This window comes from Stegodyphus dumicola, chromosome 9, assembly GCF_044657685.1.
Source record: "Stegodyphus dumicola isolate Sdum_Otavi_A_Nest chromosome 9, ASM4465768v1".
Classification (NCBI taxonomy): domain Eukaryota; kingdom Metazoa; phylum Arthropoda; class Arachnida; order Araneae; family Eresidae; genus Stegodyphus; species Stegodyphus dumicola.
Window position 1 is genome coordinate 140,332,865 of NC_140776.1, and position 133,525 is coordinate 140,466,389.

General features: G+C 32.5%; 2 protein-coding genes across 4 annotated transcripts; both read right to left on the bottom strand.

Moving 5' to 3' along the window:
• Positions 1 to 515: 515 nt before the first annotated feature.
• On the bottom strand, positions 516 to 66,109 carry LOC118185328 (long-chain-fatty-acid--CoA ligase 5-like). 2 transcript variants are annotated; one of them, XM_085824154.1, is made up of 20 exons: positions 65,939 to 66,107; positions 61,031 to 61,138; positions 56,565 to 56,679; positions 53,071 to 53,135; positions 52,494 to 52,595; positions 44,004 to 44,103; positions 42,402 to 42,574; positions 40,017 to 40,049; positions 34,889 to 35,011; positions 30,373 to 30,450; positions 27,430 to 27,564; positions 18,892 to 18,968; positions 13,763 to 13,913; positions 13,461 to 13,533; positions 7,863 to 7,951; positions 7,624 to 7,740; positions 6,883 to 7,026; positions 4,662 to 4,763; positions 1,831 to 1,902; positions 516 to 784 (listed from the first exon to the last, which is right to left on the bottom strand). In XM_085824154.1, the coding sequence occupies exons 2-20, from the start codon at positions 61,082 to 61,084 to the stop codon at positions 647 to 649; spliced, it is 1,941 nt and encodes a 646-aa protein (XP_085680280.1). In that variant the 5' UTR covers positions 61,085 to 61,138; positions 65,939 to 66,107; the 3' UTR covers positions 516 to 646. The 2 variants fall into 2 exon arrangements, with proteins under 2 accessions (XP_085680280.1, XP_085680281.1); XM_085824155.1 differs by lacking the exon at positions 1,831 to 1,902 and having other exon boundaries at positions 65,939 to 66,109.
• A 14,542-nt stretch (positions 66,110 to 80,651) lies between these two features.
• On the bottom strand, positions 80,652 to 105,742 carry LOC118185327 (uncharacterized). 2 transcript variants are annotated; one of them, XM_035355168.2, is made up of 6 exons: positions 105,137 to 105,742; positions 98,537 to 98,638; positions 91,659 to 91,788; positions 87,134 to 87,252; positions 85,833 to 86,030; positions 80,652 to 80,813 (listed from the first exon to the last, which is right to left on the bottom strand). In XM_035355168.2, exons 1-6 carry the CDS (start codon positions 105,156 to 105,158, stop codon positions 80,764 to 80,766), a joined length of 621 nt encoding a protein of 206 aa, XP_035211059.1. In that variant the 5' UTR covers positions 105,159 to 105,742; the 3' UTR covers positions 80,652 to 80,763. The 2 variants fall into 2 exon arrangements, with proteins under 2 accessions (XP_035211059.1, XP_035211058.1); XM_035355167.2 differs by having other exon boundaries at positions 91,659 to 91,848; positions 105,137 to 105,737.
• Between the last annotated feature and the right edge of the window lie 27,783 nt (positions 105,743 to 133,525).

Here is a 133,525-nt window from a genome sequence, read left to right on the forward strand (position 1 = left end):
ACACATTCTATATTCTATGTGCGTACCATCAAAATTTCTGTTAATATCTTTATGAATTCTCTCAATGTATGTCAAGTATATGTCAAAATTATGTGTACATCAAAATCTAAATTTTTATTGTAATATAAAATTTTAAATAAACGTGGTCCCATTGAGTGAGCAATAAAGCTGAAAGTCTTCATGGCGGCACAGCTGCTTCTCCAGTGGTCTCCTGTACTAGTATAATTTATGGTTCAATGAGTCCAGAAAATTTCACGTCCGCTAACCAACAGGAAAACTTTCTTTGAAATTTGCTCGAAAACAAACCTTTCAATCTCAGTTGCACTTTTTATGTTCGAAATTGATAGCTTAACATATAACAAACTGCCGAAACGAAAGCTCTTTCGACTGAAGAAATACTTTTCAAGTGTGCAAGATATTCATATGTGGTGAAATAGTCACACTCTTTCAGTGAGAAGCTCATTTTAATAAACGTTTTCTTAGTATATTAAAGACAAAGGTTTTAAAAAGCGCTATACAAATTGAAAACAGTTTATTGACAAAAGTCAGACCATTTTCTCAAACATTTAATAAAATAATGCCAAAGATGGGAGAGAGTATTTTTTAAAATTTGATTTTAAATATCAAGAACGTAAGGCATTCAGAATTATGACAAACTGCTATACATATTGCTGATTGCAAATGAAAAATATTTCAGAAATTCTGTCCTTTTCGTCTTCATTGTTGGTGTGAGGAGACCTGATTCCACCGTAATCGGCTCAGGATGCAGATATATGGCTTTCACCTGAAAAAAGCAATTAAAAAGACTTCATAAATTCTTATACAGATAAAGGCATTAAAGAATTTTTCTAAGGTTGAAAAACTAAAATTGCATGCCATAAAATTTCCTTTAAAATAAATAATGATTTAAAATATCTGCTTCGAATTAGTAATCATAAAACATATCTATCTTTCTTAATTTCGAAATATTTTAAAATAAAGAAAATAATAATAAAAATTAATTTTATTTTAGTTGTTTCCCTTTTGTAAATTTTCTTATGTTTTCCTTTCTATTAATTGTCTAAAGTATTTACCGAGAACTGGAAATATGTTGCATAAATAAGATCCTGAAATTTTATTTTAATTAAAACAACTTTTGAATTGAGCAATTAAAATTAAATTAATTCCATTTGTCTAATGTCTTTTAAATCTAAAACATTTGAAATACTTCCTTAACTGTTGAAAGTTTTGTTTATTTTAACTATCTTATTTATTCTATTGCCTATTTTCTGAACTTGCTTCGAACACAGAAGTTTCCCACTCTGACTAAATCTAAAATATTTAAAATAATTCCTTAACTGATGAAAGTCATTTGCCTATTTTCTGAAATTGCTTGTAGCACAGAAATTTCAGAGTCAAGTTTTTCTCTTCAAACTTTATATGTGCTTTTAGATGTTACCCAAAGGGTGTTTTAAATACGAACATTTTTTGCATTTTAAATCTTTGTGATTATTTCTGGAATAATTTTTTGAAGCAGAATTATAGTAGACTCTGATACAAATATGCGCCGTTTGCAGGCATAAAAATAACTGATTTGAACATGATTTTGAAAGCTTAGACAATCAGACATTTACGTGAAAAGTTGCCTCGCATTAGTAGCTCAAATACTCTGAGAAGGGAAACTGAAATTGGTAAATGAACATTTTATTTGGTTATTTATATTAAGGATTTTAATATAGTTCCTAAAATGTGAACGACAGAATAAAATAATTCATTTTCCACTTAATTTTCTTCCAATGAAACTTTGCATTTTACATGTCAGTTTGCATTATATGTAAAGATCGTAAATACCTGTTCAAAGGATTTCAAACCAGCCTCTTTTCCTATTTTGGTAACGTCAGCGAGAATAAAATTCACGACGTCCTTGAAAAACAAATGAAGAAAAGTAAGTGAAAGAGAAAATTTTAAAAGGTTAATGCGTACACTTGTCTCATTTTATAGATATATTATTTTGAAAAATTATGTGTACAGGTTATTAATACCTGGTTTTAAATTTGTATAGGATTAAAAAAATACTGAAATGGCAGCGAATTACAAGTGCAAGAATCATGCAAATTATTTGTTCCATCTATTTTGCTGGTAATGTACGATCAGGCTATGGAAAGTTTAAATACAATTTTGCAGTCAGTTTTCCGGGCACTGAACAATTTATGCTGTTATTTTGAAAATACAGTAAATAATCTTATGTAAATATTCTACATCACATGACACACCTAACAATGAATATGTAATAACAGCATAAAATGTCGCAAATGATTACCAGTATAGAACCTAGTTGAACAAGTTGACTTACTGGCAATTAAGACACATCACCAAAATCTGTTAGACGAGCATAATCTTCTTCGAGAAAATTCCAAAACGATTCTCTGAGTATTCTTAACCCATTGAGTTAAATTGAAAGAATCAATTCATGGCATCCTTGTTGAGGGGTGAATGGTTGTTATTAAACTCTCTTTCAATATAATCAAGTCAGTGATCAAATTGATCAAATAAAAAAGTTTGATAAAAGGATAGTAGTACATCTAGTAATTAAAGAGTCACATACGTTTTCTTCCACATATGTTCCCTTCTAAACAGAAAAATAGAAAGCAGAGGCTTATAGATGTGATGTGGATTATATGTGATAATGGTGGATTTGCTCACCATTATCACAGGTTCAATACAATACAATATTATAAAACAGTCAACAGTGTACACGAAGACAGTAAGAGATTATTGATCACTGACGACAATAATAGGTTATTGATGAGACAGGAATCATACATGATAATAGAAGATTTTTTGTCCAAAGATTCAGTGCATATTATGTACCATAAAGCAATGGAAAATCAGCGGTGTTCTTGAAAACAATAAGAGTGAAGGCAATAATAAATTACTGATGTAACATGGATCGTACATGATAATGGTGGATTTCCTGTCCAGAGGTTAAATGCATGCTATGCAACCAAAAGCGATGGAAAATCGACAATGTATCTAAAGACAAGAAGAGATTATAGATGACTGAAGAACAAAATCGATTATTAATGTGACATGGATCATACATGGTAATGAGGGATTTGCCATCCAGTTGCTGAAAGCATATTACTCGTATATACCATTTAGCAACGAAAAGTCAATTGTGTACCTGAAGACAATAATTATAACTGCTGGGAAACATCTATAGATGCTCCTATGATAGATAATAGAATACACTAATACATCTTAGTAAAATACTGCCATGTTTATTCGAAAATAAAACCTTTTTTTTTTTTTTTTTGGTATATTTTTGTTTTAAAATTTCTTAGTGTTTCATAATAGGGTATTTTAATAAACGAAATAGCATAATGAGAGTAAGGAGTTTAATTATTACACTATATATAATAACTAAACTTTTAAATACTAATTAAACCACATAGGTTGTAGAGTCATTAGGTTATTTTGAAAGCTAGAGACCTGAAAAATTAGCAATGCTCTCGTCGGGACTCGAACCTGGACCTCTCGAATACGCGCCGAGTGTGCTAACCTTTACACCACAAAGGCATGCAGAAAGAGGGAAGAAAATACCTTAAGGTAATTATCATATATATGAACTACATAATTACTCTTAGTTATAATAACCATATCCAGTTCAGCCATTTCAGTTTAGGTTTGAATGCACTGTATTGGTTATTGGTGTGCATCAAAACAAGTTAAGTAATAATTTATCATTTAATTAAGATCAAGGAGTCATGCGTTTTAAGGAGTCTTATTTATGAGCAAATACCGCATTTCTTTTCATATATACACATACTAAAATGCTTAAAGATCTTAGAATAGATACAAGAGATAAAATGCATAAAGCACCTACAGCTGTTCGTTTCTTTTCTGTTTCAAGATTATGCTTTTCTATATTCTCAGCAAACTGTGTGGAGTTAGTAATAGAAGTTAATTCATATTAATATTAAGTTATTTCGTATGGAAGATTCTATCCCATCTTTGCTATCTCCAGACTATTTATCAGGAGGTTATTGGATAGATATCTGTTTCAGTCACCATTCAGCTATTTATCACGGGTTTGACGAAAAGAGAGCTCTCAATAGAATCCCCAAGTTTAATTTTCAAGCAGTTATGAATAACATCGTTACATTTCTTTTACATTTCCGGGCTGTAGTTCGTATTTGGATCCTTAAACTCGATTGAATAAGCATAGAAATTAACTTAAATATGTATCAAAAATAAAAATTCGGATTTATGTTGTATCAATCTATATTGAAGCATCGCTGCCCTGATTGGTAGGGCTGCGATGGAACTAGTGCAATCGTGTACTTTTCGTTGCGATAAAATTCGTGGGCTTGTCCTGATATTACTGTCAAACAAATAAAATGCATTAAAATAACTACACCAGCTTGAGTTATAAAACTGTACATAAAATAGAATCCTATTATTACATTGCACGAGAAGAAACTCTGGGGTTTTGTCATACTATATAAAACAGTGTAGAACGGAATTTCATGAAATTCAAAATCAGAAGTATAGAGTTGTTTAAATTGTTTTCAAATGCATCACATGCAAAGGAAAAGAGTAATAATTTCAGAAAGTGATTCTAAAGTATGTAAACTTTCATGCGTTTCTAGGATTAACATATAAATTTAGATTATATTTACCTTATTCTCACATATTTCTTTCCAAGTTCCTTTAATTGACTTGCTTTGGCACCAAGGTAGTAATGCGTCTTTATCTGGAACTGCAATGCCTACTAACCATGACTAAATTTAGAAATATATCAAGAACAGAAATATATTAGAATATTCCAAAATTACAGCATTAAGTTGAAACAATTGAACTATTGCTTAATTGCAAAATATAAATTTCTAGTAATTTATAAAAGAATAAACAAGTCAACTGGTTAAGTTATAGATCATAATACTCTATATATTATTTAAATTTTATTGATTCAGTACCTGACAACAAAATTCATTTTGTAGTGTTGTAATTTCCATTGTAACTGCTATTAGTAAACTTAACTCAAGTACAAATAAAGTAGCTTAATCTATAATTACCGTATATTTCTACGTATAGGAGCAGAAATTTTAGCAAATCTGTTACTAATAAAATTTTGGTGTCAGTTTACATAACCAGTTCAAAATGATCTACAAACGCTAATTCCACCATAAAATGATATTGTAGAGCGAAGCAGAAAAATATTATTAACATAAAGAAAAAAAATATTATTTTAATTTTATAGATCTTAATACATCCTAATCAAGTTGTAGAAACATTAGGTATTTTTTGGAAGGAGGCAAGGTGAAAATGAGCAAACGCCTTCGCCGGGAATCGAACCGCGGATCTCTGGAATACCAACCCATCGTGCAGAACCACTACACCACGAAGACACGCTAGGAAGGCGGGAGAAATACCTTATATTCCAAACTATATAAAGGCGAGTGGGGCGACTATATAAAGGGCGACTGGGGTTTTTAGGGGACCCAGTCGCCAAATCCTGGATGTGGAGAATCCTTATCCAACACCCTTTTAGTTAGGGTTCCACTTTAGAGACATTAGGTATTTTTTGGAAGCAAGAAAGATTGAAAAATTAGCAACGCCTTCGCCGGTAATGGAACCACGTACCTCTGAAATACCGGCCCAGCGTGCAGAACCACTACACCCACGAAGGCACACTAGGAAGGCGGGAGAAATACCTTATAAGGTTTCTTAATTTCAGCATTCGACTCAAAATTTTATGAATTATCGGATGTCACTCTTCTCTGTAAGAGAAAAGTATGCGTGAATGTAATCGTTCTCCAAATCATCATGAACATAGTTGAAATCAACTTCATGGATAACATCATCTTCAGTTTTGTCGGCTAACTCTACTTTGCAAAAGTGATAACTTTCAGTTTAAAACTAGCAGAATATGCAGTTCTCGTTTTATGTAGGCATCTGTTAGTATCTAGCGGAAATGTAGAACTCGTAAAATTGAGATTGCAGTTGAAGAGGAAAATTATGTCATTGTTTGAAAATGATTGAACACAGTGAGGAACTAAAGTAAAATTTGGCATACTACTACTAAAACGCTAAATGATGCGCTTCTCCAAAGTTGGGAAACTGAGAAAGATATATATTTTTTCTTCTATTTAAACTTGCCCAAACTTCTCGTGCACTACAAATGTGCATCATGAGGCTTTCACAAATAAATCAACTAAACGTATCACATACATTAAAAAAACAAAGGTCATCAGTCTCGCTTCCTCAAAAACACAGCCAAAGTCCCTTCTAGCTTTTTTAAATGAATCTTCAAGCATAATCTAAGGTTATTTAAGAGTAAGATAGAAGAATATTAAACGCACGTTTGAGGCACGTTTTCTAAAACTCATACATGTTACTTTACCTTACATTAAAACGAAACGAGTAATTTCAAAATTTACCACGACCATATAGAAACTGATGTACTGAAATTTGTATGTAAGAAGCAATCGAAATATAGTCTATAACAGAAAGGAAAAATTTCTTAGTGTGCTTAACAGTACAAGGTGAAGTGTATTCCTGATTCCACTTAGATAAAAACTTGTTTTTAACCATCGCCCTTCATACCATCGCCCATGTAACCACATGATTGTAAACCATCGCCCTTCCTATGAAGGGGCGGACGGTTACAACCATGCCTTCTCCGGGATTCGAACCAAGGCCCTTTGACATCGCAGTCAGCTTCCCTGACCACCATACTTACTGGGCAGCACGTAGTTGGAATTTATGAAGCTTTTAAATTCGAACTACGCAGGAGGTTTTTAAATCCTGGTTTAATTTTTTAAATCTTACTTTTAGGGTTACATACAAAAATGCAAGACAAAGTATCTTTTCTAGTATATTTTATTAAAACATTGTTACCTGTAAACTGTCGCCGTAAACAAATATCTGTGAAATAAATTTGGATGTCAAATAGATACTTTCTATTTTTTCAGGAACGATGTATTCTCCTTGTGAAAGTTTGAAAATATTCTTCTTTCTATCAATTATTTTCAAAGTTCCATTCTGTTTGGAATATTTGAAATACGAATTAAATTAAAATTCATTTAATAAATCAGTTACATAATAAATAAAATTGAATAGATACTAACACTGATGTCTGTGTAACACAGTATAGCACATAAGTAAGTATTCTGGAAATAATTAGAATTTAAAGGAAAATAATCTATAAAGTTTTATTTTAATGCACAAGCTCTCTTATTATTTGGACTTTCAAGTCCTATACTTTTTTAAGTTTCAAATTAAAAAATTCAGACTAACTTAAAGTAAAATTGCTCCAAATTTTAAAGTGTAAAAGACAGCATTTTAGCAGAAAAGCTAACAATTACTCTATTTAAGACGTCTGCTGTTGTATTCAGCTCGTCGGCAAAGATTTGCTTGCCGCTATTTCTTCACAAGAGCTTAGCCAGGGAGAGCCAAGGCATTAGCTAGGCTAATAGCGCTACATTCGATTCATTTTTGTGTTAAAAGCTATTATTTCATCTCATAAATAGCGAGTTCAGTTTCAGTCAATTTGTTTAACCTCAAGTCAATGTGTTAATAAATATTTTCAATTGCAATTATTTTGTGCTAATATAGAGCGTTACTTTTAAGTCAACATACTGGAAGCCACATTCCTATATCTCCTGTATGAAGCCATTTATCTTGATCGATAACTTCCTTAGTCTGCTCGGGTTTTTTAAAATATCCTTGAAAAGCACATTGAGCTCGAACACATACCTAGAGTAAACACCGAATGATTGATGTTAAGAAGTTGATAATTGACGAAACTTGAAACGGGAATAAACATTTTTTTGAAAATGTAATTCAAAATGTATCGCTTAAAGAATTATTATAGTTACCTCTCCTTGATTGTTACTTGCAAAGTATCCCATTTCTGCTACATCAAGAAGCTTAATTTCACAATCTGGCAGTGGAGGACCAACGTTCCCTGATCACCAATAAAGTGGGTTATAGTAAACGAGATTAGAATCATAGCAGCAAACGGGAGAACAATGTAACAATAACAGAAGAATAGAAAATATAAAATGGAAACAATGCATGGACATAAGATTTAAAAAATTAATTTAAGGAAATATAGATTTAAAGGTCATTACTAATTGAACAATCGTATCTTCATGGAAATAAGTCTTATTTTGTATTCCATCATGTTCACAAAATATATTCAAATACTGATAACTAACAGCCTTATTCATAATTTTGCAGACATTTAATGTAAAAAAGAAGTAAGCAGGAATTGCATGGGAAAAAGGGCAAATTTAAAAATCTGCTATTCTAGATTCCAATCTCGATAGAAATAAATTACTATCACTTCCAGACCTTAAGACAGAAATACAGAGATTACATCGACTTGCAAAGCTTTTAATATGCAAACATTTCTTTTCACATCCCATATTAGACACTAGATGCAAACGTATTCGTGAGATACAGATTTTTTTCATATTCCATTGCGGAATTCAGAATCAAAATTATTCTCAAGATATGAAACGTTAAAATTATTTTTATATTAAAATGGTTATTTTTATATTACAATAAAATTATTTTCAATAAGTTTCATAAGGAATACGTATCTCATTTATTTAACATAAAAGAAATCGTTAAAGCGATAAGAGCGCTCATTTTTGATAATATTTAAAGATTTCAATAATATTTGCTAGTTAAATAAAATTCTTTGTTAACCAATTTACAGCTGAAAAATGTCGAAATATGAATTCAAAGAAGTTTATATATTTCTCTGTCTTTGCAAATTTTGGAAAAGTCATAACATCGTAGCCCCCCATCTCTTTTTTTTATTGAACTTCAACATATCGGTATTAGATCTTCTCTAGTTTCTATCTAATGTACAACCAACGCCATTTGCAATTTATGTTTTATTTGTTACAGAAAAAAGAATTTAACTTCAGTTTTTTTTTTTTTTTTTTTTTTTTTTCATTTTAATGGTTCACTTTATACAAAACACATAAAGCAAAAGATTTCATTCATAAAACTAATAATGTCTGCGTAAATGCAAAGTGTCTCTAATATTTTTTTTAGAAAATTAAATATGAAAATTGCACTAATTTCCTTTGAGATAAAAATAAAAAAACCGGATTTCGAGATACGAATCGAGAAAGAGAAAAAACAAAGTCAACAAGTCGAGGTGTCACTGTATTATAAAATGAAACGTTATTTTTTCAGGTTAAATGTTTAAAAATTAAATCTTAAATGCAATTATAATAAACACTATTAATTGAAATAAACAGTAAAACAGTCGCACTTTTATTCGAATTTTCGAAACGCAATGACTAATTAATTTTATTAACGATTATTATTACTTAAGAAGTTCTATGTATTTGTATGCAATTTGACACTAACCTTTATTTTTCAGTAAACTAATTATACGTTCCATAACTGTATTTTTAAAACAAAAGTAAAATTCTCTTCTTCTGGTTTGGATGGTATTTGAGTGTTTTTTTTTTTTTTTTTTTTTTTTTTTGTGTGTGTGTACCCTTTTTCCTCTGAACCAACCAGCAGGGGAACGCTAGAAATGAAGCATTAGCACAGATTCTTTACACTCATAAACATTCGAACTTTACCTAAGCCTTTGAACGTTGTAGCGGCCTATGCTAAATGTGACTAAAATTTCTTTTCATCACTGTTTTGCTGAAATGGTCTTGAGACATTATTTGCAAAATGGATTGTGATGTGGCATTAAATTTTCAGTACGAATCTTACATTCTATTGGGTGAGTCTATAAATTCGTGCAAATTTTTTGGTAAATTTTTACATAAGATAAAAAACACAATTTAACATTTTAATTAATTATATATTTTCCTCCATTATCTACAATGTCTCGCCATCTTACAGGCAGCATTTTTTATGCCATTGCTGTAGAAAGACTCTGATTTTGATGCAAAAAAAACTTGAAAGTTCATTGTATATCCTGTTTAGAATGAAATATTTTCCCAGTAAAAACTTTTGTAAGGCACGAAATAAGTGAAAATCATTTGGCGCAATACCTGGGGAGTAAGCAGGATGTGGTAAAAGCTCCCAATTAAATCCACTAATTTTTTGCAGAGTTGTTCGAACCTTATGCGGTCTAGTGTTATCATGGGGAAACAACACTTTCTTGATATTCAGCAATCGTGGGCGTTCATTTGATCAATTCTGAGTTAAGAGGGCAAAGTTGTTCACTATAAAATTTTGAATTAATCGTTTGATTTGGTTCTAACAGTTCAAAACGTCCTGAAAACGGGGTTCATCATCAATGCTGCTTTCTCCAATAATTTTTAAACCATTTCTAGGCAGTCCTTACACTAATAGTGTGTTCACCATGTACACTATTAATTTTTATCGCTGCAAACCTGGAAGATTCTCCACACGAAAATAAAAAATGTAGCACAGCACGTTTGTACTGTATCTATATTCATCTTCTATGGGTACTAAAATGCTTTCGATATTTACGAAAGTTGGTAATGAGCTGAATAACATGTTAGTCAAACGATGACAAGTTTCAACAGGTTCAAAATTGTATTGTTTTAGTAAATGCGTCATAATGAATTCCACGCATACTCTTAATGAGCATGAACTTATGGACTGACCCTAAATAATTATTTTGGCTAAACTATAGTTCTTTACCTATAGTATAGTGTAATCTTACTATAGAAGTATACACTCTGATAGGGAGACGAAAATCAATTCAGAACATTGAAAAAAATGGCTGATCTGAGTTGGCAAATATACGAACATACTAATGTGAACTGATAGTGAATGGATATCCAATTCTGAAAAACAAATCCTAATATTGTTTAGCTGGCGTGGACATATTATCCACCCGCATCCCAATAATATCTATCAGAAAATTAGTGGAGAGAAACGGAATTGAAATTTTGTCAGATTTACATATAGACTTCAATATATTCACAAGCATGAATTTCAATGCACAGAAGATATAGAGGTCTTCTGAATAATCGTACATGTTTTGATGCAACAGAAGAGCACATACATGAATTGCTGAAACTTGAGTTCAACAAGCTTAATTAGTGAAAAATTAGCATCAAGATGAAACCGTTATGAATATGGACTGATTAGCTCGATCTCTCCATCGACATCCAACTAAGCCTGTGTGTAGTCTCTAGAGAAACCTATTATTGACCACATTAGTAGTAGTTATCTGCAATTACGTAATTGAAGAGCGAAAAAAGCCTAATCTTTAAACCGCTTTTTTATTGTTTGTTAATAATCAAAGATCTATTGTCTGAAATTTATGCGTGAATCGCCTAATCAGTAATTTATTTTATCAGGACTTGTATTTTTTTAAATCTGTTTGGCAAACATAACATGTCCTGATTCGACAGTGGCTTTGACTGCAAACTATGTCTTGTGGAGTATAACAAGGATGACAGGATAAGAAGGGTTAAATTACCACTTATTTTCCACAATATTACAGGTGCTTTCGCACTCCGGGATACAAAGTCCAACCACTTGTGGTCTGAACATAAAAATATAAAAACTACTGACTAACTAGAATTCAAATAAAAGCTAACTTTGAATAATTTACACAAATTACTAACCCTAAGACTGGCCTTTCAAATTACTACGTATGTAGTACGCAAACTGCGGAAAACTACAATACGTCTCTAGGTTTTGAGAGGACTAAACTCTCTGGCCTTAAAGGCAGACAGCAACTGATGGCAAGCTCGCGTGAAATACAGTGGCAAGGCGGCTCACTTTCTCTCCATCTAACTCTGTTCTTGGCGAAAAGCCACAACTTAAATACTTGGGGGTTAGCAAGTACAATTTGCATAAATAAGTTAACACGTTTATTTTGGCCGGAAGTAGAAAATAAGAGAGGACAGGACAGCTTTAAAATAAAACAAACGTTAGTAAAACTTAAGATCCTTACAATTTATACTCAGTTATTCTCATATTAATATAATATTTTATTTCATTGCAAATATTTAAATTTAACCACGTCTACTAAAAGGCTACATTTCGCTACAAAACACAGTAGCTCGTAAATGCACACCAAAGTGTTCAGCCGCGCTAGTGGCTGAGGGGTTAAGATTGCTGAATACTAACAGCTCGACATAGTTTGAAATAGCTTCTAGAGGCACGGACTGGCTGGTTGTTTTACATGATTTTGTGTAAAGTAAATATGAACCAATTTCCATCACAAAGTCATCCATGAAAGTACTCTTAGGCTGATAACACTTGCGATTTTTCCATATTTAAATAGCCTAATCTAACCAACTGATGCTTGAAGCTGAGCATGAGCTCGAATTATCATGAAAATAGCTGACGCTTAGACTCGAAAATGCACCGGTGGTTACAATACTGTTCTGTATGTAAACCACTGTCACATTACAATCGCAAATTTCTCCGCACCTTTTAAAATCCGGTTTAAAGCAAAGCCAAATCAGTAAATAGGAGAGAGCAGCAGACTTAACAAAATGTAAAATTCTATACAGATTTGGAATATAATAATTAAAAAAAATTTGATATGCTATTATTGGTAATCTAACATCAAAGTAAATATATAAATTGATAATTTAATGATTGAAATCAAAAATACGTATGTTGAAAATAGAAAATTCAAGTCAAATGAATGCAAAATAATGCATACACACCACACAGTTCAAGGCACAGCGAAAGAATTTATGAATGCTTTCAGATAGCGGAGCGCCAGCAGTAAGAACAAATCGGATTTAGTTTTTATTACAACAGTTTTTTTCTTCCAAATGCATTTGCTACGTTAGTCAAATTCTGTCCGTTAAATGCTTAGTCCTATGCTTCAAAAGAGCAAAATATTTCTAGCTAATGAACCGTACGCACAAAATATTATTGTAGACAGTTTATATCAGTACAAGAGATTATTGTACATTTTGAGGCATACAGTATTTTGACACCTCATGTCTGACAAGTCTGACTATGTATTAATTTACGGTAAAAAATATTTCTTTCTCAAGGCATGTTTATGCCATTCTGAAAATGGAAATTTCACGTGTTTTCAGTAAGTGTCATCCAAACTCCTCATTCAGTTTCTTGTACCGTCATGGTTTTGCTGGTTTTTATTTAATTAGCTCCAGTCAGGCTTTTGTGTCTGCATATGTATAGGTATCAAAAACAAATCCGAAAAACTCAGTTTGTTTTGCCATCACAATTTTTATACGTAAAATTACGCTATGAAAAATTACTATTTTAATAAAAGTTTTGATATTATATTTTGTAAGACTTCCTCAATTGGGATTAAATTTTCAACTGATACCAAACTGCTAGATAAAAAATTTAGCATTATGTTCTACTACGTCATTTAACAGCAAAATATGAACGCGAAAACATTCGTTGCGGTATTACAGAACTACCACGACCGCTCTCACGAAAATTTCATTACAGAGAGATAACACAATATGATTACTTCCTATTTTACTCAAATGATTTGTTTTAAAAGAGAAACATACCGACAGTTTGATCTTCTGGTAACTGGCATGTACACGCGCCAGTTAGTTCGGTTTGACCGTAGCCTTGAACTACCTGAAAAGCAAAGCCAAATCAGTAAATAGGAGAGAGCAGCAGACTTAACAAAATGTAAAATTCTATACAGATTTGGAATATAATGATTAAAAAAAATTTGATATGCTATTATTGGTAATCTAACATCAAAGTAAATATATAAATTGATAATTTAATGATTGAAATCAAAAATACGTATGTTGAAAATAGAAAATTCAAGTCAAATGAATGCAAAATAATGCATACACACCACACAGTTCAAGGCACAGCGAAAGAATTTATGAATGCTTTCAGATAGCGGAGCGCCAGCAGTAAGAACAAATCGGATTCGGCCTCCCATGAGCTGTCGAACGCCTTTAAATATCAAGGAATCATCGAAAGTGCTGTCCCCATTTAAATGCCTGTAAACGACAATTGAATGAGAGAACATTTTATATCATTCTGCAACAAGTAATCAGACAATGCCATAAAATTAAATGAACTTAATCAGTTTCAGATTTCGATGATCAATGCTATTATTGTAATTAATTCTCTTGATTTAAACAGTCTAAGATGTGTTCTGCGGACTTTTCATGCCCAAGGAAGAAAGGACGCAGCTGAGTTAGGCCTAGGCCTTGGGCAACTTATATAAGACAGTATGAGTTTGTCTAGCTCCTTAGGAGTTTTGATGGAGAAGCCTCAGACGACAGCATTTTAAATGCCTACATACCACAAAGACGCCATACACGAATATAAACATCCACATCTTTTCCGGAATTAAAACCCTGGCCCAAATCATACGAACACGGCGGCATGGATAGTTCAAACAGTAGGATGATCAACTTTTGTCGTATATTTGAAATTCGATACTTTGAAACAAATCTATAATATCGCAAGATTGAACTGCTACCTAAGATCTTGAAATTCATGCAAAACTACCATTCTCGAACAACATGAGCGAGCTACAAGGAAAGTATGACAAATTCTTTCTCATTTGAGTTTTAAATAAATCAGATACATAAGAGGGAAGATACTTCTTGTAAATTTTAATTCCTGAAGAGGTTGGTACTGATGAGGAAAAAAGATGGCCGAATGATGTACGAAATGGTCATGCAACTGTAACTGTGTTATATAACCCTAATGCGCCACTGAAATGAGTGCGCAGATGAGTAACAGCGACGATGGCGAATGCATACGTGTAATGTTATAACGATTCTTCTTTTTTACATTCTCTTATTATTTTTAATTTATGTAAATAAATCATAGTTTAGTAGTAATTCGATTATTTTATGGCATTAGTGAAGTTTTCTCATATTTATTATTGGAAACGCAAAGAAAAAATCCACAAACCTAGTCCCATCAATGCAAAGAACTCAGTAAAGAGTTTATGATTGTCGCAGGATTCACTTATAATGGGAAATTAAAAAAAGAAGAGTGAAAAATAATTAAAATTAACTTAGTGTATTATTAAGAGAAAGTTTTACGTCCGATATTCTATATTCTAAGAAATTCTATTCTATTGTTTCAACCCAATGACTTTCAAGGAATGAAACTTCATCAAAACAAAACAATGAGTCATACTTAAAGAAGTACCACAGTATTCCTCGAAAGATGCAGGGATTGAATATACATCTTTTAAACGTATTCCTGCGAAGTCTCGTGGTGTTTCACCTACGGACTATGGTGAATCTGGTAGCTTGAAAAAAATTATTTCTAATCGCAAACCTACCACGATTGATGGACTCTGGAAAGTAGTGGAAGAGGAATGGAAATCAGTACTTCTGGAAATTTTGCGAAAGGCCTTTTTATCATGGAAATCACAAAGCAGTCTTATAGTCTGGGAAAACAGCTTTCAGATCGAATATTAACAAATATTCCTTACATTTTAAACATTAATTAAAATGCCCCAAAATCGTTCTAAAAATGTGTTAACACCCTCTGTAAAGTCATATTGCTGACAATGTAGATTTTAAATCAAAATTGATAAAGATAAATTTAGCATAATGAACGTAGTCATTCTTATATGTGTGGGATGTCGACTTCCACAACCGACAGATGGTTCTCCATGCTGTCTGATAGAACTTTGTTAGCGCAGACGAAATCGCCACGAGAACAGAAGAGACAGAAAACGTAAAGAAGATATGGACGCGCTCTAAAGATGAAAGAACTTTTTTTCTTTTTTATGACCGTTTTCTTGTAAGTATTTATATTCCTGTCATCCATTTTCGTAGTGTGTAAAAACTGTAGATATCTCCATTAAATATTCAATTTAAAATGTCAGTTGGACTAGTTTATTCAGCCCCTAGATATTAAGCCATTTATGAAGTAAGTTTATTAAGCCAATTATGAAGTAAGTTGTCTTCAGCCATTTATCAAGTAAGTTTTCAGATGTCAAGGCAAGAATAGTACATATATCGCCTATAGAGTGGGGGGGGAGGTTCGGCGGAGATTTGGAGGAATAATATCTATACAATGTAGGCTCTTGATATTATGGGATAATTGTAATGCGATAAGCCACTAATTTTCCATTCGGCAATAATGATCTGCTTATTGATCACTTTTCCTTTGTGACATGCTAACCAAGCATGTTATTTCTATGCTCTTACCTCTCATGTTCTTTGGACTTCTGTTAATGTTATTTAGTAACTGTGGCCATATATGAACGCTGCACAATTTTATTATTAACCATATATGACCAGGAGAGTTATTGTTAAAAATTTTTAAATATTTATTGCATTAATTAAAATAGTTTAAAAGGTTTCTTATAAATTTCATTTAATATTTGTAGTGATTAGTATGCAGAAAAGTAACAAGATAAAAAATATTGTAGTCTCTGAATATAAGAAAAAGTTTCATTTTAATTAGTGCAGCAACACGGACTATGTGATCTAATCTTTTTGGGGGGCTTCCTGATCTATCTGATTATTAAATCAGATCTTGTCATCACTTAAAATTCGAAGGCTGCTAATAATGAAGAATTAAACCTTTCGATTTGAAATTTCATCCGTATCCATGAAACATCATTGCTTCTGATAAAAGGAAGGTGGATTCTGCACGAACATTAGTTATTTCTTTACACATCATGCCTACGTTGCAAGAAAACGCGCTACTGGTAAAATTGTTCTACCAGAACCAGAAGAACTCCTGTGTAGTTGTAAAATAATTTTGTCGTATGAAGTAGATACAAAGAGGTCCACTATTACTATGGGCCCTACGCAAAATGATTAAGAAATCTGAAACTGGGCAATTTCACATTCTTCCAGGTTGAGGATGAAAGCAAATCCATTCTTCAAATATTGAAAACGTGACTACCACGGTCTTGAAGCCAGTAATGAGTCGTCGCATGGTAGTGTGGCTGTGCCAGTTTTCTTTTTTCTGTGTATTGGATATGCCGTATTCCAATTTAGAAAAATCCTCCGGTGGATTTTGGAATTTTAGCCTTTCAAAATCAAACCTTTGTGCCTATTGCAGCACGGGGACTAAGAGGCTCGTAACACTGTTGCACTTCAGTCCCTTGCTTCAGTTTTAATTGATGTTATTGGCTTTAGAATATACTGTGGACTGACGAAGCCCACTTTTGCCTCAAGGGGCAAGTTAACATCCACAACTCTCGAATTTGGGCTGCGGAAAACCCTCAGGCTATCCAAGAAAAACTCTTTCATCCTGAAAAAGTGACAGCATGATGTGGGTTTTAGCTTTGGACCGTACTTTTTTAAAGAGATAAGTGCAAATGCAACCCAAACCTGTTCCTTAACAGGACAACGGTATTGTGATATGCTGAGGGATTTTGTAATCCCACAACCTTAACTGCGTGGATGCCTTCAGGACGTCATTTTCATGTAGGATGGATCCCTTCCTCACATTGATCGTCGGAAAAGCAATTGTTAAGACAGCATTTCACTGATGAACGGGTGATCAGCCAACATTTTCCAACAGCATGACCTCTTCGTTCGCCGAATACCACCCCCTGCAACTTTTGAATGCGTGATTTCCTAAAGGACAATATCTACCGTGAAACGCCAACATCTGGGTCAAATATGAAGGACAGTATTCAGCGTCATGTTCTTTCTATTCCGGCAGACTCGCTCCGATCAGCTGCGAAAATATGGTTTTGCGATTAGAACATATTGTTGAAAATGAAAGGGGACATATTGAACAATTATAGTGCTACTTTTTTATATTATTTAACATTTATAAAGCATATTAAATGTTTTTACGTATAATTACAAAGCCCCCTGTCGACGGATTTTCGTACTAAACAATTTTATTTATTAAATGTCAAGCGCATCGGTTAAATTATTTGTAGTTCAAATTTTATTTCATTTGGACCAACCGAACAAATTCTAGAGCCTCCTGAATTGGGAAATTTATTTCTTACTAATTTTGTAAATGAGTTTATACATAAAGGAAAGAGTTAAAATTTCTAATGCTTTTTAGTATTGATGGTTTTACTATAGCATTAGGACAGTAGCTGTCAATGATGAACGTACATCTGCTTCTGTAGTCCATCCATTCTGCAAATCGCTAGTTGTTGAGCTAAATAAAATGTTATTTACATAACACTTCACATAGAAAACACAAATTCGGTAGAGTTTTAATAATGTGTGCACCAATTATGAGAAGAATCCGTTAGACGAACTTTTAAAATCTTTTTTGGAAGGATGTCGGAAACATCTGGCCAAACAATGTTTAATAAAGAAATGTTTTAATTTAAGAAAACAAAAAGTCTTTCTGATCTTCCTACTTATCCTAGAAATTAATAATTTAGTTTTTGCATTTTTAAAACTTAACTTCTTAACCACTACAGTACCAGACTTTTTATTCCTATATTTTCAGGTCAAGTTGTTTCAATTAATATGATAATAACGGATAGCTACTTATCTATAGTCTTATCTAAGTCAATAAATAAAAAATAGGCTGACGTCACTTACACATAGAAGCGGAAGAGACATAAATGGATTAGGGAAGCTATTGCTGTTGAGCAGACTAAGAGTCAGTGACGTCAATCAACAGCAAACATTGTAGTAACCTTGATATCTCCCCAAGAGGAGATGATGCCTTTGGAAAGACTTTTCCTAAGAAATTTGCTTCCTTGTTGCACACGAGGAAAACCGTGAAAACATCCAACCTGTTTGCCAAAATTCAAAACCAATTGAACTACCAGTGTTTAGTATCCACTCGGCTACTGGTGGATAATTTCAGGTTTCTTTCTTTTGTTCAATCAGCAGTTCAGATAAACAAAAGAGAACTGAGCTTTCAGTTTAAGATCTGATAACAGTTTTCAGTTGTTTAAAAGAGTAAGTGTGTAAGTAACAGTATTCTAGTCTTATTCAGCTCTGATAATCAAGGCTGTTTTATAGAAGCTTTCATGTACGATGAAAACGTTTAATAGTACATTACCTGCCTCTTGCATTGCCATTTGTCTGAGGTGACGTATTAGACGTATTAGACATATTACTACTTGCTGCAGCTTTCACCTAAAGATAGAGAAAAGTAGGAAGTCTTTCTTTTATAACACAGCTTCAAAATATTTTCTACATTATATTACGAATTCATTGTAGAAGAAGTATAAAATTGTTCATATAAATTTGTAAACAATTTGTTTTAAATTTGCTACTAACATCTAGCTTATTTAGTATCTAAATCAAGGTACTGCGACAGAAATTTGCACCTTTTAATTTTTGAAGCTTTTTAACTTCTGATTAAAAACATTTTTAAATGTAATAAAAATCGATTTTTGAATATACAGTATACAAGTTATAAGTTATTTCTCCCGCTTTCCTAGTGTGCTTTCGTGGTGTAGTGGTTTTGCGCGCTGAGCCGACATTCCAAAGGTCCGTGATTCGATTCCCGGCGAAGGCGATTGCTAATTTTTCATCTTGCCTGCTTCCAAAAATACCTAATGTCTATACAAAGTACATTAAAACATGCGTAGTGTATTACATTAAGTGGTATATAAAATTTCAATGTAATCAGTACAGGCCACTGAACAAGATTATATATGCGAAAAAATTGTTAAGCGCGTATTTTAATTTCAATCTGATTTTTATGAAGTCTTTTTTTCAGTTAGTCTTTTCAGATCAAAATTTATGTTTAAAAACAAACAGATTGACCAAATAATTTTTCGAAACATTCAGAGAATTCGCTATCTCGTTTTCAATAGGGTCTACATTTTATGTTTCCTAAAAGAACAAGACATTACAAGATCATGTCAAGAAATCTTGAAGCATTATTTGGTTTTGTAGCTCGAGTTGTTCCGAACATGTTGAAATTTTTTTCAAAGATAACAACGTGCTTAAATAGCCCAAAAAAGTCTTTCTTAAGGCAACTCCTTTTTCTTCTTCCATTATTAGAAGCATCGAAATATGGATATGCGCTTTCAACACAAAAGCCGTTCGACAGTTAAACAAATTACACCGGAAAGGTGAAACAAGACTGAAAATGTCATGTGAAATGAGATCAAATTAAGGTATCGTTGGTTGCTGTCTTCGTCTGTTATTAGCTTATACCAACTGACCAAACGGTACATTACTATAAATATATACACTGACCTACATACTACACATAAATAATTCTCTGTATGAAACATTTTATTTGAATGCATTGCAGCGTTTGTATAGAGATATTTACAAATATTCTCTATGTTTTGACAACATAATGTTCGGATTTTGTCCCACATTAATGCACCTGCTCACAAGGGTAACTTCTGCCACATTGCCAAATATATCAATTTGCAAACTCCAAATATGAATCCGCAATCATATAACAAATCTGCAAACTCCGTATTCACCTAATATGTTAGCGTGTTACATATTTCGTAGTTCCGAGGTGGTTAAAACTATTTCTTCACGGTCACCCTTTTGAATTTGTTAACGACGTGAAAGCTTCACTGCAAAAACAACTTTCGAGGATTAGAAAAACTTCGTCTTAACCCTTTGTGACACGCATATTTAAAATATATTTTAATCTTTAAAAAAATGCCTTAGAATAAGTCAGACGGACTTACTTAAGTGCCTTTAAGGCTTGAAAAAAATTCTGCACTTTTATTTTTTACGGTGGAAGGTGGGATACCGTTTGTCCCACCATGCAACTAGCACATGTCTTATAGCATTTTGGTGTATAGCAGGAAAAAAAAATCATATGTGGAATGAATAAACAAAATAAAGCGTGCATTCTAAAATATTCATAATAAACACACTAAAATGCATTTTGTACTTATTGCATATATGCATGACTTGTAAAATTTTGCATATGCATATTTTGCATTTAATATTTTTAAATTTTAGGAACAAAAGAAAATATTTTCTTGAATATTATTTTAAGATTAAAATTTGATACTCGTACATATGATACTAAATAAAATATTAAAATTGGCACTTGATTCAAAAACATTTATATATGATTAAAATTGAAAAAAAGTCATTTTTCATGAAACTTTGAAAAACATGTTGTTTCATTCTTTTGTAAGCATAGAGGCACTTCACATGTTTCACACATCCAAAATGTTCATCGTTCTTCTTTCGATATGCTGCAATATGCACATCTTCTCCTGCTCGTTCTCTTTGGCGTTTTACTTACATTTTTTAGTCTCTTTTCTGGTTGTACAAACGGGTTTTTATTATTTGAACTGGGGATTTCAGTTTTCTTTTCAGCTCTTTCTTGCCTGCAAGTGCCATTTAGACCTTCTATAACTGAGAGAAGAAAATCTTTCATTGTTTTTACATCATGATCAGGTTCGTGAACAAACTTGAATAAACGTGTTTACTATACTCGCATCTAAAAAGTAAAAAAAAAAAAAAAATCATGTGCCACCATTTCTTGCTTTTGCGGTCTATTTCATATAGTCCTTTCTGTTGATCAATCAGTCGACATATCCCATATTCTTATTGTATGAAATAATGCTGTTTGGGCACAGTACTTTTTTTTGTCTTTCCATCTCGTTCTTTTCTATTAATTTCTTTCATTTCAGTTGCCTTTTCCAAGCAAGACGGGATAAAAACGGATCTTTTCTTCTTTCATTTTATGCAATAAATTGAATCATCGTTAACTGAAAAGTCTATATATTCTCTTGACATAAATTTGTCTTTTAAATTTTTGGGTAGATACATCCGATCCATATTTACAGTGCCACATGCATAGATGGGTCTGTGTCTTTAAAAAGCAAAATAAATTATAACTACTTCCCTTTCTTCTTCAGCAATAACTTCAACCTCAGTTATTCTCTCCTGGATTTCAATTTCATCTGAATCAGAACTGACATCTGAAGCATTTGAGTCGCAATCGGATGGCAATTCAGCAAAAAGATCCAAAGCTTCCTGAGTTGTTAATTTTTTTCTAGACATTTTAGCACATCAGAGCATACAACGGATGTAAAAGTGCGCGCAATCACGAAAAAAATAGATGCAAAAAAGAAAAGAAAAAATAATCGCGGGTGCTGCCATCTATTGAGCGGAAATTCAAGTGTGTGGTGGGACAAATTTTAACCCACTTATTTCAACTGCAAAATTAATGTTATAAAATATTGAATCCAATTAAGATTTTTGAAAATAAAATACCTTTGAATATTAAAAAGAATCATACATATCATAAATTGTAAACCAAAACTTTTAAAATATTGAAAAATGCGAGATACATGGATATCACTCTTGTGATCCTATTTTGAATATTTTTTGCTCATAAACTTAAGCCCTAGTATAGTAGTAACATCTATTGAGAAAAATAATAACTAAAATAGATTATTTTTAAAAGATTAGAAAATTTCTAACGGAAATTGCTAACTGAGAAAATAAATATTAATTAGGTGGGACATATATTGACCCACCATGCCGCAAAGGGTTAACGCAAAGTGCACTGTATATGAGACTGTTCTTACACTGTTTGTATAACAACTATGGCTTTGCAAGAGTTCTTACCCTACCATACAGAAGTACAGCAAGAAATACCAGTTTTCTTTTAGATTGTAAGGATCTTAGGTTCTACTAATGTTTATTTTATTTTAAACCTTTACTATCATCTCTTATTTTCCACTTCCGGCCAGAATAAACGCGTGAATATGTTTATGCAAATTGTACTTGCTAACGCTTAAATATTTAAGTTGTGGCTTTTTGCCAAGAGCAGAGTTAGATTAGGAGAGAGTGAGTCTTTTTGCCACTATACGTCACGCGAGCTTGCAGTCAGTTGCTGTCCGCCTTTAAGGCCAAAGGTCCTCTTGAAAGCTAAAGACGTATTGTAGTTTTCGCAGTTTGAGTACTACACACATAATAATTTAAAAGTCTTAGTGTTAGTCATTTGTGTAAAGTTTTCAAAGTTAACTCTTATTTTTAGTTAGTTAGTAGTTCGCACATTTTTAGTACGTTTAGACCACAAGTGGTTGGTCTTTGGATCTCGAAGTGCGGGAGCGCCTATAATATCGTGGAAAATAAAGGGTAATTAAACCCTTCTGATCTTGTGGTCCCTTCTACACTCCATAGGATATAGTTTGTAGTCAAACTCACTGTCTAGTCAGGACATGTCATGTTTGCCAAACAGATTAGGAGAAATACAAGTCCTGATAAGATGAGATTAGAAAACGGAATACATTTGGACATGCTTATTTCAAACTCGATACCACTATACAACTTTTAAAATAATATTTGTGTTTTAAAATAATATTTATGTATGTGTATTATTTATATTTATTTCTTTTACAAAGTTACAGGTCATAAAAGAACATTCTGATAACTTACTCATTCAAAAATAATTTTTTGTTGACAATTTTATTGACAAAAAATAAGAACCAAAAAATATAAATAAAACATAGCGATGCTATACTCAGCATGTAGAAAATGTCTTTAAAAGAATTTTATTAATTAGAATTTGGCTGAAAATATTCATAAAAACTATTGGCTGTGTATATAAATTAGATATATTTAAGAGTATATGAATAACATAGATTATGAAAATAAAAAATAGTGTTGAAATATGATTAATAACTGCGAAAATTTTCAATCTTCCACCCTTTTCTCTATTAGCTAAGTGTTTAGGAATCTAGTAAACTACTAAGTGAATAATCGGTTAAGTCCGAGAATAGAAACGTAAACTCAAGAAGCATTAATTACCATTTTTGCTCCAAATAAAGATTCACAGATGGCCCTTTTCTCAGAACGTACAACAAAGTAAACTTAAAATTGTAAGGAATAAGAACTTAACTAATGACTAACTAAAGAGATTTAGCCGAAGCTAACACTACAACTGGCCCATAATATTAAATTAGCTAGTGAAGCTATAAAGGGCACGGCTGAGCGTATAGTAACAGCTTAGACAAACGTCGCCAAAAGGCAAACGCGCGCTATTAGGGAATCCCAATTATTTCTCTCGAAAGTCAGTGGAATTTAAATACTACTCTGCTTCTCATTTGCATTCAACGCGATTCCAAAACCTCATTCCGGTAAGGAATTGCATGCTGAAACTGAAAGAGACAGGAGAGTCGTATAAATTCATATTATAAAATCAGGATATAAATATCATGTCATCATCAGTATATAATATTCGTATCATGGATTCATATCTTGTCATCATCAGGATATAATGTTCGTATCATGTTATAAAATTAGGATATACCTTACAAATTAATTAAATGTATTTTAATTTAAAGCTATTAGGTATTTTTAAAAAATAAAATCAAATGATTTATTAAAAGTAACATTTTACTGCGATTAAAACCGCCTAGTTTGTTAAAGAATAACAAATAGTTTTAATTTGAAATATAAATAAAATAGTTTATGCTTTCCGAATGATAAGACGAATGATAAAACTATTTGGCTATTTATGTCGTTGTGTGGATGACAGATGAAAAACTTAATGCTCTAAGTATTGGCAACAGTTTTCAAACAAATGTCCATGCACGTGGAATAACATAACATAAATGTTATCACTAAAGGTCAGAAGAATTTAATTTAGTCTGCTTGATCAAGATGTCTTTTCAGTTTATTTCTAATTATAATATAAGGTCTCCGGTTAGTAGTATAAGAATTGAAATTTCTTTTGACAGTGTAACATTCCAAAATAATGGTTGTTAGTTGAAATTTGCTAAAACCTGGTGCTAATATGTTGACTCAAGCTAATAAGTTCATGAACCCCTGTACATCAAAGACAGTTTCTCACTGGTATGATGTAGCAAAATAGTTTTACAACACTATAGTGATGTAAGAGATTCCAGACTTTAATATACCATTCAAGGATTTTCGAAGAGTATGCATGAAATATGTAGCAAAATTATGAATATGAAATTAAACATAAAATTGAAACAAAAAGAGATTTGCATATGCTAAACCAATTTATAGAGACATTAGGTATTTTTGAAGCAGAAGACATGGAAAATGTGCGATGTGATTGGACATCTCAAATACGCGCCGAGTGTGCTAACCATTACACCATGAACGCATGTTGGAAGGAGGGAGAAAATACCTTATAAATTCATCACTATTTTTTTGCAGAACCATTAATGACTTTTGTAGGAGCATTAGTGTTCTAGTGAATCCCACCGCCGGAAGCATATTTCACAAGTGCACATCTGTATACCTACCGAGGGAGTGGCTTCTAGGATGGACCAATGGGCATCCATTAATATTACTGTCGTGTCACATGACCTTTTGCTGGCTTTAAGATTTAAGCAAGATAGTTGAAAATATTTTACCACCCAATTCTCTGTACAAAATAATTAAAGCATCGTCGATTTCTTTCGAAAATTTTCATTGTGAAGTTAGATAAAATATAAGCAATTGTGAAGATTTCATTACCTGGTTGAAAGAATTTGAAATAAATATAAACACATGTTGGATTAAGGTACAATAACACGCCGAACAAGTACTAATTTAGAAGTCAAACATAAAAAATCAGCGTTATATTTTCAAATTTTCGCAGGACTAGTTTGGATAGTTTTACCGAACCATCATTCTCAGCCACAAAAACGCAAATAAACGAGATAAGATAAGAAAGACTGAGCCGAAGTCAAGCTACTGGCGCCATCTGTTGATGAAACTAGAATTAAAACATAATTTCTTTAAAGGCTGAAGGCAAAGATGGATTGGAATTAGGGTCATTAACTAGAACAGAAAGATTTTTTTATTGTGAAATACCTCTAGAAAATCCAGTTCACCAATGGAAGATGTTTTTTGAATCCATGTTGGATACTACTAAAAAATATTCATGTGAAATATTGCTTAATAAGTGGTAAATAAGATGAAGAACGAAATATGTGATAAACATCTGAGCCCAAATGCTAGCTTTACATAAAACTATGGATATGAAAAAAATATTTACACCAATTATATATGTAAATAGAAATCAGAACTTTTTATTGCAGTCTATAGGAAAAAGATGTTCTATAATAATAGCCAATGCAGAATTTTATTCAAAGTGAACTTTACTAATCTGCCTTCGTTTATATTTAGTGTGTTAAATTTCACATTTAATAACTGCTCACTCTTAAATGTACTGTCTACACAAGAAATACTCATCAAACAGAATGAATTTATCTTATTCATAACGAATATATTCAGTTTATTCACATGTAACGTTTAATGTTAATAATGGATATAATCAGATCGTACACAATATATATTCTGAATCTTACACTTTCAAAATCAAAAGAATGCAAGCATTGAAAGAAGAAAAACACTAGATTCATTGGAACACTTCCAGTCCTTCTCAGCTCAATTAAAAAAAAACTATACACTTGAATTCTCTTAATCCACAGGTGTTAGTAAATGCATAATATTCGAGGCAAATTGTAGCTTGAGTCATCTTCTCGATGTAAAGAGCGATAATATGCCATGAACATCAATCCAAATATCAATGCGTGATAAAAATTACGAAAGTGAAATGTCAACTATTAATTAAACTCATAAAAAGAAAGCACTACAAGATTTTCTACTATTACACCATACAATTATAGCTGCGAAACAAATGAAAATTAAAACATAAAGAACATACGCTCATATGCACGAAGATTTAGCGTCACAAGAGCAATAGAAATTCATTGGTCCATTTTTCGGAACCCCTCTCTCAGTGGCTGCGCTGGTGTGCACTTGTGAAATATGTATATGAAAAGCATTTTTATCTCCAGAGAGCGAGACTATCCATCAGAAACTCTAAAGATATACTGTTTTAAAAATATTTTGTAATATTGCTGTTGAATTAAATTTTATGTAGTTTAAGTGCAAAGAACATGATATTTAATACTCGTAAATAAAGGCAACCCACAAAACGTTAAAAACATGCCCTTTGGGCGTAATATAAAATCTGAAAGCTTTAGGAATTTTTTTTTTAATTTTATTTTTCATCTTTTTTTTAACTTTTTGAAACTTTAATGATAAATTCTTCAAGATATTCGAGTGTAACCCAAAGTTTTCAAATTGTAATTTTTCGAGGATAGTAAGAAGGATAAAAAAAGGTAGCATGTTATTTTAATATAATTTATTTAAGTCAGAGAAGAAAAAAAGAGAAATGAAATTTTTGACTTCAGCTGCGTTTAAAAACATCCATATCTCTAATATACATTTCAAAAAAGCCAATCTTTTTAAAATTATACATTATGCAGGTATGAATTACTTTCCTGTATTTATTAATTTTTTAACATTTCTGAATGTTGCTTGTTTAACTCAGTATCTTTCGATTAGTATACGACGATCGGTTCTTAAAATATTGTAAGTAACTTAAATTTGGATTCTTAATTTAACAGCTTTGAATATTGATGAACATATAGCGGGAGTCATGTTTCTGCAGATTACTCAGATGTTATAAAATATATTTTTTATTACTTTTGAACAATTAAAAAAATGAATGCTCAGTTAATTTAAATTTCTTAATTTAAAATCCTTATACTTACTTTAAAATTATCTAAAAAATTATTTTTGACTTTACAATTATCTTAAAAATATGAAAAAAATGCATTCATACTTTCTCATGTATCTTGTTCAGAAGCCGAGGGACTATTACCAGAAATGTTGGCTTCAAAGTTTTCAAATCATCAAATAAGAGACTAATATCACCGCTGTAGAAACCAATTCGGCCTCCATTTATCAATACAAGTAGCTGCGTTTAAAAGAAAGATTTACTCACATTAACAAAATAAGATAATGTAAGATTATGTATGCTATAAGTAAAAAAAAAAAAAAATTATGCATTTGATAAGTAAAACAATAAGAAAACTTAAGATTCAAAAACTTGCAGTACTAAATAAAGGAGAATGAGGATTCAACTAGTAATGTATTACAGCAAACATACAAAAATATAAGATTGGAATAATTATATAGTAGATTCTCAATTATCTGAGGTAATTGAAAGTGTAACCACCTTGGATGATCCAAAATTTGGTTAGCATATAAGGTATTTCTCCCACCTTCTTAGCTTGCCTTCGTGGTATAGAGGTCTGCCTGCTGGGCGCATATTCCAGAGGTCTGAGGTTCGATTCCCGGCGAAGGCATTGCTCATATTTCATTTTTCCTGCTTTCAAATTACCTAATGTCTTTAAAAACCAGAGATTAAATTTTAAATCATGACAGTTTTTCTTTCGTGATTCCTGTGATTCCTCCGAAGTTGTCTGTTTGAAATTCTAAACATAAAGTACCCAAGTACTATTATTAACTTTTGGCAAACTTTTTAGTAAAAAAAATTTGTTTCCTGCAGATAAGTAAATAATGTACTCAAGATTTTATTTCATTACAAAAACACTAATGAAAAAAACTCCATCAAAAATTGAGAAAACTGTGAAAGTTAATCCATTTCTTATAAACATTTTATCAAAAATTATTATTTATTTATTTATCTAATATTGGAAAATATGTTACACTTTTTTTTGTTTGTTTGTTTTTCTTTCAGCTAAAACTACACAACCTTCTGACAAAGTTCGGTATCAAATAGTTAAAAAATCTAAATAATAAAGAATATTCTTTAAGGATTCAGTATGGCTAATTTTTACATTATCTGGTTCAGTTTCATCGTCATCCTCAGAATCACTCCCATCATCACTCTCTCGGATCTGCGGCGTGGAAGATTCAAACCTGAAAGGGGAATCATTCAATTTCTCCAGACCGAAATGTCCTTTTGAGCAATATTTTTTGTCCTTTGTCTTTGTAAACTGCCTTCAAATTCATTGTGTTTAGTCAGTATTATGACTGCATATATTGCTTTCGTTGATAATGTATGTAAACCATATCTTTTATCGTGATGCATAAGAATATGGCTACTATATGACCCACTACTTTTAGAGTTTTCGTTGTACACTTTCAAGTGTAAATAAAGGTAAATAAAGATCGGTTAATCGGTAAGTAAAGATCTTGATGTCCGCTAGCTCATTTACTTTAATTCTACATGTCCAGGAACCCAGCAGTAACGAATCTGGTATTCGGTGCTTCTTAAGATTAGATTTAACTAATAATTTCACAGTTCTGAGTATTTAAAAGAGCTTTTAGAGCTTACAGCACACTAAGCATGACAGTGAAAACATACTCCAGCACAGATTAGATAAAAAAAGAGCACCATACCCAGCATTTAATTCTTCAGTGAGTACAGAGCAATCTTTACGCAAAGGTCTACCTTCTATATGATTTCCAATCACGAAAAATGCTCCAATATGATGGTTCCTTTTAACCCGACGAAATGCCGGGCTTCATCAGTCTTTAATCGCTTGGCCTCTGATGGAGCAACATAAATGCTGAAGAGAATTGCCTTAGACCGAGAAAAATGATTTGCTATTTAAATAGCTTTTATACTACAATCAGCAAAAGAAGATTGTTATCTGAACATGTAGTACTCATTCAGTATAAACTCATTCAGACATTTTCCTTATGAAATAAAACGTCAAGAAATATAATGGTCAAACTAGTTTTGTTTGACTTGCAACATTACAATATAAACTGATATAATTCGGGGATCATTGAATATGCCTTAACTTCAAAATAGTTCTGTCTTTCTGAATTATTGTTCTTTTGCAGTACCATATTCATTCCCGTTAGATGAAACGTAAACGATATTTTCCACAGAAGACACTTCTGTATTCTGAATAAAATGTCGTAGAGTCATTAGGTCATTGCCGGAACATGAAACATGTACAATGCCCTCACCGGAATTCGAATTCCGGACCTCCCGAATACGAGTCAAGTCTGCTTTCAATTACACCACGAAAGCATGCGGAAAGGAGGGAGAAAATGCCCATGTGTGCTCGTTAGAACTGCAAGGTGATAAACTTTTGAACAAGGACACTTTCCTTTATATTTGCTGTACGTAAAAGGATAAAACTTAGTCAACAAAAGAGAAATTAATAAGAGAATTTGTATCTAAAAAACACAAAAATAAATACTCACATCATTTCCGGCTACCAACCATTTTGATTCATCCATGCCTTAAGGCAAAGATAAGATCATTTAAGATAAAGCCGTTTTATTATGATAAATTAGTAGTTTGGATTGATACGGAGATTATTTTGTTTTCATATTTCATCATTTTAGAAAAAAAGACAATTTGGGAAAAATAATTGAATTCCTCACCGCACAGGCAATGGAAAAACTTAAACTTACCTGTCAGGTAAATTGCATCGATAATCTTTTTGTTAAAACTACAAAAAAATACACTCAACCCTCTTATAGAGACCACCTCCTAAGAATACCTTCAAAGTAGTTTTGAAAACTTTAATAAGAATGAAAATCGCCTCCCTAAGACCACAATTTCTACATAAGATTCCAACCGTCTAGAAGCTCTTATGATCGTTCTATAGAGGATTAATTGTAATTTTTCAGAAAAGTACTGAGTTCTCTGAAATAAATTTATGCTTATTTCCACTCATGTTAAAAATAAATACAAAAGGTAACTTCAATAATTTATTTGAAATAAAACACATTTTACCTGTGCTTGTCTCTCCATAAGATGGGCAAGGGGTAAAAATGACAAATAAACATCTTCCTTGTGAGGAGCTGAACTTCCCTTGAGGGAGAAAAAAGATCATAAACTAACTGAAATTTAAAAACAAGTTACACAGAGATCTGTGTAACTTAAAAATATAATTATTATATTTAAAATAATTATAAGTAATAGTTATAATTTAAAAAGTTGAGCGATTTTAAAATACTTTATCTCTGAAGTTTACGAACGGAAGTGAAAAATATTAAATAAAATGGAAGAAAACTGGAATCGGTTTATTAAGAAGTGACTCTCAACGCAAAATATGCCAAGATGACCATCAATTCGGTGTCACGTTTGTCTCAAACGTAACTTCTGATAATTTTTCAACAATTGTGTTTTATGTAGACAAAGGAGAATTGTACTTCCAGATGATAATATTGCAATGTGTCAAATCTATTGACCCAGTCGGTCAGCTGTGAAACAAAGAAACATTGGGTTCATTATCACTATTCTATCGCAAAGTAGCTTCGTAAAAAAAAAAAAAAAAAAAAAAAAAAAAAAAAAAAAAAAACACTCTACATTTGAGTAACATTATAAAATTAGGAATTTTTTTGTCATTTAACGTTTAACGCAGAGGTATGCTTTGCATTAATGTTCTTCACTTTAACGAAGGATTTAACAGATTTTCAAGCTAATCATAATTATAGAAATACATAGAAAGTGTGCTCTTTTTTAAGAAAATAAATTTAATAGGATTTTTAGTTTCAACGACAAATACTGAAAAATTAAAGTGTTGCTCAGCATTTGTTTTATGCAGTGATTGCCGAAAATTATAACTTAAGAACATTTACATATTACATATTAACATTGTGAAGAAGCATATGATTGTAAAGAAGTTTTAGTGGATGGTTTCATTGCCTGCGAATAATGTCTCAGTCTAATGCGTCATCCATACTCTTATGCTTCATTTTGCGGTCCTTCGCTGTTGGTAATAAAGCCATCTATCATACTGCTGGACCCAGGTCATAAATCTGGCAAAAGTATGAATGTTTGTAGTTATCTGTCAACCTCATCTTGCGTGTGTAATATCAGTCAGTTTCTGTGATGCATTCACCCTAAACAACTTTCTCAGCGATGAGGTGACTAAGCGGCTACCTTCGGCCATTCCTGACGAATTCTCAATTTGTTAATGGCCTTGTGTTTGAAAATGTATTCGCTTTCACGTCAGCTTATCAGACCGCAAACCTCGGTTTCCATACTAAGATAGACAGATGTGATGATCTTACACCATCGACAGGGAAATTGATCCACGGATGGCTTATCAGTCAAATAAGTCCTGTTATCGATCAAGGTCAAAGCCATTAAGTAAGTTATAGGTACAAATTATTAAATAACCTGGACCTATAAGTATGACAGTACACCTATGAGTATGACAGTTACTGTACTGTCATGGCTTTCATGGCTTTGACTATGGTCAAAGCCATTAAATAAGTCATAGGTTGAATCAAGGTTAGGACCTGTGCCTTCCCGAAGGTATATTGCGGGCCTTCTTTTTAATCACCTTCCCTATTTTGACCATGGAGGTAAGAAAGGAAGGAGGGGCCAACCCCGCACTAAGAGTGCAGCACTGCTCCGAGGCTTCGGTCTCCATATGGGTTGTTTTCTGTTCACATTCAGAAGCTCCCTTGGCAGCGCTCTGATATTATTTGACACACGAGAGTTCCATACAAATCGAAAAACGGGACACTTCCGCATTAAAAAAAAAAAAAAAAAAAAAAAAAAAAAACATTTATTGTGTGATGGATGATAGCAACTTGTATAATTTAGTGACATTTACGCAAAACCTTTTACACCCGCAAAAATCACATCATGGTTATTTTTCGATAACTAACAACACCGATTTTGATTATGAATTTGTTTTATAAAATTCTAAGTTGTTGAACTACAAAAATATAGATTTTAGCAAAAATGTTATACTTAAAGAAGGAAAAATACCTTACAAATTGTATACGTCTTTCGATACCCTTGATAGAGAGTTCGCTACTTTTATTTTATGTTTCAAACGCTAGTGAAAGAATTAAAAATTTGCACATGCGGAAAACGAAAAATATGAAATATGTATGGGTATTTATTATTATTACGCATTATTAACAAAATACGTAAATATTTATTAAATTATTTTTTAATGTATCTGAAATGAAGGATTTATTCATTCATAAACTCCTGTGAAAGTTACTGTGAAGAAATCTAATTATGAAATGTATCTAAATTTAAAATTATTATAAATATTATCTAAATAGATAATAACCTGAGCATTCAGTTACAAACATAAATTGAAATCCTGTTGGCAAATACGCTTATAAAACTCTTTAAGGAAGAATTGTTCGTACTGGAAAGCAATCTGTTAAAAGGTTTTGTAAAGCAAATTCTATCAGATGCGTACTTAAGGTAATTTTAGTAATGAAGAAGATTTTTTGAATATGTATTCTTGAAATTAAGGGTAAAAAAATCTGATAAGTATAATTAAAAGAATTATTCCCTTACATTTTATAATAACTCAGCTACAAGTTTTAAATAATGTTAAAAAAATCCTTTTTTTCATTCCCTTTCAGAAATATTCAGAGAAAATTAAGTACATGGAAATTTCAAAAATTCTGATTAGTGGCTTGATCGTGAAACAAAAAGCCAAAAAATATAACAAAAGATTAAATATTTTAGGTTTCGAAACTAGCAATAGTTAGCTTTCAAACTGGAAAGACAGGCACCAAATCCATTAAAAAATCTTTAACGACGAATCCAAAGACTCTCACATAGGAGTTGCGATTATATAAGTTAATGATGTATTGTTTACGTTGCTTCACTATATCATGCCAGTATTTTTAAAATTTTAACAAAACGACCATTTGTTAAAGGACAAAGTCAGACGAAACTTAAATGTTCGAAGAGAGAAACGTTTCTGGTGGAAATATTCCAAATGACAGGCTTATGTATTTTAAACTACACTAACTAAAGTTTTAAACTACTCTTTCTGGTTAGTACGTTAGAAGTTCCTCAATTTATCAGAATAAAATCATTATTTTGAGCGCTACGGTAAAGAATGGTGAAATTATAAGGTATTTTTCCCTCCTTCCATCCTGCCTTCTTGGTGTAACGGTTAACACACTCGCCGCGTATTCGAAAGGTCCAGGTTCGAGTCCCAGCGAGAGCATTGTACATGTTTCCTGTTTCAATATAAACCTAATGATTGTACAAAATTACTTTAAAATTCTTAACAGAAAGACATAGTATTTATTGTTTATTACTATTGCCTTATTAAATTTCCGATTTGATTCTTGTTGGACAAAGACTTGAGTTCACTTTGGAAATCATGTAAGTACTCATTCACCCATGTTATATAACAAATATGGAACACTACTTAATTTTCAGGTTACTTCAGACGTATTTATTGAATATGTTTCTTTATTTTAGGTCTTAAAGAGAAAAAAATAACCAAATTAGAATGAAACTTTAGGGCGGCAAATAAAAATAAAAATAAAAATTTTATCTTTCAAATTTCTAATTTTAAGTATTCTTAAAAAACAAAACACTTACATATTTTAACTCTAATTTATAAAATACCTAAAGTATTCTTTTTAGTTTGGTTCTTACCCTTTCCCTCTCATAAATAGTAAAATACTGTAGGGTTTTATCGTTTTTACTAGCAGTTATTTGAATTTGTTAGCCTTTTTCTGTCGTTTCATATTCCCTTCCTGTTTCCTCGCCGGTATATAGTAAATCAGTTAGAGCGAACTAGAGTGAATTTTATCTGAAGTAGCAAAAAGTTTAGTCAGAGCGTGGCTTCGCTATTACGAGCGCACGTTGTTAATTCTATCAGCTACTAACTTCAAACCTCGAATGCGCATTCTTGCCGCCGAAATTATTATCCTGCCAGTGTAAGTTTCTGAATCAACTTGCTACGCTAAGTCGAATTGTGTAGTGCTGTATTACTGTTTATCTTTGAATTTGGTTGTTATTTTGCATTTTCAAGTTTCTTACCACAAGTAATTAGTGACAATATAAGCACGTAAGTCCGTGCTGTCTGTAAACGATCGTGTTCAATAAAAGGGTCTTTTAACCCTTTTCCCTGCTGTATTCATCTTCGAGTCCTTGCGAGAAGTCGTAGCTAAGACTTTTAAGTAGATCTAGTTACATTGCATGTTATCTAAGACGACTAGAGCCCACAGTACTTCTAAAATTTTTTTCCTGAAGTGCGCCATGCCAAAACAAATTTGTGTGACTTTTATATAACATTATAGATGCATGTACTTGCCTAACAGCAAATGTCAAACTGAAATACGTGCATGACTTTAATAATCCAGTATTAGTTTACGATTTTGCTATAGCTAGACTACAATATTCATGTACTTTATTTCATATAGCACTTATTATGTTCGAGATCCACCTCGTATTGTGTATACGAACATGTCTTTGAGAACAAAAAATAATAAAAATAGAATTATATAATTATGCGTCAGCTTACCAAATGATGTACCATGCTAGTTGTTGAGATGGTTAAGTTATAATGCGATATCATAGCCCCTTTAGGTTCTCCCGTCGTTCCACTAGTGTAGCAAATAGTTGCTATATCGGATGGAGATGGAGTCTGAAAAAAAATAATAATACATCTAATGGATTAAATGTCATTAAGCTGTTTTACCTATTGTAATTTAATTTTTGTTATTTTTCTCAAGAGTGAATAATTATAATCATTTGATGTGAGCATTAACTACCGTACACCTGTTCTTTGTAATTATGCTTTACATACTGGATTTTATTTAGCTTAAATGTATGCTATATCTTAACCATATCTGAGTTGTGACTTACTGTGATTTAAGATAACTTTAAATATGAAAATCTAATTCTATGCCTCAAGAATCACATCCAGGGAAAATGGATTACACACAACAGTTGTTAGTTCTTTGAATAGATATTTGAAACTTCTCTGAGTATACAAATTCTAAGAGAGTTCATTCATCATTTTGTTTATAATATCATTGTTGAAATATATAATCAGTTCACTGTTATATGCATGTATGTATGCAATATCTCAAAACGGCTGCACGATTAAATATCTTTCGATGATTGGTCCTGTACCAATGCCCAAGTTTAAATGAGTGCTCAGTGCTACAGGCTAAAGCAATTTTCATTAAATGATGTTTTGAGCAGGTAAATACTGAACTGAAGATATGCAACTTGCTCCTCAAGTTTTAACAAGAAAATTGCTCTGCTTAGCCTAATTAGAAGAGCAAAACCTCATATTTATATAATTACAATCAACCATGACTAATGCTAAAATTCGAAATTTATTTTTGGATGATTCAAAATGATGATGCTCATGTCAAACTTTCGAAATCTGTGGAAATCTCAAAATGGAAGATAATACAAATTTTTTCAATAAAAAACACCCCCTTTACCACTAGAAGTAACATACTACTCGGAATTTCAATTGCAGGTTATGCTGTTTGCTAAAAAACCGCTTGAGAGATGTTTCTGGCAAGATGGAGACAGGCTTTTCTCAAGCAGAACGAATTTATATATTGGAGCATAAATCTGAGCAAATATTAAGCATTTGATAACGATGCTACCTTTGTCAGATTTTTTGTTGGTGACTGGAACAGTGCACTTCCCTCTTCGTTCATGTTGTCCGAACTCAAAAGAGACGGGCAACCATTTTATTTCTTATCATGGACGCTTTCACTTTCTCGCAGTGTCATTTCCAAATGGAAAATCATTGTAATGTTAGGTTCACGAACATCTGGAAGGTCTTCTCTTTAAACCTTCCGCACATTTCCTTAAGAATGCATTCTGAAATAATGGGCAATCTTTAAAATTCATTCTGCTTGGATAAAAGGCGTCTGCATCTTGAACTAAACAAACGGTATTTAAAGCTAAGACTATAAACTGCAACTGACAATTCAAATGATTTATTACTTATAGCAGTGTTAGGGTGTAATCCATTGGAACAATTCGCTCTCTATATTCATTTTCAAGTTTTCAAAATTTGATGTGCACCACTTGTAGGTCACTCTGTATTTAATGAAATTCAATTTTACGTAGCGTATTCGGAAACTAAGTACCGTTTCATTCTAGCGCCGTCGCAGCGCTGTGGTAGGCGTCCCGCGCATGCGCACTAGTCTTTCTTGTTCACTGACTTTCAATTGTCGCCATTTTGGTTTCTCTATGTTGTGTTTTCAGTTTGCTGTGCACATTCAAAATGTTTAAGACAATTAGTTCTCCCGCTGACTCTGAGATTCGTGCCGTGATTAAATTTTTGAACGCGAGGAATGTTAAACCGGCCGAAATTTATCGTCAAGTGACAGAAGTTTACGGTGAATACGCGATAAGTGATGGAATGGTGAGAAAGTGGGTAAGAATTTTTAATGCAGGTCGAACAAATGTCCACGCCGAAGCTCGGAGTGGCCGGCCTTCTGTTGTCACCGATGATTTGGTAAGGAAAGTTGATGAAGAAATTCATGAGAACAGACGCTTCACAATGACAGCTGTTTCAGAGGCATTTCCACAAATTTCACGTACTGTTTTTTTCGAAATTGTGTCTGACCGCTTGAATTATCGCAAACTGTGTTCCCTATGGGTTCCAAAAACGCTCACTGATGTTCACAAAATAAAGCGACTTGGTAGTGCCCTGACATTTCTCACGTGGTACAGTGATGAGGGAGAAAACGTTTTAAACCAAATTGTGACAGGTGATGAAACTTCTGTGTGTCATTTCACACCAGAATCGAAACAACAATCGATGGAGTGGAGACACACTCATTCTCCGAAAAAACAAAAGTTCAAAGTGACAATGTCATCACAAAAAATCATGTGCACTGTCTTCTGGGATAGGAAAGGCATTTTGCTTACTGAATTTCTTCCCAGAGGTGAAACCATTAATGCGGCACGATATTGTGAGACTTTAACAAAACTAAGGCGTGTCATTCAAAACAAACGAAGAGGAATGCTCAGTAAAGGAATTGTGTTGCTCCATGACAATGCTCGGCCCCATAATGCTGGTGACACTCAATCGTTAATTCGACAGTTTCATTGGGAGCAGTTCGATCACCCGCCGTACAGCCCGGACTTTGCGCCGTCCGACTATCACTTGTTCCTGCACATGAAGCGCGAGCTTGGTGGCAAGCGCTTTGGATCTGACGATGACACGAAAAATGCTGTGGAGTCGTGGTTATCGAAACTGGCGGGAAGTTTCTTTGACGATGGTATACAAAAACTGGTCACCCGCTATGACAAATGTTTGATCATTGGCGGAAACTATGTTGAAAAATAGTTTTAAGACATGTATTTTCATGTAAAAATAAAATTGGATTCGAAAAAATTGTTTTACTATTTTTTTTTAAACGGTACTTAGTTTCCGAATACGCCTCGTATATGCTACCCATAACGATATTATTTTCTTTAGACGAAATGTTTTAACTCTATACTCATTTTTAACACTAACTTTTTTTTGTTAAGGGACTAATCCCCCACCCCAAACGTAAAAACTACATGAGGACCGGAAATAATTTACAAAATGAAACTTCATTGATGGTTTACATAAAAATTTAAATTATGCGCAGTTTTATTTAAATGTTTATATGACCGACATCATTTTATTTAGAAAGCTTAACTTGATAAGTTTCTTAAGATTAACAATATATTTATGGCTATCTGTTTAAGAGACATTTTGGTCTGCAATCTTTAAATAATGTGCCGTTATGGACTGTTATTTCTTTGGATTCTAAGAATATACAATAGAATCCCTTTTAACCGGCTTCCGTTTAAAGGAATTTCCGCTTTAATAGGCCGTAATTAATTTAAGTAAGAAAAAAAATCTCTAGCGCACGAGACTGTGTATCGGAAATTCTGAAGATATGCTCATTTAAAAATTATTTTGTGATATCGCTGTATAATTGAATTTTATGGTTTAAGTGCGAAGAACATGATATTTAATAAATAAAGGTAAGGTAAAAATAACGCCCATTTGGCGGTAATGTAAATTCTGAAAGCTTTCAGATTTTTCTTTTTTATTTAACATTTTGTGTGTTACCTTTATTTATTAAATATCATGTTCTTCGCACTTAAGCCATAAAATTCAATTCAACAGCAATATCGCACAATAGTTTTAAAAAGAGCATATCTTTAGAATTTCCGATACATGGTCTCGAGCGCTAGAGATGTTTTTTTTTTTTTTTTGTCCGTACAGTGTTGCCACTGCTTAATCTAACTTCGTTGAGTCTCTTAATCAAAAACTTACAAATGCTTTACAATATATGAAATAGATGATAAAACAAATTCCAAATTTTGGCTTTTAAATGCCCATATTCGTGTGGAGACATACGCTATTCAAAATTTGATGGCTCTAGGTGCCGTTGTTTTATTACAATGCAAGAAACATACATAGATTTTGAAGCTTTGTCATTAGTGTCTTTAAATATTATACTGGGCGATAATATTTGGTGTCAACAATTTAAAAGTGATTTGCCGTTTATAGTGAATCAACGCAAAATTCCAAAACGAAATTAATACTCTTCTGGGCAAATTGTCAATTTGGGTTAAAAAAAAGTAAGCTAAAAGATTATAAAAAATTGGAAATTCTGTAATTATGTATTTTAAATGTAATAAAAAACAAATAAACCTTAAAAAAGGAACACTATATACAGTAACGGTATCGCACTATCGATGAATTAAAAGTGACTGATATCTGTAGCAGTCTTCTTGCCAACTAACATACCGCCTCTATCGTAACCCATGGACCAGTGATAAGAAAGTGTGATAGAAAATTTAAAGAAACAGTATTGAAGAAAGCTTTTGACAGCTCTCAGTGAAGAGGTTAACTCTGATTGAAGCCTCATCGATTTATTGAAAGCGAGTAATGTAAAGGAAGCTATTTATATGATGGCAAGGTCATGGTAAGAGGTGGATGAATCTACAATGATAAAACCTTGGCGGAAACTTTGGTTGCCGTATCAAAGAGCCTCAGAAGGAAAAGCAGTCACCGCAGTTGAAGAGACAAGTTTTGCGTCGTCATTCATGAAAGGTATTTTCAGCAAGAAATTTTGTCAGATAGCGACATCACCGGAGCTGTCTCTGATGCGGTTTACAATGATGATGGCTCCGGCATCAGTGACAATGCGACCTCCGTCCCATCATATACAGATGGAGCAAAATCACTGGAAATGCCTTTATGCTGTGTGGAAGAACAGTATCAGCTTTTTCCATTGATGCGATGCCTTTTAAAAAATGGCGAAACTATGCAGCGAGTATCCGAATTTCCAGCTTTCAGAAAAAAAAAAAAAAAAAAGACTGAAATTTTTTAAACATTTCTGCTAATGGTATGTAACACTTGTAATAAACTTGAACATTTAATAAATACTTACTTTAACTATAAAAAAATGCATTTCCGCCAAGTAAATAAATTTTTCTTCACTCTCCACTTTAACCGGAATTCTGCTTAACCGGCTTAACCCAGATCTCATTTAGGCCGATTAAGAGAAAGTCTACTGTGCCTCAATTTTGTTTTGAGAAAACGATCTAAATAACTCAAACAATGAGAAGTTAATTAACTCATACACAATCTAAATAACTCATACAATGAGAGACTGATTACTTACAACTGTAGGAGCTGGATTTTTCATTCCACTTTCCTGAAAGGAAAAAAATTGCAGTAAGAGAAAATTTCTCAATACACCGAAATAATTTTAAAGAATATTTTCACTTAGTTTGTGCTTCGACTTTGAACACAACCGGGTGTTTTATTATAATCCATTAATCCCCGAACCTTGAATGCATGTCGAAACAAGCATTAGAAACAATATGCAGGCTATGAAATCAAGCAATATATGACTGTTATATACGGCATACGGTCGGTGAATCAAAATGACCTTGAGGAATCTTCAAGTACACTCACGTCCATAAATTAAGGATAATTCGGAGTCACGCGGAAATCGAACTCTACAATAAATATATCACCTGTAAAATCACTACACACATCTTCAAGAATCATATGCAAATTTCAGCAAGTAAGCAGATGACACCGATGGTACGTCACAATGACGAGAGTGTAAGAGAGTGATATATAACGAATACAGGCAATGAAGTAAAATTGTTCGCAGGCGCTTTATAAGCATTTCAGTGCAATAACCGAATAGTCATGACACAAAGGACGCATTTGGATGATTTTTTACGTGGTAGAAATATCGGCCGTCTGGAATGTGGACGTACCCAACTGGAAGTATCAGACGAACTTGGAATTGCCCAGAGTGTCATCTCCAGGCTTTGGCGACGATTCCAAGATGATGGTAATGTGAGTAGACGTTACAGCACAGGTCGCCCCAGAGTTACAACGCCGAATGAGGACCGGTATTTAGCAGTTATTGCCAAAAGAAACAGGCAGAGCACAGCTTCAGACCTGTCTCTGAAGCTGTGCTCCGCTTCACCGCTGGTACGACACCACTGGTACGACAATTTCAAGGCAGACCGTGTACAGACGCTTAGGACAGATTGGTCTATATGCTCGTAGACTTGTCAGATGCGTTCCACTTACTGCAACTCACTGTCTCCTGCGGTTAGCCTGGAGTAGATAGCATGCATTGTGGACACCGCTACAGTGGGCTTGTGTGATGTTTTCCGACGAGTCGAGGTTTAGCTTGCAGTCTGATTCTCGCCGGACTTTCATGTGGAGAGCTCCAGGTACCCGTTACCACCAAGAAAACATCATTGAACGACACCGTTACGGTGGTGCAGGAGTGCTCGTTTGGGGTGGAATTATTCTGGGTTCTAGAACTGACCTGCATGTTCAAATTGGAACCATGACAAGCCAAATCTATCGGGACGTCATTCTGGAACAACATGCATGTTTGTTTCGGGGCGCCATGGACGGACAATTTGTGTTTATGGATGACAACGCCCGTAAAACTAAACCATTTAATGATAAATAGGCTTTTATAAATAGGCTTTAAGTATCTTAATAATGTGCTTCAAATAAAATTTTATTTATTTTAAATTTTAAGAACAGTAGCACACAAATTTTCATGCTACGATTAAAACTTTAAAAATTTAGAATAACGAAAAATAAAACTGTGCTGATATTTGTTTATTTCTGGTAATTAAAAAATATCAAGAATGTATTGCATACGAAATTTAATAGTAATTTGGATCTGAGTAATCTGAATTTGAATACATGAAATGGTATGTAAGGAAGTCAAAGTAAAATGCTTGTACCCAAATCTGAAATGAAAAATTGATTTAAATTTATAATTTTACTCAATCAATCCATTTCTCTATAAGAATGCATAATAAACGTTAGAATTCAGTTATTTCTTTTAAATAAAATTAAATACCTTGTGATATTACTTTTAACTTGAATCCGATTTATAGTACAACTGCTGTATAATTGTAGGAAATATTGTTGAAAGAAGCTGTTCTGTATTAGCTTAACTTTTTACGAAGAGTAATATTCAACTAAGTTAAATTAAGGATTGTATTTTGGAAACTCGTAATTATTTACATAAACATTTTAATATAAAAATTAAAACTCTTTTGACTCTCTGCGAAATCATTAGTGCACTTGTAGTAAATGAAATTAACCTGAAAATAGCAGAATTGTATTCACGTTAAATTTTAAATTTTCTAAATTTAAAATTATTGATATTTTCTAACATTTTCTGATAATGTTCTAATATTAAAATTATTTTCTATAATATTTTAATAATTTCTATAATATTCTAATATTTTAAATATTTTGTAATTATATTCGTTTCTCTTCAATAAAATCTAACATTTTTCTGGAGGGGAAAGAAGCAGAATATTTGCAAATAACTAGAAGAAAATGTTATGAAATCATTTGGGAGTTAAGAATGTAATATTTTGGTAATTGAGATTATAAATCATAAAAATGGTGAATTTTGAAATTATTTATTTCGCATTACACGTTTAAAACATTATCTTGCTACGCACTAAAACTGTAACTATAAAAATATATAAATAAAATATCATACTTCAATTTCGTGAAACATATGAAGACTGACTTTCTTCTTCTCAGCAAGCTCATGCGCACCCTGAGATATATTATTTATAACCACAATATGCTTTAAACATGGGCAGTTCTCTAAGTTTTGCAGCAGAGAAAAGACTTTCTCTTCCTTATCACATATTACGATAGGGATTTCCGCTGTGCAAATAGAGGGAAAATGGATCAATTGAAGATAAATAATAGTATAACAGTTCATACATAAATCTACTGTAACAGACTGTGGATTAGTGTTATTTCGGAATATGAAAACTAACATTTAAATAGTCTTCTATCATTTTAAATTTTTGGTCTCTTATTACACAAATTCTTGTCCAGAAATAAGTTTAAGAAATGTAATTTTCATTCAGAATTTCAATAGGTTTATAAAAATGGGATATTTTAGACTGTCGCAAAAGAAATTCAGTTCTGAAAGAAGTTTTAAAAATATTAGTGAATGATAATTTATAATAACGTCCTAGAATCTTTAATTATGTTTCCTATGTTTCAAAATTTTATGTCTTTTCCTTTTACTAAGTTTGAAATTCGTATTTGATTTTAAAAACATTTGTTTAGTTATAATTAATGAAATTATTCATTGAGCAAATAAAAATAACATTCATATGTAGTTGATGCGAATTTTAATGGAATAAGTTTCTCTTTTTTAATTTGAATAATTAGAATGATAATGCACTCATTATAAAAAATGTAACTGAAATTGTAACCAAGTTTGTAACTGATAACTGATTTTGTGATAAAAAAAGCTTTTAGTAACAGTTTCAAACAAAATTTGTTATTGAAAACTGATTCAGTGATAGGAAAAGGTCTAAATCTAAGGTTATCAGGTTCAGTGTTCCTTCTTACTTTCTTTGAGAACATGCAAAGACCCTGACTCGAAACAGGGAGCTTACTAAAGCTATGTTCAATAAATGTGGGAAGTAGACAAGATACACAGGAAGGGTATACGAAACCCTTTATTTTTCACTCTTTACAATAATTTCCGTACTTCGGAATACAGAGACCAACTACTTGTGGTCTGAACGTAAGAATATAAAAATATTTAACTAAACTCTAACTTAACTTTGGAATAATAAACAAGGGCCTACGTGGAATATTGGCCGTATATTAACAGGAAGCTGTATGCAGTACAGAGAACTGTTAGCACTACAATACGTTTAAAATTATCAAGAGGATTAAACCTCTGGCCTGGAAGGCAACCAGCAACCGAGTAAAACTGCTTAGGCAAGCGGCCTGCTTCGACTAACTCCTTCCTCTCTCTCGCTTGGCAAAAAGCCACAACTTAAGTACTTGGCGTTCGCCAGACAATTTTGCATAAATAAGTTAAAGCTTTTAATTCTGGCCGGAAGTAGAAAATAAGAAGTGATAGTAAAGATTTAAAATAAAAATAAACGTTAGTAAAACTTAAGATCCTTACAAGGTTAATTTTACGTCTAAAAATTACTGATATAATTTATATCTAAGAAAATCTTTTGCAATTCTCTGATACTCGGGATAGCGTTAAAATCGTACCCTAATGATTATTCATACGTTAAGAATAAGCGTTATTACAAAAACAGAGATATTAACATACCTTCTTTGATAATAAATGAGCAGGCACTGGGTCCTAAAGTATCATAAAGTGGAACATTCACCATAGATTGGTTATAACAACCGTGCTCGGCTATAATCCACTGCAAAAAAATCATAAAATAATTTTCAAAATTCGATTCCAGTTCGATGGAAGCAAATGATGTAATTTGCAATCAACGAATGATCACAAACTCCTCCATATTATATTATCACTCATACCTGAAATACATAACTTTGGGTTAGAGTTTCTAAAGCTTTTCTGAAATTGAAAACGCACACACAAGGAATATGTTTAGAATACATGCAATATATTTAGAATACTAGCAATATATTCATAAACAGACCGAAAAGTCTTGGTCATTATTTACATTTTCTTTTCTCTACTTTCTCGTTGCCGTAATTCAAATAACATAATAATATAACATATAATAAACAACGTAATAATAAAGTTGAGCATGGTATTTTTCTTTATGTTATACTATTTTTTCGCAACAAACAAGCGGAAAAATGAGCGTTTTGATAAGATTAACATTACCAATAAGCAGAACATTATAAAACAGAAACTTAAGAAGCACCAAAACATATTAAAATTGAATTAAGACATCCGTTTCTAATTTTAAAAACTTAAATTTTAATACTTTTGTTCCATGTTTCATGAATTTAATTTACAGATTTAATATGATTTTTCAAACCGCTTAAAAACATCAAATTATTCTCTTTAAATATTTTGGAGTTTGGAGATAAGTCTGTATAATAGTATATATATGTGTGTATGTAAGAAAAATAAAGAATATGTAAAAGATTAAATTATCAGTGTAAATTAATTTCCCTTCTCTATTCTAAAAATCTATTTGCACATCTATTTGCGCTGCGTCATTTCGAGGAAAATCCATGTCATATGACTCTTACGTAATTCTAGTGATGTAAATTGAACTAAAAACTCAAGCAGCCAATAATAATTTTACAGCAATATTAACTACCCAATCAAAATGCTTTGAGAACCAAAACTAACTCAGTTTGATTTGAGATTTCATCCTGAACATTATTCACTTTCTTTCTACGCTTTGCCTTAGCTGGCCTGCAGTCTGTCTGCTTTTTCTTTCTTGCTACAAATCTATAAAAAATGTAAGCTTTTTGGAACAGGCTCATTTAATGGGCCGACTTGTGTGTAGCCGTAACATGTTGCTGAAAATAAATTAATCTGCCTTCGCCTCCAATTTCCTAGTCATTATGGATCAGCGCTTCTACGCCATCAAAATTCCTGTTCCTGAGTATATTACATACATATATAAAGAAATACAGAAATAGGCTAAAAATTAGAATTAAAAAATTTTTAAACCCGTCCTGCGATATAGCTGCAGGATTGAAGCAGAATAAACTTAAAGAATCTAAATTTATTATTAAATTAGAATAAAAGCAAGGCAATTCCTCTGTAATATGATTAATTGCAATCGTGTATAAGAGGTATCAAACAATATCAAAACACATCCAATTTAAAGAAAGAATTCATAGTAGAACAAACTCGAAAAATAAAAATGCGAAAGGGAGAAATATACAAAATTAGACAAATAAAAATTAATCTTTTTTATTGAAACTCCAATTCAGAACTCATCAGAGGAAAATGGATTAAAGCTTCATAAAAGTCGATTAATATGTTTCGTTTTCCTGGTACATTTGAGATCAAAAACCATAAAAAGATTTCATCAATTTTTTTTATCTAAGACTTTAAAATTTATATAAAACCGAAAACTCGAATCTCAAATTTACCAGAATTTTTACAAATTTTCGAAACACTTGGAAAAAAGAATGAAACATAATATTGTGCCAAATAGACAATTAAAAAAACCATAGAACTTCGCATTATGTACATTGATATTAAAAAAAATATTGTCTAAAGCCAATATATGCTAATCCGAAATTCAAAAGCAAGTATAAATAAGAGCAAATCTAATTGTCATTTTAACAAAACGTAAAAACTGGAAGATCCACGTCCCAATTTAGGCGGGACAATCCGAACTTCAGACTTCATGTCCCTAGGTTCTTCGCTTGTCCCGTTAGGACGCCTGTTTGTCCCGCTTTTCTGCAAAAGAGATTTTTAACGTCAATTAACTCGAATTGAGCGCCACGGCGCATTGGTGACGTCTCGCTGATGCTTGCTTCCGATAAACATGGACTGCCGATAAACATGGACCTTATAAGAAATAGACTAACTCAATTGCGTTTTCTCCCTTGTCTGGCACGTTCCCGGTTGTCACCTTGATCACATCCGGAGGAGTGGGGACGACTTCCAGAAATTAGCAATGGTTGGCTATTTCAGCGCGTACAATTGTCACGAAAAAGCTGGTAGTAGTGCCTCATTTCACAAGTAAGAATTTTTAAATATTTTTATTTTTGACACCGAGATTGCTTTTTAAATACTTACATGTTTTCAAGCATAATTAACGTTCTAAATAATTATAAAGCTGTTGCATGCTTTCAGGCTTGTATATATTTTTAGCTTTTCCTATGATGTAAGCGAATTTGTAACTTCTTCTTTTAGAAAATAATATTTTAAATCTGAACTAACAGAAAAATTCAACCAAGTAATTTTCTCTTACAATTACTAAAACTATAACCAATACTAAACTATAACTAAATACTAAAATGCCTAAAAATGAATTTTTGAAAGTTTTTCTTTAAAATTTATAATTTTTTGCTGCTTTTTTAAATAATAGGTAAATTTTAATTCCTAGCATTATAACTAATCAAAAATAAGAATATTTAAGAACGAAAAGTATACATCTTATATAGCTGGTTTTTGTTGTTAAAAGCTTAGCTTATAAAGTAAAATGTAATATCTGTTTCTCAGCTTTAGTTTAACAGAACCATATGATGGTTTGCTAGGTTTCAAATATTATAAATCTGGGTAAAGGTTTGACTTCTCCTTTCAGTGACGTCCGAATGATCTGCAAAAATGCAGAAATAATTTTTAGGCAGACTGAAAAGGAGTTTAAATTGAATAAAAAAAATATTATAAATTTCATGACTCTAAAAGTCTTAAAAAGCGTAGGAACACATATATTTCCTTCTCTTCAAGACCATATTTATGATGTTGAGCCAGATAAAAACAACCTGATTAAATTAATTAAAGCGGTGATATTTGAATATTTAAAAATCAGAATGCATCATGCAGTTGCATGTTACAATGAATCTAAACAGACAGAAAATATTCGACGCAGATTTACTAAATTAATTTTATTTAAGCATCAATAAACCATATTATCTGATTCTCTTCCTCTTTCTCTCTCTAAATATATATATATATAGGTGTGTGTATTTACATTAATAGATAAATAGATATAATCTTGTTTTCACAAATATTTGAAATAAAAAGTGAAGTAAGCGAATTTTTCAATGCAACAAATATCCTAAATTGTTTACTTTCATACATATGTATGGTCATATGGATATATAGTCATTCTGCTTAAAGTATTTACATGTATATAAAATTACAAGGTTACTTTAGGCGCATTAATAAAAATTTAAGATTGGACATATAATATCTTATATTTTATAGTAATTATTTTTTTAAATTTATTTCTAGTTCCGCATAAGATTTTTTTTATTTACTGCGAATTTTTTTTTTAATTTTTCATTACACTCAGAAAAGTTTATGCTCCGAATTTTATGAGTTATTAATATTGTCATAAAGGATCATCTTTTAATACCATAATAATTTTGAAAACAGAAAAAATAAATAAAACAATCCTTGGTTTCTATAAACATTTGAAATGATAAATATTTGCTACTACTGCCTGAAAATGTTCATAAAATTAAAAAAAAATTACTAAATATTGTTTAATTTTACCTTATTTGTTTCATAGCATCATGTACTATCAATCTTACTTAATTTTACTTTATTTGTAGGCAAAAGTAAATTCATAAATTTTTTGTTTAGAGTTTTTACCGTTTTATCAAAGTAATGATGTTTAAACAAGAATTACGCTTATGCTCAAAATGCAGTAAAAAAAATACTCAAAATGCACTAAAAAGTGGTTTCATGAGATGTATAAAATCTTATTAGCAAAAATTGTGATTTTTATTATCTCATCATTTATACAACGTATCACATTTAATAATTAAAAAGAGTTATGTGATACAAACGCCATATGTTTCAATGTTACGATAAACTAATCGTCCCTACTCTCTCTTTCCGACATGTGTGTGACGCACGCCCCGCCCACTGGGTTATTCTATTTCTTATAAGGTCCATGCCGATAAAGCTATGATGTCATCACTCAAAAACCATGGACCTTATAAGATCCATGTCATACCTCTCTTATAAGGTCCATGTCAGAAACGCCGGCGGCGACAGCGTTGGTGGCAAAGAAACAGCGTGTGCGAAATATCTGTCGCCGAGCTCCAAGCCGGCGTCGAAGTTCGAAGGTCACGTTTCTCAAGAGTCTATAAAACGAACATCGTTTTAAATTTCTTTAAATTTTGAAGGAAAAGAAAATTTTTCGCGCAAGTAAATTAATTAGTGGATTAGTTATTTTGAGCTAAACAAAGTGCGAAAATCCGAGTTTAAATTATCAAGAAAAGTCAAAGAAACGTTTTGCCATTAAACGTTTCTTCTTAACACCATGTTCCTCAATTTCCTGTACACGTCGTGGAGGGAGAAATTCTCTCCGCCAGGTTCTGTCGCCAAATCCCTTAGCGAATTTTCCCTCCTTTTTCCAGTGACGTAATAGCAAGTTGGTTTACATTACATTCTAAGGAACCTTTGTTTCCTTACATAGATGTTCTTTGGCTAAGGTGATTTGTCGCAATTGTCGTGCTAGGTATTGGTTGTGCTGCTCATATTGTCCACAATGCAATCCAAACAGCTGGAGATTGCTTGCAAATTGATGTGGAAGCAATTATTATGAAAATTTATTATTATTTCTATATCTACACTGTTCGTGTTGAGCCATTCAAAGAATTTTGCGACTCTGCCTGTGTAGAGTACCAGCGCATTTTATGATACGGAAAAACTAGATGGTTATCACTGATGCCTGCAGTACAGAAAGTTTTAAAATTATTTCCTGCATTGAAATCCTATTTCTTGTCGGAAAGAAAGTGCCCTACCCTAATCCCAGTATCTTCTGAAGTGAATGATTTAATAGATAAATGCACTGAAAGAAGCGCAAAAAACGTTTTGCCAAACAAAGTACGTATGTTGATTACCTAATTAGAAGAGGAAGAATTGAAGATAAAAAATGACGTTATAAGAACCTTTGTAAATTTTTACGACAACTGTGCTGGATATCTGAAAAAGAGGGTTGAGCAATTCGAAGATCTGAATGCATTTAGTTGGGTTGCGTTATAGGAGCTCCCGTCGTTGAAAAAAGTACTAGAGAGCGTGCAACTTTTTTGGGTGGAAGATTGCAAAGGTTGACATCGATGATAACTAGTTATTTCACGAAGTAAGCTACATTAGGCGATTTACTTCACGACAAAAGATTGCAGATTGGAACTGTCAGAAAACTAGTCTCGACTGTCGATGGGCTGAAATGTTTCGTCATTTCAAGGATAAAAACGTGCCATGTGCGCAAATCCAGAAAATTGTGGAGTTTTTGTTGTCCAGGGACAAACCAGGACTTCTTCCAGGGACAAACGCTGCCAGTGAAAGAGTTTTCTCGTCTATGAATATCATACGGACAACTGAAAAGACACAGTTAAAACTGAAAACACAAGCAATGTTAATGTTGAAGTGCCAATTTTGAGTTTGACAGTTTCTGTGATGAAGTCTACGAAAGACTTCTTCAAGAGCCAAAACTTCTTAGAAGCATTTATTCGTCGATGAAATTCGTCTACGGAGCCACCTACACAGGATGATCCTTCTAAATTAACGGCTGATCAGGAACGCCCATCGTCTGCGTCTAATTAATACCTTTGCGGCGTCATGTGCTGGATGGACACATTCAAGCAGTATCAAGGAAGTTACAAACTTTTATTTTCCGACTGCTTTTTTTTTTTTTTTTTCTATTCTTTGCTCGCTCTTACTCTTACTGAAAGCACGTCTGAGTTGTCTCAATTCAGATCCCAAAGTCCGTAATTAATGATTTAATAATTAATTCAGTCTGAGATATGGATAAATTCTATTTTTTCTTTCAAGAATAGAGTCTGTTTAACACACACCTAATTCGCAAATGATGGGCAAACAGGACAATGAGACTTCACTAAAAATTTTGCACTCGGTATTTTCACCTTCAGAGGGGGCTACCGCCCTCTCCCACCCTCAGCCAGCACTTAAATTTGGATCCCTGCGTCCTGCTTTGCCCTCCGGAAAATCTGGTCACCTTACTAAAAAAGCTAAAAACTGTAAACCTATTTGAAACTATGAATGAAAAAAAAAATTGAAAAACTAAACGTACTGAAATCTTAACACGACCTTCTATGCATAATCTAATTGAATTCTAAAGATGACCAAAACCGTCTTCTTGCTAAAGAAAGTAGAATTCAAACTGCTCTGCAGAAGACGAAATTTTCAAAATGTCTTACCCTGTTATACTTTTTGTGTGGGGGTGTTAATGGTTGGGTCGGTCTGTAAAAATTATTACCTACGAGGAAGGGGTAATCGTCAACCCAAAATGGCGGTGTAAGAAACTTCTAAAAGAAGCTGCTCTCTGTAAAATCTTCGAGCGCGAAAACAGAACTGGCTCAAAGTTGCGGAAAAAAGTATATGTTTAGTACTTTTTGTTACCAAACAAATTTCTAGTGTGTCTTTGCAACAATAGAGGGCCCTACTGCCTCATGATTCAATTACACGTGGGCGGCATTTCTTCTATTTCAAAGTGTTATGTAAAATAAATAAGAGTTACAGTCGCTTTCTTTGTTCTTAATCAATATATGTTATAAATTTCTTATTCTTAATCAGTATATGTTATAAAAGATAAAAGCCTTTACGTAATCGGGGTACAATACCCCTTAGAAACTAAAAAACCCATTTTTTAGTAACAGCTAGAGTTGCCAGTTATAATATTTACAAAAGAGTAGAAACATAGTACATAAAAATAAAATTATTAAAAGGTAGATAATTAAAAGGGAAAAAATACAAGATCTTTGTACATATTTACATTAAAGTTTTTATGGTAGTCATCCAACTAATGCCTCCGATTAAGGTTTAAGTAATAATTATCATATTACTTTAGATGAGAAATTAAAAAAAAGTAGTTAATACCAGCTTTCTTTGAAGATATAGAAATTTTGAAAAGAGGTGTTTTATTGTCTAAGAGTATACTGACTAAGTTAGTGATTTCTTCTTGTAAGTCTTCGATTTTGTTGCAATTATTTTTTGTTCTAATGAGTTGAGTATGTATGGTATTAAGTATTACTCTTTTGGAAATATTGGAGTGCCAATGGATGAGCATATGTACTTTATATAAATATATGGACTCATCTATATGTCCTTTATATAAATATACTATCTTCTTTATATAAAGCTTATATTATTACTCCCATTCATATTCTAAGGTAGCGGTCGCCAACCGGTGCGCAGAAAATTGGGACATTATTTATATTTTTATGAAGATTCAGTTTAAAAAATGACGAGTAACAAAACGTATTATGGAATATGGATTATACTTTTTTTTAATTTTAGCTATTACTTTTTAGCGAAATTCCTTCTGAATTTAACGACTTTTTAGCTACTTTTGCAGGTGTATCTAGCGACATTTGAAAGTGAGAGTTGACATCCATGCATATGCTGCTGTTATCAATATTATCGCGAATTGGAATTTTCTTTCCTTTTGAATCACAAACATATGCTGTTGTATTCGTTAATAACACAGTTTTTCTCTGTGTCAATAGGCAACTTGATGGATTTTTATGAGAACTATTTGCATTCTTGTTTATAATTGCGTAACTGGAAGTTTCCGCTTTTGTTTGGTCTAACTGTTGATTGATGGCGCCATTGCTGAGTAAGCGATGATTATTATGTTTACAATAATTAAAAATACTTTCAGTTTATTAATATTACTTTGCGTTTCTGTACAAGAAGGTAAGGTTTTGTATTTTTCATATAATTTTTCAATGTGAACGAAATATATGTATCAGTGAGATGTTAATAGTGTTTTAATTGTTACTCATAATTAGGAGCGTAGCCTGAATTTCAATAAAGGCATGCTGCTGAACACCAAAGGTTTCGAAAATTATGAGAATTAGAATTACATGTCTTGGAAAGTGGAATATTTGTTTTTCGTATTAATATGTTGTTATTAAGATCTGATTTAAGTTTTTTTTAATTCATATTAGTGGTCCGCCAAATATAAAATTATATATGTAATGATCTGTGATGTTCTAAGGGTTGACGACCGCTGTTCTAAGCATCTGAAAGTTTTTTTTTTTTTTTTAAATAAATAGTTTTAATTTGTTTCTGAGAGATTTTCACATCTTTAACAGCTAAATTACAGAAAACAGTCCATATTACTGAATTTCTTAATTTCATCCATAATTCACCATAGATACTTACTTCTAGACAGTTTTGAGCATAAATCCCAACGAAAGTTGACTGACCTGGTTTCATTCCGATATTGATCAAGCCAGAACCGAAGTTACCTGCTCTCTCCATAAACTGTTAAAAGATTTAAATGTTCAGTTATTTATGTTATTTATTGAAGTAAAAGTCGCATTCATATAAATAAAGTTAATGTTTCTGTATTTCTTTGAATCCATTCCAAGAATTTAATAATACAATATTGATAATGTTAATTATAGTGAACAACCAACATTAATAATTTTTTCGTCTTTTTTTTTTTTTTTTTTTTTTTTTTTTTTTTGATGAAGTTAAGCATATAAACATATCGTATTAATTCAACACAAAATACCAAAGCATACTTCTATTTCAGAAGAAATATGAAAGAAAACTAAGTAAAACATTTTTGTTAAAATATTAAAATTTAAAAAAAAATGCTTTTATATGCTAAATGCTTGCAAAAATGTTAACAAAATTAATATAATCCCAGTTACTGATGTAAAGATCTGAACTTGAAATATTTTCAATCGTAACTATCTTGTAAATTACATGTATAAAATTCTAATATACTCACTTCGCTATATGTTATCCAAGAGTACTCTGAAATGGCATTTCTGTAACCAAAGCAAGGGCCATCTCCTGAATTATAATAAAATTTATATTTAATTTTTGTTAAATATTTTGATAAATTTTAACACATCATGTTTTTAAAGAACTTTTTCTAAAAAGCTTTTTTTAAAAAATTTATCAGCCATAAAACATAAAATAAAATTAAGAGGTGTTCTAATAATAAATTATGTGATTCAGTAGTTTAGTGAACTGTGAAATTCCCAATTACTAAGAATATTTTTTTTTTCAAAATTAGCTCGCAATTCCAATATAAACAATTCACGGATATCGATAAGTCATGGATAAATACCCTAAGGATTAGCGGATACTTATGTTAGAGAACAATATGTGCCATTCATATAATCTAACAGAAACCTAAAAACTGAAATAAATAAATAAAGGAAGAATCTAATGAGATTCTTCCTTTATCATAAATATATCTTCTAAAGCATTGTAGCTATCCTTAGAATTTATTTGAACATTCCTAAAGCAGCTTCTGCAGATAATATAACATAACACATATATAATATACCATATGTAATATCTTGTATAAGTCATTATATAACACACCCTTAATTTTGAATATGTATTAATACATATTCAAAAATATGGTGAAGACTGCAGCTAGTTAAATTGGTTTTCGTTGTCGGAAATCACACTGAGTGCTCATTTAACTAATATAGATATTGACCCAAAAGTCCATTCACAGAATAATGTAGGTAGAGAGGTAAAAATTGACATACATGCTTAAAATGACATGGGGTTTTATTGAAAGAAAGAAAAAAAAAAAGGGGGGGACCAACATATGGCGCTAGGTAGCACAAAGTTAATGACACCGCATGAGAATCGTGTATGAAATGAGCTGAAGTGAAAAATTGAATCAGTCCCTCCTGACGTTTTCACTTTTCTATCCTCGCCTCCGGGTGTTAGTCACGGTTTGATGTGGATTTATTACATCAATCGTGATCGAACCCTTTTTCCTTCGAGAAAATGCGTGGTTCTGCCTTTCAAACTGTCAGTGTGACGAACGCTTATATATTACAGAATCACATGATTTCTAGTCTGGCTGATAAAATATCTGTTTGAAGGTATGATTTTTATTCAGGATAGCACTCTACCCCATATTGCTACACGTGTGAAAGTTCTCTTGCACATATCGTTTGGTGAGGATCGCGTGCTCAGCCGCCAATTTCGTCATGCTTGGCCTCTCAGGTCCTCAGATCTTAATCTGAGTGATTATTGGTTGTGGGCCTACTTGAAATCGCAAGTCTACCGCGATTGTCAGACCTCATTAGGGATGATAAAAGACAACATCCGGACGCAATTTGTCATCATACTTACAGATATGCTCTACAGTGCTATTCACAACATTGTCCCTCGACTACAGGTATTGTGATGAATGACGGCCAACTTGTTGAACAGTGGTTATAAAGAACATAGTCTTTGCTAAAACTCAATTGTTATAATAATTATTGCTTTTCTTATCATATGAAGCGCCATATGTTGGCATTTTTAAGCCCTTGTTTTTGCTTTCAATAAAACCTTATGACATTTAAAGCATCTATGTCAGTTTTTACTTCTCTACCTACATTATTTAGTGAATTATTGAATTTTCAAACGTTAACCGACTTGTGGGTCACCCTGTGCATTCTTTAGTTTCATCGTTTTGATTTCAGTAAACTAAAATCCTTCTTATCGTCTTCCCATTTACTTCTTTTTTGAGTATATTGGTGTTAAAAATTAATAGATTTTGACATTAAGAACTGTTTCATATGTTTATCACAGTCATAATTATCGTACATTGCAGCGAATTTTTATACTTTTAAGAAGTTTAAGCAAAAATAATTATGTTCGAGAACTTGTTTAGCAATTGTTTTTCTTTAATGTTTATTAAGTTGTAGGGTTTATATTTATTTTAACTAACATTTATTTTAAGTTTAAACTATCTTTCCTGTCAAGCCTTACTTTCCCCTGGAACTGCCAATGCCAGAATATGTAAATTTGAGTAGAACGCGCAAGCATTCAAATTATCAGCGGAAGTAGTATGGTTTAAATAGAAGGAAACGAGTTCGGTGAGAGAGTTATTCTTACTTAGCGAGCGCGGAGGTAGAAATCGAGAATTGAAGAACCCCGCGTTGCGGCCTATGTGCTTGGCGGGAAGTAGTTGCAATTGTTCCAGTGAGCTTCAAGTCTGCTGAATTAGCTGCGGCTTTTGTAAAACGCGGTGAGTTAGTTATTTTAGAGAGCCTCGTAGTTAGAATATTGTCTTTACTTTCTTTTCAGGTTCTTATTTTTATTTTGACTGCCGAGTTGGCACCGTTTGTAAGCGTCAAGAGAACGCAATTGTAATTCATTACGTTGAATAAAAAGGGACTTAAACCCTTTACAAGACTCTGTGGTTTATACAAGCTTTCACAGTCACCCTTGGTTGCGTGCAAGTTGTAGGCGCGCAACGTTATAAAGTAATAAAACGATGAATAGATTTCTAAAGCAAAGGCACAATCCCTAAATAAAAAGCTTGTATGCAAAGTCATTCTTCTTTATGTGTTATTTACTACTACTTTTACCAGATGTTGCCTTAGCTTAACTATGCTACTTGCGGAGTGATAGAATTAAATAAGAGATAAAATAGACGAGATATAACAAAAAAAAAAAAAAAAAAAGAAAAGAACAGAACATTTTGCAACTGAGATGAATGTTTTTAAGTGAGCATTGTTTTTGACCTGATAATTAAGCACTATTTGAAACATTATCTCTTTATTTTGAAAGTAATTCTGTAATTTTATTAACTTTAAACTGCAACTGCAACTGACTATATAGATGTACAAATTCAAGACTGAAGATTATATTTCTCTTTTCACATACACTGGGATTTAATTATTTTTTGCGTACGACTCCTACTGATTCTACAAATTCAAATCTGAAAGATTTATATGCACTGAGACTTAATTCGGTTTTACTTAAGAATGCTGTTGACAACATAAGTTTAAGTCTGAAGCTATTACTTTCTTTTAGGTACGCTGTGATTTGATTCAATATCATCTATGACGTGATTGCTGATGTTTTGTTTTGGTTCAGTTTAGTTGATTATCGCAAAACACACTAGGAGTATCACAGCTTAAGGGGAGAAATGCCTTTGTGGAGGACTTTTGAGGGAAACTGACCCGTATACATACTACTATGAAGACGTCCATGCAACTAGCCTATCTGATCGGAATCGAACTCAGGTCGGAACTACCAGAGAGAGAAATCTACAGCGATTTAATCACTCGACCGCTGGTAGACACTGCACCACTCCTATCAAATTCAAAGCTTTCTGACTGTATAAAAGGGCTTATGCGTGTTTCGTTAAAATGTAATCATTAAGCCATTCGAAAATAGGGGTTCATATTATTTTGTATTCCATTACTAATGATTGCACATAAATTAATTTAAAATAGAAATATTTGCTGTACTTACCCGTTATTCGACAACCTCGTTTCATTACATCCAAAACAGTTTTAACCTCATCGAAATGGAAACTTGTTTTATCTCCCAAAGAAACTAAGCGTGATTGTCGAGTACCGCGTGAATCCTACAACAGAATAAGGAAATGTAATATTTTAGTCTATCATTGATTAAAATGCCTGCTTAAATCAATAACATAAATAAACTTTGTCTGATTCAAAATATAGTGGTCTTGCCCAAGGTGAATTAATCATTAATTAATAAGACATTGTGTAATATTTTGAAGAATAATTTGGTTATTACTCTCATACTTCTAAAACCAAAGATCGTTTACATATGCAATTCAATTGACCTCAGCTCTGCGTCCGTAGAAATTTGCATGTCCATGACACCTTTTACATTACCCGTGGGAGAGCTTGTTGTTGCAAATCAATTTTTTAATATTTCATTTTAATAATCATCCATAATTTAGAGTTTTTTATGATTTAAATTATGCAAGCATTTTTTTTGCATAATTTTCAATCGTACTTTAAAAAAAAACATTCAAAGCTAAAATGATTGAACAGTGGAATTATGATTATATCTCTTGTGATAAGGGAGCTGTTACAAAAAAATTCTACCGAACTGTTTTTGAAAGACTGAAAAGTAAAGACTTCTTGCTCAATTTTAACGTTAAGCAATTTTTGTCTGGACATCGTAAGTTTAAATTTTATCTCGAACGGTTTAATCTGACGTCTTCCAATTTGGGTTATTGCAATCTTGGCGTTCAGCAAAGTGTTTTTCACCTGCTTTTTGATTGCCCATTGCTCGATAATGTAAGAAATCTATTGAAATGCAAATTAAAATTAATTGGAATTCATTGACCGCCAAAATGTTATGATTTTGTTTTATCTTCACCTTCGGCCTACCGAGATTTTGTCGACTTTCATTTTAAACATTGCAAATGAATTCTTTATATATATAGATATATATTATGTATTTTTTGTGTTTGATTTCATTGTATTATTGAAAGTTGATGTGATTTTGCTTTTTTCACTTACGATTTGTAAGCCTCGTATGATACTTTGTGGTGCATTCTATTTCTTTAAATAAAAAAAGTTATGCAAGTAAATCTACTGTATTACTTATAAAAGTCAGAATATAAGAGCTAAAGTTACATATTCTGATTTCCGATAACGATATTGTTCCAAAATCACATAGGCGTAACAGATAATGATTTTTGGATATTGATTGTCAAGGAAAAGATTTCACCAAAAAGTGAATTATAGAAAATTTTACCTTTTCAGAAGGAAAGGAAGACTCACTAATTTATTTGAAGTATTATAATCAACTATGAATAAACATGAACAATTTATGGAATGAAAACCAGACACTGATCATCTTTAATGACTGTTTTTCGTGAGCAACATTATTGTCCTATATTCAAATTATGGCATCTTGGCTGATGAAATTAGATATCAAACATCACACTGCAAGAAAAATGTATACAAGGAGTAGGAAAAACTGATGGTCAGACTTCAAAGGATAAGAAACAGCTTCTGTGATGCAATGCTATGGTGAACGTGAAACATGAATGCGGAAGCAACATAAGTACGGACTTGGAAAACGGAAAGTCGTTTTGAGAACGGATGTTTACAAGAAACAGTACCTGAAATCTACAAAACTGTTCAAATGAATGATTGTGTTTCAGCAAGATCAATAGGCTATTACTTCATACAAAAACTGATAATTCTAAATTTGCAAAGTAGTCAAGGGCTATGAAAATATGTTTCTCTGCAATTTTTTAAGACAAAGATCATTCCAAATAATGAAATCGATAATTAAAAACCATAATCACAGTGAAACCTCAGATCACTAACGTTTCACGTCACGAACAAATTATCTGATTATAAAACACCTCGAGTGACTAACAGTTCCTCTAGATGTGCACATCCCAATTGGCGAGAAATGATTTTCAAAAATGCTTTGAGATAATATCTCATACAGAATTCCACCTGGAACATCCGTATAGTAATCTCTATTAATAAACCATGATAAACTTTAAAACAGCCTTTTTGGGCGAACTTAAAATCTGAACTCTTTCGGATTTAACATTCTTTTTGTTTATTTATGATATTGTGTCTTTAAGCAAAAGCCTTGGCGAAGATATTACCAATGCAGACATGAAGCAGTTATTAGAGAACCAAAAAAATAATTCAACAGGAAAGAACTGCAACAACTTCAAAAGCAGCAACAAAAGTTAACTGGGGAGAAATGCATTCAGAGGAAGAGGAAGGAAAATGAGGAACCTAGTTTTTTGACCCGCGAAATTTGTATGATGTGAGATTCAAAGTTTTGTATAATGATATCACCCTGATAAAGTAGAAGAAAGCTGCAGCATAAGAATTTGCAGTGACGATGCCGTGTCACATTTTAAACTGTTTTAAAGCAAAGAGAACAACAAACTACATTGGATAAATCTTTAGTGAAACGGACAACCACTGATTCTCAAGCACAGTCAAGTGAGTCTAAAGAGAAAACAAGATTTAAAAATCTGATGTGTACACCACATGACTTCCTCGTACGGAATATTAAATTACACGCATTTTTTTCTTGAATTTCATTTAAAATGATTGGATTGAATAAAACCTACTTCGTCGACAGAGCATAACCCACAATAGAATAAAATGCACTCTTTAAAATTCACCATATTTGTTTACTATAACGACACTCTGAATGCACATAATTTATATCATTTGAAGAATTATCTTATCGTTGCCACATGTTCTATTCAAATACTATAAAAGCTAGAACGATGTATAAACGAAATTAAGAAAACAAAACAAAAAAGAAACAGCTTTTCACAGACGATTGAGTATTTCTCGTTCAATTAATTCAGTTCTCATTTCACGAGAAGGCAAAAAAACATAAAAACTCAAAATATCTGTATTAAAAATTACGAAGTAAATCTTAAACACTTATTTCCTCGAAAAAATTCCAGAAAGGATTAAGCATGATTTAATTCGCAATAATAAATGAAGGCGTTATTTTTGTTGTTGCGAAGCTTAGTCTCTCTAGATTGGCAACAAATCTACAATTCTGCTGTTTCAAATGTAAACAAACATGTCCGCCATGTTATTTAAAACTTAACCGCACTTAAACAGCTTTTAAATTGTTGATAATTGTACAAATATTGCTTCCAGAATTACGAAAGGCATAAAAACCTTAACCGGAAGATAAGAACAACATAATTCAATCATTTTTAGAGCAAAAAATGTACAATTTACAAACATATAAGAGTAAAAAAACTGAGATCACTGTGCCGAGTAACAGAGTGGATATAAATATAAATATAGTATTTATATACGTTTGGTGCGGCCGATTGCAACCAGAATACGAGGTGCACATCTACATGTTATAGCAGTGCTATTTAAAAAATTTCAACGTTCTGAGGCTGCTCGTTTTCGAGTTATGCGAGATACGTACGTACGTACGCACGTACGTACATACGTTCGTACAGACGCCACGAAACATTCTCTTCAGAATTTATTTTAAAGCAGTTTTATAATTTTTTTTTGGAGGAAACGAGTCCTTTATTCTGTCCGTACGTACAGATATCACGCAAAAACATCGTTAAATTGCATTCGATAGCGGTCAAAATGGATATTTTCGTTGAAATATGCTGCCTGAAACTTTTCGCGATTACAATACTTCCTTTTTACTTCGTACAAGGAAGTAAAAATGATGTCTCAGAAAGTAAGTTACTCGGTAGGTTTATGGAAAGGGACTGCTCGTCCGAACAATAACGTGTCTTTCTCGTGACTTTTCACTTATGCCATCCTCTTTCTTTTGTGCGGGTGCTAAAAAAATTAGATTGAATTTTTGTCCATTTTATCTGTTTATTATAATGCGTATCCGTTTTTGGTCTAAGATTTATTTTTTTTTAATTATGGTTTCATGTCATGAATTTGGGCACAAACTACCCAAGAAACAGACTAATGAAGAAGTCATCTGTGATATAGGAATGGGTTAATCATTTCTACATTAATTCCTATGGAAAAAATACTAGATTCTATATACGGGCTAAGGACCTTCAGACATGAATTAAACTCGCGAACGAAGTTTCACTGTATTTCAAAAAATTAAGAATTTGGACAAATATGTATTTCTAAGGCCCACCTCATTTCTAGCGGAGTTCATTTGTAAAAACAGAGAGTCTTAGAATCGAAACAAAGCGGTAAAATATAACACTATTTAAAGAATTCAATACAATATTAATAATTTACTTATTTATATCCGTACCTGTATTTAATTCAGTACAAGAAAAGCTTTTTTTTCTATGGCAAAACTTCTCAATTATGTACGTAATAAAGGAGTTTTAATAAAAGAAAAACAGGTTAGATGCAATTTTTCTCATCTGCGCGTATTTGCTGTGGATTTTTAAATGCATTCAGAAAAGATAATGCTACAAAAATTAAGTAAATGAAGACAAAACTTACCGGAACCTCAAGAGACTGGTCATCAGGGTCTATATGTCGAGATTCTAGGCCCATATTGATTGTCGTAATAAAGTAACCTTAAGGTTTTCCGATAATTTAAAAAAATGTCTGAAAAAATGAAAAACAAAAATTAAACTCCTGTTTAGTTGAGCAAATTTAAACATAAATAATTGAGATAGACATAAGTCAGAAACACGCTCTGAATTTCATATATAAGCTTCACTTCTAAACTTATACGGTAACGTAACTTGTGTCTTTAATACAGAAAAATTGCAAAAACCAAAATTTAAATTATAGATACAAAATGAAAGTGTCACTTGTAATTATTTCTATAAATTATGTTATGCAAAGTTTTACTGTATTTTTTATGAAATAAAATCTGAGCTTTCTTAGTTACCAAAATACATATCAAATAGATACTTAAAAAACTTATTATTACATATTAAAAGCGCTCTTTGCGTTTCTCAAAAATTATAACTTAGTCAAATTAAGTGAGCGAAGATACTTCGCACTGAGATTCTTTGCACTGAAGAATGACATTTTTTCCCTTAAATACGAAAAGTTAATAAATTTTCCATCGCTATTCATTTGGGGTCTCTTGACGATTCTTTGAACTTTGGTACCAATCTAGATATCTTTCTTCAATTGTTAATTGCATTTCCTTGAATCTTTCCGTATTGATCAAGATATAATATTAAACAATCAAACATTAATTATTTAAACTTCAAGGTGTTATTACCAAATTTATTAGAATTCTTTTTTGCAAATATTTGCGGCTTTAGTTGCCTATTTTGTTAAAGAGACCGAGCTACAACTATACTTATGATTCGTGATTTTATTCTAATATTTTTACTCCTCGATGAGAAGGAATTTTTTTCATATAACGTTGAAATGCATATCTCTATCTCGGCAAACTATCGTAAATAAAACATGTAATTGCATTTGCTTAACTTCCAAAAGCATTTCAACATATCAATATACCTTTTTAACATTTACAAATAAGAAATTAGCATATTCTTCTTTGAGAAAAAAGTTTCATTCTTATTTTAGTAAACTGGAAGTAAGAACCACAAAATAAAGACATACCGATAATTATGATTTCCTGCAATTATCCAAACAATTTACTGTTTAATATATAGAAATAAATAATAAAAAAGATCTGATGGCTTTCAGATTTTATATTACGTCCAAAGTGGCGTTTTTTTAACGTTCTGGGTGTTACCTGTATTTCTTAAAAGCCGTGTTTTTCTCCCTTAAACCATAAAATTCAATTCAACAGCAATATCGCAAAATGTTTAAAAAAAAAATTTTGGAATTTCGGACACACAGTTTCGCGAGCAGGAGATATTTTTTTTTTTTTTTTTTTTTTTGTGTGTGTGTGTGCGGTGTTACCATTGCTCTCTTTGAAATCGTTGAGTTTATTAATCGAAAATTCGGGAAGTTTTACAAAAATATGAAATAGATAATAAAACAAATACCAAATTCCACGTTTGGGCTTCCAGATGCCCATATTCGAATGGAGGACTACGCTATTCAGAATGTGATGTCTCTAGGTAAAGTTATTTTTCAAAATGCCGGAAACATACAAAAACTCACGCAGATTCTTCATTATTTAATTTCTTTAAATATAGTGCAGCGTTCTAATATTTTCTGGAAAAGTACTTCAGACTTAGTGACAGATAGTGAACTAACGAAAAATGCGAAAATGAAATCACTGGGAAAATTGCCCCTTTGGGATAAAAATTAATTTATTGTGATTATACAAGAACGTCTAAACTGTAATATATAGTCAAATTTTAATGTCTAAAACCAGCGAATACAAGTTATTTTCTTTTTGAGACTACTGACTTGCGTAGGCTTATATAAGATAAATAGATAAAGTTTTCTGAACATCGTTTATAAAGGCTGGTAGTAATAAAAAATATTTAGGAAAAAATTCTTCATCAGGATCTTAATAATGGAATATAAATAAGCGTTGAAAGATTGTGTGCTGTTAGTTAAGAGAATAAACCGAAGTAAGAAATTTGGAGTCATTGACAACATCCTGATCCAGACGTTTAATTATATAAAATCTAAATTTCAAACTTAAATTTCTAATATCTCCTTTATCATATAAGAGAGAATTTTTTTATGAAAATTCAGATTGTTTATTAACATTTTATTGTTTATAAAATAGGAATGAAAAATAATCATATTAAAAACGAAATTTAAGAGGTTATTGCAGAAAAATATCCTCTAAGGAATTACCGTATATTCTTTTAATATTCTCGCAGTATAAGTGCAAGTTCAGCTAGAATTGGAAGATGCATGTTTCGAATCCGCAGGAGAATGTTTTTGAATCTTCGCATTTCTTGCTTCGAAAAATAATCTCTACAATGGCGCTTAAATTAAAATACCGTGGCCATTGTTTATTATCACCTGTATTTGGTCGATGGAAGCGTGTTCCTCTCTCCTCTCGTCTTTCGAGTGCGGAAACTTTAAGCAATTATTGCGTTATCTTTGTGCATGCTGTAATGATTAGTATATTCAACTAGTATTAGAAGATCAATGTTTCGAAAACGGGTGACAACACAATTGATTCTTCCCGTTTCTTCATTTTAGAAGCTTTAAATACATACACTTATAAGATACTTCGCCTGCCTTCTTAGCGTGCCTCCGTGGTGTAGCGATAAGTACGATCGAAGCGTATTCGAGATGTCCGTGGTTCGAGTTCGGGCTGGACATTGCTCACTGTTCATCTTTCTTGCTTTCAAAAAAATACCTAATGCCCTTACACTGGCGCCCGAACTAAAAATGAGAGTGGATGATGATTCTCCCCCCACCAGGATTTGGCGATTGGGTCCCCAGTCGCTCTTTAAAAGGGGGAGTATATAAGGTATTTCTCCCGCCTTCTTAGCATGCCTTCGTGGTCTAGTGGTCAGCACGCACGGCGCGTATTCGAGAGGTCTGTAGTTCAAGTCCCGGAGAGGGCATTGTTCATTTTTCATTTCTTCTGCTTTCAAAAAATACCTAATGTCTCTACACACTAAAGAAAATCTTCAAAGACTGTATGCTAAGCTGGAATTGGAAAGAAATTTTACATTGCAACAGAATTACGCCCATAATTTGGAATGGTGTTAATTTAACACGGAAAAGAGCAAGATACCCTTCTCTATTTTCAAGAAATTAATACCAAAAAACGTACTGTACATGGGTTAATAAAATATACAAAGAAAGGGAAAATAACAAGCAAAGGCCATTTAAAATAAGCCCTACTAGAAGAATGAGCCAAATATCGTCACAGGTAATTCAAAATTTGGAAAAATTGCTGATTCGAGAGTAATATACAAACTAAAGGTGACACCAATAAAAAAGAATATTTTTTTTATGAATTCTCAGTTTTTTCAGTCAGATATCTGCAGTTCTTTATTTATTTTATTTTTTCAGTTTCATTCTATATTTTCGGCTTTAAATTGTTATGTTCAAGATTAAGTACAACTTTCAGAAACTGAATTATCTATTAATTCTGCGAAATGAAAATTTGATCTTACTTATCAAAATTTATTATTTGCTTTAAAGTTAATAATTTTCCTCCATTATCAGCATTTGGAAATTCCAAAGGACACCACCAGATTTCGTATTACTTTCATACATCTCGTGTTGCTTTGATATTAGTGAGTATCAGACATGAATTTTGTTTAACCTTTTCTTAACAAATTCAAGTACAGCTTTAAAAGAAAAATATTGCTCGCAAGGCTGGCTTGATTAAAATATGAAACATACTTTTATTCCACCAAATTTTAAACCATTACATTCAAATCAAAATTTTTCATCAAAACACCTTTGAGAATTTTGATCAGAAAATACATAAATGTGTATGAAACTGCGCGACAGTTGTAAATCATTTAAACAACACTACATTTTTAGAAACATTACAATACAGTAATAACTAATATATGAAGCAAATTAGAAACCCAGTAATGTTCCGAACATACTACAAATGTCCTATGTGCGCTTCCGTGGTGACGCTTCAATCATAACCAAAATCAGTCCATACCCACAACATTCCCTTGTCAATGATTATCAAATCAGCACTTGCCAGTGAGGGTACGTGTGAAAATACAATCCGTAATGTAATCCAAAGGAAGAAGACATATGGCGTTGTATCAGGAGACATAAGGGGTCTTTCTTTTCTTGCACCAACTATTATTGTATGTGCAATACCTTGTAGGGTTTATATTTATTTTAACTAACATTTATTTTAAGTTTAAACTATCTTTCCTGTCAAGCCTTACTTTCCCCTGGAACTGCTAATGCCAGAGTATGTAAATTTTAGTAGAACGCGCAAGCATTCAAATTTATCAGCGGAAGTATTCTGAGTTAAATAGAAAGGAAACGAGTTCGAAGTGTGCTTTTCTTACTTCACGAGCGCGGAGGTAGTTAGTTAGAAATTGAAGAACCACGCGTTTCGGCCTGTGTGCTTTCCTAGGTAAATTGTTAATCTTTCAACGTAATATTCAGAGTTTGCTGAATTATCAGCGGTATTTTAGAACGCGATAAAGTTAGTTACGTTTAGAGAGCCTCGGAGTTAGTTACTTGTTAGTATCTCTTTTTAGTTTCTTACTTTTATTTTATCGCCGGGTCGGCGTAGTTTGTGAGCGTCAAGAGCACGCATTTGTAACTTCTAAAGTTGAATAAAAAGGGACTTAAACCCTTCTCAAGACTCTGTCTAATTTCCAGTTTCAGCAGTCACCACTTTGTTGCGTGCAGGTTGGAGGCGCGCAACTTTACAACCTTTAAAATGTCATGTATTTTGGAATCTAACTAGTTATTTACAATAGCCTTATATTATGTAAAATTTTAAATATTTAATATTCAATATTAACAGGAATTGTATATCAAATAATAATAATAAAAAAAAATACTTACTTCGAAATAACCACTGGTTAAGAAACAATTGCTCCAAAAATGCAGACGCCCAAGGATTACTTTATTAAACTTGTGTATTTTTAATCTAATTCTCCCAATGATTTATCCTAAACCACAGCTACAAAGAATTTGTTCTTCAAAACTGAACTAGTAGTAATTATTTGAATCCTTCTTTTATATAGTTTGGCAAACCACAGATAATAAAATACTTAACTTGGAAATAAAACCTGAAATACAGTTAATCAGCTGAATCATCTCAAGGAAATCCTGAAATGCCCTTGAGTTAATTGCTATATTTTTAAATTAAATTTTCCTTATTCCAAAGCGAAGGAAAAAGTACTTTCACAAAACATCAGAAGAATGGAAAGTTTTTACCGGAAAAACGAAGTATGGTAAAGTATACGAGAGCTATCTGCTTAAGAGTGATGGTGGTGGGACGTTTTGGCGTATAACATGGAAATTATGATGCGCCAAACGTAAAGTTAGCGGTAGAAACAGGAGAAAAAAATTGATCCCCAGATATAACCTTCAGATTAAAACAAAGGAATTATGTGCCTGAGTGAACAGATCTTCGTCAAAGAATTTCTAGGGGATCTAGCTCTTTTCACGTTTCACGTGGAGAAAGTCATGAAAACTAACCATGCAGCCAGCCCAGTTTTCTGAATTCGAACGCGGTTTTAACAACCACTATTCAGAGGTCTTAGCTTCTTTTATCCACAGCAGTAATTTAATTCTATATAATCTGGAATATATAAACATTCTTAAATCATATGTTAAAAACAAATTGCAAAACCGTAAAAATAAATTAAGTGTACAGCAATCATCTTCTATTTCCACCGAAATTCAAGAAATAATGTTAACAAACGCATTGTTCTTTCTGTTTTGCAGTGTGTTCTTCTTGCTTTCTCTTTTCACGTGTGTCCTTTTTGTTTTAAATTCTAGTTTAATTAACTTAACGAAATTATTTTCCAAATTAACTAAGGGATATATTTAATTAACAAAGGGATATATTTAATAGTATTTTGGTGGGTTAAGTATAATATGGATTACTCCTCTTTTATGTAATCTTCTAACAGTTGTCGGATAAACCTCAGTTTTCGGTTAACTATGGATATCTGAATTCAGTATTATTAAGATTAATCGGAAATTTAAGGTATTTTTATTGCATGCAAATGATTCTAAGCATCGAAGTTCTTATGCAAACGAAGAAAATTGTAAATCTATCTTGAGGCTGATTCTGTGTTGTAAAATGTATTTCATTACAGACATTTATGTCTCAATTCTTTCCTTTTAGACAGAAAACAAACATTATATTTATCTCAAAATTAGACATTACACAATATTCTCTGTTTGTCGGCCGGGAGCGTCAACAAACAAATTATCTGGCGGGTCTATTCTTCAGCTAGTCATATATAATTGGATATGTGATAAACATGGAATTTTTAAGTTAATAACCTGCCGCACAAAGTACTATCCCTTGTGCATAGCTTTGGAAGTTCAATGCTACGTAATAATATAATACAGGATACTTTTTTAAAGTGAGCTTGTGTGGCAGTATTTCAGGGGGGCTCAAAAGCAAAAGCATTTAAAAATTCTTTCGCGTATAAAGTTTATACAGTTTTCTCTGTATCCTTAATGAACCAATAGACGAAATTGTGACAGCGTTGCTGGGGAGCAATTCCTGGATAAGGTTTCTAACATATTTAACACTGTCGTTTTATAGCACTAAAATGGCCGTTCAACACAGCCAACGATTCGAGGAGTGGTTTCCCTACATGTCCGGAAACACTTTAGCTATTAGGTCTGAGTGACTTGACCATACTGCAGAAATTTTACTGAAAAGAAATTAGAGCAGTCGTGAGGTCGTCATGAAATTTTACACTGTCAAGTGACAGTAGATGTTGTGCAAATTTCTTGCATTGGTTTCGTTTTGTAAGTATATCCCCATATTCGTTTTGAAATCCATTTTTCGCACCTGTCTCCATAAGGCTGATGAAATAAGACAGGCGTTAAGTTTATCCAATCGCACAGAGCGGCGAAATGTACACGCAAGGTTTCTCGAAAATTTCCAGCCTGAAAGAATATAAGAAGAAGATTTCCGAAGAAGTTAAAGCACTTGGTTAAATTTTCCGCAATTTAACCTGAGTTCCTGAGCTAGGGATTAGGTTAACTATCTCTGAGAATCTGTTAGCTTTTCAAGCAATTTGTATTTCTGACATGCTTTTCGAAAGTTTTCCACAGTTGTCCTTAGAAGTTTTTAGACCATTAAATAATGCTGGTTTCTGCGCAACGGGAAGCAAGATCCTGAGATAGTAGCATTCAGCACTGTAGACACGACCGCTGGTGTCAGTTTCGCATATAAATTAGTATGACCTGGAACTTGGACTCACAACTTCTTCCATCTGAAGAATTTTTCGTGATACGTTCTAAGTGAACAGTTACGTGGATAACGTTTGGGTATCATTAGTAGATAAGAGAGTTTAAAGAAACACTAAATAGCCTCATTACTGCTAAGATATCTTCCCAATTGTTGAGTCATTTCATCTTTCGCTTTTTTATCTGTCAACCAGAAAATATCTATGTCACTACTTTTGGTGACGTATTTCAGACGTACTTAATCGATTAAAACGAGTGGCAGTACTCTATTGATATGCGCGTGAAATATGTTTGAAAGGAGAGAGTAATATGGCACAATCCATCTGTTGTAATTTGATGTCGTTTGGTTGTTAACTTTAAGAGTTGATGTGATATTCCATTTTCAGATTTCCGTCATCTGTATTTCGAAGGTCCATCCTTACCTGATTGTATACTCTCAGCGAACTAACATGGATAATTCTTAACACATTTCACGTTTTTCTTGCAAAGCGCCCTCTGCTTTAAAGGTCCGCATGGCCATAAATCACCTTATTTGATACTATTTGGAATAACAGTGGATACCTTTGAATACCTGATAGCTCTGTAGAAATTATGTTGTCTCTTTCGTCTGGTTGGATTTTTTCTTCAAGACATACCAATGTGTTTGGTGCGAAAGATCTCTCTTTTGCCAAACAACTTAATATATCCAGCAACAGGTCTCTTCAAAAATGTGCCTTTTTGTAATAACGTCAATAAATTTGATAGGTTTTGCTTCAACATTCTTACAGTTAAATCGTGGCGATCAGTCGAAGCCCCCACTTTCATAAAATCAACTGTAATCCCTGACCATCTGGGGTTGAACGTAAAGGTTACAAAAAAATCCGACAGCCGTGGTTGCGGATATAGCATGTTGAGCAGATTCGTACATGTGCCTCGAATTGTCAGTGAGCATACCTGGTAATATGATCATTCCCCCTGTATCAGCGACACTCTGGTCATTGGCAAAAGCATTCCGTTAGTGAATATAGTCTTCAACACTCCCTTTTTTGCTGATTTAGCATTATACAAAGAAACTTCTCACCTTCGACATCACGGGCATTCACGATGTATGATAAAATTGATGTATTGGGGAATTGTAAAACCATATGTTGCGATTTTGCCATCGAAGTACTGACGGCGAAACTGCAAGATGTGATTTGACGATCAATCTCTCAGTATGATGTTGCGCATATAAACGTCCATAAGGATATACCCCTTTGGAGTAACATTTTCTCTGCAAGTATTGATTTTTGTGATGCTAAAAGTGTAGCCCTCCTCATCCTTCTAGAAGATTAGAGGATATTGCCGAGCGTCGTATGAATGGTATGTTTCTTTAATCCTTAGTAATTTTTGGTTTCGTTTTTGAATAATTATGCATAAATGATCGTATTGTTCCAGATCAAACATGACTGTGGCTGTATCGGGTTGGGGCGTTAAAAGGGTTGGGGTTAGTGGTTGGGGCGTCAAAACGTCGTTCATGTTCACCGGATGGCCTCTTGTCTATTTTATACACGTTTGTAGGCATTCTTTGTTTGTAGACTGTTTCACACTTTCTTAGCAGCAAACGGCTTTACGAATGAAATACACTTTGCAGATTTAAATGATGTATTCACTCAAGACATATTAGCACAAAATGGATTTAAAGTAAATTCAAAAGGGATCTTTCTTCTTGACATCTTTACGTATGTTCATGTATGTATGTATGCATAGCGCATAACTCAAAAACGATTAGCCGCAGAACATTGAAAGGTTGTATATGGGACTGCTAAAACCCCTATTACTGCACCTACCTCTTTTATTGCAATCGACAATATCAAATATATACATACATATGTATATATATATTTACCCATCCCGTCACTGGGCTTGAAAGTCCTTACCGGGCTTTATTTTCGCAAAAAAATTAATCGCAAATGTAAATAATGCAGCGAATATGAAAAAGAAATGTATGGCAGCACTTAGCATTCCATTCGGGATTCTAAAGATACGTTGCTTTTAAAGATTTCAAGATTTAATATAAATGCTCTGATAATGGATCTCGTTTTACGAAACCTTGACAGTGACCTTCCTCTTGCTTTGAACGTCAAGTGTGGGAAATTTCATCAAGATCGTAATAAAACTGTAAAATGGTATGAATTACAAACAAACGGGCAGTTTTCTGATATATATGACCTATTGTTTTTATCCATCGTTTTCACTTATGTTTTATTCTTACATTACCAGAATCAGATAGGACCCTAATAAAGTAATATCGTCAATACAAATACTCTTCGTCAACTTAAGTACTTACAACGCTATAAGTAAGTTGTAATTACAACGTAATTACTAATTATTATTGTGTATTAACTGCAAAATAGCATCATGTCATTGTTATTGAAGGCACTTCGTACTTTCTCTCTTTAGTCAATTTCACAAAACTTTCTCTCTCGTAATAATCTCGTAATCTCGTTTCCCTTTCTTAAGTTAGAAGAGAACTTCTTTAGAAATGATTGTGTAATCTTTTTTTCAGGGAAGTTAAATGCTTTCTTAAGAGAAACTAAACCTGTTAGAAAAAACTATTTTTTTCTTTCTTTTCTTTTCTTTTCTTTTTTTTTTTTTTTTTTTAATTTTTAGAGAAATGTTTATTTTTATTTGAGAGATATGTTTGCATATTTATTTATTATTATTTAAATTCCACTAGCAGTTTATTAATGGGTATTTTAGCTATTATTTTTAATTAATTACACTTATATTTTACTTAATTTATCTGTTCCTTTACTTGTTTCACTCAAATCGTGAAATTAATATTTGATCTTCTTCTCCCGAGCCAATGTTATCAGCAAGTTTTCAGAAATACATATTCAATTTTCAATAGAATATCGATTTTCCAGGTGCAGAGTGTCGGTGCTCACGGGTAATCTGCTCCTGAAAAATCGGGTGCTCACGTCCAAACACATGCATGATCTAAAACCCGTTGAACTGCGTCTTCTTAATGTTAAATTTCAACGATTTCTTTTTGGCGTGCGCTCTGCATTGTGCATAGTCGAAGGCATAATTTTGCTTGATCACTGGGAGTTTTTTGTTTGTTTGTTTGTTCATTTTTTTAGTGCTCTGGTTCACTTAAAAATTAATTTAAAATTTTTAAACTGAAAAAGGAATAAAAAATACGCAACAAGTAATAATCAAGAAACTGTTTTACTGTTAAATAAAAAAAAACAATAATATTAATCGAAAAATTGATGACTTTATTTTTCTGGCTCTAACTGAGAAAGATGATTATTTATAGAAATTCTGAAAACGGAGTTGGCAGTATTAGATGCCACATATGGAGAAGCAAAAGCTTGGTCGAAAATAAAACCAACAACACGGTTTCAATCATGCAGAGCGATTCTTTTTAATAAAGAAATAAGTGATTCCTCTAATTATGAAGAAGTGGATACAATAACTTATGTTATATGCCAAAAAATTGAAATGTAAACTTCTGCAAAATTGTACTTCGTGAAAATATCGAAGAATGATTAGGCTGAACGACTGAACGGGCTTTCAGTGCTTGAGTGATACGGTTATTGTTTCAAATGTCGCAAGAATAGAAGAGGCAGAGAGTGATACTAAAATTAATGAGAGAAGAAGATACTGAAAATTACATTAGCTCAAAGAGAGTAATGACTTTTTGTGAAACTTTATTGGGCTTGAGAATTCGAGCACAATGATAATACAGCATTTCGAAAAATAAATAAGTAGTGAAATTAGACAAATATCTAAACGTTGTTAAAAATAAAGTAAAATTATTGGTTTTTAAAGAAATAAGCACGTACGATATACATGAAAACTGAATTTAGATTATTCGTGTTTTTCAATTATCTGTAACCTTCTTTCCCACCCACCCCCGAAATTCATTCGGCTAATTGAGAGTAAACTGTATTTGCAAAATAGCAGTGATAATGTAATATAGTAATGTCCTAATTACTTGAATTCGCAGTTACGTAAGGTCGCAAAAAGGCGAACATTGAAACTGAAACTGAATCAAGAACTGCAGCAAATAACGGAGATATGTGCAACCAGCAAAGGAGTTATATTTGCTCTGCAAGTTACTGGCAGTTATGGCTGCTGTTAAGAGAGTGGAGTGGGTAACATTGACGTTAGGGAGTACCTTTTGAGTGATGAGGAAGAGTTTACTTGTGATGAATTTATTTAGTTGGAAGCATTTTGGAATTCTAAAGAATATACTACACCGATTGAACCACCAACATCATGTGAAATTTATAACAAAAGAAGAAAATTTATAGCAAAAGGATCAGTAAGAAATTTATAACAAAAGGATCACCCGAGGCTTTTATTCTGACCGATATAGCGTTTTGCAAAATTAGAATCGATGGATCTTAACACCTAGCATTTTAAAATGCTAGCAATTGTATTTCTTTTCGATATGTCTAGCTATACAAAAAAAACCTGTGACCGCATAATCTATTCTAGACCTGTTCGTGAGACGCTCGTAGCAGTCATGCTGACCCTTTAATATTTATTCTTCAACATAGAGGGGTAGGCCGCCCAGACGGAACAGTGGTTAGAGGAGCCGACTGCTATATTAAAGGGCCCGGGTCGGAATCTCGGAGAAGTCATGGTTGTAACTGTCTGTTCCTTCATCGGAGGCGAAGGTGGCCCACCTATTAGGTGCGACCATAATAAAGTGACCACTTCTGGCTTTAGTAGTGGCCAAGCCGGAGTCAGCTGAGATCCCGCCATTGAGAAGAAAGTAGAGGGGTAGAAGTTGGCAGACAGCTAGAATTTCTCTTTATGAAGATCTACCTCTAGAACCAATTTTCCCTCTTCAGAGCTAGACTACCTATCGCAAGACTTCTCTTATATTAAAAGTATTATTTCAATTTCTTTTCACATTTTTACATATTTTTCATCAATTTAGAATTTATATCTTATTAAGTACTGTTGCATGATATTTCATTTATAAAATAAAACTGCCCAAATAATATATCTATATCAACCTATCTACCTATTTATATATGTATATTACCGGCAATTTATAAAAAAACACGCATTCTATAGAAAGTCTGAACAATATACAGAATACTAATTCAGAAGTCAAACAACAAAAATCAGCGTTAATTCACAAAATTTTCACAGGACTAGTTTCGATGGTTTTACCGAACCATCATCTTCAGCTGCAAAACCGCAAATGAACAAGATAGGAAATAATGTTTAGATAAGATAAAAGCCTGGACAAGAATAAGCAAGTGGCGCCATCTGTTGGCGAAACCAGAACTAAAACATAATTTCTCTAAAAGCCGAAGGCAAATTTGGATTGGAATTAGGATCGTTAACTAGAACAGAAAGATTTTTATGAATGTGAAATGCCTCCAGAAAATCCAGTTCCCCAATGGAAGATGTTTTTTGAATAATTTTGGCAGCAGAAAAATTGAAAGTGTGATTTTCGGACCAACAATGTTGAGCAACAGAAGACTTCTGTGTTTCCTTTTTTCTAACATATGCCTCATGTTCTTTGACGCGAAATTTTAAGGCTCTCTTAGTTTGGCCAATGTAAATTAAACCGCACTGGCAAGGAATCCTATAAATACCCCAGGAATTCATATCCGGAATGGGGTCCTTGAGTATAGAAGTTGGAATTTTATTGATGGGAGAATAAACAACCCGAAAGTTAAATTTCTGCAAAATATGTGCAACTTTATAGCTAATTGATGGAAAGAAGGGAATGACAACAGAATTTTTATAATCTCCTAAAATAAGAGTGTGGCTTTTAGTGTGTTGAGATGAGAATTTTTTAACTGCTTGATTAATAATGTTGGGTGAAAAGCCCCTGTCGATAGCTATTGCTTTTAAATAATTTAGTTCTTCATCAAGGGCTAGTTTGGAGGAGCAAACTTGAAGAGCACGGAAAACATAGCTGTTTGAAGGTAATAAAGATGATTTAAATAGAGTTCTTTCAACAATGAATTCTATTGATCCTGCTATTCAGTTCACTTTTGAACTTGAGACTTGCAATTCTCTTCCGTTTCTCGACATTCTGGTCACACGTAACACATCCAACTTCAGTACTACAGTTTACCGTAAACCTTCATCGGTTTGCCTTCCACCACACTTTAAATCATGTCATCCGACTAAACAAAAGTTAGCTTCATTTTATTCCTATGTTTTCCGTGCTCTTCAAGTTTGCTCCTCCAAACTAGCCCTTGATGAAGAACTAAATTATTTAAAAGCAATAGCTATTGACAGGGGCTTTTCACCCAACATTATTAATCAAGCAGTTAAAAAATTCTCATCTCAACACACTAAAAGCCACACTCTTATTTTAGGAGATTATAAAAATTCTGTTGTCATTCCCTTCTTTCCATCAATTAGCTATAAAGTTGCACATATTTTGCAGAAATTTAACTTTCGGGTTGTTTACTCTCCCATCAATAAAATTCCAACTTCTATACTCAAGGACCCCATTCCGGATATGAATTCCTGGGGTATTTATAGGATTCCTTGCCAGTGCGGTTTAATTTACATTGGCCAAACTAAGAGAGCCTTAAAATTTCGCGTCAAAGAACATGAGGCATATGTTAGAAAAAAGGAAACACAGAAGTCTTCTGTTGCTCAACATTGTTGGTCCGAAAATCACACTTTCAATTTTTCTGCTGCCAAAATTATTCAAAAAACATCTTCCATTGGAGAACTGGATTTTCTGGAGGCATTTCACATTCATAAAAATCTTTCTGTTCTAGTTAACGATCCTAATTCCAATCCAAATTTGCCTTCGGCTTTTAGAGAAATTATGTTTTAGTTCTGGTTTCGCCAACAGATGGCGCCACTTGCTTATTCTTGTCCAGGCTTTTTTATCTTATCTAAACATTATTTCCTATCTTGTTCATTTGCGGTTTTGCGGCTGAAGATGATGGTTCGGTAAAACCATCGAAATTAGTCCTGTGAAAATTTTGTGAATTAACGCTGATTTTTGTTGTTTGACTTCTGAATTAGTATTTATTCGGCGTGTTATTGTGTCTTAATATACAGAATGTTTGGGGCAAAGTATAAAATATCCGATTTTTTTAGTATTATGTTTGTTTTCTTTAGGCATTGCATGTAATATCTAGGTATTACAGTATATAGAATAGCAAATAGTATTTAAGCAAATTAGGTTTTATTTTTTTTTTCGCACTAGCTTTAGATCATAGCGATTCAGCAGCCAATAATCCCATGGATCATTCTTAGTAGTCGTCCTGACCTTTTCCTCACTAAGATTTGATGGCTAGTTGCGTTTAGAGAAGCACTGCTTTTACTACCATTGGCTCGTACTTTAAGCAGATCGTGAGATGTCGGTGTCTTATCAATGAGAATTAAACACGATCTTTAACAATTATTGCGGATTTTATGGAACAAGGCTTTGCTTTGACAAGTCATCCATCTTCCATAAGATTGACAATAGTTCCATCTCTTTTATTTTATTTTAGTGTGATTTATAACATTTTTATACACTTTTATATTTTAAGTACTTTGAATTTTTGATGATTACAATTTTAAATTTCTTCTAAGTCTATTACGTGTTTTTAATGGTTTTTTACGTAAATCTTCTTAAGAATTTACTTTAAAATTTAAACAGATTCAATTTACAGTAATAGTTACTCTTCATTAATTCTGCTTTTGAACAATTCAAAATTTATCTAAATAGTTTAATAGAACTAATACGAATCAAGATAATATTGAATATCTAGACCACCTCATAATTAAATGCAACAAAATTAAATTATATGGTAAAAGGAGGACATTCAAGTTTGAAATTATTAAGGTAATTAATTGGAATCCTAATATCTCTAAAAAGGTAACACTTTTTATAGCCAAATAATTAGAATTAAAAATATATGTACTGAAATAGAAGATTTAAAGGAAGAAATAATAAATATAATTAATTCTCAAATTAATAACCAAGTTCTGACACAATTTATTAATTTCTATATTAAAAAGGCAGGAATTAACTTTTCTCTTTAATGTTTTAGCTATTTATGGTATGATAATATTACCGTAAACCTTAACTGGAAGGTAATGGAGGATTTTGAAGAGTTACAGGATTACTTGTAAATATTAATAATTATTTGTAAAAATGCATATTTTATTAATACTGGATTCTTTCCTTTTACTAATGAAGGACGTACTCTTTTCAGATGTCTCAATTATAGCCCGCATTGAGTGAAGATTTTTAGCTAATTTTTCTAATTTTCCTTACCTTTGGCCAGTATTTAGTTAATGTTTTGATTAAACTTGTAAAATTATAGTTTTAAATAATGCAGTTTATACAAAAAAAAATTCTTAAAATAACTCTATTATTTCAATTTGTGTTTTTTAGAAAAAATTTTAAAATGTTTTAAAAAATTTAAATTTTCTGCTTTTAATTAAAATTAAATTAGTTCAATTAAAATGTTTATTCGAACTTTAAATTTTACTAAAAATATTTTTTTCCAAAATATTGTTTCAAATTTTTACAATTTTAGTAATTTGCAACATCTATTTTCCCAAACAGTAGCAGTTCACAATTTTTACTTTTTTACACATTTTAACAATGTCTCAAAGTTAGCAACATATCTGCACACAATACAAGCATTTTACATTTTAAATTAAAGTTCGCAGCATAAGTTTTTACAATAGCTCTCACAGGTAGCAACTTAACACTCAACTTTACATTGTATTAGCGCCCTCTATTTATGCAGTTAGCAGTAACAAAACTACTCAACTTAGTTTAGCAAATGCTAGTCCACACTCATTAATTCAGATATGTAGTTCTAGGTAAGTTAAATCAAAACTTGCTATTTACTAGCCTTATTATTATTATTATTATTATATTTTTATAGATTGTATATAGTTTATTTTAGGTTTACATGCATAATTCGTGTAGGGAAAGTTTTCAATAAGCAAGAGTTTCTAAAAACTTTGGTTTTCTAAAAAATTTGGTTTTCTACTCTTAATTTACATTGAATAAATATTTTAATTCCTAATCATTTTACTTGCTAAATTTCTGAAAATTCCTACTAGTTTAAATTTCTTTTTTAGTAATTCACAACATTTGGTTTTTCTTTTACCCTTCCCTAGATGGATGACGAAACACGAATTGAGTAATTGAAGAGTTAGGTTTGGAGGCAACTTCCCCTTGATAAGTCTGTCTCCTAACTGCTCAACAATTATTCACTTATGCAATTTAATTTGGCCTTAAAAATTCCTTAAAAGATTTTTTTGAGATTAATTCTTTGGAATATTATATTTTTTTCCATGGTTTTAGATACGTGCACTTAATTTACATATGCTCTTAGAATTTAAATGGTATTGTAAATTAGTTTGCAACAATAATTATTTTTATTTTTGCAATTAAATTTTCTTTATTAAATTTTTAATTTATGTTAGCTTTATACGAATAAAGAATAATTGTTAAATTCATATACTATATATATATAAGGATTCGACGGTGATAGATGGTTGAATAAATTTTCCATTGAACAAATAAATTTATGTTGTTGATCTCTTATTTGGCTGTTTATTCATTGTTGAAAATGTAATGCGTCATAATTAAAATTGTAGGTGCGAATTGTTCTCATTCTGATGTGTCATGCCATAGAGTAATCAAAAGGTAATAAAGATATGTTTGGATTATTAAGTGATTTAGTAATGCTTGAAAAGTTCCCGGCATCTTTTACTACGTAATCGGTATTTCAGTCATCTTCTAACTGCAATCAATTCGTTCAGAATAATTAGTGTCTTCCCTAATCAAGCTCTCATCTAATATCAAATTTTCTGCATCTAATATCAATTTCCTAAATTGTCTGCATATATATGAAACGTGTGGAACGCCAGAATTGTAGAATGTCTAGGCATTTCAAATATGAGAATTATTTGAATATGTTATATATTTTTTCTAGGCATTGTATGCAATACCTAAGCATTTAGAATGACAATTGCTATTTAGGTAAAGTATGAACAGAAGGTCATTATAAGGCTTTTATTTAAAAGACGTGTATTTTGCAGAAATAAATATGTTCTTTAAAAAGATTAATCATAAATAATAATTGGAAAAATAATAGTAAAAGATAATAATTCGTAATACACTTTGGAGAAATTTGGAGTTATCTAAAAAATTATTCGATTTTTAGCTGTCTTTCAGGTGTTAATAAAGGCAGATTTTTAAACAAGGTATTTATAACCCCTAGATTTTTAAGTGATGATGATGTTAGTTTTCTTAATCAAACAAAAATTTAAATTAATTGAATAGAAATTCACATCATCGAATAGCTTGGAAGATTTATGAAAAGGTGACATCATGCGAACTTCGTTGCTATTCTGATTAGATGTAAACATTTTTTTGCACTCAGAAATATTGAGTCAATTTCTTTTTAATTTTTCCATTTTGTATATATATATATAGAGAGAGAGAGAAAATAATTTTCGTTTAATTTTATTTCAGTGACTTTCAGACGCTCAGACATATATGGAAAGATATTCATCTGTGATATAATATATAGTTGCCTAGAAATTTTCTGCAGATCTTTTATTTCTGAAATCTTCTTAATAGTGTCAGCATTCTTTTTTTGTCTCTTTTAAAGTCCATAGTAAAAAAAATGCTCAGCTTAATAATATATCTCGTTATTTTGATCTATGAGGATGCAACTATATGCTCTACAATTTCTATTTAAAAATTAGGTCTCATATAAAAATTTGTTACGAATACGTATACGTTATTTATAAAAGTGTGCAAATCTTCAACACTGTCATGTCTTGATATCCTACCTTATTGACATTAACAGCGTCTTCAGCTCAGTTTGCGCTTCTATCTCTGTGTTGTGTAAGGACATTTATCTCTTATGCAGCTTGTTAAGTGCTACATTTCCAAGAGATGCAAGGTATTTAATTTGCATAGGCTACTAAGCAGTCAACATACAAAGTGTTGCTGTTAAATGTTGCACAAGTATCTTCTAACTTTTAAATGTAGTTGCCCGACAGATTAGCGCTATAAAAGTGCTTCGGAATATTTGATCTGTTTATTGTATGTTTATAATATATGTAACTGATACAATGGTAATTTTTACAAAGATTTCTACATTATTATAATTCGTAACGATCTTCCGAACGAATATATTGTCTCAGTAAAAGTAAAAATTTTCCTTCAAAATAGCAATGGAATTTAAATAATTCAATATAAACACTACTGGAAACATATTAATAGGTACCTTCACAGAATTTAAATTAGAAAAGTGCAAAAGCTTGTCAATGAGCTAACTGTCATAAAGTAAAAATCATCTTTAAAGTTCATTTATGAATTGTTCATTACGTTTCTGGAAATTATTTAATTACTAATACTGTACTTATAATCTTAGTATTTGAAGCACGTGTCTTATTGGAAGAGAACATGCCAATGTAACGTGTAAAAAAATACATAATATCAACCTTAGCCTGGCGTAGATGTTTTCAGGAAAAAATTTTTTCAGGGGGGAAAGATAGTGCAGAATATTTCTGCTTCTGAAGAAGAAGTACCTGTGTTTGAATGCTTCAAAATTAATAAGAGTTATGCAATACCTACGTCAAAATAAGCATGTTTTTTTGCCTAATTTCAATGGCTGACTGAAATAAAAACCTATCTGTTTGGCGAATTAATTCCTGACTGGGCGACACTTTCTCTGTCACTTGCTAAAATTTATAACCTATTTTGACTTCATTCAGCGACTTTACTTCAGTTTGAAAAATTACTCTACAATATTTTAAACAATCACAATAAATGATGTATTTTCTATGTTTTCGCGTACAAACGGGCTTATAATTCAATACAATATTCGAATGATAACATTAACCGCGATTACATTAAGCAACGTCTACTGTACATACAAAGTAACCGCTAAGTGCTGTAGTTAAAAACCGAAAATACAAAACAGAAAAGAGCTGACTTAAAAAAAAAGAAAACGAATGCTATTCTTCGTCGAAGAGTCTGGAAAATCTTGTGTTCCGGTTTGTTATACTGCTATTCGCTTGTAAACGTTTTATGTAAGTGTGTAACAAATGTGTTACAAATTGATGAATTATTACAAATATAATTATGCTACAGTGTACACATATTTGTATGAATTTTTAAATGTGGCTAGATCATCTTTTTAACATTAATTAAATGAAAATATATACTATTTTAAAAGCCTTATATGATTTATTTGTCTGTTTTTAAGCTTAATTAATACTTTTGCATCATTGAAAACTTTTGGTTTACAGGTAAATATGATGTCAACAACTCTGTGGAACTGAATATTGTATGTGACTTTGTTGAATGCAGGTGTAAACAAATTCCTGTTCTAGTACATATATAAAGAAAGGTAGTCAATGCTTAAATCCTTTTATTGAGTTATTTACAAAATAAGTTTCGAAATAGAATCGAATAACTTAGCATTTCAGAGAAATGAGTCTTACAATCAATGCTAATGACGGTATCGTCTTACTTGTGACGGAGGATTTACCAGCGTTATACCTACATAGAGAATAAAATAATAATGTAACATAATGTCAAAATAGTTTAGAGATTTTTAATTCCTTATATGTTGAAAATCTTAAAATAATTTTTATACATTTATAGTACTAGAACATGGGCACAGATATCTATAACACAGAAATACATAAAGCATTATTGAACACAGTCTCCTTCAAATCCAGTACCAGTTTGTCAGAGCTGCAAAAATGCCTAGATTTTCCAAGGGAGGGGAATACTGTAACTGACTGTTTAACTGCGTCCGTTGACAAACACGGTTAGATTCTTTCCACCTTTCGCTTTCAGTGACTTCACTTGGCACAGGAGACGTCGCTTGGCGTAAGTGGAAGAAACGAGGCATAAAGAGAGAAGAACATTATTGTTTTGAGCAAATTATGATTCAGTGACATCACGGAAGAGGACATTTTGTAGTAAACTTGTATTTCGCTACCTATGCACACATATTTTGTATCCTTATTTCTACTAAAATTCTATGTCTGTGAGTTTCATTGAATGGGACATTCATAAGGGAACTACTGACTTTACACTGAAGGGAAAGACAATCATGTTTAAGCTTCACTTTCCAGTACCCAACAGTTTGATCATTCCTGGATGATTTTATTCCAATGGTAAGTTCTTTCATAGGGTAGGCCATCTTATACTGTTGTTTTCTGAAGTCCTATGTCATATAAGCCATCGTGCTGACACACCTTCATAACTTACGCTAGAAGACACATATATGTATACCATAACAGCACACTACACGAATCCGATTTTTTTTTCCTATAAACTAACTCTATAATAAATACATAAACTAACACTTAAAATTAAGAAACTTATTGTCTGATTTTTCCTCGTGTATATGTATATATAAGTAGAAACTTACCGACCTAACAAAGAAAAAAGACATTTCTTCTCCAAAATTAGCTTTATTTTCCGACATAGTCTCCTTGTAATTTCTTCCAGCTATGCTCCCATCCTTTTAACCAGCCCAAATAAAATGTAGAATCTTTCTCTGTAATGTCTCTTCATTTGACGAAAATTTTGCCCTCCAAGTGCTTCTTTTAGCTTAGGAAACAGAACAGTCACTTTGTGCCGGTTCTTGCGAATAGGGGCGGGGGAAGGAGTGATCAAGCAGTTCAAACCGTAATTCGTGGATTTTCGCTGTTGCAACCAATGAGGTATGAGATGGAGCACTGTCTTGGTGAAAACAAAACTTTTTTTCTTTTGCAAATGTGACCGTTTTTCCGTGAGTTCTGTTTTCAGCTTGTCAAGTAACGTTGCACAGTATGCACCGGCAATGGTTTTCGCTTTCCAAGATCATCTATTGAGACAATTCCATGGCTGTCCCAGAAAATTGTTGCCATCACTTTTCCAGCAGAAAGAACACTTTTTGCCCTTTTTGGAGCCGATTCTTCCTTTGCAGTCCACTGTTTTGACTGTGCTTTTGTTTCTGGATTGTAATCATAAATCCAGGTTTCATCTACAGTGATTAATACTCGAAAGAACTCCGACAGAACGATGCAAATGTTCATTCAGACACGTTTTCGGTTCAAAGTGAGCAACGTGCAGCCAGCTTGCGCATATATAAGTCTTAGTTCAATATGTGGGAAGCACGTTCTTTGGACATGCTAATAGCCTTTGATATCTCTCTAACCCTGATTTGATGGTTGTCAGCACCATTTGGTGGATTTTAGCGATGAATTTTTTAGTGGTTGCTGTTTTTGGCCGTCCTGAACGTTCATCATCTGACAATCTGGTACGCCCACGTTTAAATTTAGTTGCCCAAACGTTCACAGTGGTAAATGATGTTGCAGTGTCCTCATATAGTGTGTCTAACTCCTCTTTAATCTGAGCAGGCATATTACTTTTTAAAAACAGGTATCTAATGGCAGCACGATAGTCGATACAGTGATTGTTAAACAAAAAAAGTCGCATTCAAAATAGCTGAAATTTTGATTGGTATATTTCGACCGTCTCAAGCGCAACCCTGGTTGGCATTCTGCCAAAACATATAGACTCGTCCAAAAGGGGCGGTATTACTTGCTGCGACGTGAAAGGTCTTCTCTTCTCCGGAAAGAGGGAAAGAAAGTCCCCATCCTTCGACCCTATTTTGAGAATAATTCGGTCCGAATGGTGCATGCGTGTTTGCGCTCATGGTCGCGGATGAGGCGGTCGAACTATAGTTATCAAGTGATACCCAAACACGTCCGCCCCCACTTCGGTTGATTTGAGGTGCGATCTACATACTGAGATCAGAAACTTTTCAGACAGCCCTCCTTATATATATATATATATATATATATATATATATATATATATATATATATATATATATATATATATATATAAGTTTGAATTAAATTCAATATATTAATAAATCGTTAAATCGTAATAGGTTTCCTAATACTAGCGCAATAAAATAGTAATTTATTTACCAATGGATTATTGCGTATTATCTCCTTAGATAAGGTTAGTAGAATTGTAGTGGAATGAAGTAACTTGAAGCATTGTCATTGAATTTTGAAATAATTTTTTAAAGAAAATTCAGCTCCTTTAAAAAAATTATTTCAAAATTCAATTACAATGCTTCAAGTTACTTCATTCTACTACAATTCCACTAATCTCATCTAGGGAGATAAATTCAATAATCCATTTGTAAATAAAAAAATTGAGTTAAAAATTTTTACTTTAAAAATTCACTGTATTGTAGGTTAGCTCCCTCTTTACTTTTATAACGGCTCGTATCAAAATTAGTAAATTTATTTTCATGGATAGATTTTACACTTGATTTGCTTATGCTTCTGAATTTAAATGATATTGTAGATTAGTTCGAGAATTAAATCTTTTACATGTTTGCATATTTTTAAATTATTTTAAATTATTTTGGCTTTTTTCCTTTTTTTAGAATTTAAATTTGCTTTTCTACTTTTTTACTTTTATACGTATTTGTTTAGAATTTAAATTTGTTTAAATTTAAATTTCATTCCTTGCAGCAATGGCGCAAAGAATATTTAATTAAATATGTATTTAAATTTATTTTTTAATTAAACTCAATTTATTCTTTTGAAACAATTTTGTTTGTACTTAGCAGCTTTAACGCTAATTACCTGGTTTGTTTCTCTTTTATTAAAAACAACTTTCTTTTCCTTTTTCTAATAGTTTTGTTTTTATTTTAAACTCGCTCTCTAAATAATTTAGTTTAATTAACTTAAATAGTTTAATACAATATTTCATTTTTTATTAATTTAGTGAATTAATTAGCAATAACGTTTAAATTCCCAGTTTTTTAAAATTTTTCTGTCCAAAAATTGAATTAAGAATTTTTACTTTAAAAATTCACTGTATTGTAGGTTAGCTCCCTCTTTACTTTTATAACGGCTCGTATCAAAATTAGTAGATTTATTTTCATGGATAGATTTTACACTTGATTTGTTTATGCTTCTGAATTTAAATGATATTGTAGATTAGTTCGAGAATTAAATCTTTTACATGTTTGCATATTTTTAAATTATTTTTAATTATTTTTGCTTTTTTCCTTTTTTTAGAATTAAATTTGCTTTTCTACTTTTTTTACTTTTATACGTATTTGATTAGAATTTAAATTTGTTTAAATTTATACATATATATATATATGGTTTCGATCTTACAAAAATATAATTTACTGCGTTTATTCTATTTTTCTTTGCTTTGATACAACTCTTAGAAGAAATATGCTATATGATTCAAAAATCAAATATAGATTGTCAAGTAATTGGTACATTTCAGCTGCTGCAGCAGTGATGTCATAAAACAACAAACCTTGTAGTATATTAATCTTGCTAAAATCCATGTCCATATGGATATGTCAATCATATACGAAGCTTAAAACTAAACGGTATTGTGGTAATTTAGCACTTACCCTTTAACATTCATGTTAAAAGAATATGAATTTACTTAGTTTCAGATTAAACTATCACGTTTAATACAGTCACGCAACTACGCAACTTAACGGCAGAAATTCTGCTCATATATTGAAGATGCAAGCTGTCTGTTTTCATTGTTTAAATCCTTGAAAAACTTTTACAAGTTTCAAGAACAAGTTTTATTTTTGTCTTCTTAAAAATTTTTAAACTCACTTTCATTTTTCCATCATACTCTGGCCACTAAATATATCTTTGAAACCACCTGAATAAAATATAAGGTTACACAAACACATGCATTTTTTCGGTATCGGTGTAGTGAACTTTCACTAAACCATTTCCAAATTTTCAAGTTGTTAAAATGTTTTTAAAATACCACTGAGAAATGCTCAGCGACGACCCGGTGAGATAGCTAAACGGCGAGCTTAAGGTTGCCAGAAAGTAGCAGGAAAGGCAGGGCGGCCATTTTTTTTTTTTTTTTTTTTTTTTTTTTTTTTTTTTTTTTTTTTTTTTGCGTTTCGTATATTTGGCGATGTTTGGCAAAAAAATTGGCGATATGTCATAGACGGAGCGAGAATATTTTAGAACGTATTTTTAGCAGTTGTTTCGGGAATATTCTCAAAGGTAGGTTAAAATCTGTACATATCCTGCCTGCACGGGGAGAAAGTAGTGTTTTGATTTCAGAGATTAGCTTGCGAGCGATCGACCGAGTCGGGAGCTGTACTTTAGTTCTTTGTCGTGAAGCTGGCTCCTCCGTTATAGCATGAAGGCTTTGTTGCTAATTGTTTCCGCATGTTTCTCATAGTTTTTCGACAAGTCTAAACATGTCTTTGGAACTGTCCTGTGTAATAGTGCTTAATGGCGAATAAAGTGTGCTTTGATTCTTCAGCAAGTGTTATCATCAATTGCTCTAAATCCACGAATCCGTAGAGTGCAACAATACAATATTTTTCATATTTAAGGCAGATTACAAGCATTTTCAGGGCAACTCTTTCCTATCTTTATAAGGAAAGAAACCTTACGTTTAACTTACTCTGAAGAAAATATTTAGCAACATTTATCACAGTATCAGATAATAATACAGACATATGTTAATAATGAGAGACATTTTCATATTTACCAGTTCCAGGGGTAGCACAAAAAGGCAGTTTCGGTTTCCATTTTCCGTTAATATCACATTGATATTTAGCTTTCTCAACAGCAGGTTTATCCTCATAATGTTGACACGATATCTCACATATAGGTCCATGATCCATGAAATTTGTATGGCATTTCATTGCTCCTCCTGGTCCTAAGCTGACAGTACAATCAACGAATGCTGGAAGAGATTAAAAATTAAATTTAGCCAATCATCTGAAAATTTAAATAATCGAGAAATAAATAAAATATGCATTCATTCCTGTTAAAGGAAAACATGATCGCATCATATTGATTGCTAATATCTTTCATAACTTACCTTGTACACTTCTTCGAATCTAAGCTGCGCGTTTATTCCATGCTATGAAGTCATATCATATTCTACGGCTTGATTTGTTGGAAATGTCTTAGTAAAAACAATATGCTTATATAAATTATGCAAATATTTTCTGTTGTTCGTTGTGATTTGTTTTTTATGTATTTTTTTAATTGAACATTTGCTATTTTTTATTTAATATATTGATTTAATTGAGTGTCTTTTGTATGGTTATTTTGTGGCTGCTTATTGTATACTTTATTCAATTATGAATTTGTTGGCATTTTTCTGTTTAGATCAGTTTGGTTTATACATTCTTTTGCAGAATTTTGAATTCTGAGTTGTTTGGTGTGGACACTGCAAAAATAGTTCAGGGCTAAAAGGAGATATGGGCAAGAAACCTCCTACCAGAACTTGGCGACAATTATTATTGCCAAGCTTACTAGCTTCGGCGACTTTTTTAAAATAACAAACAAAGCTTTCCTGCCCACTTTCGTGGTAACGTTCTGAAACCTTCAGTAAAATGTAGTTTCTTCAAAATCTAGCAAAGATTTTCCTAAAAGCTTCCAGAAGTGTTTGCAGGGTTCCTAGACCATTCCTCCCCATATACCGAAACCTGAGCGTGATAGTGAATCAGATGTATCGAGACCAAAGAACATCTCAGTGATTAATGCTCTAAACGTTTCTCTGCGATCGATTTTGGGTGATATTTCTAGCGAGTAAAGAGAATTTTGTCTTTTCTTTTCTTTATTCTTGGATTGTTTATAGCTGATCACCTTACCTGTAAGAGTTTTTTATTCATAAAGTCTGACACGATTGTTTAAAGAAATCTGTATGAAATCTTAGCTTGCAAAAATCTTAACAAAAGTCATTCGAGACAATTAAACAAGAACAAAATATTAGCTTATTTTATGATATTAAACACTTTTCATAAATTCCAGACAACTAAAAAAGAAAATTACACTTACGTTTACACTTTTCAAATCTACGTGTGGGCGACCATTCCCCTTTTGAAAACTCACATCTCATCGTCCTTTTTACGCCTTCTTTCAAAGTGTAGCCGAACATGCAAGTCTGATTGCATTCTCTGAAAGAAATCAGATTTCATCATGAAGTCATGGTGAATTAAATGCGATATTTGTGGTCTCATGGAAGTAGCAAAACTAATTTGTATGATTTATAGATTTTAATGATTAGCTTCTGGTACGGCCAACCGCACAGAATAGTTACTATAAGAAAGAAAAATTATGTAATGCCTTTAATGAAAATAGTAGTGTAATTTTACTGGTTTAGCTAGTAATTAATAACGACAGAGAGAAAGAACTACATTTACTGTTTTTAAATAGTTTAGTTTATAGATTAAAATCGAAGGGAAAGCGAGCATCTTATACTTAGTTAAATGGCAACAAACTGGCGTATGAAAGCTATAAACATTTCATATCGAGCAGTAGAAGCACATTTCTTGTAAATCGCGGAGTTCTTTTATTAAATTTTATCTTATGTTTTACAGACTGGCAAAATATTGCTTTTAAGTCGCTGAGTTTGTTAATCAAAGATTCATCAAATTCACCCAAAATGTGAAATAAATTAGAAATAAATTCAAACTTCCAGCTTCGAGACGTGCTCCAATGGAGGATTACGTTATGTTGGTATAAGATTGAAGATTGGTGGCTCTAGGTGCAGTCACTTTTCTGCAGTTTGAGGAGCATGCATACATATTCTTCATTACTGAATACACCTTCTGTGCCATCGGTTCCTCACATTTAAAAGGAAAATATTGACGAATACAGCGGTAAGATATGTTGTAGCGTAATATTGCGAAGCCGTCTATCGAAATCAATGTTTCATGACACTAATGTCACTTGACACATCTTTCAATTTTTTAGGTTAACCTAATCATTAGGAATTATAACTATTTTCTAATTTCATCCCCTGATAAATTGTTTCATTTAATTTGAATATCAACCAATTGTAAAAGCAAGATGAAAAAAAAAAAAATGTTTTCGAACAAAGATCGAATTACGGCTGTCCAGTTCTTGGTGCATCAAATAAAAACTGAAAAGTTGAAAAAGAATGCAAGTACGTTAGTTGCAAAACAATTTAAGCGCGACAGAATGACTTTATCAAGAATTTGAAAATGTGCTTCCGACAATAATTGTCAAGGTGAATCGTATCCTTGTTAATTCTTTGTAAAAACAAAACTGTGGACGTAAATGCAAAGATTACGGGTAAATTTTGGAAAACTTAAGACATGCTTCTCTTAGCAGAAAAGGCGCTAAGAAGCAGTTAACATAACCTTCGATAATAGTATTTCTCCACAAATACTAGATAATACGTTTCTGCTACTTCAACACGTTATGCTCGAAGCAATGAAATAGGATGTCTCCAATAGTTTTAAGCTCACTCTTATACGGAAAGCAAAACTTCGCAGCCAAGATATCCTACGTACAAGTTTAAAATGCAGTAATGAAACTATTGAAAAATCCAGAAGCTATTTGAACACTCAGAATAAAAATCAGGAGAAATATTTTCAATTTTCTAACAGAACTATTTGGGTGTACCCAAACTATTTTATCGAACGCCATCTAGTGGCAACGAGAACAATTTGCAGCAGTAGACCTCCAGCTGTGATGATGAATGGTTCTATATAGTATCGCTTCGTTAATCCGAATATTCTGAACGTAAGGTGTTTCGTTTTGGTGAATGTTCCATTTTGATGAATAGTTTCTTTGTAACTATTTCTCTGCTCTGTTGATAAATACTTTTAGAACTAGTCGGCGTTTGTGTTCATAGAAGAACGTTACAATTTATTGTTTAATTTAATCTACGTTTCTTGATAATAAATGCTGCGTTCTATATTTATTTTCTTTTGTTATTATTATTATGGGACAAATTAAATTCATCAGCTGCCATTATTGGTATGTGACAGATGGAGTAATAAAGAAGAGATATTATTAGTATTATCATCACTACTGGTAAAACTTATTGTACATATATATATATATATATTATGAAATATAGTGTTGTATGATCTTAAATTCACTTACTGCGAAATCGAGTTATTCTACTACTTGCGCAATTGCTGCAAAGTAAATTAATAATAATTTATTTACTAAAGAAATATTGATTATATTATCTCCTAAGATTAATTTTAGTAGAATTATCTTAAAAGAGTGAGTTCATAGTTAGAATTCATTGTTAAAAATGTTTAACGGGGACTTAAATTAAATCATGAATAACAAAATTTCAGTTGTAAAAAGAAATAAATTAAAAGCAAGTAATTAAATTAAAAGCAAGTAATCATTGCCATTGATCGGAAATTAGTTGACTTTTCAAGGGGAACAAACCAACTCCCGTTCAATGAACAATAATTAAGAAATAAATACGAAGGTGTTTCGTCCTTTACTCAAGTAATAAGGCGATGCCAAACTGGCAATTTAAGTTAGGCCAAATATTTCCGTGAATTGAAGGGATCAAGAACCAATGCAGAGCACCAAAGAACTCATTCCGACTAAGCATTTTCGCTAATTCAATTTTTGCAGTAAAATTGATAAATTACTCGAGTAATTGTCCCCCGACACTCTCGTGTTTACGCTGTGTTCTGGCCATAACTATTCTTTTAATAATTTAAAGGTCTATTTTCATTTCAAACACGCTTGTCCGCCCTCTAATGCGAAGAATTACGACTTTTTATTAATAAATTGCTAATTTTTTCAATTTCAACTCCTTTCGGCCAGATAAGCACTTTCTTAGAAGTTAGCCATTTTGTTCTTAACTTCACATTTTTTCACGACACAGTTTTGAACAAGACGCCATTTTATTAAAAATACCTAACGTCATTCACCTTCTTACGCCCCCAACAAAAGAGACAAGTTTGTTTCCCCTTTGGCTGTTACTAACCATTGGCTATTGCTTCTTTACGTCAGTTCCCCCCTTCTTCGAAGCCTCACCGTATTGGAGAAATTTAACTACTTTACTTTTCTGGTCACACTCCTTTAGACGCTTCTTTTTACGGCAACCCTTTGCAGCAATTTTGATCATTTTAAGTTTAACATACCACTGTTCTGGACGTAAGTATGTTTCGTCCCCATTTTGTATTCTTCTCTGTTCTTTGCAAGATCCATTTCGATGCGTTTTTATTATCTTTCTTTTGATTCTTCTTCTTAAAACGTTTATAATTTTCAGTCTTGAGGGGTATTCCTTAAAATTGTGTAATTTGTAGACTAATAGCATTTTAAGCTATTTATTTTAAGTGTACATTTGCCTAACTAGAATGTATAGCTTTTTTCTTGTTTAATAGTAAGTTTTACTTTTACAATTAACATTACGGAGCGCCAATAGTCTTTTAACTATTTTATTTTAATTGTACATTTGCCTAACTACGCTTTCTTGTAAAGCTTTTTCTTGTTTAATAGTAAGTTTTACATTTTCAATTTAAATTACAGCGCTTAGGGAAAAGAGCGATATGATTGAGACTTACCAAACCATTTTAGACCATTAAGTTGGATTATTCTATTTGTGAAATTACATTTATAGTCTCAATTGTTATCATTTGACGAAACGCGCTATAGGTATTAACTTGATTCGAGTTTTGAGCTGCTTTTCCCTTGATAAATCCGGCTCAAACTTCGAGTTGAGCTATTTACCATTTATTGCAATTTTTTGTACATATTTACTATATACTGTATATTTGTATTTTTAGTGCATTAAAATTTATTAACTTTCGCTCACCCTTTTTAATTTTGAAGTCATCTCGATTTGTAATTTTAACATTTAGTTTTTACGAGATAGCTTTTACTACTTTATTATTGTTTCTGGCTTGTTGCATGATTTTACATTTTTGCTAAGGAACTATAGTGTCAAATGTATTTTTTAGCATTAGCTTTTAAAGATTCCTCTTACTTATAATATATATATATATATATATATATATATTAGAAAGCGAAATAATTATTTTATTGCATAAAAGTCATATTCAAAACATGGTGTTTGTTATTATGTTTCCTTCCTTTATGGGCGTCATTGAGGAAACTTCTGAAGCTTCTTCTTTATATATCGAGACTTTTCATGTTATCCATTCTCTCATCGCTTCTTGGAAGCCGAGAAAGAAAGAGTAAAACATTCGAAAGCTCTGTTGCAGAACTTAATACAAAACGCAAAGTTTTTTTGCTTCATGTTTTTTACCATAAATTTTACACCATTTTGACCCCATTTTCAATGACTTTCGTAGACAAAATAAAATTTTCTCTATATTCGTATCTGTTAATATGGCATATATATGAAACATTGACTTTCTTTAAAATTACTTCTGATATTGATCCTATTATGTATGTCTTTTGTCTTAATAAAACAATTAAAAGACTCTCGAGTCTAAAGCATTCAGAAATTAAATTTTCTGAGTTCTAGATATGGCGTGAATTTGTACAACTCTTCAAAGTGTACAAAATAAAGATTAAATAAATATAATATTGAAAATAGTAGGACTTAACATACCGTCGAGACGGCCAAGTTTTACAGAACAGTTCAGAATCATCCATAGATTTGGGAAACTCACAGTTGTGGGGAGAGCGCTTTTTCCTAACGATCTCATTATCTTGAAACGATTCATCATTCTCTGAGTCATCTAAATCAGAACATTTTTCAAGTTCAGTATTATGAAAATCCACTGAAAGGCCTTCTTCACCTAAAAATAGGTGAATAATAAAGAATGAACAAATTAAGCAATTTATTCGGGCCAGGGAACAAAATATTTTTATTATGCTGATCTATTTGAAATCCTGAACTGAATGTTATATAAAAAATAAATTAGTATGATCGAGCTTCTATTATTACTTAAAAAATGTAGTAACTGAAGACAATATCACTTGCAACTGACTAAAAAATCTGCTCAACACACACATCTTACGCCGCCCTAAGGGACGCTTTTTTTAACGTTTTGTGTGTTACCTTTATTTATTAAATATTATGTTATTCGCATTTAAACCATAAAATTCAATTCAACATCAATATCTCAAAATATTTAAAAGAGCATATCTTTAGAATTTCCGATATACCATTTACCGATATACCATAGAATTTCCGTGTTGGAAATAATCCCCCACGTTCAGTGTTGCCATTGCTCGCTTTAAAATCTTTGAGTTTCTTAATCAAAACGGCAAATACTTTACAAAATATGAAATAAAAAATGAAACAAATTCCAAATTTGGCCTTCTAGATGTCCATATTCGGGTGGAGACGTACGTTATTCAAAATTTTATGGCTCTAGGTACCGTTGTTTTATTACAGTGGGAAACACATACACACATTTATGCAGATTCTTCATTATTTAATTTCTTTAAATATAATGCAGGGCTCTAATATTTAATAGCAACAATTTAAAAAGTGATTCGCCGTTTATGGGAAATCAACGTAAAATGCCAAAACGAAATTAATAGGCCTTCTGGGCAAATTGCCCCTTTGGGCTAATTGTCACGAGTAATAATTATTAAATAACTTTTAAGTATTATGATTACTGTACATTTCTGGAAATTTGAAACACAAATGACTTTTTCAGACATTAAGGAGAAATAAAAATCGCGCCTTTACGAATAAAAGAAAAAAAGTTGTGCTTCGCTGGAACGGCACCATTAGAATGACATTCGAAAGACTTTATATCAAAGTTAATGAGAAGATTGTTTAAATTCGTATAACTGGTACTTTTGCGCTTTTTGAAGGTTTAAATATAACTGCTAATATTGTCAAAATGGAAGAGCTGTTTTGAAGAACCTAGTTTTTATTTCATATGCTATTATTAATTCAAAGTTAATAAAGCGCGAGAAGAAGCACATTTTAACATGGATTATGTAATATAAGAACATAATTTACCCATACGGACATCCAATTTTAGATATCTGTCTATAATGGATCAAACCATTACACGATTATGCTAGATGTTCATAGATGCCATAAAAGCCGGCTTTAAGCATGTCTTTATACTACTGGTTAAATAAATGTTATGTTTTTACCTGATGATATACGTACATTTTGGAAATTTTGTTGCCTGAGATGCTCTTTCTTGCTCATTTTAAGCCATCATTAGATAATTATGAGTAAATTACTAAACATGAACACTAGATAATTAGAAGTTACTAGTTGTATACAAAATTCGAATGCAAGAAAATCCTTATATACCAAAAGCCTAAAATGTTTTAGCTCTAATATGATTACGGTGACCATGTTTTTTCGGAGAAAATAAAGGACACTTGTAACGTGACATGAGGGGGGGGGTATGGTAATTTAAATTCGTGCTCAATAATTTTGTGTTAGGGGTGGGGGTTTGTGCGTTCGTGTGACGTCACAAATGTTAATTTGGGGTCTTCCAAGGTGTGACAAATTGTGACATGAGGATTGGGGATGGGCAGGGTCAAAATTATCACAAATATTGCGATCATTTATGGACGCCTCCTGATAAAAAAAAGTCCAAAAAACTTAGTAATTCAAAAGGTTTATTAAAACAATAGAAGCAGACATTAATATGTTCAACGAGTTTTAAATAATGCAATATGTAAATATAGGATATTAAATAATTTATTGCTCATACTTTCCAGATGTATGGATTTTTCGCAAAAGTGCCGGTTCACGCTTCAAAAAGTCGTGAAATTCAAGGCAATTCATTTCAAAGTTAAATTTTACAGCTATGCTGCTTGTAATGTACTAACACTTAATTGGGTTTTGTCACTGGTCCACATATTATTTACTAATGAAAATATTCTTTCGACGGGAGCATTAGTTCCAGGTAGACATAAAGCAAACTCAATGAGTTTACAAGTATTGTTGAAGGCAATATGATTCGCTTTAAAGTGATTAAATATCTCCACCCACCTTAGGTGGCAGGATTTGCTGTTTTGCCTCCATTTGTCAATTTTTTCATTGGTAATGTAATTTTTTACGAGGGTAATTTCGTCAAATAATTCACCGTCGGATATTTCGACCGAACATTGTTCTGATATGAAAATGTAACTTGCCTCCACCTTCGACCACACAGGGACTTCTCGCAAAGTGATCCATTCAAAAACTTCTGCTTCATTGAAACACATGTCCCAATTGCTTAGATATTCAATGCATGTTTGATAAAACGTGCAAGCTTCAGAGATAAACTGTGTAGATTGCATATCTTGCACTTTTGATAACGTTTTCTTTATCACTATTGGAACAAACTTCTCATTTTTTTATGAATTTAGCTTAGTTTTTAATTCCTTAACAAGTAACGATGTTTCACACATTGAAAAATCTTGACCTTCAGCCTTCAAAATATATTGATGAAACATTGACGCTTGATTATGAACAAAAAATAACCATTCCTTTGATAATTCCCCATTGAAAAAAGTTTTAAGTATTGTTGGGCATTTATCCCGATTTAAAAAGTAAGTCTTTAAGGGTTCAAATAGTTGTAAAACTCTATCCAGTGCTGGAAGAAGAGTTAACCATCTTGTTTTACTGTAGCCAAGTAGCTTTTTGTATTGGACCTCTGCCTCATCACAAAATTGTTTCAATATTTCTACTCGTATTGTGTAAATATAGAAATGTGAGTAAATTTTTACCAATACCACTTCAATATCTATCGGAAGGCAATCGACCGCAGTGCTGATGCAATTATTGAATATGTGGGCTGCACAATTAACCCCAATCAATTTCTTTTTGCTCGATTGTTGCATTTTGTATAAAACATTGTTTTTTCCTCTTCTTTGAGAACCACCAAAATTAACATTTGTATTATCCGCGCACAAGGCTACCAATTTCTTGGTGGCCCCAAATTTCTCCAGCGATTCATTGATACAATTTGTCAAACTATCGGAATTTTCACCGGGAAGCTGTTTTATATTCAAAACTTTTACTCTAACTCCAAAATTGGGTAAAAAATATCTGACAAGAATTGTACATAATTTGGTGTTGCCATGATTCGAACAATCAGAATAAATGGTGATATAATTTGTTTCGCTTAGGTCACTTTTGATCGCTTCAAATGAATATGGGGCGAAGTCATTGCAAATAATTGATTCCGTTTTTGTCCTTGCGCAAGAATATTTTTCTTCGAAACACTTCTTAATTAGTTTGGAGGAGCAGTCACTAGATCTAAATGAATAATTGTGTTGAACTGAATGATAACACCACGATGCTTCTTTTAGGGCTAACGCGTTTTGGGTGTCATTATCTCTTTTATTAACAAAAAATTCATTTAAAGATTTGCTTGTCGAAGCCTGCCTATCCGCATCTTTGTGTTTTGAAGTTTGAAGATGCTGATTAATTGCTGATCTGCCGCTATTTGCAATTTTGAAAGTGGCTAAACATTTACTGCATCTGACATCGCTATCCGATTTTCCTTTTTTATGAAAGGAAATTCTTCCTGCTATGCTTGGTTGAAAGTGCACTTTCTTTTAGGCGCCATGAATGGTAAAAGTCAAGATTTCTATAAAATTTAGTTAGATAATACCGAAATATCAAAACTGAAAATACAAAGCAAACTTACTTAGGAGCTAGGACCAGGGTAAGTCATAAATTGATTACCGTTGAGTAAACTAAAAGCTGTAAAATACAATATTTGGGTAACATTGAACGAAGGACGTGCCGAGCGCACAAACCGTAGAAGGAGAATGAACACAAAGATTAAAGAAACTAAGCAGTCCCTAGTTATGTGGTGGTGGTACTAACGCGAGAAGCAAGCATTGCTCCGGCCCGACTGCGTATTTGTCAGCGTACGGCTCGGCTGGCATTTAGAAAAATACGTTGCGGGTGCTCCGATCTAGAGTTGCAGAAAACCAATTTGAGAAATTTGATTTTGCGACGATTTCTCAAAATAAAGGACAATATGCTTATTTCAGGAAATAAATAAAGTTAGAGGACACAGTCTTCAAATAAAGGACTGTCCTCTGAAATAAAGGACGTCTGGTCACCGTAAATATGATGCTAAGTGTCAAAATATTTTGCATCCAAATATCTGATCAGATTAGCTGTAATCAAATGCATAGCAGAGGTTCTGTAATGTTAGCTCATAATGAGTTAAGCCATTTCTCACATGTGGTTTAATTCCGTAACAAAACATACCCTGTAGCAGAACTCATGCTACTTGTTGAGGTTGTTGAGTTGCATAGCAATGAACACCATTTTACTTTCTGCTTATTTTTTTTTTCCTCTTACACATCGGGAATGAGCATTATTTTATTCCTTTCACACTTTTTTATCTCTAAGGAATGAAAAAAAGATTTCCAAGCTGAAACTTCTAATTAATGAAGCAAATTACTCTGGGAAAAGCATTTAAAATAGAATGCCCTATCGTTCTAAGAGACCCCATACCATGATCCCTTAACTATTTCTGATGCTTCTTCGCAAGCTAAAAAAACTGCAAAGTGAAATAAATTGTTATTAAAACTAGGCTTCATATGTACAGAACGGAATCCTGCCGTTATGTGTTGCTGGCGTTGTTTCGTCATAGTGATGACACACTATTGCTTAGCTATCCTGAAAATGCTGAGTATCAGTAATGATTATGTCACATTTATTGCTATTAAAATCTTGCATGAATGAAAATACTCGCTTATCAGCAGAAAGCCTAGCTACTGGTAGGAAAAATGAGGAATGGTGACGGTGCTAAAAAACTACAAATTGCCACTTTGCTGAGATATTGGCACTTTTGCTTTCAGATGATCATATATAAGCAGATTTAACATCGTACTCAGAATCATTAAAACTTTTGATTAAAATTAGTTTTAGGCTTTGTTTATAAAATATATATATAATATAAAGATATTTTATATTGAAATATGTTTCATTACCAAGCTGTCTCATCATATGAGTACATATGCTAAAATTTAAAAGTATAATATTCAAATTCTTTCTGGTATCAAACGTATCGGATGTGGGATGCTTAATCTGTATCACAACATTCTTCTTTGGAAAGTATAAAATAATCCGTATTTCAATTAATAATGATCAACGAATGGTCTAGCATTTGAAGTAATTGTTAGGTTAGTTCCATGTTCTTATAAACATTAAGTACATCGTCGTGATTAATGAGTAAGCCAAAATGCTTCTTAAATGCAATTAACTCAAAATTTTATGTGACATATTGCATGTTTCAGGCTTAAAGAAAAATATCCAATGATATTCTCAGAACACATTTTACTCTGTATATTTTGATAGAATTGGCCATGCATGTAATTAGTTATTTTATTCTGGGAATAGATATTGAATTTTATTTTTAACCTTCAATTTCTCCAAAATTTCTACACTGCAATATTTTAACATGCATAGCAACATCCAAACGTTCTTTCAGTTTTATAGAAATAATTTAAATACTTTTCCTTTGAAGGCTTAGTTCCTAACAACTTTTTATGACAATAACTTTGAATTGCGAGGCTTTTCTTCAAGCACTAGGACAGCGATAGCGAAACTTTTGAGCTCGGCGTGTCCAAACTGAGAAAAATCCTAAATTAATTTTGGTGCCGTGTCACATATAGAATCACAAGTCTGTCATCCGTGTCAAACACCTACCGAGAATGTCTTTTAACTGCCCCCAGGTTAGCGGAGTACATGTTGGCGACAACGAAGCCATTGAACGAGACAAATATTTTTGTCTTATGCAGTGTTTTGTCTCCATCGATGGCTCAGTAAATGCGTGATACGTGTGACACAAAATGGGTTTGCGTGTCACTTATGACACGCTTGGCATAGGTTCGCCATCAGTGTATTGGGATCTCTTGATCTGTCGGAGAAACTAGGTTATTATCACTTATCAATCCTGCTTATTCTCTTTGTCCTTATACCATTTTCTCAGAAGCAAGATTTAATTTTCTGTCAGAAATCAGCTAAAAAGTCAAACAAAACATACGACGTCAGATCTGCTGAATACGGGGGCCTGATCTGTAATTCACTGACGTATTACAGTGGTTCGGTCTGGATGCATAAACGGAGATCTTGGTCATTTTGACTTTCAGTATTCCAAACAATGGGTTCATCTTCGAAAGAAATGCAACACAGTCATTGGCAATTATGTCGAAAATGTTAAATAACTAAGCTTCGAAATCTAAATTATTTCTATGAAATATTAATCGATTATTGAAACTCCTCAATTAGTATACACCAATGTCTAGTTTCATTTTTCTATACTCGTAAAGTCTGCAAGCTAATTCAGCACCCAAAATTGCAAATAACTCTATCATAAAAAATTTTAAGAACATTTACAAAAGAATCGGGCGTAATCATGTTATCTTGCTGTAGTTCCACAACATTTGTGTTCCAAAATAATTATGTTGTCTTGAAATAAAATTAAATACCCACGCCTTTATATGTAGAACTGATAAACGTGTATTAACAAAATGCATAATTTTTTACATTACCTGCACTGTAACTGAAAGTCTTGGCCAGAGGTCTGAGTATTACTAATTCTTCCGTGTCTTGGTAACAATGACTTATTCCAGTCCACGTTAGAAAGAGGAAAACTGCAAATATTTGAAATTAAAAAAATAATTTAATACGTTGCAGATTCCTGTTAACTGAAACATTTCTGGACATTAACATTAGGCTACATTAAGCGGCTTACTTATCAAAATAATATTACATTAATATTTTTAAATAGCCATACTCAATATGAAATCAAAAACGCAAGGTGGAAATTTCATCTGGATATTTTCAAAAAGTATAAATACAGAGGATATGCCATCAAATTGCTTAAGTCTGGAAATACGTTTTTGGTTTTCCTTTAGCAACACCAGCGCAGAATGTGCCAAAAGAGTTTGACAGGTTAGTTTCTTGATAACTATTGTTTAATACTGACAATGTTTAAAACTGATTTGAAGATTTTTCCTTTTGATTGATAACCGTTTTTAACGAAGTTTTACAACTAGGTGACAAAGTTTTCTTGAAAAGTTTTGTGTCAGAATGTTCCTGAATAATGCCCGAATGTACCGAAATTTTCTTGAATTCCGCAATACTTCCCACTGCCGCTCGATTAGCCAAGTGCTGAGAATTTCAGAACTCTACAGCATGCACTTATTTTTATCAAATACTGAAATCAAGGTTTCATATTAAAAAATAAGAGCTACAAAGACATTTTCACTATTATTCTATCGTACAGACCCTTTAACCACCAGGAACTAGATATATTTGTCGATATATGCAGAAAAGTTTTAAGAAGGCTGCTACAGTTTCTTTCAGTAAATATACTAGCTATCCCTTGACCAAATACATTTGTAAGTTTAAAAAGATGTTAATAGTGATCAGCACAGAACCTTTAGATATGTAGGTAATTGGAACAACAATCGTCGTCTTAAGAGAGAAAGCCTGCTTAGGCGTACTGAAAGTGAGAGATGGCACTGCAAAGTAATGTTGAACATGTCTCTCTGACCTGCTGTTCAGAGTTTACTGTGACATTTAGTGACAGAGGTTTATTTGGGACTGAACTTTGCTCTTATACTAACAATGGTACGCAAGATTTCCTGCGTGTTCTTTAAAATTCAATATCATTTAATTTAATGCTTTAATTCTGAAATCGAAAAATCATCCGAATAGAGTTTTAAGATGACTAAGCCCATTTTGAGATTTAGAATAGAACACTGATTGTAAAATTACAACTTATATCAGCAAATAGATTGAATAAATTGCTGACCATCGGTATATTTGGTACTGTTGGTTAACTGTCGGGTCAGTCTCGCCTGGTTTCTATCAGTAATCATTCACGAAATCACGTGGTTTTCCAGCAGTTAGTGGGTACGCGTTGCGAAAATAAGGTGTAGTACAGCGGCGCTGTTACTGGTAAAATGGAAAGATGTACGAACATAACATTTTGTTTCAAACTTTGGAAAACGCCATTGAGGATGTCCCGATAGCATATTTCACAAGTGCACATCTGTGTAGCCACCAAGGGAGGGGCTTCTAGGATGGACCAATGAGCATCCAGTAATATTTCTGTCATGTCACATGACCTTTCGCGTGCTTTGAGATTTAAGCAATATGGTTGAAAATATTCTGCCACGCGATTTTCGTAAGAAATATTTAAAGGATCATCGACTGCTTCTGAAACTTTTCATTGCGAAGTTAGGTCAAATATAGACAATTATGAGGATTTCACTACCTGGTTGAAATACATGTTGGATACTTCGCAAAAATATCGACGTCAAATATTACTTATTATGTGGTAAATAAGATGAAGAAAGAAATATGTGATAAACATCTGAGCCCAAATGGAATCTTTACATAAAACTATGTGTATGAGAAAAATATTTTCACCAGTTACATATGTAAACAGAAGTCAGCACTTTTTATTGCAGTCTATATGAAAAATGTTCTATAATAATAATCAATGCAGAATTTTAGTCAAAGTGAAATTTACTAATTTGCATTCGTATACATTTAGTGTGTTAAATTGCACATTTAATAACTGCTCACTCTTAAGTGAGCAGTCTACACAAGAAATACTCATCAAGCAGAGTGAATATATCTTATTCACAACGAGTATATTCAATTTATTCACATATAACTTTTAATTTTAACAATAGATCATATGTGTTCTGAATCTTGCACTTTTAAAAATCAAAAGAATGCACTGAAATAAACAAAGACTAGATTCATTGTAATACTTTCAGTCATTCTCATCTCAATTAAAAAAAAATATACACTTGAATTCTCTTAATCCACATAATATGCTGTGAACATCAATCCAAATATTAATGCGTGATAAAAATCTCGAAAGTGATATGTCAGCGATTAATGAAAATCAGAAAACGAAAGCACTACAAAATTTTTACTATTATGCCATATATTTATAACTGCGAAACAAATGCAAATTAAAACGTAAACAATATACAGGAAGATTTAGCGTCACAAGAGCAATAGCAACTCATTGGTCCATTTTCGAAACCCCTCCCTCAGTGGCTGCGCTGATGTGCACTTGTGAAATATGCGTCCCGATATGCTGCAGCAAGTGCTTGGATATTACCAGCATGCTACACAATATGAATGGTTTGCGGACATTGCTGACTCCAATATGTGAACAATTAACGCAACAGCCTGCCTTCACCCAATGTACGGAAGAGCTTGGGGAGCGGGCATTAAAAGGGAAGAGTATATAATATATTTTCTCCTTTCTTTTTCCGCATGCTTTCGTGATGCAATTGGGAGCGTACTCGGCGCGTATTTCGGAGGGGCTGCGAATTTGTCAAGCAATCCCGACGAGGGTGCTGCACGTTTGTCACTTCTCCTGCTTCAGAAAAACCTAATGACTCTACAGCATAAACAAACTAAACTACTAAACAGTCTTGATATAGTTGATTATTTGTGCATAGCAGCGAATTTTTTAAACTTTTTAATTCGTTGGGCTACATATAGCAAACAAATTGATATATTTGGTGTCTTCATTCATGCGTTTAGTATATTTTAGTTGCTATTGATAATCATTTCGTTAGGAGCTCAGAATCAGAATAAAACAAAAGCTAAATAAACTAGAGCTTAGGATAAACTAGAGATTCAAAAAATGTTTTTTAATAAAACCAATGTGTAAAAACATTTTAACAAATATTACATTTAATTATTTATTTCAATTACAAAATATGTGTTTTCATGATTTTAGAATAGAAATTTAATTCCTGACAAGCGCCTATGGGATTGTAAATCCGGTTTCTGTTTTATCAAAATATTGTTCAACTTTTGAATGTTACCATATTTACTCGCGTATTTTCCTCCTAATTCTTTTTCATAATTTTATCGTCCGAAGTTCGAGAGAGGAAAATTAAGAAAATAGTTTAACTTCCAGTGAAGGCGGTTACAATTAAAAACATAAAAAATAACAGTAATCATGGATGAATTGCGAGTAAGTATCACAATATTATTTCTTTAAAAGAAAGGTACGTTCTAATGTGAATATATAGTAATCTAATAAAATATCTTCGTTTCTTCTTTCCTGTAACTTGACTCTCACCTGTGCTTTTTGTTGTCTCTGCTACTCCTTAGGCCTCAAACCATCCAGAAGTAATTACAGAAAGGGAGTGGGCAGCTGACTTAGCGAAATCCTAGACTGAATGTCAGTTCGTGTTTGCTTCGCTGTAACAGAGGTTCTGAACTATTAGAAGGGAAAGCTTCGGCGTGACATTTGCAAGTAGTTTTCGAGAGTTTATTAGTAAAAAGAAAACAATCCCTACGTGACAAATGCATTTTAAAATTTAGGGGAGTTCATTGCCTAAACGCTCTTAAGAAAAGGCAAATTACGTAAATATTTTTAATATTTTCAAATTCTGACGCTAAAAATCTAGGCGAAAAAATAGGGGATGAAATTTGGTATTATATTTACATCAAAAGTTTTCAAAGACTTATTATGTTCGAAACGCTTTGCTGAAATGCTACCTGCATTTACTTTAAATACTTAGTAGATCTGTTATCCGTGTATATTATGTCATATTTATCATTTCTGAATATGCCATCTAATGAAATGACCAGAATTATAGATTTATATGTGTTTCATATAAATAACTAAAAATATTAATTTTGTGCATTGATTTTTACTGAACAATATGAGCTACCGATGAACGTTATCTGTCTGTTTTCTTACTAGATAACTAGCCGCACGTTTTATCAGATATTGCTGATCATATATAAGATAATAAATGATAGCTGCTTTCCTCTTTAAAAATTAATGACACCAAAAGAATCAGAAGGCAAAATTATAGGAAATGCAATGGAGTTAATAACTGAGTTTTTTTTTTTTTTTCTAGTGACACTGAAGACAAATGGCGGAAAATTCTTTAATTCATAGCAGAGACAAAATACCTATATGATACGCAGTGAAAACTGGTAATTAGAAGTAAAAGAAAATTGTTGTCACATGGAGATTCTAATCACTTAAATATCATTCGAAAAGGAATCATGACGGAGGAAATTCCTGTATCAAAACTCTGAATTAAAAGTACAATTATTTTCCGCTTGATTGCCTCTTAATAATTTCCGATTCTAATTAGATTCTTCGAATCATTCTCCGTTTCGTCTTTCAAAGTAAAATAATAAAAACGAAACGTTGCCAATATAACCCGCTAAGTAATTTTTGAATTTCTGGTTACAGCTTCAAATGAATGGCAATACTTTGACGATTTGTTAAGTGAGTTAACACACTCCAAAATTTTGTTTAATTAAACGAACATTATGTTTAATTTATTGCGTAGTTTTCAGTATTTAAAATGAAATTGTGTCTTGAAGCATAAAGACATAATGAATATCTTTCAGAGCAAATATTCGTATTCAAGAATAATAAAAAGTTTAAGGTAGAAAAATTTAAACACATCACTGCATTCGAGTACATTCTATGACTCGAGCATAAAAAAAAATGGTTTTACAATTTGAGAGAAACACATATTAGAAAATCTCGGAAGAAGAAAATAATTAATCAAACCAATATTCAAAGCGTTTATCAAATGGTTTATATTAATGCTTAAATTATTATTTATTCTGCTTTAAACCTCTATAAGCAGAGCAAATGCACTTAAAACATCTCAATATGGAAGAAGTAGTTATATTACACGAATCAAGGATTCGGTTATCTAAATGGCTAAAATGAATTGAAGTAGATAAATCCAGTAGTTAATTAAATTATGACGAAACTGTAATTATCTAGTATAAGATACAACGCTTTTAGTTAGTCATTTGTTTCTTAGAAAGAGATATTAAAATGCTATTTTTTAAATGAAACAAATGCAAATAATTAAGAATACATAAATCAAAAGAATTCCATTAATTTAATAACCTATTAAATTCTAGTAATGATGTAAGTAGGCGACCTACAGCTTTTAGTAAGCTATTTTTTAAATTGTGGAGCTGAAACTCGTTGGTATTTTAATCATTTCGTTTCAACCGTAATTTTACCGCATTTTTAAATATGAAAGCTATTGATTTTTTTTTTTTTTTTTTATTTATTATTATTATTTTTTTTATTTTATGAAGCTGTTACCATTGAATTATGATAGTAATGAAATTTAAATTTAATGGAATTAAGACTTTAATGGGCATTAAATTAATTAATGGAAACAATTTCATTTATGTACTCTTAATTACTTGCAATAATTAAGAATATTATTTTTAATAATTAAGAATATAATTTGATTTGTTATCGTTGCTTTTTATTTGTAGAATTGGAAAAATTTTAAATTTAATAACTTAATAAATATGAGAAGGATTCCTTCTCATTTATGTATTCTTAATTATTTTTATTCATTTTCGTATTTAAAAATAGCATTTTAGTAGCGCCATCTAGGAAACAAATGGCTAACTAAAAGTCGTACTACAAACGAAACTATGAAAAGATTCCAGATACAATATAAGATTCAAGAAATGAAATCGAAAACCCAGTTTTAGTTTTTTAAATGAGAGAAACGCTATTAAATGCTTTTGCATATAGAAATATCAGTTAAATGTCAGAAATAATCTAGGCATTTTTGTTAATCTATTGAAATTGAAAAGAGTCGTTGGAACATTCCCTTCTAAAAAACTAGCACTTCTAAAAACACTTGGGCACTTCTAGAAAAAAATTTAGTCCAAGCAGTTTGATCTTAATGTTGTAAGAAAATGCATCTTTTTTTGTTGTGTTTAATACAGAGATATAATTAAGAATCGGAGATTTCGGGCAGATCATGTTAAGTACTATAAAGAAATTTTTTTAATTTAAAACTATTATTGCTATAATTTATTATAAAGTGTTATTAATCTTCTGTACAATTCAGAATATTTTTATTTGAAATGAGGTTAAAATATACCGCAACAAAAATTCAAATGCATTATGAATGTGCTCTTTTGGATTTATAGTCCATCTACAATAAATTTTATACTATACAATACAATGTGAAAGATATTCATATCTTTAAATTAAAAATGCAGACATTCTGAAATTGTCAAAAAGCTTAATTTGATAAAGAATTTCTTTTGCAGTAAAAATCAAATTTGTTAAAATACAATGTACTTACGTAGCAACAACACAGACTGCATCTTCTCAGGAAAATGAATTGCACCAAGTAAATTGAAAAATCTGGTGTTCGGTATTTATGAAGGATAGTCAGCCAGGCAAAATTTTACTTAATGACCACAAGTTCTTACTTCAGTGAATATTTTCGAATGCGACGATCTTGTTTACAAGAAAATAGCTGTTTTCTAAAACCGATTTCCGAAGAATAAAATGGTATCTGAGCCATTGTTACAACTTTGATTTCAATAATTCATTTCGAAAGTCTTGTTCTAATGAAAACTTTGGTTGCAACAGCAATCAAAACAACGAGTCTGCAGCTCACGGAAAACATATGCCGGCTATATTTCTTTTATAAAAACAAACACTTTCTTTCATACTACTTTTAACAAAACATTGTGTATATAAAGCCAGCTGGAATTTATGAACTAGAATAAGATACTTAGAAAAGAGTGGATATAGGAGTATCCACGGAAATGAAATTCATACAAGGACAGTTCTGATTGATGTGAAAGGTGAAAGGAAAATATTTAGATGTTTCATCATATTTCAGTATGCCGATAATATATCTGTCTAAAAGTGAAAGTTAAAAACTGAGAGTTGTTTGTATTTCCCACTCCTAAAAAATATATCTAATGAATTATAATAATTTAATGGGAGAAAAAATACTAAAAATGAGATTACTTTCTAAGCTTCAGTAATTTCTAAAATAGTTTATTTCAGTTTTTGTCACTGATAATAGTGATAATCGGAAAATAAGTTAGCACACAGATTTGTAATAGTTATGCATAACTTATTACGAAATTACAAAACTCTTAACCTTTCCAAAATTGATTGGTTGTTTATATACTGGATATTAATACGAATCGTAGCAAATCTTGCCTTCATTGTATCTAAAAAGTATATTGCCGATCAGAATCATCAAATCTATAAATTCGTCATCAACTCATCAGATACATAATAAATTGTCGGTCGATTTTTTAAATATATATTTTGATTACAAATTCGATTAATTAATATTCCTGCGGACATTCATGTAGTATTTGCAGATAAATGTGATATGAGGAACTCTACAAAATTAATGTGAGTAAATTATGAACTCTGGTAAATGAAAGAGATGTAATGCTTTATTTAAAGAATATAATTTTTTTCTTTTGCTGAATTATGCACAAAATAGGTTTAAAAATCCAATCAAATAGCTTGTAATTTCAAAAAAATGAACCCCCATATTCAATGCTTATGGTGGCGATCTTTATGAGTCTTTCTGAAAGGAAAAGGTACTAAGTTTATTCTTAAATAGAAAACAAAAGGGATTTAGACGTTTTAAAATGATTAATAGCATTAGCATAATATGTTATGAAGATCGAACATAAACTTAATATTTTATGTTTACAATAATAATAATAATATACTCAAATAAGATTTAAAATATTTCACCATTTTCAATAAAATCAATGATCTATTCAATCGTCTTTCACGTCTGGATTTCACAACGAAAAAATCCTTTACTTGACCGCTTAGGGATTAATGCACCCGTCATGTGTCCTTGCCAGTATGCTCCTCTTTGGGTTGTGCAATCATAAATTTCTGACGCTACACATTTTCAATGATGTCTACCACTCTCACCTCCCCCTACGGTCGAGAAGCTAAGATATATTATACGCGAGATATATTATATACGAACTGCGTATAATATACCAGAAGATATATTATACGCAGTTCGATTCCTCCTTCGCTGCTTCGTCATGCTGCGCTTTTTCTGATTTGCCTTCAAAAAAAGACCTCTTGGTCCTTGACTTCTCCATACCTTAGATCTCCATTTTGCTGCATCAGGGCCATTTGCTGGGCAACTCTTCACGAGCTGGAAACATCGCGCTTCGTGCGATATGCCAGCAATGGTAGGGTACGAACTGCGCCAAATTTGATCGAAGATCACCGTCCCCCAACTTATCAAATCCTCGAACTGCGCGACGTTCCCTGTCCCCCATTTCTTCCCAAGAAGATTGGGTGCTACAAAAAGTCATTTATCGCCATTAATGGGACATTTTATTGAGACTGCAAGCCTTCATTTTCGTTTATCAATGTTGTAAAAATTGGGCATGCAAAACAAATATTAATTTAAAGTCTGGCGTGTGCTAAAGTAAAAATAAATTTCTTTTACACTCATTTTAAAGTTTTATGATGCTTAAAGGAATGATAAGCCAGATCTTTTTTATTCTCTGTAAGAATTAAAAACTTTCCAAGTTGTAGATTTTAGTCGCTGATATATATAATATATATATATATATCAGTTTTGAATAATAAAATTGGTAGATTAATGACATACACAAAACTGATACATAATCAACCCATCACACATCGGATTTGTAGCTCACCTTAAATAAGTTTCTTGTCTAGATAAATATTAACAAATCTTCTTAGATAGCAGAATGGTTCTAACTTTCAAATTTACCATTTTAGGTAAACAGTTCTAATTTAATTAAAAGAATTCTTTTTATTAAAACTAAAAATTGGACTTCTTAAGTCGTTCTAAATTCACACTAATATTATTGCAATATATTTCCGTATTAAGCTTTCCATTTTTAGTCATTGAAGTTATTTTAAGGTTATTTAACTTTGTTACAAATTCCATATTTTAATACTAGAAACGTTTAAATATTTATTCTGTTTTCCACCTGATGTACTTTGGCATACATTTAATTTCTAATACACATTTAATTAATAACTTAATAATTATGAGCGTCAGCAGAATTTTAATAATTAACAGAAAAAAATTCAAACTCCCTTATATTCATATCCTGGGATTTTCAGTTCCCTTTTGGATTATTGGATTGGATTATTCAATTATGGCAAAGCACACGAGGGCTATCTGCCTAAACGGAGGGATGCCTTCGTGGAGGACTTTCTAAGGGAAACTGGCTCGTATACACGTTACACATGGGGAAAAACCACGAAAACGCCCATGCAGCCAGCCCGTTCGCGGTATTCAAACGTCGGACCGAACTACCAGTGTTCAGCGTCTTTACCGCTCGGCCGCTTTCAGTTACCTTTTAATGCATTTCTTTTTCACATATTGTTGCACTGTACTCCAGTTTCATGTATGTAGAATTTATATACTTTGTATTGTATTTATGCCAATTTATATTTAAATGATAATTTTTACAAATTCTTGCATCACAACTCTAGTTAACAGAAGATGTTAACACCTTGGCAAAGCTTAATCTTCAGCATGTAGCTTAGTTTCTAACCTAGTTTCAGGCTGAATTATTTGTAAAATTAATTACTTGAAATTATTTGTTAACAAAGATGGTTGCTAAATCACGCTAATAATATTTCTAACTGTTGTAATTTATAATGCAACGAGTTCATGTGATTTATAATATAATTCATTTATAATTTTTTCTGCAGTACTGAAATTAATAGCAGATACTGATAATGTTATACATTTAGATTACAATGATTTAAATTGCCATTGCCTTCTTCACTGATGCTTTTATGCTGCGTTCCTAATATTTCATAATGGCATACAGATAAGTTTAACTCATTCACCAAACATGTAAATCTCTAATGCCTATTTTAGTTCTTACGTGTGCTGTATCTTCTATTTTCTTTAATATATTGTTCAGCCTAATTTCAAAAGGTCTTATGATTAAGCGGAAAAGTCACTAAACATTGGTAGTTCGACCCGAGTTCTAGTCCCAGTGATCCCCTAGCTCTTTCTTTTTTTGTACTTATTTACTGTGTAAAAATATAGCGTAAAATTTCAGTTCATGAAGTAAAAATACTTTTTTAATTTATTCTTTAAAAATATCGCAAAAATTTTCACCTTTACCTTAGCATATCTTTTTACGAATTTCTCTAATAAGAAAAAATAAGGAAAGAAATTAACTCGGTTTCAGTGATTGATACCTCGGTGCAAATTATATGTAATATTTTCCAAAAAGCATAGAGTTTGTATGGATATCAATAAATTAAGGATTATTTCTCCATCTAATTTTCTTAACATGTTTATTCCAGAATTTACTTTTCACACTGTAGCGCTTAACTTTATGAGTTTTCTATAACCATTCAGTTTCTCTAGCCATGGCAACTTTGCATACCTTCTGACAAGTAGTTATATTTTTAACCACTGCATTTTAATTCCTGTTGACTATCAGTACATTATTCACTTGTGAAACAAGTGCAACTTTTATTTTATACGCAAATCTACGTAAAATAGCATTAAAACTTCAGTTATGCTGAGCTCCTCATCGATTGCTTGTTTTAGATTGAGTGAAATTAAACTTAATGTTACTGTTAATTAGCTTGTTATTAATTTAATTATACATTTCTAATTAATTATATGTTCAGATATTTCCAAGTATATTAGTCAAACTTTTGCATCCCAATTTTTAATTTTTGGTTAAAAAATAAACTTTTATTTATTGAGAGGCCTGACTGATTATATTAATTTGCAGTATTGTTTATCTAATTCCTTTCTTCTAGATAAATTTTAGAATAAACTTCTTAGCATAATAATTTTAATTTATTTACAATTTATACGTCAGTGTTCCAAATGCATAGTAATGTTGTTATAATAGATTTCATGCTAAGCTTTTTTTAAATTTAACTAAATTTAATTTCTGCAAACACTCACATGATTACTTTAATACACAAAAAATACTTTTAGCACACTTACACTTTAATATGGAATAATGTTTTGCACGCTAATGCACTCTATTAAATTTTCCAGTCTAGTTCAGACATCTTGACTATTATTGATGTAATTTATTAAAAATATAATTTGTATGCTTTATAATTATTTAATTTATGATATTATTATAATAAATGGAAGATGTTTGTAATGCTAATATGTATGTTTACCAATACCTTTTATTTTCTTTGTTAGCTCTCGCAGTTATTACTGTTATTTAAGTAATTAGCCTGCTTGTTAGATATTTTTTACTTGTTCTTGTGATATGTAATTCTATTTATTTATTTTTATTTTCCTCTTGGCTACAGTTGGCTTCGAAAAGTTAAATTGTAACCCTGTAGGCAGCAGGGGGAAGAAATTTTGATTAGCGCAGTTGGACTATAGCTCGACCAGGGGGGGGGATTTTTATTAGCGCAGTTGGAGTACACCCCCAGCAATAACTATTTGGATCGGATCGAATTCGATTCCCAGACAAACGAGCTGGCTGATTGGGCGCGTTCGTGGTTTCGTCCACCTGAACCAGAATACGTTCCAGTTTCTCACAGAAAGTCTTCCAGGAAGATATCCTTTCCCTTAGGTGGGTAGTTTTCGCGTGTTTTGTCATAATCACCTAAATAAACGAATATATTTCTTCACCATTTAGTGATAAGCCTCTATATAGTCTCATCTTCGGTGCCCCCAAAATGGCTAACTGCTCGATGAAGACTTTTATGTTCCCAAATAAACAACCTAATTTTCTTGCAAGCTTCTAAGTGCGTGGTAAGGGTTTAATCCGGATTATTACTGAAATCATATTTTGGATAATGTTAGCTTCGCCCCTTTATATTTTAAGCTGAATTAGTAACTTACATTTTGTTTAAATTTGATTTTTTATTGCCACTACTTGAGCTTACTTAAGGGAACTCATACACCTTAAAACCCATAAGATGTTCGAATAGGTGACTGTTGCAAGAATTGGGATAACCTATTTATTTTAAAAGCAATTACTACCAACTTTTTACAGCTGACTATATAATATAGCTGCTTTCTGAATTAGTAATCAGAAAGTTTGTGTTGCCACAAATATTTTTATAATTTAATCCGTTTTGTGACAACATTTTTCGCCATGTTTCCAACTTGCGCGCACAGTTTAAAACATTCTGTTTCATAATTTAATTCCATATTTAATATATAGCTTTTATAATATTTGGAAACTACTGTCAACCTAAAATTCTAAGAATTTCACGTTAAATTTTTATTTTATTTTGAGTTGAGTTTATAAAATGTATTTTATTAAAAACATTTTTAATGCTTTCGTCCATAAAATTTTTCAATATTAAAATATTCATCAGATTGTTGGTTCAGTTAAAAAATAGTGCCCATATAAAGAATTCCATCTAATTTCAAGTATGTACCATTAGCCATTTTTAAAATATCATGCGCGCAAGGTGGAAACATGGCGAAATATTTTGTCACAAAGAGGATTAAATTACAAAAATATTTGTGGCAACACAAACTTTCTGGTTACTAGTTTCCAAAGCAGCTATATTAGGTAGTCAGCTGTAAAAAGTTGGAAGTAATTGCTTTCAAAATAAATAAAATATCCCAATTCTCGCAAAAGTCACGTAGTCGAAGATCATGAAGGGTTTAAGGTGTATGAGTCCCCTTAATGGAGTTTTCTGCGTATCCGTAGTTATAGAAAGAAAGCATACGAAAGACTAATGTATGTTTTAGCGAACAAAATATATTACAGAACACAAGAAGATATATTATAACATCGTCTTTTTCTCAACTTCTTTTTCATTGATATATCTCTCTAAAAGAATATTTATATTTAATATTTAAAAATAATGTGGAGATTTCTTATGTTATAAATATATTTTATCTGATTTTATAAATTATGTTATAAATTATTAGAATCTGGTTATTTTATTTACATATACTTAATCTGTTTTATAAAAACGAACTGCCTTGAGAGCACGCTTTTTCAAAAACCATTGGTTCAATTCGCTTCGGCAAAAAAGATGGTAAGGACTTTTAACAGAAGAGGGAAGAACGAAACTACTATAACGCTAATTTTGAATGCTTTAAACAGAAAATTTTTAAACATTTTGAAAAAGAAGTACGTAAAAAGGTTTTGATTCAAGTAAACTGTAAAAATTTTAAATTTGTTATTATTTTAAATTTGTTAATTTTAAATTTGTTAAATTTTTAAATTTGTTATTTTCGTTTAAATCACATTTAAAATTTTATTTCCGTTATAGGTATGTTTTTCTAAATTATAAAATGCATCTATCATAGCTAAAGTTTGGAAAACACTCTATGAAAATTAATAATACCCTAGTTTAAATATACCAGCAAAATTGTCAAAATTAAAAAAAAAAAAAAAAAAAAAAAAAAAAAAATGTCTGAGAAATAGGTAATCTGAGTTTAACTTGTTTCGAAGAAAATATTTTTTGCTAATTTATATTTATGCCTATCTGTCGCGGGGATATAAAAGAACATCATGAAGATCTGTTTATAAACGCAAGCAGCATAGGTAACCCTAGATTTACCAAGCGTGCGTTCTGTAGGCTTGCTTCCTTTGTGTTGAGGATCCTTCGAAATGATTTGATGTTTCCCATGAAATTTCTTATAGAGATAAGTATAAGATGTTCTTCGATTTGGCAATGCAGTATGCGATTTACTACTTTTAATTAGTTAGCTATTTCTTAGATGGCGCCACTGTAAATAGTTGTTTCAATCATTTCTTTTTTCCGCCATTTTCTTGCATAATCGATTATAAAAGATACTGAATTTTTTATTTTATGGAGCTTCACATTGTCGAAAGAGGAGATGCCGCAACTTTGCTACCCATAATCCAGCGGGAAGTAATACCTGACTCAATTATCATGAGTGCTAAGTCGCTTTAAAAAGGGCTGGGTCCCTTGAGAGGCGGTCATCGAACCGTGAACCAACAAAATTTTATAATCCTACACACGATACTAATAATCACACAAATAAACCTTAATTGGGAATTTTGAAGTTAAAAATTCTACACAGCGTACGAAGTATCACACCTCAAATGCTTTCACGTTATCTCACAGAAACATGGTGGAAATTCGTTAATAAAAGAGATGGGAGTTTTTTGGCCATGCTACGCGACATTTATAATCTATATGGCTGAAAACGGCTCATAAAAACGGCCATTTTGAGGACCACGTTCGTGGGCATAACCAGGATCTGAGACAGGGAAGTGGAAACGATTTTAAAACAATAAAGCTGAATTAGAATTTGACTTGAATATGTTCCTCACTTATGGAATGAAAAGACAGCTGAGTGCTATTAATCCCGCTCAAGAGAATAAATCCTCTAAAATGGCTGCCAGCAAGAGCATTTTCGTTTATTTTCTTATTGTAACGTGAATATGAGTCGGTTTCAATTACAAGATCAACCATGAAGATACACTTACCCTTAAACAGATAGTTCTTGCATGCTATGCTGTAATCGAATAAATAAATAAATAAATAAATAAAAATCTGAAATGTTTCAGATTTTAAATTACGTCCAAAGGGGCGTTTTTTAACATTTTGTGTGTTACCTTTCTTTATTAAATATCATGTTCCTCGCACTTAAACCATAAGATCCAGTGCAACAGCAATATCGCAAAATAGTTTCAAAACGAGCATATCTTTAGAATTTCCGATACAGAGACTCACGCGCTGGAGATAAAAATGTTTTTTCTGCACAACGCTGCCATTGCTCGCTTTGAAATCCTTGAGTTTGTTAATCAAAAATTCGTCAGAGTTTTAAAAAAATAGGAAATCGATCATAAAACAAATTTCAAATTTCAAATTTGGTCTTCCACATGCTCATATTCGTTGGAGGATTACGTTATTCAAAATTCGATGACTCTATGTACCGTTATTTTATGACAATGTGAGAAATATACATACATTTACGCAGATTTTCATTATTTAATTTCTTCAAATATAATGCAGGACTCTAACAATTTGTGGCAACAGTTTGAAAAGTGAACCGACATTTATGAGTCCGACGCAAAATGTCAAAACGAAACTAATAGTCCTTCGGGATTCAAATCCCTTTGGACTAATAAGTAACGGACTCGAATACATGAATAAGCAGATTGTAAAGTTTGAGGAATGACAATAAAGAGACTCCTTTTTTTCGAAAAATTTAATTAACTTATCTATGTTAAATCGTTTTATAATATTCTATCTATTTTATTTCTTCTTTTTCAATTAGCTTTTCATGCACAATCAACAAGCATAACTCATTTAAGCCATCCTTTGTCACTCTTGATCAGAACCAAATTTTTATGGCACATAAAGTTCTAACTGGGCGCTTAATAGCATTTTTAGTACACATTGTAGTAGCAAAGAAATAAGAACGGCATTTTTTATGTGGGGGGAATGTTATAGCTTCTTTTATCAAGTCTTTCAGAGTTAATTTCGTCATGTCTTCCTTATGATCTTCAATTTCTTCTTGCTTCAAAAAGTTGTGATAGAGATCTGTTTCACAATGAAAATTGCTTAAAGCGATTGCCAACGACATGCGCAATCTTGCTCTCTTTTCCACGATGAATTTCGTGAGCTTGTGCTGATGTTGCTGTGAGATAAGTCACAACACAACAACGAAACAGAAACTAACAACGAAAAAAACTACGGGGGTGGATTGATTAGTGCATATGACTCTTTTATATATTCTGACTAGTTGACGAAAATCTTTGAACTTCACGTGCAAATGTTTTTTTTTTTTTTTTTTTTTAGTCCAAAGGGATTTGAATCCCGAAGGACTATTAGTTTCGTTTTGGCATTTTGCGTCGGACTCATAAATGTCGCTTCACTTTTCAAACTGTTGCCACAAAATGTTAGAGTCCTGCATTATATTTGAAGAAATTAAATAATGAAAAATCTGCATAAATGTATGTATATTTCTCGTATTGTGATAAAACAACGGTACATAGAGTCATCGAATTTTGAATAACGTAATCCTCCAACGAATATGAGCATGTGGAAGACCAAATTTGAAATTTGAAATTTGTTTTATGATCGATTTCCTATTTTTTAAAACTTTGACGAATTTTTGATTAACAAACTCAAGGGTTTCAAAGCGAGCAATAGCAACGTTGTGCAGAAAAAACATTTTTATCTCCAGCGCGTGAGTCTCTGTATCGGAAATTCTAAAGATATGCTCGTTTTAAAACTATTTTGCGATATTGCTGTTACACTGGATCTTATGGTTTAAGTGCGAGGAACATGATATTTAATAAAGAAAGGTAACACACAAAATGTTAAAAAACGCCCCTTTGGACGTAATTTAAAATCTGAAACATTTCAGATTTTTTTTTTTTTTTTAAACATTTGAAGAATATTACAACACATTACAGAAGTTATTTCTTTACCTATTTCACACTTAAGTGCTTTGCCAAGCTCTACACTAAAAAATTGGAATAACTGGTAATAAAGGTGAAGTGCAACAATTTCTTTTCCCTTTCCATTGAAAAAGAGATGAGACTTTTAAGTAATATCATCGTTATTTTTCACAAAAAGCCTTCTGTTGATCTCCAAGGATTGAGGGAATGATGCACGGTTGTGAACTGATTGAAAATATAAACAATGCTGCTTACAGGAAACTTTTGAAATTAACACTAATTACCCTTTACTGATCTGTATACTTTACGGAGAGCGGAGACAATAGGTTATCTCGACTTTCCTGTTTGTTATTTGTCATGTGATATCTCTGATGTTGGAAGACAACTGCAATGGCAGGGAAAGATTGAAATCGTCGGTCTGAGAATTTTAGAGTTTTTGTATAGAAAACATTTTAACGAAATAACAAGAAAGACAAAAAACCTTTTGCTAGCTTTTGTTGGCTAATATTTGGAAAAAAATTTGCAATTTTAGGAGGATGCAAGTGCACCTCTCTGACTCCGTTGCGTACGCTCTGCTACTTCAATGACCACCTCTTACTTTTGTTTGTAAAACTGAAAGGTATTAATTGGAACTAAAAATTTTATTGGTTATTAAATTCATTAAACAAATCATTTCCATTTTACAAAATTTTAATTATTTGTATATATTTTCATATTAAAAAATAGCTTTTCAATTGCCCAATCATAAGAAATAAATAAAGAACTAAAAGCGGTAGATCGCATACAACTTCTTTACCTATATTCTATGATTCCCGTGGGAGTGCAGGAAGTTCCCAATCCTAGTTGACAAAAACTGTTGGAAGTTTCTAGTCCTATCCAGAGTTGAATTCCTGTTCGACAGTTAGGTACTCCAACGAAAATTCCATCATTACAACTAACCGAACTATTCAAGTCAACGACTAATCCTTGCAACTAAAGCCTGTGTTTACCGCTATATTCTTGTTATCATTCCTCTCCTATGAAGTTTCTAACTTTGGTTATAGGTTGTAGAGATATTAGGAGTTTTTTGAAGTAGAAGAGATGAAAAATGAGCAACGCCCTCACCGGGAATCGAACCACGGACCTGTCAAATACTCGCCGAGCGTGCTGACCACTACACTACGAAGGCATGCTAAGAAGGTGGGAGAAATACCTTAGAAAATTATCTAAACGGTATAGATTTTCCTTTCTTACTTTTAATTCTTTTTTACCTTCACCAGTATTTAGCAGTATTTATTGCAATGTAAAATAGTTAGAAAGACAAATGATAATCAGTATAAAAATGTATGTCAAGCAAATTGTGCACCATTAATATGAATGCTGCAATGTAAACAAATGCCAGAGCATGGCGTTAGTGCGGCCTGTAAAGGTGCACTTCCATAGATGGTTAGTGCAGAGGGGTGATTCAACTTTTGCCCATGGGGATGTTTTGTTTCCCCCTGCACTTGTTTCTGTTTGTCTTTCCAATGTTGAAGTCACTTACATCAGTAGGAGAAAGGAAAACAATAAATTATAGTTCTACGGTCTCAAACGTAACCTTGGCTGGCATTCTGCCAAAACACATAGACTGACTGACTAATTAAGTATCGCCGGAATACCACCTGTGCGGTTTCTCCGGCTCAACCAATTTATTGCCACATGGGCGCATCACGTGAGACTGTCAGTACATTAAATCCGTAGGTAAAAGAGGATCGGAACATCGCGCGGTCGGGAAAATCCAGCGAACATGAACAGACAAAACGTGGTGAGTAAACCGTCATAATTCTGTGTGAGAAAGCAAAGCAAATCTAAAAATATTAAATACTAAAAATAGAATAGTACCTTATAATATCAAAACTGTATGCAATACATACATTATGTACATGTAGTTACACACCAGTAATCCCAAGTAGGAAAATTCGAGTCGTTTCTGAGGTGGGCCGCTAACGGTCGAATATTACAGTTCTCCTCCAAAATCACATAACTGAGCGTGTTCAAATTTGACAGATGTGCACAGTTAATAGCCTTCTGGTAAATAATTCTATTCAGCTTATGAAGATGTTCTTCTATGGACTTAACTTCAGGTCCTTATGTAACATGGCATTACTTACAACATAGTGAGCATTTGTGATCATTCTAAGAATCTTATTTTACAGTAGCTACAGCTTATTTTACAGTAGCTAATCTTATTTTACAGTAGCTACAGTTAATGAAAGTCATTATGTTTGGCCGTATTCCAGGAGGGTGATGCATATTGTTACGAAATGTACAAGGCTTCCCCGCAAAGCAGTTTTAGGGTTGCCATAAAATGGCAAGGCAAGGCACAGTTGCCACATTTGGCGAGAAATCGCCCATTAAGCGACAAAATTGGCGATATACCATGGACGGATGGAGAACCTTCTGAAACGAATTCTTACCGGTTTAGCCCAGAATGTTCTCGAACACAAGCCGAAAGCTATACAAACCCTGCTGCTCCGCAGTCAGTTAGTGTCTCAGTGTGTGTGCCTCGCATAGAGTGCGAAAGAGTTAGTATCGAGTTGGTGTCTCGTTTAGCGAGTCAATCCCTGCGGAGTCGATCGAGTTGATAGCCGGGCAGCGAGTGCCGAGTGAGTCGTCGAATTCACTGAAGGAGTCTGTTAGTGTATCGCGGTTAGTGCATCGTCGAGAGAGCGTGTTGAGCTCCGGGAACGACTGAACCGAAGAGTCGGAAGCTGTGCTCTGAGTGTCGTCGAGTGCATCGCGAGTTGTAGCGTGGAGAGTCTCGAGAGTACGTGGAGTTCCAAGAACGACCAAGCAGAGTCGAGAGCTCTACTCTAGTGCTTTGCCGTGAAGCCGTGTCCACTGTGATAGCCTGATAACCTGGAGGCTGTGTCGCTGATCGTGTCAGCATGTTTATAGTAGATCTTCGACGACTGTAAAAAGTGTTACTAGAGCTGTCTTGATTAATACTGGCTGAATAAAGTGAGTTTCGATACTTCATCAAGTGTCGTCGTTATTCACTCCAAATCTACAAACCCCGTGCGAACGTGAAGGAAGAAAATAACCCAACAACTCGTGTCAGAAGATAAAAACGTAACAATATGTTCATGATGTAAACAAGCCGTTTTCTGCGTAGGTCTAATCTAGATTATTTGTTCAGCAGGGGCTCTAAACTATTTATTACTGTGAAAGCCTTTTTTCTGACGTTCGTAATATGGCTTTTCCAGGTCAGTTTCTCATTAAGTGTAACCCCAAATTATTTTGCATTAGACACTTGTGGGATCACTTCATTGAACAAGTAGAGTTTTCTCTTGACCTGGGTCTGAGTATGTTTCCTTTTAACGATGACGAATTGGGATTTTGGGGCATTGATTTAAATTCTTTACTTGGTACACCAACTTTCAATTTCTGGCATAATGTCTTGTAGTTTCTTTACTGCGTGGTTGGCATTGCAGACTTCACAGGAAAAGCTGTGTCGTCTGCTTAACAGCCTAAGAAGTTATTTCGGTCCAGATGTGTCTGGGGAAAATCAGCAACATATAGAAGATACAAAATGTGTCCAAAAATGGACCCCTGGGGGACCCCAGCATTAATCTTTCGTGCACTAGTAGTATCCTTTCCAATGGAGACCACGAAACTTCGATTGTTAATGAAAGAGACAATAAGTTCGATAATCTCTCTATTAAAGTTTATCAGCTTGTAAATAAGCCTTCATGCCAGACGCGGTCGAAGGCCTTCGCTACGTCTAGCATCCAGGTGGCAATATTCTGCCTATGGTGCAGAACATTAAGCTGTTTGGTGGTGGATAAGTTACTACAGATTCCGAACTGTTCGGGCGGTAGCACGTTAAGCAAGGGCCTGAGCCTGTTCAGAATGATTCCTTTATAACTTTTCCCCAGACCCGAGAGCAGACTTATAGGCCTATAGCCCTCAGGCCTGGTGACATCTTTTCCAGATTTTGGTAATAGTATAATTTTTGCTTGCGTCCAGCATTGGGGAAGTAGCTAATACTGAGGAATGCATTTATGATGCTAGTAAACTTTGTGACTACCCATTCATAGGCATTTTCTTGATAGCGACGTTGCTTATAGAGTCGTGCCCGGGTGCTTTCCGTGTTTTTAGCTTCTTTATTAAGTTCCTGATTTCTAACGGCGAGGCATAGTTAATCTGCTTCTTAGCGGTGGACGCATTCAGCCAGTCTTTTACCTTACGGCAGACTTCATAGACGAAATCCAAGTCACGCGGAATCCGATTTGGCATAAACTTCTGCTCTAAATAATCGGCCAGTACTTCAGCTTTATCTTTGTTAGTAAAAGCTATTTTGTCATCCGTGAAAATGGGCGCGTGCTGTTCGGCTTACGTTTTAAATTCTTTGCGAAATCTCATAGGGAACCATCCATAGGATTTACGCTCAAAAGTTTCTTCCCAGATTTCGTTTCTGAATTGTTGAAACTGTTTCTTAATACATTTGTTTAGTCTATTCAGCTCTGTTTTAACGCTGGAACTCCCTGTTAAGTGCCATCTTTTACGTAGTAGATTGCGCTCTGTGATTAGATTTCTAATGGTCTTGGGCAGCCTGTTCGCATATTTTTCTTTAGTGATGTAACGTGAGGCGCTACTGATCGCATTGCTGATGCAGTCAGTTAGATTGTTAACAGCCGCATCAGTGTCTTTCCTAGACTTTAACTTCAAAGAGCTGAGGAGTTACTCTAGAGCATCTCATCGTAGAGCTCCCAGTTTGGAATCTTGACTTGTTCATTATTGTATATCTTAGAGGTACCAAGCATCACAACTACTGGAATGTGGTCCGACGTGAGTTTGTGGATGACCTCAAAGGCCATGGGGATTAAAGCGTTAGTAAGCATGATTTCCAAAATGTCAGCTCTTCGTGGGTTGCTAGGTCTGTAGGTATACTCTGCAGGTGCATTGATTGCCACTGGATTATTTAAGAGAAAGTTATAGTGTTGTCCGAAAAATAATGCAGGTTTTTCCAATTCCTTATCTTTCATGTACATTTTTAGCAACAAAACTATTTTTAATTACATTGGTTTATATATCATTCTATCATTCTGAAGCGCTATTTTCGCTCTATATTTCTATAATAATCATTTTGTTCCAAAATTATTTAAAAAATATTTACTAGGTGTTTTTGTTTAGATATTAAAACGGGATTTTCGGCAAATTTACCTTTATGAGTACAAGCTAGGCCACAGCGCACCACAAACGTCTCGAAATGTCAACAAGTTATGGGGCGAGAAAAGTGTTAATGAAACGACAGTTCAACGGTGGTATCAAAAGTTTCGTCGTGGAGAATTTGACCTGGAAGATCAAGAGCATCGTGGACGCTCTTCAGCTGTTGATGACGACGATTTGAAGACTTTAGTTGAAACAGACCCGTGCGCAGCTGTTCGAGAGCTTGGCGTAAGCAAAACAACGATTTCTGATTACTTGAATCCTATAGGAAAGTCAAAGAAGCTCGATAAGTGGATGCCTCACGAATTGAGAGAAAATAAAAAAATCGCCGTTTTGAAATGTCATCTGCTCCTCTTCTCAGGAACGAAAACGACCCTTATCTTGATCGAATTGTTACGTGCGGTGAAAAGTGGATTCTCTATAGAAAACGGCGACATTCGGCTCAGTGATTGGACCGCGGTCAGACACCACAACACTTTCCAAAGCCAAATTTGCACCAAAAAGAAAATTACAGTGACTGTTGGGTGGTCTGCGGCCGGTCTCATCCACTATAGATTCCTAAATCTGGGCCAAACAGCTACGACAGATAAGTACTGTCTGTAAATGGGCGAAATGCACCAAAAATTGCAGCGCATATGTCCGGCATTGGTCAACAGAAGGGGGCCAGTTCTTCTCCACGATGATGCACGGCCGCACGTCGTGCAACAGACTCTACAGAAATTGAACGAATTGGGATACGAGACTCTCCCTCTCTCCCCATATTCGCCTGACCTCTCGCCGACCAATTACCCCTTTTTCAAACATCTGGATAACATTCTGCAGAAAAAAATGCTTCAGAAACCAAGATGAAACCAAAAACGCCTTTGAAAACTTTATCGCGTCCAGAACTCCAGAATTTTATTCTACGGCTATAAATAAACTTATATCTCGTTGTCGAAAATGCATTGATTCTGCTGGTGTTTATTTTGATTAATAATTTTTTTTTTTTTGAGTTGAGTTATGCTACTTTGAAGATATAGGTGAAAAGCCTGCATTATTTTCCGGACAACCTAATATAAAGTGCCTTTCCATTTTTATACACATAGACTGGTCCAAAAGAAGTTATCACTTGCTGCGACGTGAAAGGTCACGTAAAAGTCCTCCTCCTCCGTCCGAATGGCGCATGTGTGTTTGCGCTCATGGTCGCGGATGAGGCTGTCGGACTACAATAGGAAAAACGTTGCTTTTGATCAGACTACGTGTCAGTGACGTCGTACAAGAAAAAACGTCGTAGTAATCTTGGGATAAATTTTAATTTGTAATTGTAAATGATTTGACCGTGCATGTAGTTTGTCATTCCCACTAGAAGTGGAAGGAAATTTACGTTCGATAGTTTTAGTTCGTACGTATTTAATTATTTGTTTATTTTATACCATTGAGTGCATTCAGCATTAAGAGTCGAAAACTGATCTTGCAAGCTCAAAGGTTAGACTACGGATAAATTGAAATTTAACCTTATAATAGGTTCCTTCCCATATGGAAAAGGGGAATGTCGTTATGTTTCGAAATGAATACAAAAGGACAATGGTTACAGCGTAATGGAAAACAGCATTTCATATCAGTTTCTTCGCTTACCTCTTTCCGAATTGTTATAAATATATCGACAAGGGATACCGGATGACAAGAAATTTATTTTATTCACTCTTTTTTTCTGTAGCTCCCCTTTGTTAAATTTATCTTAGCTCTGCTTGAGGTATATTCTCTGTTCTCATTAATACATTACTTTCTTCACTGTATGCTCTGGAAATGTATAATTAATTTCTATCCCCCTTCTGAGACACTATTTTATATTCTACAGTATGAAAGATGCATTTCTTAATTTTTCTTCTCTTTAAAGGATTAAATTAAAATATCAGAATTCTTTACTTTTATACCTTGAGAGAAAAAGCGTTGTGTACTATAATACGTAGCATAGTTGACATTATTCGTTCATTAGTGCAAGGGTATTGTAGTTTAATATATATTGTAATTTACTTAATCTTAATTAATTCTTACAATGCAAAACTTATCAATTAAACTATATTCCGAATGCTCATGTATCGCAGTGTTTGCTACGATTCGCGGTTTCACAAATAAGAGATCAATCTTGGAAAATATTACCAACAGGCTCGGCTCATATTACTCACAGGCACAGTACACAGGATCGGGTTGAACGGTTTTAATTCTTTCATTTAAAAATTGTTGTAATTGATTTTCTCCCAACAGAGCATCTTATATGGCACCCTGTGAAAATTGGCGCCCTAGGCAACAGCTTAAGTCACCTATGCTTGAAGCCAGGACTGTTGAGTGCTGGCCTTATGGAGATAAAATAACCACTTAGCATGATTAATTTATAAAATTAGTCTATATCATCTATTATATGTAAATGAAAAGCAAAAGAATGTAGACAAATATTCTCATAATTACATAAAATCGTTACTTAAAATATGGCGTTGTTTGTTTATTCTTTTCTTTATAAAAGGCATTGTTGTGGAAACTTTCGAATTGTAGTATCTTCATTTCCCTCCCCCTACTGTTTTAAAAGTTTGTTTGTGAAGTAGTCAAAGAAGGTATGGTTCCCGGAAGCATTCCGAAAGTCTTTGTGCCGCGTGGGCAAGCATTATACTGCTTAAAAATACCTACTGGAAGTCCTACCATGAGAGGTAACATATATAACCTACTATGGCTTTTACTCATTGTAGAGCTTTTAGTGCCCTTCTTATCACTACTAACAATGAATAGTAATCAAACCAACAGCCGAAGCAGTTTATTATTTTATAGCAAAGTCGTGATTAAATTCGGATTTCTATTCGACCAATCGTAGGCGGTTTTTAGACAGAACTGGATTTACGCTGAAAATTGTGGTCATCTAGTTCGTAGCAGTCCAGACGCAACTTTCCAAATGAAGACGACAAGAGCTTCAGTGGCAGGACACGCGGCACTGCAAGTGCTGGCGGGTATCCCTCCACTGAACCTTCTAGTGGAGAGAGAATCACTATTAGTAAGGACATTACGCCTGGAAAATAACGTCTCTCTCTGGCAAAAAATATTCTACCACACAGACTATGAGAAGCGCAAGCCGATCATGCTTGGACACCCTGCAGATACGGATTTATCGCACACAATACACATGCAGTACACCCCGCCAAATGAGAAAGCATTAGCTATTTATACAGATGGCTCAAAGACGGAGAAAGGCACAGGCTGCGCCTACTGTGTACTCCAAGAAGGAGAAGTGGTTAAAACTTGGGAAAGACGACTGGCAGAAAAAATACCGTCTTTCAGGCAGAGCTTCTTGCATTAAAAGCAGCCATCAATGGCAATTAGGAATAAAGGTCAACATATATAGTGACTCTGCCTCAAGTTTGGAGTCCATCCGAGGGCACAAGACAAGGAGTCCTTTGGTGCAAGATATTCAGAAAATTCTTCAAAGTATCCCACCAGATGACAGACCTATCCTGATCTGGGTTCCAGCTCATGTGGGTATTACTGGCAACGAAGCGGCGGACGTGCTTACGAAATCTGCAATTACTCCAGTAGACTGAAAACGCAATAAATTTTTTAAATAGGTTCCGCAGCCCTATTTAAAAAAATCACGCTCAATAGCCTTTTACAAGAATGGCAGAAAAGATGGGAAAGGGAAAGAACAGGGAGGAGAACCTACAAGTTTTTTCCGAAAGTTACATGCTCAATTAATACATACAGCGGAGCACAAACACAATTCTACACTGGCTACAGTCCCTTCCCACATTATCTTAAGAGATTCGGCAAACGAGCATCAGAATTGTGTGAATGTGGTGCCGTAGGTGGTGCAGATCACTATCTCTTCAACTGCCCACAAACTGATAAACTGCATTTAAAAATGCCAAGCAGTGAGTACTGGCCGCAATGGGCGGAGAATACCTGCGGCAACAAGCAGACGAAAACTAAACTAGAGGAGGTGATCAGGCTATGCTCAGCAAGGTACTAAGAAATTCTCTCTCTCCCTTGAGAATTGTATCTTCGCAGCATAATTTTAATAGCAATTCAAAAGACTACAACAACTGAAAATCAACAATAGAAAAATAGTTCACCCTGTAGAATAGTAACAGGACTGTAAGAGCAAAACTATTGTAATGTAAGTATATTACTATCCAGTTTGTATGTACTTGATAAAAATAATGCTGTAAAGCAGTTTAAAATGACATCGAAAATCCAGTCAATGTGTAAATGAATTACAAGTTTACGTTGATTATCTCAGTAAAAGTATTGTAAATATGAATTCAGATAACGTTTAAATGTATACATAACTGTCATGATTTTATGTAACTATCACATGTAACTTGTACAAGACAATGTTTGTAATTAACATATCTATGCTTATACACAGGCCTTGTATGCCCATGTAATATTTATATTTATATTTTTACACGGAAAAAATATTCCCTTCTGCCAGGATGACTATTAATATTGTAAGACTTTTACAACAATGTCAGGTCAGTGGTTATCTCTGGCGGCGCTCAGTGGAAGGACACAAGGCCCCAGAACCCAAAATGTTTCTTCTAAGGGTATGGAAATGACTTTTCACATGACAAACTTCTATAATGAAGATGTCACCGGCTGCCTGTTTTTGCATAATTAAAAATGAAATGGTTGGAGCTCTTCTTATATATCGATCAATCAAACGCTTCTCTACGCGTGTAGTCTGTTTCTGCGAACCATCTAGATTCTACTCGTAGCGTATGAGTACCATGTAATAGCCACCGTTCCTGAAACCTTATACCAAATAGGTCAGAACGTCTAGATGATGGCTAGTTCTTTGAAATGCTCCTATTGCTTCCTTAACTCCAAAGATGCGTCCTGTCTTAAAGTCTGTTAAGTAGGCAAAATATATTCAACTGCGTCACAAAGACATATCTAACAGTCAATAGATTTATCTTTTTCTAAGACATCTGTTTTTTTTTTTTTTTTCCTGGTTTAAGTGGTATACTGTCTTAAAGTAGAAAAGGAACGCTGTTACGATTTCTGATGGCAAGATATAGCGTCAAATCAAACTAAAATTGTAATCCTTTATTCTGTCGTAAAACTGCATACCGAGTTTTACAGCTATCCGACATTTCAAAGTGAGTCTTTTTCCCTTATCGATAATTTTATATACTGTGATTGAAGTTTACAAAAGGATAATCAGTGAGCATATTTTAATATGCGTACTTTGAAAATAGTCAATGATAAATAACCAGTATATATTTTTTTAAAATTTAAAATTGCCATAACCAACATATTATGGGAAATAATCTCTCCTCAGAACTTGTATTTTCTTTAATTCCCCAGATCAAATTCGTTCAAGACTCTATTCTGAAATATTTTAATTTTCAGAGCTAAATTTAAAATAAATTTCACTTAATTTATCAATGACTTAAACACCTGGTTAATATTTTTCACTAAATGCTCAATTTATTAACACTTTTAATATGATCTCCTATTGCTATGATTTTCTTGTTTCAGTGCTGGACAAGATTAATTTTCATCAGTTACCCAGTTATTTTTGCACTTTATTTGCTATTACAGTCTTTAACAAAAATTCGATTTAACTAGATTAACTCGCCACGTATTCGAAAGGACCGTGTTTTGAGTCCCGGCGAGGGTATTGCATATTTTTCACATTTCTCAGCAACAGAAATCCTAATGTCTCTGCAGTGGTGCCCGAACTAAAAAAAAAAAAAAAGGTGGGGGATGATGATTCTTCACCACCAGGATTTGGCGATCGGGTCTCCTCGCCTTTTAAAAGGGGGAAGTATATAAGATATTTCTCTCGCCTCCTTAGCATGAAGATGGCGACAGGCTCAGCTAAACCTAAATCTCGATTTCAAGACCAGTTGTGGAAACCAGCACCAGATGGCACCACGTTCAACCGCCAGCTAACCCTAAACCTCGATTTTGCGCTTAATTTCCACGACTGACAACAGATGGCGCCACACAAGCGACTTCAGTTTCTACATTCATCTTCAAGAAGCTTCTTCATCTTTTCCACTGAACATCTTCACTTCTACCGTCTCAGAGGGTGACCAGCTCAGCATTTTCTCTTCTCTTTTTTTTTCCAGCTTTCTCCTGATGACATCCTGCTACAGAATCCACTTGAGTTCTCCACAAAGCCAGGTCCTTCAGGAGTTCTCTCATCGCTACTGGGAAGTACTACCACAGGGTAGTAGAAACTCAGCAAAACCCTTTAGTATCTTAGCATGCCTTCGGTGGTGTAATGGCCAGTACGCTTGGCGCGTATTCGAGAGGTCCGAGGTTAGAGTCCCGGCGAGGGCATTGCTCATTTTTTCATGTCAATTATGTTGCTATAAATGAGTATCTAAAAGAAACAAAATTAATTTTATTTCTTTCTTGTATTTAATTTTTTCTGTACAATATACTCGTTAAAACACTGAATTCCCGATGCACTTCACTTTTCGAAATCATTTAATTCATAACAAGCCAATCTTTTTCCGAAAAGGATTTCAAGGAAAGTTTCAATGTCATTCATGCGGAACTGAAATAAATTCAATTATTATATAAATTTTTCAAATTTCATTAGTCATAAAATTGAAAACGCATATTAATTTGTATTACGTGAAGAAATATTTGAGACGTGATTACTGTGCTTTATGCTTTGTTTTCATTGTTATCAGAAGTGCAGTTTAAGTAAGAAGAAATAAAACTGTAATAATTTGGAGAGAAAATTCAGCCACAATCAATTAATCATATGCAGATTTCAATTAATTGGGACACTTCAGAATTATAATATTATGTCAAATTAAACTTTTGCCTTAACAAGCTAATTAATTTAAAAATTTAAGTAGCAGTAAAAGGAGTATCAGACGATTATATAGTTGTCATATCCTAAAAAATGTATCAAAATTGTTCAACTGATTGTTTCCAAGAAAATAAAATACCTAACATAATCTTTCCCAGAATATGGGCATCTGGAAGCCCTAATTTGGAATTGGAAATTTGTTTTATTATCGATTTCATACTTTGTAACACTTTAACGAATTTTGATTAAGAAACTCAGCGATTTCAAAGAGAGCAATGGGAACACTACGGGGGGAAAAAAAAATCTCCAGCACACGATATTGTGTATAAAAAATTCTAAAGATATGCTCATTTTAAAACTATTTTGCAATATTGCTGTTGAACTAAATTTTATGGTTTAAGTGTGAAGAACCTGATATTTAATAAATAAAGGTAACACACAAAACGTTAAAAAAAAAAAAAAAAAAAAAAAAAAAGCCTCTTTAGGCGTAATGTAAAATCTGAATGACTTCAGATATATTTTAAATTCAACATTCTCAAAACATGAATGTTTTCGTCATTTCGAACACCTCTGTAATTTGAAGTACGACCAACGGTAGCGAAAATAAAGGGCGAGTAAGGACTTTTAAGCTGGATAATGGTGTGCATATATATGTAGTATTTTAGGTGCACAGTTAAGGGAGTGACGGCTCCCACCTTATAATTTTTTCATGTAATTATTTTTTTTTATATATAAATGGAGTGCAGCTGATTTTTTTTATAAATGCAATGTATAGTACAGTGCAGTTCAAAAGGCCAGTTGCCTTTAAGCAAAGAAAAAAGGCTTTTATAAGCAACTGCCAGAACAGCCCTTAACCACTGGGGATAAACATCAGACAGTTTAAGATTTGCCTAACAGATGGAAATGTTTGTATTAGAGAAAGCTGTGGGGTCTTCTAGTTTCATGTAAAATAAGAAAAATAGAAATTTAACTACAACAGTAAAAACAATCATTTTAGTAATACTATTATAAAATTTATATTATAATAATGAAAATTAATTACGTTTGAGCATTTTGAAATTTGTTGTGATTATTCTAAGTAAGTAATATGTATGCAAAATTTTTACAACTGTGATATAATATGTAAAGCTCTGCAAAGCCCTGAAAAATTCTAAATATGTGGACACTAAAACAAAAAGACTTTTGGACTGAAATGCTAAAAATTTAAAAGGACTAAAAAATTAAATTTATTTTAAAAAAATGATATTAAAAAATTATCATGGGAGTTATTTATTTAATTATTGTTGATCAAAACTTTATGATTACGCTTTTCTTCATTTACTAATGCTTTAACACTTTTTCTTTAAAGAAGAGGGGAATGTGTAAAAAAAAAAATTAAAATATGTAAAAGATAAATTATAATTTAAATTAGCAATGCAAAATTAATTTCCCCTCAGTATTCTAAAAATAGTAATCTCTATTTGCACTGGGTCATTTCAAAATTAATCCATGTCATATGCCTCTTACATAATAATTTTACAGCAGTACTAATTATCCAATCAAAATGCATTGGGAACCAAAACTAACTCTTCCTGAATTAAGATTTCACCCTGAACATAACACACTTGTTCGCTACCATTTGGCCTAGCTGGACTGCTGCTTCCTTCTCGCTGGAAAGTTATCAAAAATATAAACCTCTTGGAATAGGCACAAATAATGTGCCAAGTTGTTTGTGGCCGCAATATGTTTACTTAAAATACAATGAAGATTGTATTGCCTCGGCTGCCAATCTCCTATTCATTATGGTTAACATTTCTACGTCATCAAAATTCCTGCTGTTATGAGAGTATATTTCTATTACGTGTCTGTCCTCGAGTGTCATCCTTCTATCTATGCAGTAAAGCCTCTGCAAGTTATAATGCAGAGAACCATTGTCAATTCGTTGGAACTTACTTTCAACAAGTCATCTTGTACAGACATTAGGATATTTTTGGAAGCAGGCAAGATGAAAAATTAGCAAACAGCTTCGCCGGGAATCAAACCACGGACATCTGGAATATCGGTCCAGCGTGCAGAACGAAGGCGGAAGAAATACCTATAACCTTATTACATGTTATATACGTTTGGTACTGCCGATTGCAATAGAAAAGGGAGATACACAACTAGATGTTAAGCAGTACCATGTACAAAATTTCAACGTTCTATGGCTAATCGTTTTTTAACTATGTGAATTATATACTTATATATGTAGAGACATTGTGGGAAAAAAAAAAAGAAACCATTTGAATATATTTTAAATCCATTTTGGAAAAAAATCTTATCCTGCCTGTACATACAGACATCACGCAAAATAATAGTCGTCTGAATCGATTCAGGAAGGGTTAAAATGGATATTTCCATTGAAATATGATACCCGAAAATTTTCACTATTACAATACTTTCTTTACTTCATACACGGAAGTAAAAATGAATATCTTCAGCCATATAAGATATGTATAAAAGTCATAGATATTAAAACAAAAATCAAACTTAATATATTTTCTTTCACACACACATCTGTTTGATGTCCTGATAAATTCATCAAACAGATGTGTGTTTGATGCTTGAGCTTGAGAGTCTTGAGTTAGTCAAAAGCTTGAGAACCAGTGGTTCTCAAGCTTTTGACTAACGCATACCATTTAAACAAAAATTGGAAACCTTTAGTACCACCACTACAAAGTACTACTACCCTCACCACTCTTGAACAAAAACCTCAGATTGCATAAATTTACAAGTGTCAGAGAGAAAAAATTTAATCAGGATGTTGGGGTTTTAACTTTTGAATTTAATAGTTAAAAATACTCTGCTTCTTTGAGTACCATCTATTTTTCCCTTGTGTACCACTGGTTGATACAGTTTTGTTCTTTAGTCTATTGAAAATGCCATTACCTTCTTATAATTTAAAACAATTATTTTATTTTAGCATAGTAATGTTCTTTTAAAGAAAGAGGAAAGAAATCTCTCTCTATATATATACATGATGATTTTAAAATGAGACAGATAGAAGCTGAAGAACACATAGATGATCCTTAATGAAGAATAAATTTAGAAGTCATTTAGATGCAATACGGCACAATCGTGGAAGATTCAAATTCTATTTCTTTCATTCAAATTAATTTTGTGGTCACAACCAAATTTGCACACTAATTATGCCTGTTGAGAACCTTTATATCTTTTTATAATGTTGCGATTGGAAGAAAGCAGTGTGCCACCATCTTGGTGACAACAGAAACAGAAGTGAAGAGCACAGTTATTCAATATGAAAGCTAAAAGAGATAGCTTTTGGTTCTGGAAATTTTAAGTTCTGAATTAGCTATATCATCACCATCATTATGTTAAGTGTGGAAAGAAGAAATATCCAAATTAAAATGAGAACTTAAGAGGCTACTGCTAATTTAAGTTATAATTTTGATTTACATATTTTTTATTTTTCATATTCCTCTCCTTCAAAGAAAAAAGGGCTTGATGGCAGAAAAGCCTTTTTTAAGAAGATATTAAAGGATTTAGCAAATGAAGAGAAAAATTTGAAAAATACAAACCATTTAAACAAAATAATTATTTAAATAACTGCAAAATATTAAGTTTGATAACAGTTTAGATTCCTATTAAAATATCATCCAATTTAAAAAAGTTCTTGTTTTTGGAAAGTCTATGTGATGATGACGACTTTACATGGAAGATTTAAAAACAATTTTTTTTTGGCAAAGAATATTGCAGTCATAAAAATCTTATGTACCCATTATTTATTTTGAATAATCATAAATCTCATACACCATACTAATTTTCCCATTTATACTTATATTTTAATATCATTTGTAATAGCATTACTGAAATTATGGTTGCTTTTTCCTATTTCATTTGTAATTTTTTATTTTACACAAAACTGGAAGATCTCGCAGCTTTCCCAAGTACAAACATATCTATCAACTGACATATCCACATTAACTAATTGATGTAAATTCACCAGTGGCTACAGGAATGCTCAGCTTTTACTTATGAAAGCTTACCTCCATTCCTTACATAAAGTAACTAACAGCACTAAAACATTCCATCATCTACAAAATAAAATTACATTTCATTGTAAAATAATAATAATTCTATATGAAAAAAATTCCATTCTTTCATAACGCCCTCAAAGTTTGTATTGCATGAGAAAATCAAAAGAAACAAATATACAGAGATAAAAACAGGGTAGTTTTTGAATCAGTACTCCCTCAATTTACTCTCTCTTTGCATGCAGTTATTAACACATTGACTGCCTAACACAAGATAACTCGTATTAGCGCTCTACTTCAGGACAGCCAATACAAGTTATACTCGTATTAGCGCTCTACTTCAGGACAGCCAATACAAGTTATCTCGTCGTTCCTCAACTTGCCCCTTTTGCACCACTATGAGTTACTTACTAGCTTAGCACTTGTTTTAGCTGTACCGAGGCGACAATTCGAAGCATGTCTATACAAATCAATTCATAGTGGGCTTCTGTGAAGAATTTTGTCTAACAAAAGCTGATTACAAGATAATTCGTAGGACCCCTTTTTTCTTTAAAAAAAAAAATCCTGTAAACTTTTTAATGATTGTTACAAATCATAATCAGTATTTTTAATAATATAATATGATTAAATGGATTTGGCTTCTCGGACCAGAATCCGAAAAGTACCATGGCAGTCAACACGTTAATCAATTATAACATTATTTCCCATAATTCCAAACTACTTTTCTGTATTAATTTCACATTTTTATTTAATTATAGTTATTCAACTCTAAAGTTATCAATATTTTAATTCGTTATAAAAATTCACAATATTCTATCATATAATATTTTCATTATTATCAAAAACAATTTTTTATCATTTTCTAGACATAAATTTAAATTATTTTATTTATCTGTCAAATTCACATCATTCTTAAAATAATTCAAAATTCTTAAAATTAAATTTTTTAAGCAACAATCTTGGTCATAAAATAATTCCAAAATTCTTAATATTCATTCAAAAATATAACTATTAATCATATTAAAATTAAACAAAGTCCCTAAATAAAATTAAAATTCAAAACTAACTAAATAGTTAACAAATTTCCAATAAAATAAAATTTTATTTTCATAAAACAGCTTCATGTTTTTATAAATCCAATATAAAAAACAACACTACTTATTCAAATTTCAAAGAATAAATTATTTGCAATTTTATATTCTTCTGATACTTTTAGTTGCACTATGAAAAAATAAAACAATTGCTAGATAACAAATCAACACATAGAAAATGTAAAATGGTTGAAGAGTATTTCACATGCATAATACCACGATGAATAAACTGAGAGAATTTTTTTTTATAGTCACTCAGTTTGATCTTTGAGCCACTGCTACACTAAATCTTTTAGGCAGTCATTAACTCACTTTCATTTTATACACATTTTGATGACGCAAAGGTTTCTGGACAGGTGACTCTATCTTGTCTACCTTCAATAAAATGTGATGAGTTCAGAATGACGTGGATAGAATTTGAAGTACACACAAATGATATATAATGAATAAACTTGGAAGTTGTCTAGATGCAATAAGATGAATTCTTAGCAGATTTAAAATCACATTTCTTTTATTACAGTTACAACTTTTGCAGCCACAAACTGGCACACTGTGCCCATTCCAGAACACTTACATTTGTGATAGGAAGAAAGCAGCACACCACCATCTTAGTGGAAACAGAAGCAGAAGCAAAGTGTGTAATTATTCAGTATGGAAGATTATATTAAGAGAGATTTCGATTTCAGAAATTTTAAGTTCCGCTACATTATCATTTTTAAGTAAAGGATGGAAAGGGGAAATATCAAAATTAAAATTGCTGATTTGAATTTTAATTTACATATTTTTTTTATCTTATATATACATACTATATTTACAAGGTAATGCAATTTTGGAAATAATGATAAATAACAAATTTGAAGAATCAAAAATAAAAATGTATTTTTTATATTTAATAATTAATTATAAATATTAAAAATGTGTACATTTGTTAAAAATGTACATATATCCTTATAATATGAATCTTTCTCGCTATTTTGTAGCAATTTCTCTCATTAAACCTTTCGAGTCTACTTTTAAACAATATTACTTTCAATCAGAATAATACCTTATATTTAATTGATTCATCATTGCTCTTAATTTATTTTAAAATTAATTTTAGCTTTATAACACTTTTTTTCTGCAGCAGCAAGGGCCTAAAAGCAAGAGTTATTGGTGATTTTCCAGATGTTCATTATCATAAGCTTTTCTAGTAAAAAAAGTTACTTAAAATCATTTGGCCCTTTGAAAGCTTTTTAGTTAGGTTGCAGGAACTTATGC

Excerpts from the sequence above, each read along its gene's own strand:
- LOC118185328 (XM_085824154.1), bottom strand. The coding sequence starts at position 61,084 with ATGGGCCTAGAATCTCGACATATAGACCCTGATGACCAGTCTCTTGAG. Across the intron at positions 27,565-30,372 it reads TTATGGAGAGACAAGCACAG|CTACTTGTATTGATAAATGG; the intron begins GTAAAATGTGTT and ends TTTTAAACGCAG. Across the intron at positions 7,027-7,623 it reads ATATAGGAATGTGGCTTCCA|AATGGAACTTTGAAAATAAT; the intron begins GTATGTTGACTT and ends TATTCCAAACAG.
- LOC118185327 (XM_035355167.2), bottom strand. The coding sequence starts at position 105,158 with ATGCAGTCTGTGTTGTTGCTAC. Across the intron at positions 87,253-91,658 it reads AAAACTTGGCCGTCTCGACG|AGAATGCAATCAGACTTGCA; the intron begins GTATGTTAAGTC and ends GATTTCTTTCAG. Across the intron at positions 80,814-85,832 it reads TTGTGCTACCCCTGGAACTG|GTATAACGCTGGTAAATCCT; the intron begins GTAAATATGAAA and ends TTCTCTATGTAG.